General features: G+C 40.0%; 1 protein-coding gene across 3 annotated transcripts; it reads left to right on the plus strand.

Annotated features, from left to right (window-relative positions):
* Positions 1–11120: 11120 nt before the first annotated feature.
* FLRT2 (fibronectin leucine rich transmembrane protein 2) lies at positions 11121–117802 on the plus strand. Of its 3 annotated transcripts, none has more exons than XM_032624158.1 (2): positions 11121–11513; positions 109808–117802. In XM_032624158.1, the coding sequence occupies exon 2, from the start codon at positions 110185–110187 to the stop codon at positions 112165–112167; it is 1983 nt and encodes a 660-aa protein (XP_032480049.1). In that variant the 5' UTR covers positions 11121–11513; positions 109808–110184; the 3' UTR covers positions 112168–117802. The 3 variants fall into 3 exon arrangements, with proteins under 3 accessions (XP_032480049.1, XP_032480050.1, XP_032480047.1); XM_032624159.1 differs by lacking the exon at positions 11121–11513 and adding an exon at positions 14108–14192; XM_032624156.1 differs by lacking the exon at positions 11121–11513 and adding an exon at positions 14840–14940.
* Positions 117803–144179: the final 26377 nt, after the last annotated feature.

The following is a 144179-nucleotide window of genomic DNA, read 5'->3' on the forward strand; positions in this document are numbered from 1 at the left end:
TTCATTTTTCATAAACATTATATTAATTGTGACCTATTGTTGGAATGTCTTCTATCTTGAGCTGTGGTTATGGATTATCTTAGATCAAGCAAAGAACTCTTTTCTTGTGAAAAATGTCATCCTACTGTGAGACTCATATAAAGTTTTCCACGTTATCTATAAAGAGGGATGATAGCTTGCTTATTATATAAACTCCAACATTTACCTTATTAGACCAATGTCTAACCACTATAGCCTGGCTTTTCCTGGGGTGTAAAAGAATGGAGGGGGTCAAAACCAAGAAAAGAAGCCAAGAAGTGAATGTTTTTATGCAATTTACTGTATCTGGACCTTCCAAAACAACTTGGAAACTGGAACTTAACATACTCCTCTTCAACTAAGTTGTAAATTTAATAGTATTAAAGCATGCATTGACATGTTTCTGTACCAATTCACACACAGAGCTATTTAAATGGCCTTGTTTGCATTAATTCTGTTGGGATCTGTAGCTGAAAAGAACTACATTCCAATTGATAGATGTGCTTTAAAACATTTCCATGAAGGAAATTATTAATAAAATATTAATGTATAAATAATAAAATCTTGTAAAAACAAACAAGAGGATTTTAGAGACTTTGGAAGCTAAGTGTAACCAAAATATAACAAGGAACTTTGAACAGATGAGTCCTAGTACATACCCAGTGTTCTCTGATTCATAGTCCCAAAGGTGGCCTGACTTTCCGTATTGTTTCATAGTAGCTCATTCATTTGAGAAAAGACTTTGCCAATAGACTCTATAAATCTGTAAGAAATAACTCTTGCCTTTTAATCACACCCAAAATATCCATAAGAAGGATTGTCAGCATTCTTTTTCTAACTATAACTTTATGGCATGAGTTTCCAAAGGCAAAAATAATGTGGAATATTATGGGATTCATATAAATGATTTGACTTATCCTGAGAAAGGAAACCCTCCTACTGTTCTTAATGGTAATGTGACTAGGACAAGCCATGTTTGTACTGTTTGAATACATATCCCCTTACTCCTGCCTGGTGGGATTCGTAGTCACCCACTAGGCAGGGTTAACTAATGACTGAAACGAAATCCAGTCATTTGAGGAAATCTCAAAGGCTTCCTGGAGTTAGGTTGGAAAGATGTCACTAATGAAGGGCTGTGCTTTATACTTTTGCAATGTTTACAGAACCTATAACACAATGGAGCATGATTAATGAGGCTCTCCAAACTCTAGGCCAAGCATAGGACTTTGTACTTGTCACATCTAAAGATCAGCTCTTTATCCCCTTTATAACATAAGAAACGTAAACCAGAAACTGACCATTTCCTAGAGGATTTACCCTGGCTTTCATCCTCAAGCAAACTAAGGGGGTAAAGAGGAAACATTCTCATTTTTAATAAGAATGACACCTTTGCTTAAGGAAATGCTTTTCTCTTAGATACTCTTACATTTATCATTTTATTCTATGCTTACAAAAGGATGTAAGGCAAGTTTGCCAGAAATTATTATCACCTATGAGATGAGACATCTGGGGCCTATGAAAACTGAGTGGCTTCCTAAATACTCAGCTAGTTGGGAACATATTTGATACCAGAACTCAGCCTGATTCTATTCCAAATAGACTGCAACCTGCTCTTATACTTAAACACCTCCTATAATGCATTGGCAAAGAACTTAGCCAATTAAGAAATTTTCTCAATACCTTCAAAACCTAGTCTTTTCCTAAAGCCTGAGAATACATAGTGTGAAAAATGAAAAATAAATGTGATTTATATCTATGATTAAATCTTTTAAATATTTTTCATTGCATCAATTCAAGAAGTTGACCTCAAAACCTTCAGACTTGTGTTTTTCTGTCCCTTTAGAACTCACACCTCATTAACTGTGATCATCCTCATCTCTCTTCCATCTGGGATACTGTTGTGAATAGGTGATGGATGACCTACAGGTCCTGCAAATCTAGTCACAGCTCTAACCTCCTTCACTCTATCAACAGTTACCCAAGGCCTGAAAAACAAGGTCTTCCTGGCTGTAAAAAGGCCATTAGAGAGCACACAAACTCGATTTCACCACATCTAGTGGGCAAACTACTGTTTGAGAAAAATGAATGCAGGATACCATTCAGGGCCCATTTTCAACTGAAAGCCACAAAGTCAGTTGTCCTGAAGCTCCTCATGTGAAGATTATAAATCTGTCCTTTAGATCCTTTCATATTGTTGAGGATAGATTATTCTTCCTGAACCTGTTCATCAGCAGTACCCAGAAAAACATGATGACAGTTTATCGCAGTGTAACAGACATGCCGTGCCCTTAATCAATTTTCTTCTTTTTTTCTTTGTGTGCTACAGCTAATTTTTTTTTCAGGTAATCCTCCTAGTAAAATGACATGTTTATTTATTCCAGACATTTCAGTGGAAACCATGGAGAAACACCTTCAGTAGTTTTGCTTATTTATTTTCTGGTTGCTCACAGGTCTGGAGCTGTTATCATTTGAGAAAAGAAAGACACTTGATCTGAGCTACTTGATGGACAAGATGCTGTCTTTATGGTTTTTTTTTTCCTTTGGCAACTGATACTGTGTCTGACTTTCTTCTTAACCCATCTGTCTTATGCTTTCTTGTTTTGCCAGAAAAAAGAAAAAAATGACATCCTCACAAAATGTTATTTATATTGCCATAACTGGACAGAGAGAAAGAAGGTTCCTGATTGATGAATATCTGAAGGAAATAAACTGTTAAAGGAATATGTTATGATAATTGATAATTCTACTATGAAAGATAGATTTTTATTAATAAAGCATCCTGTTTCCTTGAGCCATAGTAAACAAAAGTACTACGGGTTGTAAAACCAGAAGAACCTTTTGACAGAGGAGTCAGGTAAGCAGAGAACTTAACACAAAAGTAGAAAATTTGTTTTCCCTTAGTGATTCATAGACTTTTCTTTTTTAGTTTATTTATTTATTTTTGGCTGCCTTGGGTCTTCGTTGCTGTGTACAGGCTTTCTCTATTTGTGGCGAGCAGGGACTACTCTTTGTTGCAGTGTGCAGCCTTCTCATTGTCATGGTTTCTCTTGCTGTGGAGCACGGGCTCTAGGCGCGCAGGCTTCAGTAGTTGCAGCACACAGGCTCAGTAGTTGTGGCTTGCGGCCTTTAAAGCACAGGCTCAGTAGTTGTGGCACATGGGCTTAGTTGCTCCATGGAATGTGGGATCTTCCTGAACCAGGGATGGAACCCATGTGCCCTGCATTGGCAGGCGGATTCTTAACCACTGTGCCGCCAGGGAAGTCCTACAGACATTCTAAATGTTACTTTTTTTTTCAGAGAAGGGAGTGGAAAGGATATATCACTCTGTATTTTGTTTATTTTACTTCTGAATTTTATGGATCACATTGGGTGGATTTACTCAGATTGCAAATGACTTGCTGTTTTGAAGAAGTAGGCAGAAAGAACTGTTGAAACCTGTATACTTGTTTACTATTTCTAATACTCTCATGTTCTTTATCACTAGAGATAATTCAAGTCCTATTTATTGGTGATGTACAAGGATCTAACAAGAATATTTACAAGATTAAATATTCATTGATGTTGACATCAACCCTCTTAGCTTTTAAAAAATAATTTTATTGAGACATTTGCATACCACATAATTCACTCTTTTCAAGTGTATGATTCAATGATTATTTTTAGTAAACTTACCAAGTTATGTATCCTTTCACCATGAATCAGTTTTAGAACACTTTCATCACTGCATTATGATCTCTCATGTACATTTATTGTTAATCCCCATTTCTTCTTCTTTTTTAAAAAAATCTTAATTTAATTTAATTTATTTATTGGCCGCGCTGTGTGACATGTGGGGTCTTAGTTCCCCAACCAGGGGTTGAAACAATGCCCCCTGCAGTGGAAGTACAGAGTCTTAACCACTGGACCACCAGGGAAGCCCCCCATTTCTTCTTCCCTCCTGCAGTTCTGCATCATTCTGGCAGCCGCTAATCTGCTGTCTTCATAAACGTTTCCTTTTCTTTATATTTCTATAAATTATATCATAGAATAGGAGGTATCTTGAGTCTGACTTATTTCACTGAGCAAAATGTTTTTGAGGTTCATCCAGGCCTTAGCAGGTATCCCTAGTTTGTTCCTTTTTATTGTCAAATTGTGTTCCATTGCATGAATATGCCACAATTTTCCTATCCATTCACCAGTTGATGGACATTTAGGTTGTTTCCAATTTAGAGTTATTACAAATAATGCTGCTAAGGTCATTCATGTGAAAGTGTTTTGTAAATATATGTTTATATTTCTCTTGGGTAGATATAACTAAGAGTAGAATTTCTAGGTCATATGGTAAATTTATGTTTAGCTTTTTAAGAAAACTTCACACCAAACTGTTCTCCAAAGTGGTTGTTCTATTTTACATTCCCATTAGCAATGCATGAAGCTTCCAAATTTTCTACTTTCTCACCAATGAGGGTTATTGTGGGGCTTTGAGGGGGGTTTTTGCTTTTTATTGCCATTATAGTGGGAGTGAAGAGGTATCTCATTGTGGTTTTGATTTGCATTTCCCTAATGATCTTGAGGCTTCTTTAGCTTTTATAAGCTTACTTCTGCAATTTTTAAGCCTGTCTGCGTCAGACAGACATGTGAGGAATACACTGTGTCTTTAAAGGAATCTTTACTTTTTTAAAAAAATGCTTTTAATTCATAGGCACTTAGGAAAAAATTTAAGTAAATTTTGGTTTTATCCAAAGGGACAAAAAAAAAATTCCCTGTTGATGAGATAATAAAATGTACAGTGGGGCTGTGGGCTAAACTCTGTACAGTCTTCTCAAGACCTGGCATGCAGTCAGTACTAGCTGCTTCACTGGTTCTGTGACCTGGGACGTGTGTGTAAAGGCGGCAGCTCTCAGATAAAATAATTAATTTAGAAATGCTGTGAGGGATAAAGGCTCAAGAAATGAAGGTATTCTTTATGTTGACTGCTTGACTTTCTACCAACACTGATCTATAATCCATATTCTTGTATCTGCTGCACTTAGTAATCTAATACTATACCATTTTTAAAGCATTAACGTGAAAAGGAGAGGAAACCCCACTATATAAACATGGAAATATAGCAGAATCCTTAAAAATAAAAATTAATACATAATCCAAGAACAGAACAATTTACTTCTTTCTGTGGTTTGACATGGTGTTTGGGATTCACTAGACATCTCTTCAAACTGCCAAGGAATGGGAAGACCTTTCAAACTGAAGGTCTTAATGACTTCTTTAGAGAAACGAGCGAGCCCCATTGCCATTATTAATCTACAAAACAGACTGGTGAGCCACAATGGCTCTTCAGTTTTTAGGAAGCAGAATTTAACTTCTGCCCCTGTACTATTGGTAAAGAGTGAAAACAAAATAATAATTTCATGACATATGATTTTTTTTAGCTTTATCTGTGAGGTAAAATTGTTAATTTTACCTTTCAAAAATGTTTCAAGTGGAAAAGGGGAAACATGAAATCCAAGTTGTTCCAACTGAGTAAGCAAATGAGATGACTAAATCCAGAAAACTCAATCACTGAAATAACCCAACCATAAGATGAATAAACAAAACAAAACAAAAAACAAACAAAAAAAACTAAACAAATAAAAGAATCACTTGAAAAACTTTAGTTCACATCTATTAGCTAAGTGGAGGAACTTTGGAAGAAAATTGGCCAACAGAATTTTATAGGAATTTTTTAATGATAAGTGAGAAGATAAGCTAAGAACTCCCTAGGCTGAGAACATTTCTTTTTTGAGTAGTTCAAAGCTTAGTAGCAAACAGTGGTGGCAGAAAATATTGTTCAGAGACACTGCAGGAACTTAGCAGCTCTGTACGTTAAAGCTCTGAGACAAGGTTACCAGAAAAGCAAAATCTACAACACAAGTAAAACCCATGGCTTAATGTTATACAGAGCAAAATATATCTCACATTAAATTAAATTATGTCCTAGAAAACAATATAATTATATAAATAATGAGAATTTATTCTTACTGTGGAGCTTTGAAATAACTCACCTCATCTATTTTTTATATATGTACTCTGGAAGATAGTTTTGGTTATACTTATTTGATAGAAGAGAAACTGAGGTTTCATGCAGTTAAGTGATTTCCCTAATAACGTGGCAGCAGCTTAAAGTATAATACCATCTTTCAAATCCAAGTTCACGGCTCTTGAAACTACACACAATTTAACTGACAGTATATTTGTTCTCATAAAGAGAGTCAGTCTAGAAAACTGTCTCTGACGTTTTAAAGAATGCAATTTTATTTTTCTAATATATTAATAGACAGTGGGAAGTATACATATATGTGTGTATATATATGTATTATATATATATATAGTGTATTGAGAAGTTATATACATATATATATAAATGTAAATATATACAAATATATATTCCAATTCAGAATCTTATAAACTCATTCAATTGACTTTGTTTCCTCAGATTAAAATAGCACCTCTGTCTTCATCAGTACTACAGTCAGATATGGAAGGCTCAGTAACATTTTCTACAATGGTTTTGACCAGGTTTGAATAAATCCCTGGGTAGATCTTTCATCTCTTCTGAAAAAGGCTTAGATCTTTACATCACTCCTATACCCTTATTAAAAAGGCGTTTCCCTCACTTATTCTTTCCCAGTGCTGTTGGAGAGTGTTTGCTTCAGGTTTTTTACCAGATTCCTTTTGGAACAGAGAGCGATTGCTTAACAAATGGCAGGTTTATGTAAGGGGAAATCTCCATGGTTTAACATGCTTTTGTTTCCTGTCAGTATGTACCTTCTGTTTTTGTTCACGAATAATCATCTTGTAACTTTCATGGAAAGTCAAAGAAACCAAGGCTTGGAGAAATGGATATTCAAGAAATTACTTCCACACTGAGTTCCCAATTCTGGTCCCAAAGAGCTTCCCATGAGACGGGGGACTCTAGCTGGTACCTGGGGTTGCCGCATGCACAAGGCTGGATATAAAATAAAGCTGCAAAGTCCCCTCTAAAATCAACACCTTGTCAAAAGAGCCTCCTCATAACTTGGATGAGGTCTTCCCTCTAGAGGGAATCTGTTTCAGGGCACTGAAGTATTTTGCATACACCTAAATTGTTATATTTACCTAATGAGTGTATAGTTATTTGTCTATGTGTCTCCACTAGACTGAGAGTTTTGACAGGATTGGAACTGAGTCTATTCAGCATATGCCTGCTACTTGTTTTGTGTTTTCTACAAATGTCTGTTGGATGAATGGATGAACCACATACTGTAGAATGGTGTTTCAAAATCAGAAGGTGTTCATTTCAGTGTCACCGAACCACATGAACCAAGCTGCACTCACGAAAAGGGTGTCACACATTAGGAGTAGTTTATACTCACGAGAAAAATGAGAAGCCACTTCTCCTCAGTATGTTAATCGTGGATTTCCTTATGATGGTTCTCATTGTAGGAGAAAGAATGCACTTCTCTCTACCTGCTGGAGGAGCTAACTCACGAAGTCAACACATGTATTTTGAGTATTACCAGGAGAACAGAAAAGTAAGACCAACTCAATTCTTCGAGACACTTAGATCTAGTCCAAGACAAATATGAAGATAGCTACTATGGCTTTGAGGGAGAATGAAATTAACACCATACTATCAGAAAACCATGAAAAAAAGAGCGGAGTAAGAAGTCATGAATGTCATCTTTCCATATGGAAGTTGGAATTCTGAACCGACCACATATAGCATTGGTTTGGATTGGAAAGGAAAGGGACATTAGGAAAGAACAGGATTTGGAGAATGACTAGGTTTGGGGACTGTAAAGCATGGAGTAATTAAAGATGGGTTAAAAATACATACCCAAGAGGAGACCGTTGAAGACTTTTCTAAGGACATATAATACAGGAGGAATTTCCTGGGAGATTATTCCTGGATGAATTCGATATTTTAGGTGTTTATAAGCTACCCTAAATACTTATTTTGCTCTTTTAAAAATTCTAAATTCATGAGTGTGGGGAGGAACTAGTAACTCATTTCCAAACAATAGAGTATGGAAATGGGCAAATACTTCTACTGTGGAGAAACCTCGCACACAATACCTTGAGGAGTGATGACTTTTTCATAAGTGATGTCATGCTGATATCTTGTACCACCTGATATGATGTGATGAGAATGACATTCCACATCCATGGTATTCTTTCCCAAACCCATAATTAAGAGTTTAATCTGGGGTCTAGTCATGAGAAAACATCAAACAAATCCAAACTGAGTGACAAAATACCTGACCATTACTGATTCAAAACTCTCAGGGTCATGAAAAACAGTGAAAGACTCAGAAACTGTCACAAAGTACAGGAGATACGATGGCTAAAGGCAATGTGGTACCCTAGATGAGATCCTGAAACAGAAAAAGGACATTAGTGGAAAAACTGACGAAATAGGAATGAAGTCTGGAGTTTAGTTAGTAGCAATATAACAGTGTTGGTTTCTTCCTTTTGATAAGTATGCCAAGGTAATGTAAGATGATAATGTTAGGGGAAACTATGTTTAGACTGATGTCATTTTCCTATGTTTTGAAGGCTGGGGCTGTGTGATGTAATAATAATACTGTTAGCAATAACAACAACTAAAATTTCTAAAGCACTTTCACACACACTGACTCATGATCTGACGGTATATAAGGCTGGTAGAATGAATGTTTTTATGTCCATTTCATATATGAAATGGACAGTGGCTTGAAGCTGACTTACTCGGGATCAAAATTTTTAGTTCCTTGGGCTTAAACCATGATCTTGTGAATCCAAATCCTATGTTATTTTTACTTTCACCAAGTCAGTGTTCATGTGCAAATGGGGAAGGGTACAAGAAACGTGGGGGGGGGGGGTGCTAAAGGATTTGAGATGACAGTCAAAGTTCAACTGAAAACTCCACTGAAGATTGAAGTCCTAAGCATAACTAAGCTGACTTTCTGGTTTTTGAAGCTCACAGATTTGCTTTTTGTTTCTCTCCTTCTCTACCCTTATGCATTAGTGATAGTTTCCCTATAAAAATAAAGTAACCTAATTATCACAGTTTTGTGAGTCTGCAAAGTTATTATACTCTGGAGCCCCTGAACCACACTCTTTTGCTTCCTCTGGCCCTGCCATCATGCATTTCTAGAGCTGACTAATGGGTCATATGCCTAAGAAATTTGTAACAGTGATTCTGTTCATACATTTGGTGTGATATTTTCCATACTTCATTTTCCTTGTCCTGATTAAATAACTGCACCAATCGTCTTTAATAGGGAGTATATTCACATGACATTCTCTTCTTATACTTCAGAAACAGCAATAATCTAACATACAAATTCTGTACATCTGCAGCCACCCCCTCTCCCTTTCTCAGTCTTATTCATTTTCCCGAAGCATAAATCAGAAAGCAAAACCTGAACAGGGTTCCGTTTGCCTTTAAACAAAAATGTATTCTTAAAGATGAAATAGTAATACCGTTATCTCACATCAAGGTTTCAAAGGAAGAACCTCGTGTAGATACTTATGTACACTTACACACACGAAGTTGGATGTTTAAAAAGCAGGTAGATGAATATTTGTCCTAAAATGTGGTCACCCGTGTTGATTCTGCGGCTTGAGGAGCTATCTCTATGCTTTGCTGCCACCTTGGCAAACTAGAAGGATTTACAACGGAATTCTGCACCCGGCTGGCTGGAAACAGCGTCTCCATTGACTCGGCGGGCTGGCCTGGCTCAGAGAGGCATTTGAAATGGCTATTATGTAGCAGAGAGAAATTAGAACGTCTGTCCGGTGGATTTTCTCTATTTAAACATTTTCCCTGTTTAAAATAACTCAGTTTCTGCAAGATTCTTACTCTGAATGATTTTTAAAGTCTCGGTCTTTCATTCTTTAGTTCGAAACGCAGATGGAGAAAGAAGGAATCTATTGAAGACTTCTGAGTTTGCGCTCTGGGCGACGTTCTGGCTCTTTGGGATATGACGGTGACAGCAGAGGCGTTCTGCTGTCAGTTTTCTCTTGTCTAAGCTTCCATTCTGCATCCATGAGATGACTCGCCTCCAACTCCAGTTAACTTCTTGGGTGTCCAGAGCAAGTAGTCGAAGATATTTACAAAATGCAAAGCATCTGGGTGGCCAAGGCGGAGGCTCATATTCATATTCTCTCATTCTCTCTCTCTCTCTCTCTCTCTCTCTCTCTCTCTCTCTTGCTCGCTCGCTCTCGCTCTCGCTCTCGCTCTCGCTCTCTCTGGCTCTCTCTCGCTCTTTCTGTCTCTCACAGGAACTGGGGAAATAATGTTTATTAAAATCCAGACTCTTAAATTTAACCTGCTGCTTTCAAGTTTGGGACTCAGATATATTTTCTGCATCGTCATTCTTGTTTGTGTTTCCCGTTTTATCCATTCTGAGAATTTCTCTCTCTCCCCCTCCCCCCAGCCCTCACCTATTTCTCCATTTACATCTCAAAAATCCCTCACCTCCCTCCCACCCACCCCCCATCTTCCGGTCTCTTAATCTTATTTGAATATAAGGTTATTATATTTGGCTTTTGCAGACACTGGGTGGTGGGTGGCTGGGAGGCAACTTTCCTTGCGGTTTCATTTAAATTTGGCGTGAGTGGGTGGGTGCCTTCAACAATTCGTCTCGCACACGCAAAACAGTTAAAAGCTAGAGGTGGAAGGAGCAGAGAGTCCCACAACTTCAAAAGCATCGTCTAGGAAAGGAAGTAATCCGTGGGTCCGGAGGGTGGTGGGGGGGAAAGGAATAAAACCCAACTTCGCTGGCAACTGTAATAAATCTGGTAACTGAGGGCAAAAAATAAATTCCGAGGGCTGGGTCTGGTCCGGATGAAACGCTAGGGCTCCTTCCCATGCCGAAGTCTGGCGCTGGAAACCTGCCACTGGCGTCTTGCTACACGAGTGCCCCCAGACAGCAACACACCCACTAGAATCGCACGTGAACAAAGCTCTTTCCCCGGGAACCGCCGCCTGCGGTTTCCTGGTCGATTACAGCTTCTCCGGGGAGTGTAGGGCGCACACAGGGTTAAGTTAGTTCCCTCCCTGGTAGGAGGGAGAGGCGGGGGAGGGGGAAAACAGCTTACAGTCTCAGGCTGGGTACCTTGTAGTTAGTTGTACGTTCGAAACCTGTGGCCGTCACTTGCGAGTTTGGCATCTTCCACTGTCACCGAAGAGGAACGGGGGCTCGGAGATAATACCAGTGGCCGCAGTCTGCGAGCCAGGCGCTGCGCGACTCCCGCCCTGGGTGCGTCTCTGACCCTCGGTCCCGTGCATCAGGGAGCTGCAAGGCGGCAGCTCCGCGGCCGCCACCGTGTCCACGCAGCCCGGGGAGCAGGTTGGCAGTTCTCAACGATGGGCAGGAGGGACCTTGGCGGCGACCCCTAAAAAAATACCATGCCCCGGGAGCCCCGCTGCTGCAGAGCCAGCTTCTTGCCTTTCCACCTCCCAGACCCTGTCGGATTCGGATGAGCCCACAGAGAGAAGCCGCGGCCTCCAGGTAAAGGGACTGAGGCGCCAGGTGGAGTTTCCAGTAACTGACCTGGCTGCCGCTAAGCGAGAACCACGAGGTTTCTTAAGGGGGATTATAAATCAGCTGGCGGTGGTCATTGGGGTGGGATGTTTTAGGCTTTATCTTTCATCCATAGAAAGAACAGACTGCTTAACTCGCCCCTGATTTTAGGGAAGGGAAGTCTAATTGCAGGTCGAATCTACCTCCTCTAAGGAGTTTCCTAACTGAGCTCTGGGTCAAAACGCAAATTAGCTAGCCAGCTGGAGCGTCGATCCAAAATTGGGATTTCTAGATTCACTAAGCTTGCCTGAATTCAACCTCTCATTGCCCCAGAATGAATGCTAACTTCCAAGAGTAACAATCCCCTAGTCACCCACCCCTGCGCCCACTCCATCTGCTGTTAATGTCACCAGCGTTATTATCAAGCGGTTGCGTCTAAAACCACCAGCCCGCCCCCTGCCTGCAATCGGGGATCCATTAGTGGCTAAGAAGATGCGGAGGGTGCTGGTTCGTTTTCCTTCGAGTTGGGGAAGGGGTTACTTTTCCCCAAAGTCTTTCTCCAGCCCTGCTGGTCTTCAGTGGCCTGGCACTAAGCTCCGGCCTGCGTGTCTTGCAGGCGCACCAGTGGTGACGGTGAAGGCGGGAGGAGCCCACCAGGCTGAACTGGGATTGCGTTCCCGGCTCCGCGTGCGTGGGACGCGGTGAGGGGGTGGATAACGCCTCCCAACACTGGGTTTAGGGGCGAGGCGACAGCAAGGAGCGCGGGAGTGGAGCCTCGCCAGCTGCCACGGAGTCCCAGGGAGGGGTGGGAGCCGCCTGGAAAGATCCCTCCGCCACGCAGACCAGTCCCGGGCTCGTCCTCGCGCTTTCAGCGCTGTATCGGTCGCTTCTCATTTGTAATCAGGCCCAAGATCAAGATTGCTAGTTGAGGTGCGGGCACTAACCAGGGAAAGGAAGTATCCGGAAAGAGGGTGACTGGGGCGGGCTGGACCCACACTTGATGCCCGGTTAACTCCTGGAGCCCTTGGGGCTCCGGAAGGCGGCAGCTGCTGGTGGAGGCAGAGGCCACAGTTGCTGTCGACCGTGGCGCTTTACTCCTGGAACCTCCCAGCAAGATGGCACTCACTGTCAGTCCTGGTTCAATTAACTCCCTCAGCCTCTCCCCCCACCCGATATTTATTAGTCACATACTGAGTTTGGGGAGAAGAGCGGCTTTGCATCTGTAAGTCAAAGCATTTTCCTAGCCACCTTCTCAAGATGCAACAGGAGGAGCGACCTGCGGGCACGACCCGGGGGCGTGTGTGCGCGCGTGTGCCAGCGTGCGTCTCGGGCGTGCGTCTGGGTGGATCCGTGAGTGGTTTGTGTTTGAGAGGCAAATCAGGCGTTTCTCCAAGTCCGCTTAACATGATTTAGGCGCTCAAAAAACATGAAGGCGGTAGACACAACGGGGATGCGAAGGAAATAAAAACAATTAGGAAAGTGGTGCCAAGTGACTCAGACTTTGAACTGAGGACGGAGAACTCATCCCGAGCTGGTTGTGGCCACCGCCCCTGCCTAACACTTCTGCCGCGATAACCGAGAGGATCTCTAAGGAGTTGGTCCTAAGCCAGTTTCCAGCTCGCTGGTTGCTTCTCGCCTGGCCCCACCGACGGCGCGTCTCAGCGCAGTCCAGCGCTTGGCGCGAACTCGCTCTCCCTCTTCTGTTCAGATTTAGCCTCTCTCCAGACTTGTTCAAACATGACAGCAACTTACTGGAGGCAGGAGGAGCGGCAATGAAATGAGAGGAGAAAACCAGAAGCTTTTTTTTTTTTTTCCTTTTTCAAGAAAGAGACGTGCACCTGGTTCTCCTTGCATTACTCTTTAACGTTTGCAAAAGATTGCGAAATGGAAACGTAGCCTGTATGCAAATCAAGAGGTTTTTTTTTTCCCCCCCCCGCTGTCAAACCTGTTTTCTAAATCTCTGAGGCTGAATTTGGTTGTTCATTGTAATCTATGGGGCAAGTGAACAACGCTCTTTCCAGCGGCCAGGGTGAAGGAGGAAAATGGGTGGCTTAAAATAATTATATGAAACTTCGAATTATTTTCCCTATTGAGTTATTTAAGAAGATCCGGGATCAGTGATGGGGCGGGGGGCAAATCACCAAGGTTGCCTGCATTTTAAGTTACGCCATCTTGGTTGAGAGACTTGTTATATATTTTTACCCTCTAATGTCACGTTTCGATCGTTTCTCAGTGTCTAAGTAATAGATCCTCTGGCTTAGAAGTACAACCCCGGGCGGGCAGGGGGAAATCAACTTTTGGCGCTCAGATGGTGGCACTATCCTTCAGAGCTGGAGGTGGGAGGGTGCAGGGTAGAGAGAGAGAGGGGAAGGCGTGCGCGGTCTGGGTGGCATCCGCGTTGTTAGCCTCGGCGCTCGCGCTGCAACTCTCTTCAGGCAGGACAGGGTTAAAAGCCGAGGCTGACTTTGCCTCCTGGAAAGCTTTGAGTTGCAGCCGCGCCTCCCAAGCATTCTTTAAACCAGAAATGTGGGAGGGGCTCCGAGAGGGAGGGAATAGGGGAGGGAGGGAGAGAAAGAGGACTCGAGGAGGGGAGCGCGCCAGAGCGCGAGGGACCGAGGCAGAGGAGGAGTGCGGGAGCGGCGGAGGCGATCCCGCGCCTTCATTACTGTAAACACCTCCCGGGAGTGTCAGATGGGGTGGGGGTGGGGGTGGGGGCCGCGGCGCCTACATTAGCCGGGCCGGGTTGGGTCGAGGAGGCAGTAAGGTCGGAGCAGCCTCCGCACCCACGCCGGGCCGGCGCAGCCCTCGGAGCGAGCCCCGCGGCCGCCCCCGCGCACCCCGCGCGGCGCCCCACGCCGGGCTCCGCGCGGTCGGCGCACAGGCGTCTGAGGCGAGCGCACCCGCCCGGCTCTCCGGCTGCCCCCCGGGGTCCTCCGTGTCCGAGGAGCCCCGGCGCTGCTGGGCAGCTTTCCGCCGCCCTCCCGGCTCCCCCGCCTTCTTTCGGGACTCGTGGGCTCTGCTGAGGCAGAGAGGGGGGAGGCAGAGGAGAAGAGGAGGCGGGGGCCGCGGCGGCCGGAGCCGAGAGAAAGTGGCATGCTCGAGCCCTGGAGGCGGAGGTGTTGGAGGACGGGGGAAGACGATGCCGCGGCTCCGTAGGGGAGGAAGGCGAGAGCGAGCGAGGCGAGCGGGGCGCCCGGGCGCCGGCCGGCTGCGGGGAGGCGCGCGCCGCTCTGAGGCTCCGGCCTCCGCATCCCGGCGCCCCGACGCTGCGGGCGACAGGGCCGGGCTCCGGCAGCCGCCTCCGTCGCCGCCGCCACCACCCGGAGGAAAGAGCAAAAGTTTGGATCTGGGGGAGGACGCGACGCTGAGCGGGATTACTACCAGGGCTGGAAGGAGACCTCTAGAACCTTCGCAGGTAACGCACACCCCCAACCCTCTCCTTCCCTGCCTGCCTGCTGGGCTCCTGCTTCCTCCTAGCGCCTTTCCAGACGCTCGCCAGATCTGGCTGAAAGTAAGAGGGAGGCGAAGTTGAAGATCCCGGGAATGGGCAACTAGCACGGGGAGATCTACTGGAACGTTAGAGCGGGATCGAGGCGCTTCTCTGCGCAGAGTGGGCAGCTGTGCAGGGAGGCGAATCTCGCCCGGGAATGGATGGGAGCCCTCGGCCCCAGCTGGTGCCTCATCTTGTAGCTCGGAGGAAATTTAGAATGTTTATTCAGTGGCTTTTAGTATTCTTCATTCCAGAGAAATGATGCGTAGATTTCACTCACTCCACCTTCACCCTCCCACTCTCTCATCCTTATTTAGTATCTTTTTAAAAATGATACGAACCCACTCTCATTCGCCTACCCAGTTTAGCTGGTGCAGGAAAGCAAATGGGGGGGAGTGGGAAAATTTCAAGCAAAGGGGAAAATTTATCCTTCCCCTTTTTAACATCCTAAGAGCCCTCCCTCCCTCCTTCCATTCACCTCTGGCTTCATAAAATAGGAACTTTCGAAGTCACATTTTGGTTGAAGGGTGAGATGAAACACGTTAACCATTGACGGTGTGAATTTGCAGTGATCGTCAGCCAAGTGTGTTTAGGGGGTTAGTGGTGTTGCGGAGAGGCCGGTTTTCCTCGGTGGCCTGATGCACCGGGGCTTGGGGGGAGTGAGTGGTCGCGTTTGTGCACTAAGGCGGGGGCAGCGGAGAGAAAACAGTCACGTTTCCTGGGCAGCAGCCTTTCTTACGCTAATAAAATAGCTCCTGCGTTTCACTCCGAGAGCAAAAAGGTGTCAGCCTCAACTCCCCGACGTCCCCTTTCCCCCAGTCGAGTTTGAGTTTCGAAGCAGCTCAAGGTTTGCTGCTCTGTCTTCTTTATTATGATCATTATTTATTCACCTGGAAACTCATCGTGCCTTCTCTCATAAATGGAAATCAGTCTCCAAGAGCTTTTGATTAATTTTAGTGCAGGAAAATCTCTTGTAAAGCTTACAGTAAGCTAATCAAATGTAAAGCACAAATCCGTGTAAATGCTCGCACAGGAGTGCAAGGTGCTGATTAGATTTCTTTACATGCTGCATTTGCTGTGCAAAGCATCTTCTAAATGGGAGCTATTGCTCCCCACTCAGCTGGGAGACTCTTTAATCACCCAGGGTCAGGGAGCTTTGGGGCATGTCCACTGGCTCACAGGCTTATTGCTAAATTTATTATGTCTAACTTCTCCCAGGCAAAAGGTAATATGAAGGCTACCTTCCATATCGGGACTGATATTGTCTGTGGACTTAGCGGTATGACCTTATTACATCTCCAACGAAAGGATCCCCCAAATATTTTGAGGTAAATAGAATGCAGGTTGGCATTTGTCCAGGCATGTATTTGGTTGTTGCAGTATGAATCAGTATGAATGTAAAATTTTAGGTCAGTATCTGAAGTGTTAGAACTGGACTTTTTTTTTTTTTTAATCACTGAGCAACATGCACCAGATACATAAGATCGGCAGGCCACCATGTTAGATGAAAATCAATCTTTGGGTAATCAATCTTTCATGCATAGCATGAAAAGTTGCTTATTTTCCCACAGTGTCACTAGTCCGCGAAATACAACTTTTCTTCCTCGCCTCGCCAGAAACCTCAAAACCATTTACGGATTTTTAATAATCACAGGTGACAGTGCAACACCATACTGTCATGTTGAGCTGCAAATATCTGTGACTGGAAGAGGCTGGGAGATGAAATTTCAAACATTAGTCCATGCCTCTGGCAGTAGGTACAAGAAATTGTAAAAGGACTTGAGCTAGCTGTACTGTAGCAGACCTATTACAAACCTAGCATGGAAGGAATGCTGGTTTTTAAAAAAAATGCCCGTGTCTTAACACTTCAGTAGTTTCATTGCAGTTTTAGAAATTCCAGGGGATGCTTTTAACAGAAGAAGTAGATTCCCAAATGACACCATGCTGGGCTGCCTTGGGTTTCCCAAAGCAGGCATGATTTTTCCTGTATGCTAGGTTTCAGATGATGTGCTCTTATCCGAGTCTGAGTTTGACTTTGACCGCCTGGATCTAATTTGAACCTCCTCTGATACCCGTTACATTTATATTCTGGCCTGCTGGAGAGTTTGATTTAGGATTTAGACATATCTCCCAAAAGCAATCCTATATCTTCCCAGTTTGAAGCTATGGTTTCAAGAAAGGCTCAGGTATGTACAAGTGCAGAAGCCTTATTCTGTAGAGAACCAGTGTGAGCATCTGATCTGACCCTTCAGCTTCGTACTCTACAAGGAAGAACTGCCACTTCTGCGGTCCCTAGTGTCTGAAGGTAAAAAACAGCAAGGGTGCCGGGTGGCTCTAGGTTTTGCTCGACTTAGAAGATTCGAAAAAAGTCAAGGTGATGTAATTTTATTTCTATTCCGGTTAGACCTTTCTGGATAACCATCTTTTGGTATCTTTAATTTCAATTCAAGTTCATTTTTCACTAGATGACTTTACTAACTTTGTGGTTTCTGCCACAGTGATTCAAACTCAGGCCATTAGTGACCTCTGTCTGTGAGAAGTGAGCACTCATTGTTTTTCTTTCTTCTTATCAGAGTCGACAGATTATGTGTGTGTGCGGGGAGAACCCAACAGCTCTGTAGTTCTGAGTATTTAGATTTTCGAACTTGATATTTCTAATACAGGGTTCAGAATGGGTAATGATATTTAACGACGGTAATAAAAATGTTACAGGCTAATAGGCTACTAAATGGTTATTCCATACAGCATTGACAAAGTGATCAACATAAATAAAACACCAGTGCTGTCCACTGCCAATAAAAGGATAGTACAGTCAGGTAGACTAATGTTTCGAGACTCACAATACTGCTGGATGTAAGTGAAATTTTATTGCCCTGAAGTGCTTATGTAACAAGGGAAACTTGAGACAAGCCCGGAACATACATGTGGGCTCTAGACTTCACAGTAGCAGTGCATGTATGTCTTTTTAAGTTCAGCTGTGCTTCTGCTGTGAACTTATGGTCCAGATCAAGGGCGAGGCGAGGTGGGGTGTGAGAATGGTGTCTATAAACAGATGGTCTTTTAAGGAGACTTTTTAAAATCTGATTCCTAATCCAGTTTTGTCTTCTGAGCGTTTTCAAATCAAAATTTCCATTTGAGTTGATTATCCTAAATGGTAATTGAAGACAAAGTTTACTGACTTTCTTAAGTGGGCAGATACCATTATCTGGCATTTTCCAGATGGTTTTTGATCTCATGGTATTTGGGAATATAGAATTTTTAAGAGGCTTTCTCTTCCCTTGGGCAGGTTTTATGCCAGAGACATTTAAAAAGACCAATTATTATTATTATTACTAAACTTAAGCAACTATTATAACACCCCAACTTTCTTACTTTTCCCTACCCTCCACAAATTGCTTTGCTTTTTTTAAGTTATATTTTTCTTCTAAAACTACATGTTGGGGCTAGGAGTAAGGCTATCAGTACCTTTTTACTCCTTTCAGCAATGTGACCTCCAATTAAATATCTGTTTATAGTAAAACATACACAGGTAAACATCAAGGACCATTTTAGGACAGAGATTCTTTTCAAGGTTTGAAATATGTTTCTTTTTAAAGGACTCTGACACAAATATTGTAATAAAAATATCCTGTGTTCCAATGAATACAGAGACTTATTTCAGTCACATGGAACAGTAAAACACTGTATTGGCAAAATAATCAGCAGTATTTTCAGTACATGGTCAAAATCTGTTAGAACCTTCATGGGTTTTTTTTTTCTCCCTTGGTGAATTTTGCATCTACTGGTCTTCTTGGTTTTCTTTGATTCTTTCTAATGTGGCTCTTTGAAGTGATTCAAAATTAAACAGTAGCTACTTTTCTCGGGAAATTCATCATGTTATGTTCAGGATTCCAGAGGAGTTAATGATGCAGAAAAAGTCCTGTAAAACATCTTTCTAAAAGAAGTCCTTCTCTTGCAGGCTTCCCACTTACTGGCCTCCTGTACCATTTGCAGTGAATTGGAACTCTGTTATTTATTTATTTTTCAAATACCACCTCTAACTTAATTTAATGTGGGATGTGTTTCTGCAGAAGCGAACAGCACCATGTGCTGTCCGAACAAAGCAGTATCATTTACGGATCTGTCATAGGGAAGGTCAAAGAAAATATCCTTGTATAATTTGGGAAGTCAAAAGGCCACATTCATGATTCTTAAATACCGATCAGTTGTTCTGCGGATGCTCAATAAGGGCACACATTTTTCTGGCAGTTTAGTGGTTGAAGACCTCAGCCGTTTTTTGAGGCATTCACAAAATAAATCTCAGATGCTCTTACCCGTTCAGCGCTCATTAGAACTGGGCAGTTTTTCTCACTTTCTTCCCAGCTTGCTTTTAAGGGAATGTGCGAGAAACTTGGCAAAAAGTCCTCTGTTCCCCTCAGTTCACAGGTCATGTGCTGTATTTCAGTTCTCTTTATTAGAGCTTTCAACACACAGATAAAAGAATCTTCCAGCTGAACCTTTCAAGAACCTGAGGGCTTTTGGATTTAAACCCATCGAAAAATATCAGGTCTCCAAGTTCATCGATACTATTAGGCCTCAGAACACTGAAACTTCCTTTCACGGGGAGTGAAAGAACAGTGACTCCTAAAATTAGTTCACAAATATATGGTCCATTGAAGTCAACAGAGGTCACAGGTCTGAATGGAAAACATTAGACTTATATCAGTCCCGAAATAGGCCCACGTGCTGGTGTCACTCTTAGCCCCAGCTGCCCGTGGGTGTCACTTTCATGAAAATCCAGTGTCAGAATAACCTCTATGATAGTTTTCTCTCCCACTTTGCTCCAGAGCTTCGACTCGAATATTTTGAAGAAGGGAATCATGCAGGAACTTGTAATGTTCCTCATAGATATTAGACAAAGAGGTGCTGAAGGTTAAGGGAGTAGATTGGATAAACATTTGACATAGTGGTTCCAGAAAATTCTGTTTAGGACCTGAGGGATGACATTGACTTTCAAACATATTCCTCTTGATCATTCACCCGCCTCCTCTGTTATGTTTTCCAGTTCTCACATAACAGTATTTCATTTATTCCTCACAACTGCCTCTTCTGTGAGTTGGTCTGAGAAAGCCCCACTCTCCTGGCTTCTTATTGGGTAATAGGAGCCAGAAGGAAGTTGAAGGCTACCTAAGGCTGCACAGAGCCCTCCTTTAAACCATTTGACTTTGTACAAAATCATGAACATTACATTTAATTACATAGATGCTGAATTCTCTGATACAGTTTAGAAGTTTCCTTCTTTATGAACTCACCTAAAATGATCAGAGTTGGATTTCTTAAATTTCTTAAATTTCTTAAATTAAAACTGTAAAAAATCTTGCGATTGTGTAAATATTTTGATTTTAAAATAACACTTCACTGTCTCTCCCCCATTATCCTAGAGGCATGTTTGCCTGTTAGGATGGGAGTAATTTTATGAGGTCGGCTTTGTGATTTGGGACTTTTACTGTGATGGGGAATGAGAAATAGGGAGGCTGTTTTGGAGGAAAGAGAAGATGTATTTATAGGAAGAAAACCTGCATTCTCATGTCAGCACACTCCTTTCTACACTGATGACCTTGGACAAATTACTTCATCTTCTGGAGACTTAATTTCCTCTCTGCAGAGTTCAACAGGGTTGTTATGGGGTCAGATAAGATTAATGTGTGTGAAAATACCTTGATAACAATTCAGTGTTATATTCCCATAAAGAGGCATTATTCAGATTGATAACATTTATCACTGCAGGACTGTCAGGTGCTAGGATAGTTCTAGGTTTTATGTAAATAGAAGGGTAACCAAGACAGAGTGCCCTGCTCTCCAGGAGCTTTTGTTTTTGTGAGTGTTCTGGATACCACCCAACCAGTAAAGTGTCTGGTGGTCCTCTACATCACTCCCTCCTTTCACTTAATGGTGCATGATCTTCTTCCGTGGTGAGTTGGGCACAAGGGCTAAACTTTCCTTCCTTGACAGCTTGGCTTGACATTGGAAAATGAATTTATCACAGATGGATTCCACTGGGGATCTTTTGGGAAGGAACCGTCAACATTCCCTGAAGTAAGGTTGTTTCTTTTTGGATGATGGCTTTATACTTTAGCCATCCAAATGAACCTTTTGCAAAAACACAGTCATTACTAGAGTATATGATGATTTTTCAGACTTTTGTTTTGCAAAATAAGGCAGGCCAGTGCAAAAGACTGTCAGTAGTTTGGAGGCCTCCAATAAATGGCCTCATTTATTAAGAAACAACACAGTCTCCAAAGCTTGGCCTTATTTTGACTTGTGGGTGTCACAAAGCCCTTGTGGGACAGTTCTTCACAACTTGTTTCTTCCTATTTTGCTCAGTTGTATTTTTATAATTATCAAATCGGAGACACTTTTAATTTTAAATGTTCCAAGAGTTGAGCATGTTTATTTTACTTCCCTGATTTGTCTACATGTAGGCCTTTGTAAAGGTTAAGGTTTAATTGTTTTAAAGTTACTTAATTGAAGCCTGCAGAAAACACACATATGCGAAGTGTGTATTTATAAAACGTATGATTAGGTCATGATTCTTGATCAGAAGAGAATGTTCCTATCAGTGATTTGAATGTATGACAGTCTGGATCTGTGTTCTGGATCTGGACAGTGTTCTTTTTAGTTCTGGATTTTCTGTTTGCCAGAGCTCTGACGCTTGCTTTATTCTTTTTTAAGTTGATTAGCATTTTAGTAGTACCTTGTAAAGGACCTGGCCACGGAACTATATTTTTACATGACAAATCATTTTCATAGTTTGAAAAAATTAGTCTGAATACCTTTTGTTCTGGCAGTGCCAAATGATATAATATTTGAAGAAAGAATGTTTGCTGCTACTCTGAAGAGTTCTGCTAACAACATGAGAAGAACCTGTGGGTACATATGGGAGAGGTAGTATATGGTTGTGTGTGTCTTTGAAATGCACAGACAAATCTAAGTCTTAGATACTATGGGATGGGAGTACTACTTTGCCCTTATGCTAGGTGGTGCTAATTTAGCCCAGATGTCCATAATATAATAGAACAGTGAGATAACCCAACTTATTTTTGGTTGGAGATTTTCACTTCCAAATAGGTCCTAGGGAAACCCTAAATAGATAAACACACACATTGTAACAAGGGACTATACTTTTGTGTGAATGGCGTGGTACTTATGAGGAGATATTATTCTTGTAGAGGCAGAAGGTATACATCCGACGATGAAGAAAGCTTTTTCATACACTCAGGAGATTATTTTTGCTACTCATCATGCACCAGGCATGGAGAGGCAAACATTGGTAATGCAGGATCCCTCCACAGAGGCAACCCAGGCTGGTGAGGAGAGAGGAAGACATAAAACCTATCTGCATGGCAGTTTCATCCATGATTGAAGACAGTGCCAGGAGCACAGAGTATTAATGAAAAGAGCTTTACATTTGGAGAGAGAGTCTCGGGTTCTAATGCTGCCTTTGTCCCTTGTTAATTGTGTAAACTTGGGCACACCTTAAACATATCTTTTAGGGCTTCCCTGGTGGCGCAGTGGTTGAGAATCTGCCTGCCAATGCAGGGGACACAGGTTCGAGCCCTGGTCTGGGAAGATACCACGTGCCACAGAGCAACTGGGCCTGTGAGCCGCAACTGCTGAACCTGCGCGTCTGGAGCCTGTGCTCCGCAACAAGAGAGGCCGCGATAGTGAGAGGCCCGCGCACCGTGATGAAGAGTGGCCCCCGCTTGCCGCAACTAGAGAAAGCCCTCGCACAGAAACGAAGACCCAACACAGCCAAAAATAAATAAATAATTTAAAAAAATATATATATCTTTTAGTCTTTGTCTCCTCAAGTGGAAAAATGGAAGGAAATTCTTTTTTTTTTATTTTTTTTATTTTTTATTTTTTTTTGATGATGAGAAACAATGCCGTATTTTATTTTATCTTTTTTTGCGGTGCGGGCCTCTCACTGTTGTGGCCTCTCCCGTTGCGGAGCACAGGCTCCGGACGCGCAGGCTCAGCGGCCATGGCTCACGGGCCCAGCCGCTTTGCGGCATGTGGGATCTTCCCGGACTGGGGCACGAACCCGTGTCCCCTGCATCGGCAGGTGGACGCTCAACCACTGCGCCATCAGGGAAGCCCGGAAGGAAATTCTTTCTAGTCACAGAGCTGTTCTTCTGAGGATTGAGATAATTATGTAAAATATCTGCCTGTCTGGCACACAGTAGAAACTTAATAAATGCTGACCGCAGATCCTTCTCCCTCTGAAATGATAATGATTCCATTATGTTACTCGCCCCCTCTACACATACCTCTGCATTGCCCTGGAATCCCGAAGAAGGCTTTTGACCCTTTGAACCTGTTCATTAACAGGATACAGCTTCTGCAAAAGACAGTTTCGTTATTTATGCACGTAACAGAGCATGAGGGGACAGCAAAGGAAAGTGCTCTCCACATAGTGGCAGAATGGGCTCATGGCTAGTGGGATACAGTGTGGGCTGATAGTGTGAGAGGGCACAGAGGGAAGGGACAGGGGGCAGAAAAGAGACCTCAGTTTGGGGAATCAGAAGGTGGTGTCAGCTGAGTCCTACCTGACTTGCAATGTTTTTGGTCATTGAAAGCATAGCCTTTGGCACCCCGCCCCCCCATTCACCTCCATGCCCCCTTCCAGGGTGACAGTACCTGCAGCTTGCAACAAGCCCCATGTCTAGACTGTGACCCTGGACACAGTGAGCCGAGGTTATGATGCCTCTGCCAGTCTACGGAGATTTTTTTTATCAGAATTCATTTTAAACACTTGCTTCACACAATCCATCTCACACATGACTCTTGGCAGAGTCAAGAAGATATTTTATTGTAGAAGATTAACATGTAAATCATTGCTCTGTTTATATAATGCTTATTCTGTGCTTACAGAATGATTATACCTTGCTTGTGTAATGGTAGATGCTCGAATCAGAATGATGCTCTTGGGTTATCATTTCCGTGTGGAAGAATTTCTTTCAGAAAGCCATTTTCAATTAATTTAAGTAAAAGAGCTTCTTACTGCTTCTGTGTGAGACACTCCTGAACAGCACTCAAAGGCACTGGTCAAATACACAATGCTGGGGTTATTTTCCATTTCATTATGATTACATGTATATATAGTATAATTTTTGCGTTCTACTGAGCAGTTGAGACTTGGTTCTTTTTTCTTAGTACTATGAATCTATAAATTGTTGTGGGAAGGTTATATTTAAGAAGATGTTAGGAACCCCCAGTTTCCAAGTTTGGAAACACAGAGGTTTTCCTGTTAAAATCACGTCATATATATGCAACACATATACATACAATCAATCACATTGGAGAAGAGAAGCAGGCACTAGAGTGTATTCTGCAAGCTCTTCACTTCTTAGTAAGTAGCCTTAGAACCAACATTCCACCCAACATAAAACAATAAGACCTTGTTTTGCTTCTTTAGAACATGTAAGAGAGATTAAAATTCTTTGGGAAATGGTTTAAAATATATATATATATTTTTTACCCAAATAGGTAAGGAACCAGTCAAATAGTGCTGACAGCAATGGAATTTAAAACTCAATTCTCATAATCTCTGAGTCCCAAAGGAATGCAAGGCAGACATCCATTCAAGTCACAAGCTTGTAACTGGGGATTTGACAAAGGTTGATTTTTTACCATGTGCCAGGCACCATGCTAAGTTTTGTTCTGAGCATTTGGGATACTCTTTCAAAGAAGACCTCATCCCTCCTCCCCAGGAAATCTAATGGATTGACCTAGAGTTGCCCTTTTCCAAACTAGACTCATTCATCTGAATGAACTGGTTAAAAAACTGGAGGAGCTGGTTAAAAATCCACGTTTCTGGGCCTGAGGCCTGGAGACCCTGATATTTTAAGTCTGTGATGAAGCCTGGGAATGTGGATGTTCAAAAGTTCCTGGGATTGGAGATCACTCACTGATAATTTTTAGAATTTTTTCCAACCCAGAGACTCAGTGGTTTTATAGTTGTCTGCTTTAGAGTAACTTGTGAATTTCTGAAAGTATTTTTCCCATATATTTTGCCACATAGGAAATATCGCTCCATTAACCCAACTCTTCTAGGGGAACCTTCTGAGGGACCAGATGTCAGGGCTGGTTTCACTCTTGGTAGCCACAGTCTCCTGTGTGGTTTCTCTACCATCTGTCTGTACCATTCTTGGTGTCCCCAGAGTTAATCCCCTAAGAAAGCAAATCACATTGCATTACTAGTCCTATGACTTGGATTTCCTGTCCCCCTGGATAAAGCCCATCCAAACTTGTTATCATGACACATGAGATCCATGACAATCTGGGTCCCAAGCATCACTGAGACCTCATTCTCCAGCACCCATCCCCAGCACCCATGCTCCAAAGATGGTAAGGCCTCTTGATAGTTAGCCTTCCCCATGCCATTTACCCTTTACATAGAATATTACTTGCTCACTCTCCATTTGGCAAACTCTTTTCCTTTAAGACACACAGGAATGGCACATTCCCTCCCAGTCAAAATTAGTCATTACTTTCTCTGGGCTTCTAGAGCATTTTGTTTGTCACTTTATTAGTTCCCCGTTGGTGTTGTACTGTAGCGTGTCTGTTCATGTGTCTGTCTCTCCCAGTAGACCCCAAAACCTTGGCTCATTCATCCCATCTCCCTGGTACTAACAATAGTGCTTAATGCCCCAGGTTCTGCACAAATGTAATTGACTGAATAAGTATATAATTGTACTGGACAATTCTGGAAAACAAGAAGATTCATAATCTAGTGATAGGGGCTGCTTCCTCAGAAGTGTTTTCCATGCCTGTAGATTGGTGGCTCAGTGGGGAAAAAATACAACCACCACCATTCTTCCTTACTGTAAGAAGGTTTGTCAGGCAAAAGCCTTTTGGTTAACCCAAACCTGATCAGCATCAAGCTTTCCAAACCTCACAAGAGGCAATTTCAAATGCCACACTCGAAGATCTGTTTAAAGAAGGAATAATTTTGCTTGATGAAGTATCTCTCTTGGCACCGAGTAAAACCATCAGTTAAGTAGATGTTCACGCAGATGTGGTTTCCATAAAATGAGAAATTTAACTTATAGTGTTAACTTTGTGTCTCTTTCCGGACAGAATTAAAGAGAGCAAAGCAAAGAACTTGTGATTGTTGTGCATTTGCTCTCTTTTTCATGTTGTTGCTCTTCCTTTTTGTTTTGTTTATTAGATCTTAGGCACATTATTTCCTGATGGCAATATCTGAGGAATGAGGGCCCTCCAAAGAGGAGAAAGGAAGTCTAGAGATCATAGATCCTTAGTCACTCCGTCTCCACAAAGCAGGATCCACCCTAGTCCTCATGATTTGCAAATTGAATGCAGCAAAGCCCATGCAAAGGTTGCAACACACTCTAAACTTGCATGGTTTAATGTGATCACAGTAGCGACAGAAGTTGGACTTCAAGTCCTTCTTGTTGGCCAAGAGACAATTCTAACACCTTGCTGCTTTTATGGTAGACTATCGATTGATAGACAGAGAGGACTTGTTTGCAGGTTGGGGTGGTGTATGCACACATAAACACACTCTGGTCCCTCCTCCCCCTTTTTAAGCAAAATTTTCAGTGGCTAAAAGAGTAGAAGATAGTGGAGCACATTTTGATATATCCACACCTTAACCCTTGGTCCCCTCTGGGCTGTCTATATACTGGCAACACTTTCCATGCCAATAGGCGACCCATGGATGACCTGAGATGACTTTCGATAAAGCACTCCGCTTGAGTTCTAGGGGCTAATCACAACGCCCCCCAAGGATCTTACAGGGTTAATTTATGGGGCTGTTTAGAAACAACACGCTTTCCTGATTCTTGAATCGTGCTGGGTATCAGTAAGGTCACATTCTCATCTAGGGGGATTAATAATAATAATAATAGTAGTAGTAATAATAATTAACAGCGGTAATTGTATTGATTATGCAGTTCATGTATATTATCATGTTTAAATATTCACCAAAACCTTGTATAAGAGGTTCTGTTTAGAAATACTGCTAATAACCCCGGTTTACACACAGGGAAACTGAAGTAGAGCAAATTGCGTCAGATTGCTTATCTTATGTTGTAACTGCATTAATTAGTTTTATAAGATAGGCGAGCACTAGGTGATTTCCAAAATCCACTCTAACTTTATTTTTCCATGCCTTAAAATCAAATTCCGGGATGACTGCTCACCCTCCACTAGGCAGCATGTGGTCCAGATTTCCATATTTGACTTTTTAATAGGTAACTATCTAAGAAGTAATTATTTGCTATTTGCCATTTTTGAGTGAAAGCACTTCTTGGGTCTGTCCGTGCATTTCTATAAAATGGGAAGAGAGAAGAGTCATTAATTAGAAAATAAAGTGTGACAACTTCTAGCATGTTTTCAGTACTAATGAAAGTCTGTGGTAAGTACCTGGTGATTAAGGAGTCGGTTATCGGAGAGCAGACTCTCCGTTTCTTGTCTTTACCCTTTTACCAGCACTACTAATAAATAGGTAGATGGACTGATTTGAGATGCTCCTCTTTTTCCCTGTGGAGGTGATAATGGATAATGGAATGGCCAAAGGGCAGATAATAACATAGAGTGAGAGGTTTCTGAGAGAACCTGGAAATGACTGAGAATTGACTGTGCTATAAATAGATCAGATCCTCTCCTTTTCTAAATCTATGTGATTGCTCAGGTGGTAGACCCTGTTGGGTGAAAAAATGACCCAGAGATGGTCTGGAAAATGCTGTTGCAAGTTGATAATTTGAACATAAGCCCAGTGCTTACAAGTCGTCACCCAGTTGAATTTGATTTTTGACCATCCCTCTTTTTTCACCCTTTCTGCTGATACCCTCATCTCTGCATGTATTCTCGTTGCATCTTATGAATTTGCAATTATTTGTCCTTCCTAGTTCTGTATAAATATTCTTAATTCTGTCTAAATTAAGTGATCCATTGCTTAATTCTTTCATTTCCCTGTAGGCAACTAGACCATGGCTGCTGCTGTTTCTGTGTTCTTTTGTCACCACATATGCCCATCATCTGTCATGAGACTTCTGTGGATGGGGTGGCATAAGATGATTTCTGAGTTGGGTCAGTTTAGATGGGCTCGTGGATGGGATGGTGTATGAAAGCACACTCTGCCCACGTGTCGTAGCAGTTTGATAAGCGGCTCCCCAGCTCCAGGGCCACATGCAAACACCAGCTCTGTTGGCCCTCTGGTGAATTCTGTGTTATTTCTGTGTATGGCAGAAATTTTACCTAATGCTTTGTGTCCACTACCTGTGAGCTCACTTAAGGTGAAGGCCTTGCCCAACAAATGTTTGAGGAGCTAAATTGAACCGAAGCATTTGCTCTCTGCAGTTTGCAGCTGAGAAGTGATCAGGCCACGTGGAAGAAACTGAAACAGACCAGTGTCGGTCTTGCTGGAAATGGCTGCCTGGTCTCTTTGGACCATGCACAGACCTATAAAGGATCAGCCTGCGACCCAGGGTCACTCTTCCCTCTCCACTAGGAGTGGTGAACTCACTTCGATTTTGTTGGAATTCAATGTCGGTATGTCATTTTAAACAAAGTCTCACTCTGTTTAATTCATATGTCTTTATTAAACAAGATCCGCTGTCTAGAACCACTGCTTTGAGTCATCTTTGATTACTGCCTTTCACTCACTTTCAACTGTTCTGTCACTAGTTTTATGCATCTTTCAAAAATTCTGTCCTTCTTGCCCTTTCACTTTGGCTGCATTGCAGTTAGACCCAGGTATGTCTTTCCTCCCCTGACTTGCACACCACAGCTGTTCTTCCTCATTTTCAGGTGGATGCTACTGCTTTCCATTATTCACAGACTCAAGGCTAAACATTTTTTTTTTTTTTTTTTTTTTTTAAGTACGCGGGCCTCTCACTGTTGTGGCCTCTCCCGTTGCGGAGCACAGGCTCCGGATGCGCAGGTTCAGTGGCCATGGCTCACGGGCCCAGCCGCTCCGTGGCATGTGAGATCTTCCCAGACCGGGTCACGAACCCGTGTCCCCTGCATCGGCAGGTGGACTCTCAACCATTGCACCACCAGGGAAGCCCAAGGCTAAACTTTTAAGCTTGACACTCAAGGCCATTCTTTCCGTGCCTTTCCTTTATCTTCCCAAAGAAAGTTAATCTTCTCTTCTGAACTAAATGTAGGGTGAGCCCTCACTTTTATCTTTATAATAGTCTCATTGTGGTGTAAAATTTTACCTGGCGCTTTGTGTCCACTGTCTGTGAGCTCCTTTAGGGAGAAGGCCATGCCCAGTAAATGTTTGAGGATACTCTATCTGGTATCCATCCATACCAGATACTCAGGTATCTGACTCCAACCTACCTCTGAAACTTATAGCACAAGTCTCTATCTCCATCAACATATACTGAGCAAATTAATATTAACACAAGTTTGCAGAAATAACTCATGCATTTGAATTTCAAAGTTATCTAATAGAAGCTTCCCTTGTTCCCTCTGTGGAACACTTTGTCAAAGCAGTGCACTCTTGCTTTGAAAACAGGAAGGTAGAACATTCCAACAGCACCATGAACCCTCTGTTTATATTTGTAAAATCTGTAGTCTTTCCAGACCTCTAAGCAAGAGCAAATAGAAATAATCAGAGGCATTAGACTTGATTATGTTGAGCTGGATTCTTATTACTGAGGCTGGATAGCCAAAATTAGCGGTGTGATGGTTTATACTGAAAGAGATGCTTGCAGTATTGCAGAACCACAGACTGCAGCTTACTGGAATCTTTGAAGACATCTGGATGTTTTGAAAAATGCAACAATCACATGTTTTTTATTATCTCCATAATTGTATTCTTTCAAAAAGGGAGCTGCATAACGACAGAGGGTGGTTGTAGTGGGAAGGCCATGGAGTTTGCATTCACATGGATGGCTTTGAATCTGGTTCTGCCGCAACCACCTAGGGTAACTTGAGTGTGTTTCTTCGTCTTGGGTCTACTTCCTCCATTTTTAAAAGGAGGAAAAATAATATGCATCTCACAGGATCACTGTGACAAATAGATTAGGTGATGCCTGACACACATCAAGTACTAGTAAGCCTTAGCTCTCCTTCCTTTTGCACTCCAACTTGGAATAATATGAGTGCTGTGGTTTATAAATGGCTATTTTTTTCCTGCAGAGATAAGGCAGTTCTGTAATACTATGTCACTGTTTCCCTAAAGGATCTTTCTGTGGGGGCAACACTGCCTCTTGCCCAATTTCTCCATAACAGTATTTATGTCTGGGGTCCAGAAGAGGAAATGATATCTTAAGAAATAGTTATCACTCTGTCTCAATTAGGACACTCACTGCTCTAGAACTCTTAAAAACACTTTGCTTCTGCAAAAAAAAGAAATCTCTCCAGCAGTCTTATCACCTCAAAAACATTGGGTATCATGGATTATTAGAAAGGAATTACTCAAAGAAAGAGCTCTTAAAAACGACTGCCTGCCGAGGAGTCTGGCTTATCAACAGGCAAAAAAAGAATTTTTCTACTAAATTTTAGCTTATCACTATAAACATGAAAATGGCAACACTCATAATATATTCTGTGGGGACGATGCAGTATGTTTCCACTAGGTGAAATTCTCAAGTAAGAGCTTCTAAGAATGAACATTAACTCTTCAAGAACCCTAGGGAATGTCTGTCAGGAAACAGGTAAACAGCAAAATGAAAGCTATTACTAAGAGGGAAGCAAAACAGGCAAATCTAGTAAATAATTTTACTGTGGACCACATTGTGGAAAATATGATGGGTTGTGAGGCACATTTCATTTAACATGAATGACCAATGTGATTATAATTGGCTAATGAATATGTTTTCTTTTTCAGCGTAATATTAGTGTCATCCAGAGTTATGAAGGTGTTTTTCATATCAAAACCCCACAGCCATGAGAAATTATATTCGTAGACTTATTTTCTGGTAAAAAGTCAGTGTTGTTTCAGCTTCACTTAGATTTCAGTTTAAAGGCTTGTCTGCCGTCTGAAAACACATGTTAGCAGATAAAGAAGGATCTGTACAACATGACTTCTTTTTACCCTTAAAAACCAATTATAGCGCTTATCCTTAATTGTATTTTTCTTTGTGTGGAAATCTTGATCTTCTTGTATAAAATACTTTGGAAGTTTGGAAGGGATCTCATGGGAGAATTGTAGTATTTCCTTCATTAGCGATTTTTCAGATAACATAAATAATTATCCTGATGGTTTAGCTTAAATTTGGTCTCCGATGACAGGCGTGCAAACAAGCTGGCTTGTCACTGCCCACTCTCGTTTCGTGATTCTTTATTTCTAGATCAATTAATGGGATTTCTATGCAAATATATAGCAAATAGATTCCTGAAGAAATGAGTATCCAGATGATTATTTGTCCTTAAGTGAAAGAGAGACTTGTAAATAATGGAATGTCAAGAGAAATCTCTAATTTCATTTAATGGTAGCTTGGCTGTGATTGTGACTCCACCTTTTTACCAGAACTCCTAACAAGAAGATGAAAGAATTGCAACTTCAAGTCCCGTATTTCTTTTGCTCTTCAAGATTTAGAGCATGTTGCTGATGGAGGAGTGCTAGTTGATATCTGTGAAATGTCCTGAACAGGACCATTAGGCCATAATTGAAGTGATATAAGGAATGGGATTGTTTGGAAAAATTAGGAAATGGAGGTAGACTGGAAGCTTAAGAGGAGCACAGACATGCCGCTGGTAGAGATAACCTCCTAGAATCTCCTTTTCTGCCTACAGTAGCTCTTAGCTTTCTCCAATGGAGAGTAATTGAGAATTCATTAAAAAGTTCAGTGTTTGTTGTTTTCTTTCATATCACTCTATGATTTAACTCTCTAGAGCCCAAGTGATAGCAATAGGTGCTCCCGTGTCACCTCTGCTTGTCCTGTTTAATGGGAGGGGTTGGGAGGGGTAGTACTTTGTGGTCATCAGCACATCCAAACATGACTCTAGGTAGAGGGAATGTCAAGGACAGCATGGTTGTTCAGTGTTAGAATTAGGTGGTCCTGAGTTTGAATACCAGCTCTATTACTACCTAACTGTGACACTTTGGGCAAATTACAAATTTTATCTCAACCTCTTGTATAAAATGAAGACATTAATATTTTATAGAGTTCTTATAAAGATTAAGTGAAATAAACTATGCAAAATATTATGCCTAGTAGGATCTTAGCATATTGTTAGTTTTTGGTGTGTTTGGCTAACTACCACTGTATCTTAAGTTCTTGAATGAATGGATGGATGAGTGCATGCATGGATGGATTTATATGTATATTCTGCCTTGAAATCCCTAAAAGATTCATTTTATTTAGGATTGCAGTGGACCCTAATGGGATAACTAAAGATTTAATTTAATTATTGCTGGAGAGAAAGCATAGCATGAAATGGAAACATGAAGATGGGAACTGTTTTTCGTAATCCTTTCCATTTTTGTAATTCCTATTTCTTTTATTTCTTAAAGCTTTCAGTTTAGTTATATCATTTTACTTTCCTATCTCCTGTAGTAGGTGGGGTGTGTACAGTTATCACTATCTCAAAGATTCCCAGAGAGGAAGATGAAATGGGGAAGGTCATGTCCATTTCTGTTTTGTATAGCTATGTATCAAATAGTCATCTTATCAACAATTGGTGTCATGAGCTGGACTGGACAAGCAGTGTGGGATCCTCAAAAGATCAATAGGCTAGTGGGCAGATGTTCTGAATTCTAGTTTTTGTGCTGTCTCTAAAAACAATCTTTGATTTCTGTCAAATTTCTCAACTGTCTTGAGCCTCAGTTTCTTCATTTGTTTAAGACTGGACAGTTCCAGTAATTCTTTTTTTTTTTTTTTTTTTTGCGGTACGCGGGCCTCTCACTGTTGTGGTGTCTCCCGTTGTGGAGCACAGGCTCCAGACACGCAGGCTCAGCGGTCATGGTTCATGGGCCAGCTGCTCCGCGGCATGTGGGATCCTCCCGGACCAGGGCACGAACCCGTGTCCCCTGCATCGGCAGGTGGACTCTCAACCACTATGCCACCAGGGAAGCCCTCCAGTAATTCTTTAATTCTCAGAATCTAGGGAGTCAGCGTTAGTGGTTAGAAGCTAGGCTCTGGATCTTGTCTGCTTGGGCTTGTAGCTGCCTTCACTACTTCACAGCTCTGGCACCCTGGCAAGGTACTTAATCTCTACAAGCCTCACCTTTCTCATCTGTGCAGCGGGGACAGCAAAACTAAAACCTCCTTTAAAAAGTTGAGGATAAACAACAAGCTCCTACTGTATAGCACAGGGAACAATATTCAATATCCCGTGATAAACCATAATGGAAAAGAATATGAAAAAGAATGTATGTATAACTGAATCACTTAGCTGCACAGCAGAAATTAACAGAACATTGTAAATCAACTATATTTCAATAAAATAAATTTAAAAAAAAGAAAAAAAACAAAACCCCCAAACCAAATATAAACCAAAGAAAAATCATGTTAATAAAAAAATGAAAATAAGTATATAAGTAATCAAAATAAATGTGAGTAGATTTAATTCACACGTTAGTTAGAGATTCTCAGATTTGATAAAGGAAATAAATGGGTATTATGCTATTTATAAGAGACATCTCACCCCTATTAAAAAACTATACCTGAAGTTCTAAAATAAAAGAATGGAAGATTATACCACACAAAGAGAAATTAAACAAAGAAAACAAATAAACAACAACAAAAACTCCACCATCAACAACAACAGTAAAGCAGAAAGATGCCAAAGAAAAAGAAATTGATATAGCAGTGGCAACATCCAATAACTAGAAAACAAACTAAACACTTAAGAATTATAGAAAGGAAAATATAAACCATGTATAATGCCAAGTACTGGTAATGATCATCACTATTATTATTTCCATATGTTTTTCCAAATTTGGAATTCTATTAAATACGTTTTTATTTTTTAAAAAACAAGTTGCCGTGAGGATTAGATGCATGCCGAGCATTTAGCATAGTATCTGGTGCAGTTATGTGCTCAATAATTATTAACAAGTCTTCCAACATGGCTTATTCAAAAAAGGTAAGACAAGCATCACTGATGTTTTGGAAAAGAAACAGACGTTAATGTGTCCCTGTATTACTGACCCAACAGCCCAAGTCATGCCTTTCGAAGCTACCAAGGGCAGACGATCACAGAAGAACATCCCACAGGCCTCTTCTGTGAGAGATGTGGTCCCTCTCGTTCCCTCTAGGAGCTCAGCCAGTGTTTCATGAAGATACTGTTGATGATTCTGCCCACAGCATGGAATTTCCTGGTGTAGACAGGTAAGACACGGAGACCTTTCGGTTTATGGAGCAATTTAGAAGGCTGATCGTGAAACCTTTGATGTGAAGAAATGATTCCAGAAATCCTTCCAAGAGACCTGCACTGCTGTAACTAATGAATCTTGTTGCTCATGTATCTGATGCTTCTGCCACTGCATTATTTCTCTGAAAATTTTACCAGCCTAACCTCTAGGTCTAGATTTAGAAGACTGTGGAGGAATGGCATTTCTGGATGCAGTGCTCAGGCTAGGACTCTCACATTAAATTTTAACTAGAGGATTTTTTGTAAATTAAATACTTTCAGACACAATAGATAGTGAATAAGGCAGGGGACACTGAGAGAGCAGCCACCTTCCACCTGTTAGCTCTTTTCTTTTGATTCAAGTAAGATTTTACAGGTATCTGCATTGGTCTTTGTTATGAAATGCACACCTGTTCTCCTTTGCAGCATTGAGACAGAGCAAAAGGATGCAGTGGATATTGCAGTGATAAAGGTTTATTGGCCACAAAACATAAAATCAGGATGAGATGTGTTGATACAATCTACTTAAGGATGCAGACAGGGTATTTCGTAGTGGCCGACTTTTAAACACTTGCCCCAATTATCCACTTGCTTTCTCTTCCTCTCCCTCAGTGGGCTCTGCCACTGGGACCATCTAAGGGTCCTTTCACCTTGTTGAACCCCTTGGGATGATGGCTGTCTGAATTACACTTTTATCCTCAGATTCCAGGGGTATAGTAGGGTTTCAACGAATATTTGTGGTGGAAAGGAGTGAGAGAAGGGAGGAGGGTGGAAGGAAAGATTGAGGGAGAAGGTAAAAAGAAAGATGATTTCAGGACTTCCTTGGTGGCCCAGTGGTTAAGAATCCACCTTCCAATACAGGGGATGCAGGTTTGATCCCTGGTCAGGGAACTAAGGTCCCACATGCCGTGGGGCAGCTAAGCCCGCACACCACAACTACTGAGCCCCTGCACTCTAGAGCCTGCGTGCCACAACTAGAGAGAAGCCCATGTGCCGCAACGAAGAGCCCGTTCGTTGTAACAAAAGATCCCGCAGGCCTCAACGAAGATCCTGCATGCTGCAACCAAGACCCGATGCATCCTAATTAATTAATTAAAAAAAGAAAGATGATCTCATGTTACCTTTGTAGATGAGTATAAGTTTTTTTTTTTTTTTTAAAGAAGATGTTGGGGGTAGGAGTTTATTAATTAATTAATTTATTTTTGTTGTGTTGGGTCTTCGTTTCTGTGCAAGGGCTTTCTTTAGTTGTGGCAAGCGGGGGCCACTCTTCATCGTGGTGCGTGGGCCTCTAACTATCGTGGCCTCTCTTGTTGTGGAGCACAGGCTCCAGACGCGCAGGCTCAGTAGTTGTGGCTCACAGGCCTAGTTGCTCCGCGGCATGTGGGATCCTCCCAGACCAGGGCTGGAACCCGTGTCCCCTGCATTAGCAGAGAGATTCTCAACCACTGTGCTACCAGGGAAGCCCTGAGTATAAGTTTTGGTAGTGGTTCTGCATTGTAATTTTGGAAAAGTATAGAGCCTTTTTGTCCTACTGAAGACACGGCATAACAGAGGACCTTTGGAGTACATTAAAACACAGCTCTGCCTATGTGCTTGACACAGCTATCCAAAAAACAGCATAGATTCAGTTTTATATTCATAAGCTTATAAGGTAGGGCAGATATTTTCAAATGTGATTTTGAGGGTTTCAGTTGAAAGGAAAATCTCATCAGTAACAGAAAGCCAAGCCTCCTTTCTTGTTTTCATTCTCACGTAGAAGAAAGGGGGAAATATTTTATATTTTTCTTTTTCAAAGAGCTGAACTTATTAGAGGGCTTCATTACCCTCTACAAGACACCACATATATTTAGGTAAAAAAACATTCATGTTTGAGCCAGCGATCAACAAGTACTTATTGAAGTCCCAAATACAAGGAAGTTCTAAGTGCTAGTTTAGTGTTCTTCCTACAGGATTTAATAAACTGTCATCTTGCAAAAAAGACATTGTAGAAGATAAACATTTGTCAGTGAGCGATCACAGGGTGCAGACGCCTTTCCTGCAGAGTGGAAGTATTATGTGCTTCATTTCCTGATATATTAGTGTACCTAAGAAATACAGTTCAGGATGTATTACATTTTCATTTTTTTTCAAAGCTTGCAAGTGGCATACAGATGACTCTGAGGTTTTATCAGACCACGTCTGTGTGGTTTGAATAACTATTTTGAATCCTCCAACCCTTTTCCTTAACTGAATCCTGACGTTCTAGTTAGAGCTGACAATGAATTCAACTCACCTAATAGGGCCGAGACTCTTTCCCTCTTAAAACTGTGATATTTCTACTTGATCCATTATTTGTAAAATTTAATTCATTAACTTTGACCAAACAATTAGGATTGTGAATATGAGTGTGGTGTTTAACTTATCTGAGGAATGGTTATGTTTGCCATTCTTTTCTGAATTTAAAAATAGAGAGGTGCTGCTATGAATTTCAATCGACTCGGCCCAGTCGAGAGAACAATTCTACATCACTACTGGATGCCTGCTAAGGTCTGATTCTGAGGTCCTTTTTCCCTGAAGGTGGTTTGCTGTCCTGCAGTCAGAGGTGGTGCTTGGTACCACATCAGCTTCCCATGCCCTCACCCACTGGGTATAGATCACACCTGCAGAACACACTGATGTGGATTAAAGACCTATAACATCATCTAATAATGCCTTTCTAATGGAGACAGGCATCATTCTGGTAATGCAATTGTGGTCCTTAGAGACCACTTGGTATGCTAGTTTACTCTGTGTAAAAGCTATCTTTATTGAAAGGGAAGGAGGGAAAATCTAAGAGTGACGAGGTACTGAAGTCTTTTCACATCAGATTTCACAGTAGATTCAGATCTTGAGCTAAGGGGCCAAAGGAGGTTAGCAGCCCTAATAATCTTGATGTACCTTCAGAAATGAACTAGTTAGTATGTCAGAATATGCCTAAATTCCTGTGAGATGCTACGGTCAGCAACATAGCTATTTCTTTCCTATCTAAAATCTTAAAATGAATCTGGTAAGGAGAGAAGAAAATGGGAAGAACTCCAACTATTAAAAATTAGAAAAGTGATGACTAAAAACACTTTTAATAATTAGCAGGAGAAAGGGACTTCCCTGGTGGCGCAGTGGTTAAGAATCCACCTGCCAATGCAAGGGACATGGTTCAAGCCCTGGTCCGGGAAGATACCACATGCCGCAGAGCAACTAAGCCCGTGCACCACAACTACTGAGCCTGCGCTCTAGAGCCCGAGATCCACAACTACTGAGCCCATGTGCTGCAACTGCTGAAGCCCGTGCACCTAGAGCCCGTGCTCTGCAACAAAGAGAAGGCAGCGCAATGAGAAGCTTGCGCACCGCAATGGAGAGTACCCCCCACTGGCCGCAACTAGAGAAAAGCCTGCATGCAGCAACGAAGACCCAACACGGCCAAAAATAAATTAATAAAAAAAAAAAATTAGTTAATTAAAAAATAATTAGCAGAAGAAAAAAGCATAAAGATGTATGCATGTTTCTATTTTCTAGCAGTGAGATGTTAATACAATATAGATAGAAGGCATATAATTAAGAAATTCACTATTAAGTGGATAAATTCAGTCTTGTGAATATAGAAGATTTGTACTTTCGTAAGACTGTCTGGAATATACAGTGATTCTCTTAAAATTAAAGCAGTAATAAGCAGTGCTGTCTGGACATTTATAATTTTTTTAAAGTTTCATATCCTAGAGACAACTATATGGATTTCATCTGCAGTATTCGCCATTCTAAAAGAAGACCCATTGGGTGGTTGAAAATTAGGTGTACGTGTGTGTGCAGGGCACACTAATTTTATTGGTAAGAGCTTAATTTCAGATATTTAACTTACCTTTTGACAAGCTGTAGCCTACATCCCAAATACCCTGCTTTCTTTCCCTAAATTCACCTACAGGTAGTGCTCCATTAATTTTAAAAAAGTTAGTGACAAAATTCTATTGCTAAAAATATTGTAGCTTTAAAAATGGAATCATAGGGGCTTCCCTGGTGGCGCAGTGGTTGAGAGTCCGCCTGCCGATGCAGGGGACACGGGTTCGTGCCCCGGTCTGGGAAGATCCCACATGCCGCGGAGCAACTGGGCCCGTGAACCATTGGCCGCTGAGCTTGCGCGATCCGGAGCCTGTGCTCCGCAACGGGAGAGGCCACAACAGTGAGAGGCCCCGCGTACCGCAAAAAAAAAAAAAAAAAAAAAAAATGGAATCGTAGCCTTAGCTTGGTCTGAGGACCACACATGTCCCTTGGAGAAAATCCATTTTCGACCTGCTAAGTTGCGTATGTTCTATACTGTAGGGGCGCGCCAAGGCTTAGAGGCAGTTGTAGGAAATGATTAAGCTAGCGCTGGAGGCAGTCTCTGTAGGGTTCAGATCCCTCCTCGTCATTGTACTTGGTTGCCTTAGGTAAGTTACTTGTCTCTCCGGGCCTTAGTTTTCTCAACTAGAGCATGGAGATAATGTCTACCACATAAAGGTGTTGGGAGAATTAAATTAATTAATACTGTGTGCTCGGAACAGTGCTTGGCATGTAGTACATGCATATGAAAGTAATAACTATGACTACTACTTATAAATAATGCCTTACTAGCACAATTTCTCTACCTTTTATAATTGATCTAGTAAAAGACTTTGTGAACTCTTCCTGTTTTCTAAGTGATAAACCCCTTCAAAAAACACAGACCCTGTTACTTGATGGGAGGCTTAAATTCATAACTAATTTAGAGTGTTCTTTTTAAAAGCATTTTTATGAGGTAGCTCTGTTACTAGTTTGCTGATTCTTTGAGAGCAAGGTTCATATCATATTTATCTTGAAATACCTCCACAGCTCCTAACTGAGTATTTAATGAAGTGATGAATAAATTTGCTTAAATGATTTCTTCCTTAAGTTTACCGCATTATGACTATAAGGTATTATTAGTAGGGTACCTGGATTTTAAAAAAAGAGATGGGCTAGTTAACATCCCTACACAAACCCAAAAAGCATAAAAATAAAAGCAAAATATAAAAGACACTTCTAGAAGTAACTTGTATATAGCACAAGCTCATATTAGAAGGAAAATGGTGATTATAGAAATAGTGAACCTAGAATCCTTCTTAGGAAATAAAGCACATGATGGAATTTTGTAGACAGTATCTCTTACTGTGTTCTAAGTACAGACCATAAGAATATTGAAGCCTCCGTGTAGTCTCTTTTGCTCTTGGAACGTGTATGTCCTCTGCGTGTGTGTGTATGTTTTCAGTTGGGTTATGATTTTGTCATTTTGTAAGCAGAACAAGAGGCAAGTGGCTCTCCTTTGCCCCCAGAGTTATATTCAGGTCTTTTAGGGAATTAGTGTGTTGACCCTGAAACATATATCCTTGCTTCAAAAATTAATTGAAAAAGTAAGTAAATGAGAACAAACAGAGAAAACAAGCTGGGTGGGTGGAGGGAGGGGATTGGAGTCATGGGAATGGGCAGGTACTTAGCTGATTTAAAATGAGAAGTAAAGCAACGGCCGACGTTCCTGGATAAATGTCGAGATGCATTATTAAATGAAACAGTAGTAAAATATAGACTGTCAGAAGCATTTGTCTTCCAGAGACAAGGGGGGAATTGAAATGCACTTTTGAAGGAGAAGCCTTTTTCAGTGCTTCTTCAGTCATTGTCTGCTTGAAGCTTTATTTACAGTGTTTCTTGCTACCTAATGCTTTCAGTTTAAAATCACATCACAAAAGAGAGGGGGAGATGCAGTTGCTCAGATGAACAGCAGCTGTAGCATCAGTCTCAAGGTGTTTATTCACCGGGGAGTTCCCGCTACATGATTCCCTTCCAGATCAACATTTTGTTTTTCAAATCCTTTTGCATCATGCATATTGGATAGTGTTCCTTTAGAGTGATTGCGAGATGCTCTTATTGCCAGAGGAGTTAATAACCTTTAGGGAATAAGGTAATCTGAAGTAAAGGAACTAGTTATTCCCATCACTTTCTCCGGATCTGGTAATGTGGGTGGCTAGTGGCTTCCTAACAGTTTAGTGTCCTCATCAAAGAAAACTGTGTTTAAAATATATTTATGAGGCCAGATAAATACACATAAAAGCACATGTATACACATAGATGTGTACACGTGAATATGCATCTGCATATAGAGACATATATAACTGTCGTAGTTACTCCTAATGAAGAATCTGTTTTTCAGCTCAGCCGACACATACTTTTTGAACACGTGCTCATCCTAGCAGTATGGAGATGCAGGGACTCAGCCCCTGTCTCAAGCTGTTCATGGTCTGGTGGTAGATGGACAAGAGGGCAAGGTGGGATGGGGGGATGTACACAGAGGTCTGGAGGCAGAGTAGAAGTGGGACTCATTTCTCCTCTGGGAGTCTGGGAAGGCTCCACAAGGAAGTAACCTTTTAGCTGATCCTTGCTGAAGGAACAAGAATTGGCTAAGCAGATAAACAGTGTGAGGTCTACCAGGCAAAGGAAGTAATCACTTTTGGGGCTAAACTTGCAGCAAAATGAATATGAGTTCTTTTGTTTCTAAATAGTTCAGCTGTCCTTTGAAAGGCACTACCTAGAGGAAAGGGAGCCCTGGAGCTAAACCATAGTTGCATATGGTAAAGATTATATGCACTATGTAATATATGTGTATACATACATATATGTGTAATGTATGTACATATGAGTACATGTAATACAGATGTTGTTTAGAAAGTCTTTTTATGCTTTTTTTTCTTTTTACCTCTTAGCAGCTCAACGAATTAGCAGAATAGGATCACTGTTTTTCAGGTAAGGAAAGGGAGGCTTACAGAAGTGCTGTCACTTGCACAGGATCACGTGGCCCGGTTTCCCTCCAGGAATGTTCTTGGGACTCACCACTCTTCCCCAGGTCTGTGCTGTCCATTGCTATCTAGAGGTTAGATGCAGGTTACAGGTTAGACTCCACACCCTGGGCTTCCCCTGGCATCAGCGGCTTTTAGTGGCTTTCCTGTCTCCTTCACTCTTTCATGTCGGATGGACAGGGTTTTTTTTTGTTTTGGTTTTTTTTTGTGGTATGCCGGCCTCTCACTGCTGGGAGCACAGGCTCCAGATGCGCAGGCTCAGCGGCCATGGCTCACGGGCCCAGCCGATCCATGGCATGTGGGATCTTCCCGGACCGGGGCACGAACCCGGCACTGCGCCACCAGGGAAGCCCTGGACAGGGCTTTTTATCTGTCTCAAGAAGCCCATAGGATTTGAGCAAAAATGTTGACTTTCTTGCATCTCTGCCAGAGTCGCTCCCTTCTCCCCCCAGAAATTTCAACAAATCTCTTCATGCTGCTTCCTCATTTCTGTTCTTCAAAGTGTTTCTGCCAGACAGACAGACCTTGTCTGTCCCAGCTCCAACTCTTCAGGGTTGGGTAGGTTTATTTATTTCTTTCTAAAGTTTTACTTGTCTACTGTATGTGGATCTGTACCCACCTGGGTGAAACAATTCTGTTTTTCCTCATTTTTATAGGTGAGACAGTGTGAACATAAAATTACTTGAAACTAAGTCCAGAATCAGGAAGTACGAAGGAGAAAAACATCTTAACCTATCAGATTTAGAAATAATATCACACACACCAGAAACTGACTCCTAATAAAGACAGTCTTCACACATAAAATCCATGGTATGTGACAAGTAATTTGTAACAGCTAAAAAAAAGTGGTTCAAGGGAAGAAAATTGAAAGGTGCTAGGTGCAGTGTGACGAGTATGCCTGCTCTTGGGTTCTGAGATAGATGCTTGTGAGAAATTTTAAAAAGTAAATGAAGAATGTTCTTTTCTCTCCTTTTTTTTTTTTATACAGTTAGATCTTTTCGACTACAAAAAAAAAATGCAGAAGAGCAATTACTCTGCTACTTTAATTACTCTCCTAATTGTAACGATAACCTTGTCACATTATCGTAATTCCCAAAACAGAAAATGCAAGCTCCAAATTGCACCGATATTTGGTCATTTTACCTTGTTAATAGCTCACTGTCAGTGCGTGGAACACTAGATTTTTTTCCCTCGTTACCTTTCTGTTGCACACTGGATATTTCTTTGCCTCCAAAGCTGATATTACATTCTGTTTAACATGCTTCTGCTCCAACGCCCTAATTTCAGTGCAGCTTTTTAACATCTCCTCACTGTTTCAGAAGCCGTCTACTGAGCAGTGTGTAATTCTCCCCCGGCTGTTGGGTGGTAATGGGAGCTGTATGTGTCTGGAGAGGGAAGCACACAGCCTGGGGTGAGAAAGTAACTATTTATCAAGGTATCTCACAATCTCAGTTTATGTTGCTGTAAAACGTTACTGTGCATATGTTCTGCAAGATTATATCCACTAGAAATTTGTCAGCCATTGTCGACATACTGTAAGGAGTAAGGACCCTTTTTCTTCTAGTCAACGGAATTTTATTCTGCATTTCTTTGCCCTCATTTTCAAAGAGACTGACTTACGGAGGATACTTGCTTAATGGTACCATCTGTTAGATTATGAATTGGGCAGAATGAGTGCTGGAAATACACTAGAACACTCACAGAACCCCGACAGGTAGAAAACAAGGCATCCTAACACATGGCTTTTGCCTGCATGGAAATTCTCCTCCCATTATTACAGCAGGTGATATTGTTGACACCAGTAAAATTGCAGAAAGGCTGCCTAGTATACAGTGATAAAGTAGGAGTGAGATCACATAGAATCACACCGGAAACCTGTCCAAATAGAATCGTAAATTTCCCTTATTTTAAAATGTATAATAACAGAGCCTTGAAAATCATTAGCTCTTTAAGGCAGCCCCAAGCCTTGGGTAAAATTACAAAATTGTTTCGGTTGTGGCTCTTGTTGTCTTTGTATTTTGTTTCTGTTGTTTGTCTTTAGTGCCCCTACCAGTTCCAGAGCTGCCCAACCTCCCTTCTGTGGGACACTTCTGTCACCATGTTTCTTTTCTGTCTTCAAGCTCTCTTACCAATACAACTGGTCTCAAGATAAGTTGGAACTCATTGCTACTACAGTGAATATGACTGACACCAATGCTCAATGTTTGTTTTCTGAAAGTATTTGCATTTTAAAACTATAAGTAAGGCCTTGGACTAAATGCAGATAGTTTCTGAAATGGAATGCTTAGAGCAGCTACTGAACAAATGGGGGAGAGCGTTCGTGGGAGGAAAGTCTTCATTTCCTTCTGAAAGTTACTGCACACCTGGTCAGCTTCTCAAACCTGCTTCAGGTTTCCAAAGTAATCGGAATGTAATGTAGACAATGTAAAGTTTTAATATTATTCCTGGATTCTCCATAGAGGATGTATGGCAGTTGGCATCAAGAAGACCAAGTCTGAGTGCAGTCTCTACCCTTTATTTGGCTGTGAGGCAGGTTATTTGACTTTCTGGAAATACAGTCTCCTCCTCTGTAAACTGAGGTAGTAATACCAACTCATGGCCTTGTTCTGAGAATCAAATGAGATGGTATAAATATCAGAGAGGGGGAGAGAGTCGATAGGTGTATAATGTCAGGTACTTGAGGTTAGTTCCCAAGTCTCAACCCTACTCCACCTTTTTTTTTTTTCTTTAATCAAGATGCAAGATCTCTAATTTGCCTCATAATTGTCTTAAAGATTGTGATGCTTATGGGCATCAATTATTTTCCTGTTCTTTAGGACATTCTTTAGGCAACGACAGTTCAATAACAAGAAAGAATCACATGATTGCATCATGTTCTTCAAAATGAAATCTATTGAAGGTTGAACAGTATAAACAACAAGGAACATAATCAGTCAGAGTGACCCAGGGGAAATGGCCCAATGAAATTAAACGAAGGAAATTTTATACTGTGAGGAAAAAAATCAATGGATTGTAACAGAACCTGGTAAGAAGAGACAAAGCTCTTGAGTCCCAGAGACCCAGAGGTGATTGAGAAGCTGTGTGAATTGGAACCTGGGCTTCTTGTTTTTGTTTTTTGAAGGCTGTTTCCACTGTGTTAAATATAAAGATAAATAATAAAGGAATGTATTTTTAACTTTGTTTTTACTTAAGTAAAGTTAGATAGCTAGAAGCATCAATAGGACATCCAGTTCTTAAAAGAAACACATACCATTTTTTGAGAATTATGGTCTTCTGGACACTGTTGCCTTACTCAGTGTAACCATTACAGAAATCTTATGAAATAAGAATTTCATAATTACAATTACACCCAAGTAATATCACAACAGTTACCTCTGTCACCAGGGACACACAGCCAGAAAATGATGAGATTGGAATGGGACCAGCTCTGTGTGACTCGAAAGTCTATGCTATTTAACAAATGCCAGATTCATTGAGTGCTTCCCAAGGGTACTTCTGTTGTGACTGACATCGTTCAGATTTTCTGCTACCTCCAAACCCCAGTACTTTATATGATCTTGGGAAAGAAAAACAAAAACAGAGAGAGTTGGACTTCTCTCTCAAAAAACAGGAAATATTACATATATTTCCTCCTAGGTAGAGGATGTGTCTGATATTTGTGTATAACTTCATAGATGACGGTTCACTCTAAATCTCAATGAAGGCATAGAGTGAAAAAGAAGACAATGTTGACACAGGTAGAAGTCCGAGCATGAAAAAACCCTTAAAAATAAGTACTCCTACATTTGATGCTTGAGTGGACAGCTGGACGTCAGGGCATTGATCTCTTTCCTTCAGCTGATCATAAGATGATGTTATCAAGGGAAGTATAGGGCAGGCAGGGGGGTTCACACTTCAGTGCACTGTTTTCAGTATTAACATGGTGGAAAACCAAAGTGACACTTGGCAACCTGTTCTTCTCTGCCTGTATATGGAGAACGTTATAGCCAAATAACTTTTTTTTTCATGTCTCATGGATTGATTTGGCTGATGACTATGTATTGTTTGAGTTGGATGGATAGGTTTAGAAGGTTTGGTGATTTTTTTTTTTTTAACCCTTTGGTGAGGACCAATTTGGGAGTGTTAAAAGGGACACTGGTTTCCCTCATTTTAGTATAAATTGATTATCTTAGAGGGATGCAGGATAATCAAAAATTCGACAAACAAAAACTAACAACTGAGTTAGCAACATATTTAGGTAATTAAGAGCCTAAATCATTACATGTCCATTGTTCCAACGGAGACCGTGCAAAATGTACTCATGGAAGATGTATGTGAAGACATTTTGACTTTGGCAAAAAGGGCTAGGTTTCTGAGTGTTCCGTTAGACTCATAGATAGCATGAAAGAAAAGTATTTGTAAGGAAGGTCCTGTAATATGAACCATTTTCTGTGTCTTTTGTAAGCATGGTTAACACTATTGCAGAAAAATAGTACAGTACCTATCGTGATTGAAACAAGTGGTATGTAATTTAATGTCATAGTTCTTAAACTGTGCAGCTCTGCAAATCAGCACCTTCATCTATATGATGAGAAGCATAATAGTGCTGATCTCAAAGGTTTTTGTGGTGATCAGTTGTGAGATCTTATCTGAAAGTGATTTGCAAGTTGAAGACTATTATTCATGTGTAAGTCCTAGTGGTGATTATTATTCTGATTCTATGGGGTAGTTCATACATTAAGGCACATTTCATGTGGATTACCCTCTCCTGTCTTAAGTTTGTACAGTAATACCCGTTTAAATTTATCTCCTTTTGTTTCACGAAATTGTTCTCATATTTCCTGTATAGCCATGAATTAGTTCTCAGCTGCATCCCTGGTCTTACCAGAAAGCAAAGGATTTAATTTTATGATTCAGTCAAGTCTTTGGGATTTTAAAATATTGCTTCCTCAATATAAAAGAGAATTCAAACTCCTGAATTGTTGGGTTCCAATGAAGGTATATGATATTGAAAGAGAAAATTTGAATGTACACTGGTTGTTTCATAGTAGGAAGGAGGTAGGATATTTATCATATGATCTCTGGTTTTATCTTGTTTCTTTCTCACCATTTCTATGACAGAAGGAAAAGAGTTGTAGAGTTATGAACTATACCGGTCTTAGGAACAGAATTTAGAAGATATTTTATAGAATATTCAAGATGCAAAGCCACAGAAATCCTAAAGTCTTATTTTAAACTAGACTCATTTCTGTCATTTCCATTTCTTTCAGGGATCTTAAGAAAAAGGAAATTAAATACCCTACTTTAAAAACAGTTTTGTTTTTGTTTTCATGAGGACGAGGATAGCAAAATTCTTCCTGACCAAGATGGCATGCAGTCTGCAGTATCATATATTGTTTTTGCATAAGAGAAGTGATATTAATATTACCAGGATGTATGGAGTCATAAAAATAGCTTTTGTCATAATGTCACTTGTGTGCTATTACTTTTCTCATAAGAAATCTGTCACATCCATTTTCAGTTAAAATGTGGATATGAGACAAGGGGATTCTGCAATCGGTTTAATGGGCTGGGTGTAAAAATAATGACTTTGATGGAGCTATTCGGAGTGTTATTACAGCATCTGGAACCCCGGTAGTTTCTTAATCTGATTAATAGGAATATCACCATTGCTCCAGTACATGCATGGCTAGTGACCAAATTTATTTACTTTTTAAATTTTCAAATGATTTCAGAATACAGAGAATATATAAGATGTATATGCTTGAGGGTCCTTGTGCTCAGGTTATTGGTTTTAAAATACAGGTTGTTAGCTTTAAAAAAGGGTTGCGGGCTTCCCTGGTGGCGCAGTGGTTGAGAGTCCTCCTGCCGATGCAGGAGACGTGGGTTCGTGCCCTGGTCCGGGAGAATCCCACATGCCGCGTAGCGGCTGGGCCCGTGAGCCATGGCCGCTGAGCCTGCGCGTCCGGAGCCTGTGCTCCGCAACGGGAGAGGCCACAACAGTGAGAGGCCCGCGTACCAAAAAAAAAAAAAAAAAAAAAAGTTTGCTATTTTGGGTTGTCATGCTTAAAAGACACTTGGAAATAGCATAAAAAGACTCCTAGATTAAAAGAGCTGTTACAAGTCATGAGGGAAAATGTACTTGACACATAACACTGATGTACTCCTACCTATTGAATCCATGGGGCCTTGGAAAGGTTTAGAACCTGTAATGGCGTTTATTACAAAATGCCTACCGACAGGCTGTTATCTTTAAGGGAGAAAAGCCATTGCTTTGTTAGTCCTCCAGACAGAGACTTCACTGCTTTCAATAGAGGATGAATAAGCAAAACGCATCAACTTTTGTAAGACTCTCCCATACCCCCCAGTCATTAGAATAAGAAAGATGGGTCTCTGCTTTCTGCCAGATCTAGGCCATGCTGACAGATAAACCAGTATAGGAAAATGACAAGTTTAGGGAAATTTGCAAATGCTACCGTGCCAGCGGTAGTTTTCTCATGAATTATCTTGATGACTCACACAATGCAGATTAGAAGACAAAGTTGGATGTACCTGGCCAGAGATCCACTTTCCTGTTGCCACTTGCCCAGTTCACTCTGGTTGAGGACCCTGAAGAGTGTACACGAGTCAACAAACAATAGTCTCTACATGTATTAAAGGGAAAAACATCAAAGTACTGTGGGCTTGAGTACGCAGATGAGCCACTCACTCATGGGTCAGGGAGGAAGGTATTCACTGAATGAATACCACACATTATTACTACATTCAAGACTGAAGTTGGGGCAGTTCTTCAAGAATGAGAGGGCTTTGTGAAGGAATCCAGAGGATCATTTTGATTTTTCAGCCCAGAAGATAACACTTGGTAAATTCTCAAGTCTAATCCTAAAAGAGCCATCCTCACCACTCCCATGATTGTGTGTGTGTGTGTGTGTGTGTGTGTGTGTGTGTGTGTGTGTGTGTAAGATGAGGATTTCTGCTGCTATTTTGGTGAAAGCATTTGGAAAAATGCAATATTCAGTATTGTTCAGTAGCTGATCCAAATATGTGTGGTATACTCTTCAGGGTTTATATTCCTGGCCTAGTTGCAGGGAGAAAAAATGTCATCTGGTGGCTGAAAAACAGTTGCAGTATTGCATCCTATCAGATCTTTGGCATGACTGAAAAGGAACAGACCTCTTCAGTGTATCAGCTTCCCAGAGTGAAGCAAGCGTAAATATTTTTCAGTTTGGTCGTTTGTGAATCAGTCATGATGAAAAAACAGTCCGTTTCTGCCAGATGAAGGGTAGAACTTTCAACAATATTAATATTTGTGTTGGGACTAGAAAGTAATGAAAATAGTTTCCACAGGTGACCAAAATTTCTCATGATTCAGCCAGTGTCGTTGAAAGTTGGAGGAAGGACACATCTATTGGAACCTATTTAAAATGAAAAATGTGTTGATGCCTGGCTCAGTGGTAATCTTTTTCAAAGGAGCTAGAGGAGGTGTGTGCAAACACATCCATCAGTTGGGAGCAGGATATTGGATTTGAGCTTTGCAGAATTGCTTGCAACCAGCCCCGGGTCAGCTGCCATGTTTGACACGTCCCCTCAGAACCCCATGGGCACCTGGGCAGTGTCTTGAACATCATGGTATTTCCATCATACCATGGTGCCTGCACATAATAGAAACTCCAAAGGTCGTTTGGACCTCCTTCTACACACTTCCTCTGTTAGACCAGAATGGAACTTTCTAGGAAGACATACACTGTGTATGTGTCATATGCATGTTTGCCCTATTGCCATACTATATGGATTAAGAGTATGGATTCCAAAGCCAGACTCACCACCTGGGCTCATACCTTGGCTTTGTCACTTATTTGCCTAGGAGCTCGGGCAAGGTCTTTATCACTCTGCCTCAGTATATTTCTCTGTATAATGCAGACAATCCCAGTACCTACTCATAGGGTTGTTGTGAGAATTGAATGACTTAATATCTGTAAAGCACTTAGAATGGGGTCTAGCATAGGGCAAAGGACTTATGAGTACATTTTGTTTTCCTATAGAGATCAGGGGAACATCCAGCTCGGTTAAGTTCTGCGACAGCATGGCTTACCCTCCTCCCAGCAGGTGGGTTGCGGAAGACTTGCACAGTTCCTCTGCAGAGCAAGGAGTCTTACTACTTATTTGGAGATTAGCCATCTCTATCTTCCTCATGGTGGGTTCTTTGAGAATTTGCCCCTTATCCTGTTTCATCAGGGGACAAGTAAAGACAAGGAAGTGAGAAGGCAGCAAACACTGTCTCTATTTGTAGAACCTCGCTGACCTGGGGAAGGAGGGCGCTGGGGGAGGAGCGTGGGTCTTTGAGGCAGAAAACATGTTTTTTGTTCCAAGTCTGCCCTAGGCTGGTCACTCAGTTTCCTGCTGAAAAGTAAAAAGAGTTTCTTTGCCCTGCTTGGACAATGGAAAGGGTTATTGTAAGGAGGATGAATGCTGAAATTAAAAGATGATTGGAAAAACTTAACAACCGTATGTGAGGGAGGCATTAGGACCGAGACAGTGGTCATTGCTAGGTGTATTTCCAACTGAATTTAATTTTCATTCTTTATATAAATATAGATGGGGATTTCCCTGAAAAATGGACTCATGTTCAGGAAGCTTGGAGCAACTCTGAATCAAATGTCACAGAAGATGGTGATTGAGCTTCACATTTAGTTTACATGTCGTTTCTTGTGTCTTTTCTGTTTCCATGAACTTCCTCAGGGATCCCGTGTTGTGGTCCTGCCCTCCCCTCCAGTTAATGAGGACACTCACTGTGGAGCCCTACCTTGGATGCTCACTCCTATTCTTAGGCTCTCCTCTTAGTTACTTGACCTTTTGAAATCCATTTTCATTGTCTGTAAAATGGAGAAGCCTAGAGGTTAATGGACATGGTATGTATGTCTAGCCCAGTGCCTCGTGTATATTAACCATTTCTCTCTGCTTCTCTTTCCTTCCATCCCCTCTCATCCCCTCTTACCCTAATGTCTTAAGGATTTTCAGGTCAGCCTTTATCTTAGTAATCCCAGCTCTGATACTAATTAATGAGTAAACCCTATCATGATAAGTAGTAACATTGTGACAGTAATTTCTTAGCAACCACAACTCTTCATGGAAGAAAAGGAATATATTCATGGTGGACCTTTTGGACGTTGTGACAAACTACTGAGGGCTCTGTGGGACCAAAGGAAGGCACTTAAGCCAGTAGAGGTGGTTATCATTTTGTTCTTAGGCACTGTTCTTGGTTTCCTCTAGAAAGAAAAGAGGAGCTGTGTCTGCCCAAAGCAGCTCTGTCATTACCCCACGTCCTTGACAGCTGACCAGCTGTTGTTAAGGAGACCTGTGTCAATGCAGGTTTCTAGCCTAGGATGGGGAGAAGGGCAAAACTGAGCCCCTCTGGTTCCCTGAGCTGACCAGGAAATGGCAACAGGGGCAAGGAGGAGGGTGGAACCCAGTCCTCTGTGCTGGGACTGTGGACCAGAGCAGCTCAAGAGCAGCAGGAGGAAGACATCATTTCCTACAGTGAACACCACCCAGGATGCACTTAACTTGGCCCTTAGAGATAAACCTTAGAGACAAGGAACCAGTAGGAACCAGGACAATTGTGAGTATGCTACAGGGTTCTCATAAAACTCTGCAGGCCGTCACACTAAGGAGTGTGTTTTAAGAATTTCAGATGAGGTTTATTTTGTCACTGGGCCCTTTGGTTACCAGTTTGTTATGGTTTTATCAGAGCTGCTAAAAAATACATTTATCTTGCTGCACACCAGTGAGACAATGGCAGGATACCAATCCTAGAATAATGTTATTAAAGCTTTTTCTTTTTTTCAGTGCCTTTGGAAGGATTTTGCATTAGCGATAAAATCATCACAAGTGCTGCCATTACCGGGAGGTTTTCTTATAAAAGTTTTGACCAGTTCAATTTTGGGATCATGCTAATTAAATGTGACAGAGAGTCAGTCTTAGTGGTATTGATAGGATGTCGGTATGTCCATTTCATCTACCACCATATTCTTTAAACAGGCTTTCTCCAGATGTATATATCATTTTCAACCTTAGTAAAAAATCAGGAACAGAAAATGACAAGCTTTCACACCACATAAGACTGTGTATCGCCACCATCACCATTCTCTAGCTTCCAGTATTGACAGCCATCACCCAGGAGAGTAGAGTTGTCATTTTTGTCCCAAATTATACCTTGGCTCCTTCAAAGATGTCCTCTTGTTCTGATGCCAAGTTTGTGTTGAATATTGAAGATGAAAGCCCTTGGTTTTCGTAGGTTTCAAATTCCAACTCCAGGTTAGAATCTACGTGAGGATATTGTAAATAACTGAGTAGATACATACAAAATTGAACATGTAATAACTGAACTCTTTTCATTTTAGGCATTAGGATTCATAGTTGTACTTTTTTACCTGAACCTGACCACAGTATTGGAAGCAGCTAAATGAATTCACATTTAGAGTTTTTTTTGTTTTTAAAAAAAAACATTGCATAGATGTCCTCTAATTTATACAGTTACTGAAAGAGCAAAGGGTGAAGTGCATGGTTTTAAGGAATTCTTTATGCTTGTGTTTTCCCTTAAATTTTCATTATTTCCTTGAAAACAGCTCTGGTGTCTTAATATGTTACATTATACTTATTTTCATTGTAGTCTGCCGTGAATGAGGAGTCTAGATTTCAAAGCATTTGTTGCTTCAAGTGTTTGTAAGACTTCTATCCTAAGAAAGTATCTGTTTATGCTTCTCAGCGATACTGGCTTTGGGGGGGTGGTAAGGTGCTTACAGTGTATCTTGGGCCCTGGTGACATCCTAAGGGCCCTGGTGACATCCTAAGGATTTGGAACCCAGGGCTTTTCTTCATCTGATTTGCTCAAGGCTGAAGTTGTTTAAAATGGATATACTTTTATTTTTATCGCAGGATGCTATCTGCTACGGTTTTTCTCAGAAGCGTGCATGATTTTAAGAATCAACATGATGTTAGCTCAGGGTCGGCTATAATGTGTTTCTATTTGGATCTGCTATAACATTTTTATATTCTAGAATTTCTTTTAAAATGGAAATTATCACCCTCTTATATATTAGTTTCAGAAACTTTAACAAACTATAAAGAACTTTGTGGGGTAAGGAGGATATTGAAATATTAGATGGCCAAATAGTACCTATTATGACATTTTAATTCAGTGGTCCATAGTTGGCAGTTTAAAAAGTATAACCCGGGCTTCCCTGGTGGCGCAGTGGTTGAGAGTCCGCCTGCCAATGCAGGGGACACAGGTTCATGCCTCGGTCCGGGAAGATCCCACATGCTGCGGAGCAGCTGGGCCCGTGAGCCATGGCCGCTGAGCCTACGCGTCCGGAGCCTGTGCTCCGCAACGGGAGAGGCCACAACAGTGAGAGGCCTGCGTACCGCCAAAAAATAAATAAATAAATAAATAAATAAATAGTATAACCCAATGGATGGGGTGGTGGATGTGGCCATAAGAAAGGAGAAATGGTTTATCTAATCCCTGGGCTCTTCCCTCCCACTGACATGTGTAAAAGCTGTATCAAAGATTGATTCCAAAATTGAGAATCAAAGGTAATCATTATTCATCTGGTGTTGAATATTTCCTTGACTTTCTTCCCATGGTGGTGTGGGAGGAATTGTAACAAGGTGGGCTGGGGGAGGCCACTGGAGCAGAGCCATAGAGGGACTCTCCTCCTCTGACTCAGGGCACTTGATGTTTGAAGAACATGGAGAGCACCTTCTTTCCTTATCAAGTGTCTCTTGATTTGGCTGCTAAAGCTTTTAGAGGCTCTTGTCCCAAGGCAGCCACGTAAACCATGTGTCAAGAGACGATTGTTTTGCAGTCAGTGAAATTGTGTCAAGGTGTGTGTGTTTGGAGTGCGGGGGGGGATTGCTAGTGCCAGTTTAGTAGGACTTTATATAATCTACAATCAGTCTTATTTATGCAACCCCAAATCCTTTTGAGTGGAGCCTTGAGAATGATCACTGTTATTATCTGACAGCTGTATAGTGGTGAGACAAACAATAAAATGTTGAGAACCACCGGCCTAAATAGCAATGGTCCAACTTTTGTGCCTGGCATTCAGTGCTGCAAACAGCATGGCTAATGTACTGTGTATCTCTAAGTCATCACTTAGCCCTGTGTTTTCTCATTTTTGTGACTTTCTTGTATCATAAATCTAGGATTTCCTCTTCTCTGCTTATCTAAATCCTACTCTTCTTTCAAGTCCAGTCTCAAGTGGCTTATCTTCCATGAAGAATTCCCAGACTGCTTTAACTCATGGCAGTTCCCTTTTTCTCTGAGCTCATGGATGGTGTTATCAGTTATACCACTTGTCTGACTGCTCATCAGTGATTCATCTACTGCCCTTTGTACTTTTATGTTGTCCTTTTATTGTTATTCAACCGTCATTTTCATTAACTTCTCCAGCAGGTGTGTGTTATTTCCTCAACCAAGACATGGGGGCAGGGCAATGTGTCTTACAATGTTTTGTATTATCAACATCAGTTAATCAGGTCCCAGGGTCATGGCAGGAGTTGCTATTAAGCATATATTGGTACATGGATTATAAGACAGTTATGTGCAGACAGGAAGTAGGTACTGATATTCTTTTATTGCTCATTCATCCTGTATGTAGCTAGGCACAGAGTCTGTGCCTAAGTACTGGCAAATACATGGCGATGGGCTGACCCCCTGGGCCCACAGAAATGTGCATTCTTGCTTCTCATTATTCCCATTTAGTGAGCATGTACCATGCACTGTGGTAGGTAGTTCACCCACACTAATTTAGTTAATCATCAAAGGAGCTTTTTGAGTTTGCTGCTGTTACTTACATTTTCCAGATGGCTGAGGGGCACAGAGAGTTTGAGTAACCTGCCCAAGATCTCAGGGCCAGACAAGATGGAACTCGGGTTTGAACACAAGTCTGAGTAACTCTCAAGATAGAACTCCCACTCCACTCTCCTGAATTCCTGCTGCATACAGACCCATGCTTCAGTTCTAGCTTTCCAGTTCTTGGCCATTCTAATTACTGACTAGCCACAGTTCCTGTGTTAACATCTTTCTTTGGCTGGGTCATCCTCTTGGTCATTTGTATCTCATAGTTAGCAACCCAGGATTGTCGAACACAGCCTCCCTGGGAGGGAAGTTTTTATCTATTGTAAATGCAAGGCTGTGTGTGTGGAGCTATTGTAAATGCAAGGCTGTGTGTGTGGAGCTATTGTAAATGGCCATTATGCCCCAGAGAAGAAATTCTGCTGATGGTAAGAGAAGGAAACACTCCCTCCTCCATCATTCCTGTCCATTTATAGGCAACACACACGCGCATGTGCGCACACGCACGCGTGCGCACACACACACACACACACACACACAGCATGTCCTTGGAAGCAAAAAGTCATTGAGCTTTATTTTCCATGAAGAAAAGTTCGATTTTTCTTTACTCACTTTTAATGCTGTGTTAGCATTTACTGATACAATGAAGACCCAGCTCACATCTGTTGAGATAATTCCTGATTCAAATGTGGATGTCGTTATGTTATACTGTGATTGGACGGTTACATGGTGACAAAGGAGTTCGCACATTAGCTAAGGGTAGAAGAATGTCTCAGCTCCTTCTGTTGGGTGTGCCAACTCTCTCAGCTGTTCAAGAAACAGGATGTAAGGAGGAATTGTTCAGAAATGACAACATGGGGTGAATTCTGGCATCAGGTGTCAGAGATTCTATACTTGGTTGTGCTTCTGGGTTACTAATTTAGAATGAGTGGTTCTCCCGCAGTGTCCTCATGTGGGTAATGAAGAAGTGGTCCGTGACAATATTTTCTTAACCAGTATTTGGGTTGACGTTATCTCCTTTTGACGTTCTCAAGTTCACACTACCTTAAGATTCAGGACATCTGAGTCACCTCTAAAGGCCTAATGGAGTGATTTGAGCCGTCAAAGAAGTCTGGCATATTGTGTCTTCCACATTTATTTTTATTAGTCTGGGTTAAAACAGTCATTCTCAAATATGTGTGCATCAAGATTCACCTGGGAACTTGTAAGCACAGTGATATTTGGCCCATAGAAGAACTAACCTCTAGGGGAAGGTCCCAGGAGTCTGCATTTTCAAAGAGCTTCCCAGGAAAATATGAAGCACAATAGTGGTTAAGGACCTCTAGTTGCACCATTAACCAGCTCAAAAATAGTTCATTCAGAATTTGCTCATGACTGCTTGATTGTTCTATTAGAGGGTTAATAGATATAATAAATAAAAATATAGGATGCCTGGTTAAATTTGATTTTCTGGTAAACACTGAAGATTTGTTTGCATGCATAGGTCCCATGCCTTATTTGTAGTATGTTTTTTTTCACCTGGCAACCTTTCATGCTATAGAAAGCCAGGACAGTCTTGGTTCTTTTACAAATGTTAATACCAAGGGGTCAAAAATGATCTCTAGACAAAGAGAGGTTTGCGGAAGCTGTGGTATTGCCTGTTAACTTGTGTCTTGAACCTTTGGAAGATCCTTGTTAGAAAGAAATTTGAAGATGCCTTTTTTAAATCTTTCACTCGTTTTCTTCCCTTTATGCTGCATTTTGCCAGAGCTGCATTCACTTTTATTCCTGAAATAAAGGGTTTCTATTTTTTTAGAGTGCAAAGGAATCTAGCCACACTGCTCCTATTAAGCCATCACTTCAGGTGGAAAACTGTTCCAGTGTTTCTCATGTGGATACAACTACCATCTCCTAAATTTCAGAACTTTATTTTGATGAGATTTGTGAGGAATCTAAGACCTCCCTGTTGACCAATGTGTTGGCTTCCCAAATAGTTTTTTCTTCCAAATGGAATACTTTTCCACTGTTTGTGAATTGCATCTCTTTAGTCTACTTTGGAAAAAATTTACCCAAGACATGCCGGGTAAGATAGGAAACAAAGGCCTTGGCCATTTTTAAAGAGCAGACCAGGTCATGGCCAACACCACCAGGATTCATTTTCACTGAAATTGATCTCTGGGTACCACCCAAGCTTAGTGATACTTAGTCTTAGTGACTCAATATCTCTGGGTACCACTCATACTTAGTCATACTGACTCAGCAGAAAAGACTTACGGTCATTAGGTCAGCAAATATTTTCACTTTGGCTTTTGTTTAATAAGTTTTCAGATACACTTAATGGGCGCACTTGTGAATATAGCCATACTGGCACAGAGCCTGTAATAGGTGGTTGTGATTGCCAAGGAAATAGTTCGGCAGCCTGGACCCAACCATCATCATCTGAAGGTTGTTTATTCCCAGGCTTTGCTCCTGGGCTTTTACCATCTCACTGAGATCTTGAAACCTGGACCCAGATGATCCTGTACAGTCCTTATGCCTAAAACAGGCTGAAGGTAAATTTTGAATCTCTACCTCTGATACCTCTGGGTACCTCAGAGCAGAGTGTGTGTGGGTAGAACAAGGGACTCTGACTTACAACCCTGTTTCCCATTTTCTGGAGCTGAAGACAATTTGTTCTTATTGAAATATTTCTTCAAACTCAACAAATATCTACTGATACCTCTGGTTCCCCCTCAAAACATTATTTTAGAATGGATCAAGTGGTTCTGCAGCTCAAGAAAAGGTAACTCACCTTTTTCATAAGTATGTATAAGTTAAGTTGGAAACGGGGAAATGAAAGTTCTCTGCTCTGGGATGGGCACATCCGGCCCCACAACGAGAATCCCCTACCAAGCATAACTAAATGGAGTAAGGAGACATGAACGGTTTGGACCCTTGAGTCTCCAAACAAAGTTGTTTACAGCAAGTAGTGAAAACCCTGCCCCAGACTGTGCTTCTTCCCATGGGGCAGATGGGCTAATGAATGAGCAACCTGCAGCAGCAATTTCAAGCCTCTTTAAGAGATGCAGAGAGCAAGAGGGTGCAGGAGGGAAGACAGAATGGGGAGCCCCCTTTGTTCCAGGAGAGCCACCTTCCAGCCATAGTTCCGCTGCTTCACGTCTGAGTGTGAAATTGTTCATCTGTAAAGAAGTGATAATACTACCTCTTTGGCTGGGCTATCCAGAAGACTAAAGGGAGGAATATATGTTAAGTGCTTAGCACAATGTCTGGGAGGAACAGGGCTTTTAAGGAGCTTGGTAAACCTTCATTCTCTCTTGCCTGTAAAATTCTATTTGTGAGGACATATTCTATAATTGGGAAGGATGCTTATTGCACTAAGCCTTTAAGAGATCATTCACGACCTTGTATGTTTATATTCTGTGCTTCCTCCGATTAATAATCTGCCATTGAGTTCACCAGTGACCAATCTTGAGATAAAATGATCTTTCTTTACTTGCAATCTGTGCTATATTTGAAACTCTGTCAGAGGCAGTCTCAGAAACTCATGACCAAACCCTCAGTTATTTGGATTTCTTTCAGGTTTGCTGCTATTTTAATTATATGTGATTTCTTATTTTCCTTTTGGGACAAGAGCTCTGTATTTTCATCACCATAGTTATCTTTTGATGCCTCAAAGTATTTGGCTGTTTTCCTCTATTTGGGCATAGAGACAGGGATGCTATAATTTGTCTAAAAGTATTTGCTGTCTCCAAACAGTAGAGAGAGTGCCTTACATTTATAAAGTGCCAAAACATTATCATTGTCTTGTGTTTGGTGCTTGCAAACTCAGAATTTTACGTGTTATTAAAAGCTTTCAACACCTTCTTTTCCTACTTTGAAAAATAATCAGCATATTGCCTCTAGCATTCTTTCAAGGAAAGCCAAAGACTGTTTTCCAACTTCTGAAAATCTAATTCCTAAAGCAATAGCAGTACAAACTGCTTATACCTTTTGCGAGGAAGCTAACAAGTCATTTGTCGATTTTGTTTTCAAATGCATTTCAGATGTGCAGTTCTTCGTATTAAAACTAATTGCTTGCTTGATGGTAGAAATATTCTTTTGCGTCAGAGAAAAGGCATTATAGACACCCCTCGAAAGCGCTCCAGGTACCCTTCCAAGAGCATTGACACACTGTGCTCAGAGAGGAGCAGAAATTCTGACGGCCAATTCAAATCCTTGACATGAAGTTCACACAATGCCCACATGTTTTGTATTTCTGTTTAGAAAAAGTGAAAAACCAATTCTGTCCATGTGTGTTCCTGATCTTACATACAGTTATTCCTCTAACTATAGCTCAGAACATTTGTCAGCGAACTGTGAAGCCCTTATTAAAAATAAAATAGAAATTCAAATCTCAAAATAAATAAGGAGCGATTTGTAATGCATTGCCTGTTTTTCATTTTGGGTTGGTGAATCTGAGGCCTGTGGAATGCTATTGTGGGTGACCCCATTTAAATAATTATTCAGAGGCTATCGAATCTTATAATTCTGATGTCTCCTTTTGCTGTTGGTGTAGAAAACTACAAAGCCGAATCGATTTTTTTAAATGTATTTTTGTATTTTGTCAATATGTATAAAAATGGAGGAGAGGAAGTGAAATGATTCATTTTAAATGACGTATGAATCCATTTTCTCCCGCAATGCTGTTACAGAACTCCTGTCCACACTAACAGGAGGTGAGCGCATGCATGAAGAGGTGAATTCTAGTCACAGCCCACTGCTGCTGCCTTTAAAAAAAGATGTACGGATTTTTTATTAATTCCCTGCAGCCGTGCTCTCCTTCAAGATTCTGCTTTCTAGCCAGTATACTATTTTCAGTTTATTGGCCTCTGAGGACCATGCCCTGCCTTCTGTATGCCTGCTCTACTTCCCCTACTGTCAACAGGACTTGAGTGAGATGGTCAAGGACAGCAAATGACAATCACTGCCCTTAGAGAGTTTGCCACACTGGGTTGAGAAGGAAAGGGCCAGATATTTCTAACATTGCGTATGGTGTTACCTGATTGGTTGTCATCTATGCACAAAAGTACACCCAGTTTGCTGTTGAAAAAATATGTATATTGGGACCTGTTTGTTTTTTCCCCAGTTCTACACGTAACCGTTCAGAAAGCTACTAAACATTCCATTGCAGCAGCGTTTTTGACTTGCGCCAGAACAAAAATCACAGGCATGCTATGTTAGCTAGACAGTGTAAAAGCATATTGCATACATTATTATCAGATGAGAACATCTTCATAAGTCCATAATCATTCTGAATAATAATGGCAGCAGTAACAATGATAACCGATGGATGATAAGCCAGGAATAGACGGCTAAGTGGCTGTCTCTAAGAAGTCACCTTCTAAATCAGAGGCAGAGCAGAAGGGAAGGATGCACTGGCTTGACTTCCAGGCAGGGCCTCCAACCCCTATCATGGACAAAAAAAAATAGACGCTGCAGCAAGTTGGGGGAAAATGGGGGCTGAGGAATGTTACAAACCATTTTAAGGAACTTCTTGGTTATTTCACATACTTAGTTTATATAGCTCAATTCAGAAGCATTCTTGTAAAAGAGTATTGCTTCAAATTATAGACATGCTGAGGGCCACAGACGGCTTTATGGGCGGGTGAAATACTGCCACCTTGTCATGGTGGGGATAAACTGAGTCTGCTTGACATCTGGATGGCCACCCCTGCCCCTCAAATCCAGACAGGCACTCAGAAATCTGGGATCATCCTGCAAACCTGGGATCTGAGCCACAGACGCACACCCCTCCCAGTTGGAACCTCATAGCTTCTGATCTGCCCTGGCAGTCCTGATAGAAATCAGCTTTTGGAAACACTTTGAATTCTTTTCTTTGAGCTGACCGACCTCTGTAGTGAATCTCCACTCGTCCTCCACCCTTCCCTAGGGATATGGTCCCCCTTCCAGCTGGCCCTCATGGACCTCGTGCTTCTCTTCCCCCTGGAGCTGCCTTTGAAGTCAGAGGGGGCTGTGCAGTGGCCAATGGGAGTGAGGAAGTGGGTGGAGGGGGGGAGTGGGGGCCGGCTGAAATCCATGTTGTTCCACGGGATTACAGGTTTCTCCTTTGCTTCCTTTTAAAAATATATATTTACTTTTTATTTTGAAATGTGTGTCTTCTCTTGGCTAAAGAAAAGACAGAATTATTCTGGTTTTAAAGAACACCGCTAGAGCCAGCCTGTTTATGCAAAGTTGACTGTAACAAGCAGCTGCCGCCAAAGCCACTAGTGCCAGGACTTGGAAGCTGGACATCCACCCATCCCATTTAGACTTAGGCTATTTTGGGAGTGGAGGAAGGCTGGGAGGTGTCAGAAAACTTATAAATGAATCCTGATGCTCTCTCTTCTTTAGTGTCTCGTTCTCCAGCTACCTGGAGAAAATTACCTCTCAGAACCTCAATTTCCCTTATTTGTAAAATGGAAATAAAGCTCTTAGCTCCTGGGGGTGTTCTGAAGATTAAAGGATGTAGTATTCTCAAGCACTTTATAGAGTTGCTGGTTCATCCGAACTGCTTAAGAACCTTTGTCATTATTAGGATCATACTTATGGTACAACAGATTTCTATTGAATGTGTACAGGGCTCTAGGGGAGCAGAAATTGACAGAGTCCTCTTTGAAAGCAACACCCCTGGAGTCATGACAAATCTTTTCGTGGCTACATGCACCAGTAGTGATAGTCCTGATTCGTAGAGGCTATTGGGATTTCTTAAAATCAGTAGTTATCAAAAGGGGAGGCCTGAGTCGTTTGTAGACTTGTTCTTGAGCATCTACCAGTCTGGTTTGAGCTGTTGCAGTTTTGTCACTCAGATTTGCATCTTGTCTTTCTTTCTGTTTTTAGTTGTTTGGATTTCTCCCAAAGTATTTGTGGCTAAAATTCCCTTTGGACTCTGAGCTGCCTTTTTTACATAAGCTTTGGATTGGAATCAATAGAATGTCAAGATGCCGGGCACATTCAGCCTCATAGCAGGTGGGTGTCTGCTGGACAGTGTGCCTGATTTGCCGATAGTTGCAAATTTAGGCCAGAATTAATGATCCAGGGAAGATGCTGTTGATGTTGCAGGATTTTTGCAGAGTTTTCACAAGTAGTTTTGTTTTCTCCTTCTAGTGGGATTGTGTTTGCTCAAGAAATACGTGTTCATGTACGTATGTGTGTGTTTATTATGACATAGAGCCTATTTATTCTTGGTAACTAGCATTCACACACACCTCAAAATCTGGCTTATAAACCTAAATAGAGTTTAGTTTAAGTTAACAGTTTTTCTCTGTCTGATTAATCTTCAAGGAGAAGAAAACATTTAAATGCTGAGTGAATCGCTGAAGATTTTGTTTACACTTACTAGGATACTTTTCTGTTGTATTTTGGGCTAATGTCAGAAAACAAGGGGTCAGCAGAAGGGAGGTGAGTTGGGGTGGCGGGTGAAGGAATGGGGTTACAGCCAGACACTACTGCCTTTGAATCTTGCTTCTACTGTTTAGAGGATGTTTAACATTGAGAAAACCTCCTGCCTTTTGATTTTCTTTTTCCTCTGGACTTTCCTTGTATATCAGGGAGTAAAAAACGATTAAATGTGGAAATGCAAGTAAAGTACCTGGTGTCATCTTGGGCGCCCCTGAATGGTGACTTGCTAGCTCATCAGTAGAAATGCAAGATCTCAGCAATGGTTTCTGGTTTCTGCCACGTTTCTACTGTAACTGGTCTTTTTGTTTTTTCATACTCTGTATCTTGCAGCAGGCTTTCTCTTGTTTCTGCTTTTAATTTCAAATATAAACCCAACTCTGGAACCGAGACCTTCTCATGGTTGACCACAAATGGCCTTAAATTCAGGAGACCTCCCACAGCAGGGATGATATTAAACATTCTGATCTAGATTTGGGCAGGGGATGAATAAAATGCAAATAAGGTTTATGCAAATCAGCTTCCCATTTGTTTGGAGATGGTCCGGAGGCAGCGGCAGTCATGGGGTGTTCCAGGATTCTAGAACAGAGCAAGCAGTGCTCTGAATGGCAAGCTGGTGGCTTCTCATGGCTCGTTACAGGATGCCACTGACCCCTGGAGAAGACCGGCCTCTATATTTTGTGGTCAAAGAAAGGAAAACAATAGTTTGACAGTACCATTGAGTCCTAGTTCAAACAGTTTAGAAAATTCTACCACGTCTCCACTTCTTGGAACAAAATGGCAATCATTCCCTTCCTTTGGTTCAAAGCCCCAGTCGGTCCTCATGGGCATTCACAGTCACGCGTCCAGTAACGTTAACGTTGAAGATTGACCCCAGGATGAAGACTTCCGTTTTCTTCTGGAGTGAAAGGTTAAAAATTCTCCCTATGCAGTGGTGACATTACATATATTTTATGATGTTTGTTTTGTAGTATCCATTATTTTTAAATTTGTAGAACTAGATTTTAAATAATAACATTCTTTATTTTTATTCAGAAAAAAGATGTGTATCTTTTTGCAGGGCCAGTTTGAGGGTGGTGTCCAAAAGGTCCTTTGCCATGTTTCTCTTGAGTGAAAAAAGTCTAATATTTGGGGTCATTCTGCAGTGCTATCTCTCCATATTGTCTTGTCCACCATTAGGATGTGTGACAAATATGACAAATATCTATCATTTCATTTCACCTTGGGTCATAGCCTTTGAAGGGATGAAGTCTTAGCTATGGATGGCAACTATACCTGTGAACACAGATGCAAGTTTGGCTTCAACTTTGGTGTTTCCCTACAGTGAGGGGCGGGCTTTTCTTTTCATGGAGCGCATCATTTACACTAGCTGTTTTCTTCCTTAGGGGTAGTGGCAAGTGGGGAGCATTACTAATACAGTCTGTTAGTGGGAAAAGCACCAGCACTGGAGAAGGAGCTAGTCTTAAATATTTGTGTGATCATTATTTTTATGCATCTGAGTCTTCCTGTCTTTAAATTGTACAAAAGTCTTTCTGCCATGTTCTTATGAAGCTTAAGGAAGAAGCTATTTATAGGAAGCAATGGAACTCTAACAATGGAAGATATTTACTTAATAACAGCTACCATCCCATTTTCTGTATGATTTGCCTGGTTTAAGGTGTACTTAGGTCCTGCTCTTAGGTCTACAGGCTGGTGGTAAGGCAAAACAAACGGGAGTTTTGATATTCTATTCAACAGCAAGATGAGCATTATTTTGATACATATGCCTTACGACTATGTGATGTGTGTGTGTTTGTGTGTGTGTGTGTGTGTGTGTGTGTGTAATGGGTAATCATAGTTTGTTTTGACTTAGGAAGCTCAATGAAAGTGGCAGACATCTTGAGTTGGGGACCTAAGGAGGAGATAGAAAGTATTTGCTCAAAGACTCGTAGAGGTCTTCCTCAACCCCACTCACGGATTTTCATTGTCCTTCGTGTTTGTTTGAGGCAGTAGAGCAAAGCGGTTAAGAAATCAAGAATGAGTTCAGTCTGGGTTGAAATGCTGGCACATATTAGTGTTGATCTTAGTTAGTTACGTAACCTCTGTGGGCTCCGTTTCTTCATCGGTACAATGGGAGAAACTAGAGAACCAGTTTCATAATGCTACTGCACGGATTAGATGAAGATGACTTAAGTAAGGTGTCTAGCACGTAGTTAGGCACTGAGTAGATAAATCATAGCTCTTGTTATTGTTATTATCATTACTATGATATGTATAATGGGGGATAGTGGATAGTCTTATCTTAAGCAGTCACTGTGGAGATTACATGCACTAATTATGCATAAATTTGTCCTGCAAAGAGAGTGCTCAATAAAGTCTAGCTGTTTTTATTACTAACTTGGGATGAGAGCATCTAATTTTGAGAGATGTTAAATAGTAGCTATGAAAAAGGGCATCCTTTTGTAGGGTTCTATGTATGTTAGATCAATTTTATTGTTTTACTATATATTTCCATAATATTCTGCATATTTTTTTGAGAATAACAGTTGCACATTGTTTCACTGAACAACTTTGGAGGTTAAAGCTAAGCTTCCTCCCTACTCCCCTCTCCTGGCCCTTATCTAAAGTAGAAAACCATCTGAAAAAATAGTACCTAGAGAAAATTCCCATGTGAGGAATAAAATTGTCCTTGTGAAGGGTTAGGGGTCTAGGAACTGTGTGCAGAAAATCATTGAAAGATAATCTCTGTAAGATTCTGAAAGTTACTGGGACGGATCAGCTCTGAAGGTTAGAATGTCCCAATCCTTCCCGTAGTAAATACTGCAGGGACATTTATTTATTTTAAATTAATTTTGATTCATTTAATTTTTTATGCTATGTCATACTACCTAAAGAAGCAGAGGTAATGAGAAAGGATAGATAAGGTTCATCCATTTTGTTAGATCAAAACTTAAGGAAACACTTTTAACCCGTTTGAAATCCTTGCTGCTGGTAAACTGGAGTGGGTAAAGTTCCCCAACAGTAACAATCAAGGAATTAATCCAGGGAGCAACTGAGGGGCACTCTGTCCCATGAACAGAATTCAAATGTGGGTTAAAGTAAAGAATTTTGGGAGCAGAGCACTCCCATTTTGGCAATAGTGGCTTGGAGCCCTAGGTACACACAGAATCAGGCAGTAGATGTCATGGGGAGAGCCTCCAAGCACATCCCAGGGTTCCTATAGGATAAAGTCAAGATCAGAGCTCGTGGTTCGCTTAAAGCATGTTTCCTCAAGGCGTTGTGCAAGGAAGAAAATATACCTTACTTTATATAATATGTGTGCTGCATGTTGATTGTACTGATCTGTACCTCCTGAAAATCAGTGAGAAGGAAGAGAAAAATGGGCCTTTCTTAAGCTAATCAGAATCTGACAATGGGTATATGGATGTTTTAGGAATAGGAGCTGATTGGCACTAGCTTTTCGTTATTGATGGGCTCCTGTGGCTCCCTGGACTGGATTTATCCCTGCAATAGGGTTTATTTATTTTTTCCCTCAGGGAATATGGGCTCCCCTTTATCTTACCTATAAGCTTTCAGTCTTAGGAAGGCTCCACAATTAAATTGCTCTGTTGTCCTAACCTCTCTATTTAAGCGCTGGTGAACTAGGGCTTCTTAGCTACTTGCCTCACAAAATGCAAGAGCTGATTAATACGTGCACAGGACTAGGAAATGCCTTTTAGGCGTGGCATGAACATGTACCAGGCCTTATAGTATTGACTTAGGCGTTGCACTCATTTCCGTCTTTAAATAATTAGCAGGAGAAATTACATGAAAAAATATATGCTGAAAGGTATAAATGAAAAAAAAAATAGTGGGGGCCAATTAAAGCCATGAAAGGCATTCTTTTAATGCTCTTAATTCTGTATTTCTGTCAAGCAGTAGAAATTCCATGCCTAGGTTGGGTGACTGGATACAGTCAGACTTGGAGGTTCTTCCTTAGACATTTCTGCAGCTTTTTCTCCCCTTCCTATCTTTTGGGACATGACAATATGCCCTCCAGAGCCACAGAGGACAGACTTTCTTCCCTGGGGTCCCATGCAGTCCTGCCTGGGTTCAGTAGAGAATCACTTACTCTGTGGGAGCTGGCCTCCACCGCAGATGCCTGCTGACACAGGGTTCTAAGTGGCGCTGAAAGCTGCTTTATGAACTCTGCAGAATCGGTGTGCGTGCCTGCAGCTGCACGTCTGTGAGAATACTGGTGGGTTCAGGCATTGCTGTCCCTACCTTAGTCAGGCTTTCTGTGTGGGAGCTATATGAGGCTTTTGTACTCCTGCTGACTTTTCATTGCAAATGGGACCGCATCCAAAAATCAGGGAAGAGGGTGAGCTTGAAGGGGGAGCATGGTAGGGGCAATGAATAAATATATGAGAGGGCTGAGGAAAGGCAAGAGGCAGACGAGGGCCTCTGTGGCATCATGAAAGGATATGTAACTTAGAACTGGGAAATGTGGTTGGTGTTCTACCATGGCTGCTGACCTTGAACCCTGGTTTCCATATTTGTAAAATTGTGGTCCAAAGAGCTCTCTACAAGTTGGAGGTGAGATTGAGGGAGATAATGCTTGTCAAGTTATCTGTCATCAGGACTCAATAAGTGTCTCTAGCCCCTAAGCCTTTCCAAGACACCACTCCTCAGGTTTGACTGAGGTGAGCATCTGTCCTCTGGGTTCAAAGAGCAAGATGTTACTCAAATGTTTTATTTCTCTTACTGTTCTTCGTCCCACTTGGTTCATTGCAGATGATCATTTTTCAGGGCAGTCTTTGTATTATCAGTCTGCTAGTTCTGCTTTTCCCACTCAAAGGGGGCTCAATCGTGTTCAGTTATAATAATTCCAAAATTATCCCCACTTTAAAACTGTGAACCTTTTAATTTCTGATTACACATGTAAGGTGAGCTTATTTGTAGATAATTTGGAAAATCCAAAGTTAAAGAGTAAAATAACCAGCAATTATAATCGCAGTACACAGAAAGAATCATTGCATGTGTGGGTATGTGTTTTACATAGGCATGAGAGTATATATGATGGGTATTTTACTGAGTATCATATTAATATGTTATTTAGAGTTCTGGATTCTGCAACATAAGGTTTGTTGAGATCAAGGGTGGGTGAATTTTATTTTCTTCATTTTAGAATGAGAATATAAATGCATATACATTTTCCTTTCTTCTTGTTGTTCAGGAGTACCAATGCTTCAGCTTTGCTGATAGTCAGTGATAATGATTGCAAATATTTTTATGTTATTTATCTTCTTGGCATTGGTTCTACATGCCACACACACATACGTAGTTAATACACGTATACCCACACATACATGTTATATAACATATAACACATATATTATATATGTTATTTTGATTTATATATATTTTATATAACATATATATAAATATAACACACACACACACACACACACACATATATATATAACATATACCACATATATATGATTTTTTAAATTCTTTTCGCAGAAGAGGAAAATGAGGCACAGGGAGGTTAAGTAACTTGCCCACACGTCACACAGCCTGTAACAATGGAGCCTAGCTTCAGTCCCAGGGGCTGTGGAGCATGCGCTTTTACCTATTCTGCTTACTGCATTGATAATGCTGGTGTAAGAAATAATGATCAATCAAGGAGCATGAAATTTCAGTTATGCAAGATGAATAAGTTCCAGCGATCTGTTATACAACATTGTGCCTATATTAACGATTCTGTATTATACACTTAAGAATTGAGGGTTTGTTGAGGGTAATCTTGCTAATTGTTCTTACCACAATAAAATGAAATTTTTAAAAAATAAATGAAATAATGCCCCAAATTGGAATTTTATAATCCTGGTAAAATTCACCAGGATTATGTGCCAATCCTTCCACAGTTTGTGAATTGAAAGTATGGTATTTCATTATATATATATATCTCAAAGTAAAAAGGGGTCTTCGTTTAAATTTTTTTTTTAAACAGTTGAAACCAGAACACTAGTCCGGCAAATTCTCATGGGCATAGTAGACATGGAATCAGTTTAGTAATGATCCCATCACTTGTACAGTGGGGCCGTGATATTTCTCAAAGTCAGAAGAAAAATGTTCTAATCCAAAAGATCAACACAGGAAGGTAAGCTGATTCTCATGGAGTTTAGTTTAATCAAAGAAATTCCCAGGTAGTATGTGAATGTTAAAAATAGTAGAGGTGTTTTGTTTTTGTTTTTGTTTTTGAGTTGGCTTCCCTTTATAGATCAGTATTCTCCAGTTTGACTATAAGGAAATCTACACTATTTTATATAAAGAATATCTTACTTGATATTTGGCCCTTAGTTACGTGTTAGAAAAGGTGTATTTCCAGTTTTACCATCAAATGAGGAAGCTCAGTTTTACTTTGCTTTCAAAATGATATTCGAAAAAAAAAACACAGTTACTTTCTTTCAGCATTTCAGGACATGGGCACAAGTAGATTTTAGCCTTGAAACTGCTTTGTCATCTAGTTTGTAGCTGGCTAAGGAATGAAAAAAAAAAGAAAAACAGACTTATCCTGGTCACTGTAATTGTCACTGACAGCAGACACCAGTTTGCCCACAGTTCCAAAGAATTCCCAAGGAAGAGCTACTTCTGCTCTTCTGTCCGAGATTTTCCAGATTTGTTTTGTTTGCTCATTTGATATATAATCTTGTGGTTTAAACCACCTAAAGCAGAAAAACATATTCGATTCTTAGGTCATTTTAACTAGAACTTGCTCAGGTTCTAACTATTTTAACAAATTAAAGGACTTGACTGTGGAATTTTTTTTTTTTTGAAGTGAAAACTCTGCTATTACTCAAGCTCTAACCACAGTTTCAGCAGACAAATGCAAACTGTCTCTTTAGATGTGGTCACAGATGACAGCTCAAAAGAATGAAATCAGAACCCTTAAAATTGAAATAAAAAATCACTCCTGGAATAAAAACACGTATTTCAAAGATGATATTAAAATGATAATAATTTTAAGCATCCCGTTTTAGCAAAAACTTTTCCTGATTAAACACTAACCACAAAACTGTAAGACTGCATTGTCTTTATTTATTTTACATATTTATTTGGAGTATAATTGCTTTACAATGGTGTGTTAGTTTCTGCGTTATAACAAAGTGAATCAGTTATACATACACATATGTTCCCATATCTCTTCCCTCTTGCGTCTCCCTCCCTACCACCCTCCCCATCCCACCCCTCTAGGTGGTCACAAAGCACTGAGCTGATCTCCCTGTGCTATGTAGCTGCTTCCCACTAGCTATCTATTTTACATTTAGTAGTGTATATATGTCCGTGCCACTCTCTCGCTTTGTCACAGCTTACCCTTCCCCCTCCCCATATCCTCAAGTCCATTCTCTAGTAGTCTGTGTCTTTATTCCTGTCTTAAACCTACGTTCTTCATGACATTTTTTTTCTTAAATTCCATATATATGTGTTAGCATACGGTATTTGTCTTTCTCTTTCTGACTTTCTTCACTCTGTATGACAGACTCTAGGTCCATCCACCTCATTACAAAGAGCTCAATTTTGTTTCTATTTATGGCTGAGTAATATTCCATTGTGTATATGTGCCACATCTTCTTTATCCATTCATCCAATGGTGGACACTTAGGTTGTTTCCATCTCCTGGCTATTGTAAACAGAGCTGCAATGAACATTTTGGTACGTAACTCTTCTTGAATTATGGTTTTCTCAGGGTATATGCCCAGTAGTGGGATTGCTGGGTCATATGGTAGTTCTATTTTTAGTTTTTTAAGGAACCTCCATACAGTTCTCCATAGTGGCTGTACCAATTCACATTACCACCAGCAGTGCAGGAGTGTTCCCTTTTCTCCACACCCTCTCCAGCATTTATTGTTTCTAGATTTTTTGACGATGGCCGTTCTGACTGGTGTGAGATGATATCTCATTGTAGTTTTGATTTGCATTGCTCTAATGATCAATGATGTTGAGCATTCTTTCATGTGTTTGTTGGCACTCTGTATATCTTCTTTGGAGAAATGTCTATTTAGGTCTTCTGCCCATTTTTGGATTGGGTTGTTTGTTTTTTTGTTATTGAGCTGCATGAGCTGCTTGTAAATTTTAGAGATTAATCCTTTGTCAGCTGCTTCATTGGCAAATATTTTCTCCCATTCTGAGTGTTGTCTTTTGGTCTTGTTTATGGTTTCCTTTGCTGTGCAAAAGCTTTAAAGTTTCATTAGGTCCCATTTGTTTATTTTTGTTTTTATTTCCATTTCTCTAGGAGGTGGGTCAAAAAGGATCTTGCTGTGATTTATGTCACAGAGTGTTCTGCCTATGTTTTCCTCTAAGAGTTTGATAGTTTCTGGCCTTATATTTAGGTCTCTAATCCATTTTGAGCTTATTTTTGTGTATGGTGTTAGGGAGTGATCTAATCGCATACTTTTACATGTACCTGTCCAGTTTTCCCAGTATCACTTATTGAAGAGCCTGTCCTTTCTCCACTGTACATCCCTGCCTCCTTTATCAAAGATAAGGTGACCATATGTGCGTGGGTTTATCTCTGGGCTTTCTATCCTGTTCCATGGATCTATCTTTCTGTTTTTGTGCCAGTACCATACTGTCTTGATTACTGTAGCTTTGTAGTATAGTCTGAAGTCAGGGAGCCTGTTTCCTCCAGCTCTGTTTTTTGTTCTCAAGATTGCTTTTGCTATTTGGGGTCTTTTGTGTTTCCATACAAATTGTGAAATTTTTTGTTCTAGTTCTGTGAAAAATGCCAGTGGCAGTTTGATAGGGATTGCATTGAATCTGTAGATTGCTTTGGGTAGTAGAGTCATTTTCACAATGTTGATTCTTCCAATCCAAGAACATGGTATATCTCTCCATCTATTTGTATCATCTTTAATATCTTTCATCAGTGTCTTATAATTCTCTGCATACAGGTCTTTTGTCTCCTTAGGTTGGTTTTTTCCTAGATATTTTATTCTTTTTGTTGCAATGGTAAATGTGAGTGTTTTCTTGATTTCGCTTTCAGATATTTCATCATTAGTGTATAGAAATGCCAGAGATTTCTGTGCATTAATTTTGTATCCTGCTACTTTACCAAATTCATTGTTTAGCTCTAGTAGTTTTCTGGTAGCATCTTTAGGATTCTCTATGTATAGTATCATGTCATCTGCAAACAGTGACAGCTTTACTTCTTCTTTTATGATTTGGATTCCTTTTATTTCCTTTTCTTCTCTGATTGCTGTGGCTAAAGCTTCCAAAACTATGTTGAATAAGAGTGGTTACAGTGGGCAACTTTGTCTTGTTCCTGATCTTTGTGGAAATGTTTTCAGTTTTTCACCACTGAGGACAATGTTGGCTGTGGGTTTGTCATATATGGCCTTTATTATGTTGAGGAAAGTTCCCTCTAGGCCTACTTTCTGCAGAGTTTTTATCATAAATCGGTATTGAATTTTGTCGAAAGCTTTCTCTGCATCTATTGAGATGATCATATGGTTTTTCTCCTTCATTTTGTTAATATGGTGTATCACACTGATTGATTTGCGTATATTGAAGAATCCTTGCATTCCTGGAATAAACCCCACTTGACCATGGTGTAAGATCCTTTTAATGTGCTGTTGGATTCTGTTTGCTAGTATTTTGTTGAGGATATTTGCATCTATGTTCATCAGTGATATTGGCCTGTAGTTTTCTTTCTTTGTGACATCCTTGTCTGGTTTTGGTATCAAGGTGATGGTGGCCTTGTAGAATGAGTTTGGGAGTGTTCCTCCCTCTGCTATATTTTGGAAGTGTTTGAGAAGGATAGGTGTTAGCTCTTCTCTAAATGTTTGATAGAATTCGCCTGTGAAGCCATCTGGTCCTGGACTTTTGTCTGTTGGAAGATTTTTAATCACAGTTTCAATTTCAGTGCTTGTGATTGGTCTGTTCATATTTTCTATTTCTTCCTGATTCAGTCTTGGCACATTGTGCATTTCTAAGAATTTGTCCGTTTCTTCCAGGTTGTCAATTTTATTGGCATAGAGTTGCTTGTAGTAATCTCTCATGATCTTTTGTATTTCTGCAGTGTCAGTTGTTACTTCTCCTTTTTCATTTCTGATTCTATTGATTTGAGTCTTCTCCCTTTTTTTCTTGATGAGTCTGGCTAATGGTTTATCAATTTTGTTTATCTTCTCAAAGAACCAGCTTTTAGTTTTATTGATCTTTGCAATCATTTCCTTCATTTCTTTTTCATTTATTTCTGAGCTGATTTTTAAGATTTCTTACCTTCTACTAGCTTTGGGTTTTTTTTGTTCTTCTTTCTCTAGTTGCTTTATATGCAAGTTTAGGTTGTTTATTCGAGATGTTTCCTGTTTATTAAGGTAGGATTGTATTGCTATAAACTTCCCTCTTAGAAATCCTTTTGCTGCATCCCATAGGTTTTGGGTCGTCGTGTCTCCATTGTCATTTGTTTCTAGGTATATTTTTATTTCCTCTTTGATTTCTTCAGTGATCACTTCGTTATTAAGTAGTGTATTGTTTAGCCTCCAGGTGTTTGTATTTTTTACAGATCTTTTCCTGTAATTGATATCTAGTCTCATAGCATTATGGTCAGAAAAGATACTTGATACAATTTCAATTTTCTTAAATTAACCAAGGCTAGATTTGGGACCCAAGATATGATCTATCCTGGAGAATGTTCCATGAGCACTTGAGAAAATTGTGTATTCTGTTGTTTTTGGATGGAATGTCCTATAAATATCAATTAAGTCCATCTTGTTTAATGTATCATTTAAAATTTGTGTTTCCTTAATTATTTTCAGTTTGGATGATCTGTCTATTGTTGAAAGTGGGGTGTTAAAGTCCCCTACTGTGAATGTGTTACTGCCGATTTCCCCTTTTATGGCTGTGAGTATTTGCCTTATGTATTGAGGTGCTCCTATGTTGGGTGCATAAATATTTATAATTGTTATATCATCTTCTTCGATCGATCCCTTGATCACTATGTAGTGTCCTTCTTTGTCTCTTCTAATAGTCTTTATTTTGAAGTCTATTTTTTCTGATATGAGAATTGCTACTCTAGCTTTCTTTTGGTTTCCATTTGCATGGAATATCTTTTTACATCCCCTCACTTTCAGTCTGTATGTGTCTCTAGGTCTGAAGTGCATCTCTTGTAGACAGCATATGTATGGGTCTTGTTTTCGTATCCATTCAGCCAGTCTGTGTCTTTTGGTGGGAGCATTTAGTCCATTTACATTTAAGGTAATTATCGATATGTATGTTCCTATTCCCATTTTCTTAATTATTTTGGGTTTGTTATTGTAGGTGTTTTCCTTCTCTTATGTTTCTTGCCTAGAGAAGTTCCTTTAGCATTTGTTGTAAAGCTGGTTTGGTGGTGCTGAACTCTCTCAGCTTTTGCTTTTCTGTAAAGGTTTTAATTTCTCCATCAAATCTGAATGAGATCCTTGCTGGGTAGAGTAATCTTGGTTGCAGGTTTTTCTCCTTCATCACTTTAAATATGTCCTGCCAGTCCCTTCTGGCTTGCAGAGTTTCTGCTGAAAGATCAGCTGTTAACCTTATGGGGATTCCCTTGTGTGTTATTTGTTGTTTTTCCCTTGCTGCTTTTAATGTGTTTTCTTTGTATTTAATTTTTGACAGTTTGATTAATATGTGTCTTGGCATATTTCTCCATGGATTTATCCTGTATGGGACTCTCTGGGCTCCTGGACTTGATTAACTATTTTCTTTCCCATATTAGGGAAGTTTTCAACTATAATCTCTTCAAATATTTTCTCAGTCCCTTTCTTTTTATCTTCTTCTGGAACCCCTATAATTTGAATGTTGGTGCATTTAATGTTGTCCCAGAGGTCTCTGAGACTGTCTTCAGTTCTTTTCATTCTTCTTTCTTTATTCTGCTCTGCAGTAGTTATTTCCACTATTTTATCTTCCAGGTCACTTATCTGTTCTTCTGCCTCAGTTATTCTGCTATTGATCCCATCCGGAGTATTTTTAATTTCATTTATTGTCTTTTTCGTCGTTGCTTGTTTCATCTTTAGTTTTTCTAGGTCCTTGTTAAATGTTTCTTGTATTTTCTCTATTCTATTTCCAAGATTTTGGATCATCTTTACTATCATTATTCTGAATTATTTTTCAGGTAGACTGCCTATTTCTTCTTCATTTGTTAGGTCTGGTGGGTTTTTATCTTGCTCCTTCATCTGCTGTGTGTTTTTATGTCTTCTCATTTTGCTTATCTTACTATGTTTGGGGTCTCTTTTTGCAGGCTGCATGTTTGTAGTTTCCGTTGTTTTTGGTGTCTGTCCCCAGTGGCTAAGGTTGGTTCAGTGGGTTGTGTAGACTTCCTAGTGGAGGGGAGTAGTGCCTGTGTTCTGGTGGATGAGGCTGGATCTTGTCTTTCTGGTGGGCAGGTCCACATCTGTTGGTGTGTTTTGGGGTGTCTGTGGCCTTATTACGATTTTAGGCAGCCTCTCTGCTAATGGGTGGTGTTGTGTTCCTGTCTTGCTAGTTGTTTAGCATAGGGTGTCCAGCACTGTAGCTTGATGGTTGTTGAGTGAAGCTGGGTGCTAGTGTTGAGATGGAGATCTCTGGGAGATTTTCACCGTTTGATATTATGTGGAGCTGGGAGGTCTCTTGTGGACCAGTGTCTTGAAGTTGGCTCTCCCACCTCAGAGGCACAGCACTGACTCCTGGCTGCAGCACCAAAAGCCTTTCATCCACATGGCTCAGAATAAAAGGGAGAAAAAGAAAGAGAGAAAAAAAGAAAGAAAGAAAGAAAGAAAAAAGATAAAATAAAATAAAGTAAGAGAAAATAAAGTTATTAAAATAAAAAAATAATTATTAAGAAAATATATTTTTAAAAAGAAAGAAACAAAAAACGGATGGATAGAGCCCTAGGACAAATGGTGGAAGCAAAGCTATACAGACAAAATCTCACAGAGAAACATACACATACACACTCACATAAAGGGGAAAAAATCATAAATCTTGCTCTCAAAGTCCACCTCCTCAATTTGGGATGATTCGTTGTCTATTCATGTATTCCACAGATGCAGGGTACATCAAGGTGATTGTGGAGCTTTAATCCGCTGTTCCTGAGGCTGCTGGGAGAGATTTCCATTTCTCTTCTTTGTTCTCTCAGCTCCCGGGGCTCAGCTTTGGATTTGGCCCCGCCTCTGCGTGTAGGTCGCCGGAGGGCGTCTGTTCTTCACTCAGACAGGACGGGGTTAAAGGAGCAGCTGATTCGGGGCTCTGACTCACTCAGGCTAGGGGGAGTGAGGGGTATGGATGCGGGGCGAGCCTGCGGCAACAGAGGCTGGCGGGACGTTGCACCAGCCTGAGGTGTGCCGTGCGTTCTCCCCAGGGAGTTGTCCCTGGATCCCGGGACCCTGGCAGTGGCGGGCTGCACAGGCTCCCCGGAAGGGAGGTGTGGATAGTGACCTGTGCTTGCACACAGGCTTCTTGGTGGCGGCAGCAGCAGCCTTAGCATCTCCTGCCCGTCTCTGGGGTCCGTGATGATAGCCGCGGCTTGTGCCCGTCTCTGGAGCTCCTTTAAGCAGTGCTCTTAATCCCGTCTCCTCGCGCACCAGGAAACGAAGAGGGAAGAAAAAGTCTCTTGCCTCTTCGGCAGCTCCAGACCTTTTCCCGGACTCCCTCCCGGCTAGCTGTGGTGCATTAACCCCCTGCAGGCTGTATTCACGCTGCCAATCTCCCTGCGCTCTGACCGAAGCCCGAGCCTCAGCTCCCAGCCCCGCCCGCCCCGGGCGGGTGAGCAGTCAAGCCTCTCGGGCTGGTGAGTGCTGGTCGGCACCGATCCTCTGTGCGGGAATCTCCCCGCTTTGCCCTCCGCACCCCTGTTGCTATGCTCTCCTCCGCAGCTCCGAAGCTTCCCCCCTCCGCCACCCGCAGCCTCTGCCCACAGAGGTGCTTCCTAGTGTGTGGAAACCTTTCCTCCTTCACAGCTCCCTCCCACTGGTGCAGGTACAGTCCCTATCCTTTCGTCTCTGTTTATTCTTTTTTCTTTTGCCCTACCCAGGTACGTGGGAACTTTCTTGCCTTTTGGGAGGTCTGAGGTCTTCTGCCAGAGTTCAGTAGGTGTTCTGTAGGAGTTGTTCCACGTGTAGATGTATTTCTGGTGTATCTGTGGGGAGGAAGGTGATCTCCGCATCTTACTCTTCTGCCATCTTCCTTGCCCATCCAAGGCTGTATTGTCTTAATCATCCTTTTAGGGAAATCTGTGGAACTCTCACAGGGTAAATGATGAGGAATGTTCTGGAGGATTGCTTTTATTTTAGCTTTCCTTTTTATTGGTGGGGATGACCCTTAGATTAAATTAGATTGATTAGATTAAAATTAATTAAATTAATTAGATTAAAATATTCTAGGCTGAACAAAATGTGACTGTTTGATTCTGAATTTTATTTTTAATACTATCATAAGCTTAAAATGTATCTTTATTCTGATGCCCTCTTATATATTTTCCTTTCTTCATGTGCTGTTCAATGAAATGCATGGGCTTTATTATGAATAAAAATAATAAAAGTAAAAATAATAGTAATAAAAGTACTTCCAGTTTTATAAGCATTCCAGTAACAGGATGAAGTACTTTGCTTGAATTATTTCTTGCAGTACCTCACCCATCCTTCAAGGTAGGGACTGCTGTATTATTAATAGTATTATACAGTTAAGGAGGCTTGCATTTCCAGAAGTTCAATAACTTCAATGTCGTATCACTAATTCAGGGTTTCTCCACTACAACACTATCAACAGTTTGAACTGAATAGCTCTTTGTTGTGGGAGTTGCATTCTGCCTTATAGAACATTGGGCAACATCCATGGTGTCATCCACGGTCTCTTCCCACTAAATGCCAGTAGCACCCCCAGCCATGACTAATAAAAAGTCTCCAGTATTGCCAAATGTCCACTGGGGAGAGGTGTAAAGTTGCCCCACTGAGAACCGTTGTACTATATGTAGCAGAGCTTGGGGATGTCTTAGACTAATTCCCTTCCTCTTTACTCTTGTTACTGTAATTCTGCTCCCTGTTCATATAGCACATAGCTACAGCTGTCAACTTTTCTTGTCTCTTTCTCTTCCCCTCTCTCTTTCTTTCTCCTGAACATAGAGATTTAGCCCTTAGTAAGTGATCATTAATGTCTGCCTGTTCATCTTGATGATGGGCTAAGTGCATTGACAAACACCTTTCTATTCTCTTTGTGGATGTAGTCAGTTAAAAATGGTGTGGGGTCTGCACCTTTTGAAAGCAATATCATACGCACAGCAGCGTGCGTGAAGAACCACACAGCAGCTGTTTAATTGCTCATCCCTCTTCACTTGCTTGCTGAATGTGTGTTTGAGATACACAGTCGTCATGTGTTCACTGAGTCAGACTTCTATCACTGTTTCCTCTGAATGGCTGAGTGGCCTTGAGCAAGTCACTGAATCATTTGTGTTTCCTCTTTTTTCTTTTTGAAAAAATGAGAACCATCCTTCTATCACAAGTCCTCTTACCTTTCACTTTGGAGAGTGGCATGTTAACTGCAAAACACTTTGAAAGGAATTCTAAGACATCCAGTTCATTGAAAAGTATAGTATTTGAAAAATAGAAGTATCTTTCACGGCGATAACTTTCAAGATGAAATAGTCCATTGGTCAGCCATTAATGCATAAAATACTATCAGAAGAAAGCCACATATACCTTTTGCAAGCCATCGCTGGTTTTAGTTTTCTCAGGCCTTCTAGTAGCTGAGGATTTGGTTTAATACAAAACCATTTTGGAAAAAAGGTAGTAAAAGCACATATGGGTGGTGTCGTGATGTTGTCATCTGTTCATTTCACAGAAACTGAGGATACATCTTGCCCTCTTCCAGTGTCGCTGCATTTGAAGTGCATTGTGCTGTGGGAATTTATTCTCTAGGTTAGAAAGTCTGCAGTGGAAAAGTTCTTGGACTCTGAGCATCTAAAGATGCACAGGCAGGGGACAGACCACAGCTCTGCCCCTTACTTGGGGAATGTATGGGGCAGGTTCCAATTGCTCCTAAAAGGTAACCTAGGTGAATGCTTAGGTGATTAGAAATCCTATCACCTCAGGCCTCAAAAATAGCCATCAAATTATTTTTGCCAGTTAGCACATAAAATAGTTAGCTGAGAATAAAACAAATCTGTATAAATCTAGGATAGCAGGCAACTAAATGCAATTCTTTTTAATTGCTTTTGATTTATTGAGTGACAGGTGTACAAGGGTACCTAATTTATAAATGAGGTGGAGTTTTGTTTGCTGAATATATAGCATTTTTATTGCTTAATAAATATTTCGTGAGCTAAGCCCTGACTCTTATGGATGTGGAAAATAAAGGGGCATTATACTTACATAGAATGCTATATAAATTTAATATGCATTTATCTTAGTGTTTTAAACACATGTAACAGTCAAGAAATGAATGACTCACTCCAGTAAATTGAAATAACGAAGTAAATTACAAATTGATTTTTAAAGTGTCAAATTAAATATTTCTCTATGTAGTAGTTGATTTCACCCTGTCTGAGATGGGTCATTAAAAACAGATGTGACACGAAGAAAACAAAAATCTTTTATATGACTATTTTTTAACAGCAACAACAAAAAGTGATAGGATAAGGTGACTTTATTTCTTAGTGTTAATCAATATATTCTGTGATGATGGAAGACAAAATAGAAAAGGAAGGAGAGAACTCTAGAGAAGGACAGAGGTAGTGCCTCTTTTTTTTCTGCTCTTTACATCCCTATAGTCACATCCCTGGTTTCTCACCCAATCAGATAGAAATTGGGCTTCAAATTGTGGGACACACAGTAAATGGAGACCTTCTCCTTCCCTTCCTTCTTTATCAGGTAAGAAGAACTGGTACATCCTTTCCCCTTGGTGATAAAAGTGCATCAACTCTGAAAATAAATGGAATCTGGTATGTACAAAGAAGTATTGGCATTACTTGCTCAATCAAAAATTGTAACCACGTTAATTCTGCACCTGTTTGTCCAGGATGCTGTGCAGAGTGCTATGGAAGATCCAGACGTGCAGAACATGCTGCATCAGCTGTCCCGGGAGCACAAGGCTTTCTTTGTAGTCATTCCATACTCTTTTCAAATTACATAAATGTTTTACCTAATATTTTCAAATCAGTGGGCGGAAAATACACAAAATACATCTTCGTCTACTCTACACTAAATCTCAATACACATCTGGATATGGGTAACATTTTCTTTTCATCTTATGCTACAGAATTGCCACTGGGTTATATACCGTGTCCCTTTAAGAACATTCAGAAGAAATGTTTCTTCAGAAGAAAGGAGAAAAAGAGTACTTGACCAGATGTCTATATACTATCTGTAGATTAACTTTTCATTTCTTCGAGTGCGGCTTTCAAATGCTTAATCAATGAGTTATTAGAGCTTTCCTAAAATTTCTAGATTTTTCTGTGATGTCTGTGTGCCCTTATTCTGTGCTGCTTTTGACATTACCTGAAGCTCGTGGCTGTTTCTTCCTTGTAATATTCAAGCTCTTTTTCTGTACCTCGTCTCCTGGCTGCAGAGCCAGTAGGTTAATTTAAAGCTTGTCATACCTTTCATATAATTTCTTTTTAAGTACAATTGTGAAATCCTGCTGATTTGATAAGATTAAAAATGTGTTCAGTCAAAATCAGTAGGTTCCAGTAGGATTTTCGATATGTCCTATACTTCCTGGGGATTGAAACCAAGGGATATTGTTGGGTCTTTATACTCTACCTGGGAACCAATTAATAATGTTTTATAGACTGTGAACTCTTTATGTCATTGCTGACGCTTAACTGTTTCTTTTGGTTGTTTAGCATTGTTTACAGGGCTCTTAGTTACCTGTGTTTCTTGTTTTTGTTTTCTTGAATTGAAATTATTTTATGCCTGGTTCTGAGCATTAAAAAGTCTCAACACCTGATTTTTAAAAATAAGATTTAAAAAATTCTATTTGCCTTATATACTGTGAATTCTGTCATTTGCCTGCTTATTTAGAACATTCCAGTCACAAGTATCTGTTAATAATTTGTTTTCAAACTCGTCTAAATATAATATTTAATATTAAGTATATACTACTTAAATATGATTATTTAAATAACATTAAGCAAACTAGTAATAAAACTTTTATCAGTAAGTGAATGACCACAATTTTTTTTTACCTAAAATAATTTATCTAAGCTAACATTTAGATTTTCAACCATAATGAGGTTTTCAGTCCACTCCAACTGTGGTCTTCTGAATATTTTAATGAACTAACACTAGATTTAAGGTCTTCAATACAGCTTCTCTAGAAAATTCAAATTGCAGTTGGTAGACCTGGGTAATTCAGCAGCCACATGAAGAAGACCAGGCTCTGTGTCATGTGACCAATGTGTGCCTCTTTCTGTGGTTGAGAACATGAAGCGTGGGCTGGTGGCAGGAGACACAGCAGGCTGGATGCCCTGCCCCAAACACCAGCCCCTCTGTTTCCCATCAGCATGGCTTCCTTCCTTTGGATCCCCAGGGCTTTTCTTCAGATAAGAAAGCATTTTACAATAAAAGTTTATCTTGATTGGAAGTGGTCTCCTAATACTAATAAGCCCTACAAATGGGATGATATTGATTTCAAACTTAGAATAAACCCAGAGGAGGTATCTTTGGAAAGGAGAAGACAGAGGAAACAAACCATCTGACTGGAGGAGACAGCCAAGAAATAGTAGGAGAAAAAATTCCACAAACACACCCTATGTATGTCAAGAGGAGAGTACACGTCTGTACAAGGAAGTGACACTTTTTGCAGGAGATTGGAAATGCAGGTCGTGGTGGAGTGACTATACATGGCTGCAAGGGTTTTGTTCAGGTTCTATGTGTATGTCAAGTTTGTCCTCAGCTGAGGGAGAGGAGAATGGGGGCCACGATCACTACTTGGGGGGCGGTGGGGGGGGGGTTGGGGATCTGTTGAGTATGGGATGGAATGTGTGTGGATGTGTGTCTTTGGAGTATGGCCATGTGTGCATCAGCAGAGCTGCCCTGAATCTCTTCCTCCAGGTATCCACGTGCCCAGCTCCTTCCCTCCTGCAAGTCTCAGTTCAAATGCCTTATTTAAAATTGCACTGCTGGTGGGAGGGAGGGGCGGGGCGCGTGGGGAAGCGCCGGGAAAGGGGCCGGTGGACCTCCGGGGGACTCCTGTCTTAGTGGAGGTAAAGTCTTCCAGTCCGAGGAGCAGGCGCCCAATCACGCGCAGGCCCAGCACGTGGACGCCATAGCTGCACACTTAGGCTTCGCTCCTTCACCCGAGGAGCCCCTGGCCCTGGAGGAGGTCGGGCGGGAACACTCGCCGACCCCGGGTGTCATCTCTGCCCAGAATGAGGGGGCACGGGGCCCCCAGGAGAGGGCGCCCGGCTCGGCCTGTCAAGGGCTGGGCAGACTTCTTAGAGAAGAAACCTTCGAGCTGAGGCCTGAGTAGTAGTTCTTATGCCGCGGGGAGTGACGTGGGGTGGGAGAACCTAAGTCTCGGACTTTAGGAGCTTTGGACGCCACCACACTGAACTCAGAGGAGGTTGCGTCCGCCTTATTGTTGTAGTGACCCTATTGTTAATGGGCTGGGAGACTTTAAAGACGTTTAAAGTGTATCCAGGGTGCTGACAAGGCAATGAAGACACTTGGGTTTGAGAGGGCAGCGGCCCCGCGTGCGTAGCAGCCACCTTGACCGGGTGTGTAGGGGGCGGGGTTAGGGGGATGACCCTGTGGCCACCATCCTGGCAGGAAGGGCGAGGTCCTGGGGGGGCTGAGATATCTTGCCTGGCTGGAGAGGAATATCCTGGTAGGAAGCGAACCCCCAGAGTCTGAGATGAGGAGAGATAGGGCAGAGTCAAGGACAACATTGTAGTGCCAAGATTAGGTGCCTGGGCTGTTGCTTGAGGGGTTCTATCAATGAGACTTAGCCTGAGACTACATTGGGTCTTTGTTTTCATATAACAGTTTTCCTTTTAATAAAGACCAGTAGAAGTTAAATAAATAAATAAATAAAATAAAATAAAATAAAATTGCACTCACTCAGCCCTTCACCACACACCCAAATAAATCCCTCTTACCTTATTACGTGCTCAATAAACATTTGGGAATGTTCTCCCTGAGCTCTGAAAGAACTTGGACCTTAAGAGTTGTCCCCAGAACTTCCCTGAGGGTCCAGGGGTTAAGACTCCATGCTTCCACTGCAGGGGGGCACGGGTTCAATCCCTGGTCAGTCAGGAAACCAAGATCCCACATGCCACGGGGCATGGCCAAATAAATAAATATAAAAAAATAATTTGCTTCTGGTATAGGTATTGTACTGAATTTGTACCGATTAAAAAAAAGAACAGAAGAAAACAGAGTTGTCCCCATCGAAGTCATTTTCAGTCGATAAACATACAGGAGGCTTTTATCTTTTGGCGCATTGGAGTCTAAGTCCTCCCATTCAGTTTTCATATAATCCTGACAAGAACTAAAGTTTTTTCCATAGTTCCACACACAGCCCCAGCCATTACCTAACAAGAGATACCTGTGATATGTCAGAATGACCCTGGGATGTGGTACTCACATCATCCTAGGTTCGGGAGCTGATGTTTATAATCTGTGTGAATTTGAGCAAATTATTTCACTTTAATTAAATTTAGATTTTTAAAAATCTCAATAATGAGTTACAAATAATGGTCTGCATGGGTTTTGTGAGGATTAGTGATAAGATGTAAAGAAATGCCGGAGAAAGTGCTTGGCCTGGAGAACGTGTCCATAGGTGGTAGATACATTTTGAATGTATATTCATGCTTGTTTATTTCTGTACCTGTATATGCACAGAGCTAGGAGAACTCATGGATTCCTCTCAAAGATAAGGAAGAAAGAATCTTTTGAAGTCTATATGAAAAGAGCTTAGGAATTAATGTCCTGCTGTTATCCAAGATATAAGTGCCTACCATGTTCAAATAGCATCAATAGGATTAATATTCCGAATTTTCTTTGAAGTCCTAATACAGAAAGGCCTGGAAGCGAAACCCATAGCTATTTCTATTGGCGGTAAGTTCTCGATACCAAGTAACAGGCCCAGTGGGACAGCTAGGCCATATCTGTATTGTCCTGTCTTCATATGTGTATTCTCTTGGTGCCTTAGAACGGTTCAGTTGACTGGCAAGAGGTGAGCATGTTCCTTGCTTGGTCTGTCGCTTGGAGTTAACTTCTGTAAGTCTCCTGGGGAGGATTTGGAGGGCTTGGAGATTTCTGCTGTCGGGTGTCGGGACTGGGCTTTTTTTTCATTCATCTTTGAACAGGCTTGTGGCTGCCTCTCAGGAAATTACAGTTCATTTTTTGACTGTTCAGGAAGGGCCGTTTTAAATACTGGCGTCCAACAAACAAACAGTCTTTCCCTGCACAGGTCAGCGAGGCCGCATCTCACCCAGGGGCCAGGAAACAGACTCCTCTGAACTTTCCCCATGGTTTGTTTTCACACGTTATCTTCTCTTCCAGATCTGAAGACTGACATAGAACCTGTCTTCACGGATTTAGGTGAGGTCAGTTAAATAACCACCAGCAGCCCTCATCTTCACAAGAATCCTCAAATGAATCAGATATTTCTGCAAATATTAAAGCAGTTGGACACAGTTTTCATGTAATTTTTTTTTCTTTTTTGAGACACTCCAGCACATTTGTTTGCTATGTCATATTTATGCCTTGTAGAACCATGGACCAAACTAGAGATTAGATAGGAACACAAGGCAGAGTATTTTTGAAGTAACTTTTTTTTTTTAAGTGAAAAAGGACTTTAATGTGAGAATTTATTTTATGGATTTCTCCAATGCGCAAGTAGATAAAAGAACTTCAGATTTAGAAATTCTAAAGTAACTGAGCCCATCATCTTTTGGAAGATTTTTCTGTTTGTTTTTCTTTGAAACATTTTCACTGTTTAAGCTCTTTCTGCTTCTCATTCTTACCTGCAAGAATTCAGATGTTTCATAGGTGAGCAGTTACCATGCAGCTACACAGATCAGAACATGTTAGCTGAGCCTTGTTATGTGATGTGTTGACTTTCAATTGATTTTAAGTACACTTTAAATGGTAATGAGAATGCCAGGCTAGGAGATAGCATATGGCTTTAATGATTTGATTCTCAGAAAGCAAGCAAACATTTTAAAATTATGATAGAGTTTTACTAGTGTGAAACTCAAGGTGAAATCAGTGTTTGAATGACAGAAACTATTTCTTCCTTCTTTATTATTATTACCTATGCTTTATTATATTGTATTGTGTGGATAGGAAAAAAAGTAAAGAGGAAAACCAGAATTTGCTATCGAAGTTTGGATCAATTTAAATATGACATAAGGCTTTGCTCAAAAGGTATGACGCCTGGTGTTTTTGAACTCAAATCATCCTTTTCAGCAAAATTTAATATGAAAAGTCAATTAAAATATAATAAGGAAAAAAGGTAGTTCAAGGAGCTGGAAAATGAGAGAAAATGTGTCAGGACATGAAAGAAAGATGAAGAGAAATATTAACTATTTAGGCATGAACTACATCCGGGCTTCCCTGGTGGCGCAGTGGTTGAGAGTCCGCCTGCCGATGCAAGAAACAGGGGTTCGTGCCCCAGTCCGGGAAGATCCCACATGCCGCGGAGCGGCTGGGCCCATGACCCGTGGCCGCTGAGCCTGCGCGTCCGGAGCCTGTGCCCCGCAGCGGAAGAGGCCACAACAGTGAGAAGCCCACGTACTGTACGTTTATATACATACAGTACTCAGTACATAGCCTCCTATTAACCAAGAGAAAAATGTGAGTAAATGAGGTGAGTCACATGGAGATATTTGATCTCCTTCTGGGGAAAGACTTGGAGGCGCTGTTGTAAGTTTGTTTTCTTTATTTGTTCTATCAGATTTTGCTGGCTGCCATTCCCAGCTAAATGACAAATGCCTATGGGGTTATTTTTTCTTCAATTACACTGTTTTCGTAGTTAAAACTGAATGCTGGAGATACCAAAATGCAGTCAACTTTAGGATATTTAGGGGTTTACACAACTTGTGAGAAGTACGATCTGTTCACAAAGAAACCATGCTTCTTTATAATTCAGTCACTTCTGCAGAAATGTAAAGGCATTGGTGAATTACACAGTAAGATGTGTGGTTTAAAATTATATACTGATAGGATGTCACCGCCGAGTGGGACTACAGAGATAAAATGCTCTGGAGGCATTTTGTTTTTATACCAGCAAGATGGATTTATTTACAGTCAAAAACATAATTGTCTACAGTTGGAAAATAAACCTGTGATCTCCTGAGCTTTAGACTCTCTTTAATGGCTCCTCTACAGTTGTCACTATTTCAGTTTAATTGTTTCATTCAAAACTGTTAATTTAGTTACTTCATATAGACACAGTCTAAGTCGAATGATGAAAATAACGATTACCATTTACTGAGCACTTATTCCATTCAGGCCATTTACTAAGTAAAAGCTTTGCATAAATGTCCTCATTTAATTTTTACAACCATGTTGTAAGGAAATTTTGGATTAGAGAAGTTAAACGATTTACTGAACATTTGCCTACAGCTCATTAACGGCAGAGAAAGTGTTCGGACGCACATGCACACTGGGGACAAGGAGACACGAGGAAAGTTCAGTTTAGCTTATTTATGAGGTTAGCAGTAAATATCTGAAGAGGGAGTTTTAAAGTAAGACTTGACCTTACCAGTGACTCATTTGGGTGGTAAGTTAGGAGGAAGTAGGAGGCAGTGGTGACCTCTTCACTGTGAGTAACAAAGAGGATGTTGATGCCATTAGTCAGAATGAAGAAGTCAGAAGAAGATCCTGAGAGAGTTGGTTTGAAGTTGCAGATAGATGTAATGCTGTTAACATCCATGGGTATGGAAATGTAGGACTGAATTTCTGATCAGGTGTTGGAACTGGGTTGACGGTTTGGGATCCAGCTTTATACGATTAAAGCAGTAACATTTCATCGTGCATCGAATAGAAGGTAAATGAGGACAGAACTGTAAGGACTGTCCACATTTAGGGGTTGGGAAGAAACAAATGGGGTCAGAAAAGTAAGAGGAAGACTGACGGGATATCAGAGAAACTGATGAAGGGGAGAGCTTAGGGAAAGGAAGAGTTGTCAGGAGTGTCATTCCTTGCAGAGAAGTCAGGGTGAAGGAAGATCAAAAGAGACTATTCGATTTTATATTATGAAATCCTAATATGGACTTTTTAGAGAGCAGTTTCAAAAATATTTCAGGATAGTTTAAGCCAAATTATAAAGATCCAGAGGGTAAGAAATAGAGATAATATAATTTACAAGAATGCAAGGAGAAAGATGGAGCGGGAGTTTGGTGGACTCCCAGTGCTGGGAATGAGTTTTTGGAATAGTGGAGACCTGATCATATTTGTCATCAGAGAAGACCTAGTTTGAGGTCAAGTCTCTGACTTATACATCATTCTGTACAATGCCACATCCACGTAGGTGCTTAGTAGATGTTTGTTGAATGACTGATTTAGCCTTTTACCAAACCAGAAAGATAGATATTACCTTAATTTTATAAATTTAAAAAAGCATGTTCTCAAATAAGCAAATAGAGACAATGTCCTGTGGTAGGCGGGAGGGTTGGGAGGAGGTTGGATGAAGGACACAGGTTAACATCAGAAAGAAGAATGTCCAGCTGATGGTCAGGCAGGTCTAAGGCTCAGGAAGGCAGTGAGGATGCAGGGACAGAGGCAGAAGTGCTGGAGGGAGAATAGGATGAGGTTGGAGGGAAGCAAAATACGCAAGAGACCCACTGACAGAATGTGGCACAGGGCAGGCAGCGAACTGGCAGCCCAGACCGATGAGGGCTGGGTTGAACTTGCATGAACTCATAGACCATTGCTGAGCCATTTTGTCAGCCTTGCTTACAAGCCCTATTGAACTTTCAATGACATGGTGTGATCATAATAAAGAGGTCCTGGAGCACAGCCAGGCTTCCAGGACTAAAGTTATGCCCCACATCACCAATTCCCCAGAGAGAGTGCAGGTCTCTGGATAATAGAAAGCAGCAGGCTGCTCTAGAAGCTGGGGAATGGCAGGCTGCAGTGGATTAATGGCCCAGGGAGAAAAGCCCTAAAGCTCTTCTCACCCCAAAGGAAAGAGGCACAACTCTGGAATCAGAACACTTGAACTTAAACTCCAGCCTTGCTTCCCACTACCTAGATAAGCTTGAGAAAATCTTTGAAACTGTCTGAGCCTCAGTTCTGTCATTTACAAACTGGGATCAATGACAGACTTGTCTTACAGAGATGTTGTGAAGATCAACTGAGATACATGGGAGAGTAGTTTGTAAATTTTAAATTCTACTCAAATATTAGTTTTTTGACCATTATCATTATTGTTGGTAAAGCCACAGCAATGTGAATGGCTACGAAACAGTGCTAGCAGGATTGCCATGTGTCTGGCATACAGTTCTCAGAAATGGGAGACGTGTCCTTGAGTCCATCATGGAGTGTTCTGAATACCAGGCTGTACAGATGGGAGTTCAGGTAGAAGGGAGTCCGTTATCTGTGACAAACAGTACTTCTTGATCCGTATGGAGGAAGGCCCTTTCTGCAATAGACACTTTTTTGTAAAACCATACCGGAAATTTGTCATGAAATACTTATTTATAGTAAAGGATAGTGCAGTGTATTTTGTAGGTATAAATGTTTTTTGTGTATATATACATACACTCACTCATCCTGTAAATGCATATAAACATTTACAGGTATGTTACATGAAAATACATACATAACTACCTTACTTTCTTTGCTCTCTCCTACATAGCTGTCTTTTAAAATAGTGATACATCTGGTCCAGTTTCTCAAGGTTAACCATCTTGCTAAAACAACCTTGCAATAGTCTCTAGGTTCAGATTTGGAGTTAGCATTGCAGAATCATTCCTGGTCCGCTCCTGGCTCTCCTTCCTTCCCACCTTCTCCACTGGAAGGGAGATGGCGTTTCCGATTTCATTACCACACCCTGTGGCTCAGGGAGCAAATTGGAGACATAAGGATTGATTATTTTCTGTGCTCTCTTTGTCTTCGTCAGGGTTTGCTCAAAAGCCAAGTTAGAGTTTTCAGAGGGAGAGTAGCTTAATGGAGCTCTACATTCAGTACAGAAAACTGTGATTTGGCAAAAGCTCCAATTATTACAGAGTGAAATAGAAAGGGTGGGCGTGATTGTGCTTTAGGAACCTTACCTTCACATCATGTTATTTGCCCTGTAGCTGAACATATCTGGCAGATTATTTATTAGGAAACAAGTTGCTAGAATGTCATACGTGGTTGGCATATCCTTTGATGCATGTAAATTCTGTGTGTGCCCTTCATTACTGTTTAAAATAAAACTAATGACCATTTAAAAGATATATTGCAGAGGAAAATTGGTCCTAACCCCAGATTGATGATTATCTCTGTGCTCAGGTTTATTTGGAGGGGGTTGGGGGTTGTGAGGTGCTTCTCTTGTTTACAACTCAATGGGCAGTTAGAAAGGGAGCTAATCTCAAATGCCACTCTTTTTTTTTTCAAGTCTTTCAGATATTCCCAATCAAATATTCCCTTTCTTTTCTGCCTGGATATAATTTTGTTGATAACCTCTAGTTATGGCATTTATGGCCTTCTGCCTTCAATTATTCATTTATCCATCTTCTTTGTCTTCCTGTGTGCTAAGTAACACGCAGGCAAGGACTTGAACTGATTCCTTCTGAATTCCCTGAAGACACTTAGTATGGAGCCCTTCACCCAGTACGTGCAGCTTGGTGACCACTCCTGTTGCTCCAGTGAGGTAGACTCCAGAGAAGAGCAGACGGAGGCCCCTTTGCTTGTATCAATAAGGAAGAGGAAAGTTGAGGTTTTGGGCATTGATTATTAAGGGGGAAAAAGAAGACTTGCGTCAGTTCTTTCTACAATAATGACAGTGTCTGAATAACTGATAAGCTCAAAACCAGCATATTAAAAAATGCCCCTGTCTTATTGTTCCTTGATGAGTGATGTTCTCTGCTGAGGACAAGATAAGGACAGATAAATAACTTCTGATAGAAGATGAAGGGGTTCCCTCTTTATTTTTTCTTCTCTTTTCTTTTTTGTCAAATCTTGGCAGGTAATTGGGACCTGAACAAAGAATGGAGAAGGGATCAGAGATTAAAACTGTACAGATTTCTGGGTAACAAAAGGTGACTTTTCACTGTATCTTGATGGGACCATTTTAATAACATTAAAACATACTGCTCTGGTTGAAATACACATCTATTGCTTTCTTTAATACATTTCTGTGAGCCCAAGAACTTCAAAGCCTATCCTACCTAAATTAATCCTACTCTGTCTTCTTAGTTTTTAAAAACATTTTTGTGCAGTTTTTTTGTTGATTTTGGGTAGGTGGGATGGGCTGGAAGAAAAGAGCTTAGATGTAATGGAGTCCATCCTCTTCCATAAAGATGCATGGCAGGATGCACAAGGAAGTTAAGTGACATGCCTGTATTAGTGGAATGTTCAGGAGTAAAGTCATGATTTCCTAGCTCTTACCCAGACCATCTTTCACTTATATCTTATTTCATGTATATTTCACATGTTTATCTGCTGCCCTGTAATCTTCTCTGATGTGTGTATTTTCTTTATGCAACGATAGTGTACATTTTTCAAGGACTCAGATCATATCTTTGACTTCTTTTGACCTCTCACAACCAAGCCCAAGTCTTTGACCATTATTATTCACAGTAGGTCACCCTTTAAGGATTAATGATTACTGTGGGCAGCATTTGTTTGCACAAATTACTGTGGATGAAGAAGTTGAGTGAGAGATGGAAAGCTCCACCAAAAAGAAAAAAAAAAAAAATCAGAAGCAAGGTAAATAAGCCTAAGGACTGTTTTTAAAACTGAGAAGAATTTTTTCTTACTGTTTTTGAAATTGGACTAATGGTAGAGAGAATAAAAGGATGCAGATAAACTAAATTGCTCTAAATAGCTGCAGTTCAGAGCAGTCCTAGAGAAGTACCTTCAAAGAGGGCTTAGAAAATGGGAAGAAATTAGTCATTCCTGCTGTGTCTGTGCAGAGGCGTGGGATGGGGGTGGTTAGGAAGGGAAATGGGAAGACCACAGTGGCCCTCGCAGCCTCCCTCTGGCTGTCAGTGCCGGGTAGCGAAGATGTGACTCTGACACGGAAGGTTCAGAATCATCACAGGTCACAAAGACACACTAAGAATTCATAGCCCTTTTGGGACCTAACTACAGTGCATCTGATAAATAATTCAGGTAGTCAGAAGTGCCTGTGTATGGAAGACTTTAACTGTTCTTTTTCATCTTTTCCTTTAATATTATCCCTGGCCTCCTTTCCATCGGATGAAAATCTCAATCTCTCTGTCTCTCTGTCTCTGTCTCTCTCTGTCTCTCTGACTCTCTCTCTCTGCCTGCTCCCCTTTCTCTTTCTCTCTGTCACATCTCTGTCACTATATGGCTGTGTCTGTCTCTGTCATTATATGGCTGTGTCTGTCTCTAGCTCTCTTTTGTCAAGAAGGATCATTTAGGAAGCCCCTTGTTTTCTCTCAGCTATGTTATTCTTTCAGTAACTTGCAAATATAGTTGGAAATAGGGAGCATCATTTATTTTGGTAACGGTAACTCTCTCCATTGGATGGAGCTCAGCAATTTTGCTTACGTTTTTGCCTCAATAATAAGTCACAGATTTTCCAGGTTTTAGGGCTAATAGAACCATGTTATACATTTGAAAACATATATAGTGTACAAGTTATCTATTATCAGACGTAATTGGGAGAGTAATTTCAGGTAAATTAAGAAGTCATAAAAATATTTAATAAGTGATACACACACACAGAAAACCATCTAAACGGACACTAACTTGGCAATCTTTTGATGTAGGATCCAAGTTATTGCCTGCATGTGGATCCACTGATTGAATTAATATCGTTTCCCTTCCCCACATGCATCGACTCTGATTTCTAGTTTGCTTTCTTATATTGGAATAAAAACATTTAGGCACTTGGAGAGTAATTTGAGGGTAGAATCGTTCAAGATTTTTTAAGATTCTGCTCTCTCCTTACCCACAAGTCCCCTGATTTGCCAGAAACATTAACTGACTTATCCTTCATAAATGTTTCTAAGCCATTCAAGTAGATTTTCATACAATGAGTAACTCCTTTTTTGTTCCCCTATTTTATTGCATTGTAAAATATTTATTCTTATATAATTACAATGCAAAAGTATAGTTAGCATAATTGCTAATTATTAGAGAAATGCAAATCAAAATTACAATGAGGTATTATTACCTCACTCCAGTCAGAATGGCCATCGTCAAAATGTCTACAAATAACAAATGCTGGAGAGGGTGTGGAGAAAAAGGAACCCTCCTACACTGTTGATGGGAATGTAAATTGGTGCAACCACTATGGAGAACGGTGTGGAGGGTTCTTAAAAAAACTAAAAATCGAGCTACCATATGATTCAGCGACCCCACTCCTGGACATATATCTGAAAGAGACGAAGACTCTAATTCGAAAAGGTACATGCACCCCAATGTTCATGGCAGCACTATTTACAATAGCCAAGATGTGGAGGCAACCTAAATGTCCACCAACAGATGGATGGATAAAGAAGATGTATTATAAATATACAATGGAATATTACTCGGCCATAAAAATAATAGAATAATGCCATTTGCAGCAACACGGATGGACCTAGAGATTATCATACTAAGTGAAGTAAGTCAGACAGAGAAAGACAAATATCATATGATATTGCTTATATGTGGAATCTGAAAAAAAAGAATACAAACAAACTTATTAACAAAACAGAAATAGACCCACAGACTTATCGTTACTAAAGGGGAAGTGGGGGAGGGATAAATTAGGAGGTTGGGATTAACATATACACACTACTATACATAAAATAGATAACCCACAAGGGAACTATACTCATTTTTTAATAACCTATAAGGGAAATGAATGTGAAAAAATGTATATATATAAAGAATTTTTTTTCAGCATTTTTTTGTTAAGTATAGTTGGCATAATATGGTTTGGTAAGAGCTTGACGGTCAAGAGCACATGTGTGGAGGCGCCAGAAGATTACCTGAGCAGCCACTAATGCCCAGTATGTGCTGGGTGGTGGTCAGTGCATTTCATGAGGACATGAGACCATCGAACTTTCTGGTATATTGATTAAGTGGAATATTGGGCAGAAACTTTCCGCCACATATATCCCAGCTATCACATATTTCAGCTGTGTAATCTTGGGAAAATGACTTAAACACTTATGCCTCAGTTTCTATGTCACTTAAAATAGTAATATAATAATAATACTTATCTCACAGGCTTGCCAGAAAAATTTAATGAGCTGGCAAATCTCAAGCACTTGGCACTGTGCATTTCAGTTGCAGGTGGCACTCAGTACATGTTAGCTATTACTATTCTTATTTCTTCGTTTGGTAGTCTATGACTGTGTCTCTCAAACTTTTCATCCTTATTGCCCCCTTAAGGAGATTGCTTAGATTTTTTTTTCCTAAAGATCTCGTTCCCTCATAACATTTTAATACCATAGATATGCAGTATATCTGCTTATGTACTGTGGCCACGTGGAGGGTCATAAACTATCATAATATCTAAGGTTTTCTTCTCCTTTCCCTAAGAAAAATTTTCTTACCCTCTGGGGACAACATTGCCCTGGTTGAGAGCGCATGGTCTACTGTATTTCAGATGACTGTGTTCTCCTCCAACCCAAGGCATCAGCGTACTATGTTAGAGTGGGGTTGACTATAATATGGGATTGAACAAGTTTTGACCTGGGAGTGATGCTCCCTTATCCTGTGGATATTTCCCTCCTTAGATAGGTACTTTGTTAATGGATTGTCATTGAAGATATGGAGTATTATTTGTTGGCCTGAAAAATGGGACGTGAGTGGATTCTTGGAACTGCTGAGGGTATGACCAAGGCACCTGGGAGAAGAACGTTTTCAGTTCCAAGAAGGAGAAATCCTGATGGGGAGGCCTGGAAGTTGAAATTAGGTTTAAAGTGGACTTCTAGAAGAAAACCCTTCCTTTGGTTTACAAACAAGTCTGCTTTCAGTTTTGCTCTGAGAGTTGGATGTAAGTGAGCTGTTCTTAATCACGTGGTCTTACAATTACTTGTGACATGTCTTTCTTTACCTCTGTATTATGAGTTATTGAACTGAGCGTATCTCTGGGTTAGCTTGCTCGGGCTGCCATAACAAAGTACCACATACTGGGTGGCTTAAACCACAGAAATTTATTTTTTCATAGTTCTGGAGGTTACAAGTCCAAAATCAAGATGTCAGCAGGGTCAGCAGGGTTCTGAGACCTCCCTTCCTGGCTTATAAGTGGTGGTTTTCTCCTTGTGTCATCGGATGGTCTTCCTTCTGTGTGTGTCTGTGTCCTATAATCTCCTCTTCTTACAAGGATACCAGTCATATTGGATTAGGGCCCACCCTAATGACCTCATTTTACCTTAATACCTCTTTAAAGACCCTGTGTCCAAATATGGTCACATTCTGAGGTCCTAGGAATTAGGACTTCAACATGTGAGTTTTAAGGAACACAATTGAGTTCATAACAATCCATTACCTGTTGGGTAGTGGGCATTCAATAATAAGTGAATGAATGAATGAATTAATGGGTTTTTATTTATATTCTTGCTGTTTGTAGAATTAGCAATTCTAGCAATTCTTGCGAGTTATTAATAAATTTCTCAAAATTTTTATATTTCTTTCACCCTAAAGATATGCTTAGGAGATAAAATTCCAAGGTGATGTTCATATTTATTCAGCAACTATGCACCACTCTTCTCTTCATGAAGGAAGATCCTCTCATCATGTTAAGAGCTTCTGCCATCAGCAGGTGTAACCCAAACATTAGCAGACCCCTGAGCAGCGGTTAGAGAGAGGCCAGCCACAGAGCTAATCTTTCAAAAGCTATCCATCTTATTAACAGATTGTTTATAAAATGCGTACAATCCTCCTACTATGACTGATCTGCATTTCAGAATGTCCTGGAAGGCCAGGCAGGTTTGACTTTAGAAGTCTGACTCCACCAATGCTTCATGGAAAGTAGCAACACAAAGAGAGCTGACCCCAAGCCTCTTCTATTCCCCACAGGGGTTCCATCCTGAACCAGAAGGGGCTTGGCCCACGCACACCAGCTCTGCACTCTCCTTCCCCAGATAAACAGGGGACACCTAGAGATGTCAGAACTTCGGGAGGCAAGACGCAGCAGAGAAACCCACCCAGGCCCTGGGAGAAGGTTTGGGACAGGAAATTATGGACCTTGGCTACAAAGAACATAGCTTAGAAGAGGCTGTACAGTCTTCAGACAGTCATACTGTTTGGCCCTGTCCACCCCTTGCCCTGATGGGAGGGTGCGGGTCTTGGTCTGAGGGTGATGCTGCGGTCAGTTTCAACTCCTTCAGGACCTTGCACTAGTTTTGAGATTATCTCCATACTCTGACTTCCTTGAAGAGTGAGCAAGAGAGTCAGGGGGACAGAACCTTCTGAGAAAGCACAAGGGTCAGGGGTTAGCCACGTTCAAAGGAAGCTGATGGAGGTGGCTTTTTCACCTGGGAATTCACCTCCTTAAGTCCTGACGCCAATACCCACAGTTTCTGCACCCGTGAGTCCCCGCAAAGACCAACTCACTCCCTGTGAGGAGATTCAGCTCTAGAAACGTAGGAGCAGATTTCAGGTAAAAGCAGAAACTGCACGGGCTACCCTGGAGAGGTGCCCACCTCACCTGCAGGGAGCCAGGGCATTGATGCCACCCCTGTACTCAGGTGAGACAGCCCAGCCTCTCATGAATGATGCAGCCCTGCCAAACCCTGGACAGCACTGGCCACTTTTGTGTCACTAGGGTCACGAAAAGCCACTTTTTCAAAATTATCTATGGTGGTTTGCCAGGCTATGCTCATAGCTTCAGGAAAAAAAGCCAGTGTTCTTCTTCACTACATAGAATAATTTACAGGTAGGGACCAATCTACTTGCTTGGGAACAGCAGGTGGTCTGTGCCCTTCCCAGTGGAGGGGACATTATGCTAAGCAGGGTGACAGTCTTCAGTGTTCACTATAGAAGCAGGGAGAGCTTTCTCATTAATTACGTGGCTGTCTTTATGCAGTATCGGTACCTTACTTTGTCCTCAAGATTCTTTAGGGAAAGCCATATTTCTTTTATTTATTTCTTATTTATACAACATCTATTTTCAAAGAGGGTTTAAGACAGATGAGAAAACGGGAGCAGGGACAGTATTTGGAAGGCTCTCTGAAACAGGACATTTGAAGAGACAATTCAGACAGAAGTTTGAAGTTGCTTGTCCTCTTCTTGATAAAATTTCCTGTTTTTACTTCATCCTTACTTCTCCTCTCCCCAGACCTCCTTCCACTCTATGCTGTACAGATTCAGTGTATCCCTTTTCATCGTTACCATCCCTCTCTATACCCTCCCTACTCTAGCCCATTTAATTGCCGGCTTCCAGTTGTCCTTAGAATAAAATGCAAGTGGTTTACCAAAGCCGCAAGGCCTTGTGTATCCAGGCCCATCGGAACCCTTGGTCCTTCCACCCACCCCATTCCTCACAAAACATCCCCAGCCACATTGATCTTTCAGTTCCCGGAAAGACCAGACTCTTCTTCCCTACTAACTTTGTGCCTGCTCTTGCTAAGGCCTCGACTGTTGTGTTAGCCTCTCTCCTCCCATGCACTGCCCTCCTTTGTCCCAGCTCCCCCATGGGTATCAGCTGCTCATCCTTTGGGAATCCCACTCTCCAAGATGTCATCCATGTCTGCCATATTTAAACTCACACTCACAGCCTCCCGATATGCTCTATCATACTTCTCTATGCCCTTCATGACGTTGCTCATAATTTTATTATTTCCAGTCTCAAGTTTGTAGTTGTTATTTGATATTTCTTTTCTGTCTTGCTTTCAAAACAGATAACCTTCCCGACTGCAGGGACTTTATCTGTCTTGTTCATCTTTGTATCCCAAGGGCCTCACACTGTGTCTGGCACAGAGTAGCCACTCAACACTTGTTTGACAAATGAATGAAGGAATGAGAAATACTAGCTTTAGGATAAAGTCTGATACACTTCACTTGATTTAGAATGTCTGCCAAGGATATTTGGATTTCTAGAGAGGGTAACATTCTAGTCCAAAGAAATTGGTTTACAATTATGAAATTGTAAGTGTCAGGGAAGTGGTGTAAAAAGGTTTTTGTGGAAACACAAGTCCTTTGGGAAACCATGTCACATTAAGCAGATGCCCACCCACGAGTCTTTTTCCTTGATCTGTTTCTTGAGTGTTTTGTCTAAGAGAGCAGGCCTGCCATTTAGATGTGATACTTTAGAAGTTAAACCTTGTTAGACCCACCGCGGTACTCCCAAGGACCAGGGGGCCCTGCATTTCAGTCGAGTGTGAAAATGTAGCTAAGGAAGGAATGAGTAATCCAATCTGATTTCAAACATATGATGCTCCCCTCATTAATCTCAGTCTTTAAAATCTGCTTTATCATCCCAAACTTCACATTACTCTCTAATACTTGAGTTTTTAGTTTTATTTACAAGTGAAGATAGGAATTCTTTTCTGAACAACCATAAAGTAGCTGAGACAAAGATGAAAAAACAGTCAAAATTTTTCATGTGATGGGTGTGTGTGTGTGTGTGTGTGTGTGTGTGTGTGTGTGTGTGTATTACTGGGATCATCTTACAGCTGTGTTGCCTCCCTCTGGCTGCCAGCTATGTACAAATGGGTCTGGGTGACATGGACTACGTCAGACTGTAGCTTGCTTTATTTTTAAAAAAAAAATAAAAGCAAAGAAAAAGAAAAAATGTTATTGTGTTCTCCTAATTTTTAAAAAATATTTTGGTGGAAGCTCTTTTTTTTTTTTAACAAAGATTTAAGTGGTTGAAATTGATTGGCAGCATATATTCAATACTTAAGAGAATACAAGCTTTTTGCATGCGGGGTAAAGTAGGGAACCTGCAGTGTTCATAAATGAAAGCAGGGCTCTGACTGCGTATAAACCTATAAAAGGATCTTCTCATATGTTTAAATTCCTCAGTATTGGGGGAACATATTTCAAAATTCATTCAAATGAGAAAGGCCACCAGTATAGATTTTTTAAAGGTAGCTTTTAAAATCTGTTGTGGGTGTGTGTTTTTATTATTTTCCTTTGAATTGTTCCTTATCTGAACTGTGTAGCTACACTGGATATGGTACTGATGGCTCTCATCTGAGGTTTTATTTTATGTCTTAGAAATCACTTGATTTAATTTTAACCCATATCTAGACATGTTCCAGGGTCAGGGCAGGGGAGAATTTCCTTGAGAGAAGGAGAGGGTCAAGGATAAGGAATAATATTTTTTCTTCTGCTTCTTGTCCCTTCTCATCCTCCAGATCCAGAAATAGTCCCCTGAACATAGCCTGACGCTTCTGCGTGACAGGTGTTCTGAAGATGAGAAGGTGCACTATAAAGCCTATTTATTCAGTGAGGAAATTTTGTACCACTTACATTCAGAGCCATCACTGTCATACTGAAATAGGCTTAAGCAATGAATTTTTTTGTTTTTTTAGACTCAAAACCAGATAACCCACGTGGAAATACACACTATGTAATTTCATTTCACGCACCTAATCAATATCACTGCCTGAAATCTGTATTCTCCTTGCGAAGGAGACACGAGATTTTCTGTTTCATTATGTCTATTACATATAGGGTGCAGTATTTTGGTGGGAAAAATAGGCCATGTTTATATTTTTGGATGCAGTTTGGTCTTTTTCATAAGCATTTTTATAGCTCTCAAAGATACTGGCTTATATTATGATTCTAACTATATGGCGTGGTAAAGTGATGTGCTGTTAAAATGCAGTTGAACTGTCGCACTGAATGTATGTAAATATTTATAAGCTGTTGGTATATATAAGCAGAACACATATTTGCTGTAGACCATAAAGGCTTACCTGAATTCAGGTCATCACCATTTTAAAACTGAGGTGTTAGGTATCTAGCATGATCAGATGCGTCTTTCATCCAACAGAGTTTGTAGTAATAGATCAGACTGATCTTATGTGCGTAGTACTCTTGCTGAAGAAGACCACAGAATTTGATGTTATTTTGTAAAAGAAGTACATTGCTGTCGTAATTACAGTTATTTTCCACTTGAGCGTTCTGTGTCTTTTCCTAAAGTCATCTAGTTCCTTTGTGTTTGGGAACTATTTATCCATCAATCTCTCCAGCTAGGTGAGTGTAGTATAAAACCCTTGAAGCCTGTTCTGAAATATTATCTTAGTGATTCCTTATGGGACCTCAGATTGAAGATGCTGAAGAGCTTTCACAGTCTGCCTCTTCAAACAAACTAATCATCTGAAGGTCGTTCTTTGATTCATCCATTTATTCTACAAACACTTCTTGAATGCCTGCCATGTGCTGCTTCCGGCCCTGGGGAGGGACCAGCTTGTGAATGTGTGGAGTTTACAGAGAGACAGAACACAGGATAGGAGCAAGGCCCTGCAGATCATGCCTGAGTTCAAGTCCATCCGTGTCACTTCTCTGCTCATCCACTTTGGAGAAGCTACTTAACTTGGAGCCTCCATTCCCTCTGTGAGATAATAACAGTATAAAATGCATAGCTTTATTATGAGTCCATGTATGTAAGATTCTTTTAAAGTATAGGGCTTCCCTGGTGGCGCAGTGGTTGAGAGTCCACCTGCCGATGCAGGGGACATGGGTTCGTGCCCCAGTCCGGGAAGATCCCACATGCTGCGGAGCGGCTGGTCCCGTGAGCCATGGCCGCTGGGCCTGTGCGTCCGGAGCCTGTGCTCCGCGACGGGCGGGGCCACAACAGTGAGAGGCCCGCGTACCAAAAAAAAAAAAAAAAAAAAAAAAAAAAAGATAAAGTATCTAAAACTGTTAATGCTATGTTGGAAGTGCTCCTGAAACACTGAAGTAAGTCAGGTGGGCGTTTGGGTGTACAGATAAGCAGCTGAGAGGACAGTCTAGGATGGAGATTGAAGTTTCTGATTGTATATATGATCACTTTTTAAAACTTTTTTTGGAGTTTAGTTGATTTACAATGTTGTGCTAGTTTCAGGTGCAAGGTGATTCAGTTATACATACACGTATATTCATTCTATTTTGGATTCTTTTCTCATATAGGTTATCACGGAATATTGAGTGGAGTTCCCTGTGGTATACAGTAGTTGGTTATCTTCTTGTATATAGTAGTGTGTGTATGTTAATCCCGTCCTCCTGATTCATCCCTCCTCCCCCGCCACTCTGTTCCCCCTTTGGTAATCATAAGTTGGTTTTTGATGTCTGTAAGTCTGTTTCTGTTTTGTAAATAAGTTCATTTGTATTATGTTTTTAAATTAGATTCCACATATTTTTAAATATCATATTTGTTTTTCTCTGTTTGACTTACTTCACTTAGTATGATAATCTCTAGGTCCATCCACGTTGCTGTAAATGGTATTGTTTCGTTCTTTTTATGGCTGAGTAATATTCCATCGTATATATGTACCACATCTTCTTTATCCGTTCCTCTATTGATGGACATTTAGGTTGCTTCCATGTCCTAACTATTGTAAATAATGCTGCAAAGAACATTGGGGTGCATCTATCTTTTAGAATTATGGTTTTCTCGGGGTATATGTCCAGGAGTAGAATTGCTGGGTCATATGGTATTTCTGTTTTTAGTTTTTCAAGGAACATCCATACTGTTATCCACAGTGGCTGTACCAATTTACCTTCCCACCAACAGTGTAGGAGGGTTCCCTTCCCTCCACACCCTCTCAAGCATCATTTGCATATATGATCATTTAAGCTTAAGGCTTGGATGCCATTTCTTACAAAGGGAAGAAAAGAAGAGTGTCTGGACCCAAGCTTATTGGACTAACACTGAATGGCTACACTGAAGAAGGAGAACCTACAAAATAGGAAATAACAAGAGAAATAGGAAGAAAACCAGCAGCTGTCATAGCAACCAAGGAATGAGGATGTTTCAGTAAGGGCATGGACAAGTCTAAATGTTGCTGTGAGATTAAGTGGGAGGAATACAGTCAAAAGAAAGCCCTTTGGATTTGCCAACCTGGGGCAGATTGTTAACATCTCCTAATGTAAACATTAGAAGAGAAGCTTGTGGGAGAGTAGGGGCAGGAACCAGCATGGAATGTGTTGGTGTGAGATGGATGGGAGGTGAGGAAACAGAGATATTGATGATGGACTGTTCTTTCCAGGAATTTAGCTAAAAGGAGAGAAATGTGGGAATAGCTGGAGGGGAACTTGAGGGTCAAGGGGATTTTTTTAGTGGAAAATAGTGGGGAATGTTTAAACATGGATCCAGTTTGAGAGGGAGAGATTGTGCACACAGAGAAGGAAGAGATAGTTATCTTCCAGAGAGGCCTGTAGGGCGAGGGCTCCAAGGAACGGATGATGTGATCAACCTTTAAGGAAAAGAAAGTAGGTGCACATAAAGGTAAACTCGTATGTTTGGCAACAGAAAGAGGTGGGATATCCTGTCTGATGCCTTCTGCTATCTTCAGATTAAAGTCAGGTTGTCTACTGAGGGTGAGAGGAATAAGGTTTGGAGGGCTAAGGAGAGTGAAGTTTAACGCCATCTTTGAGGAGAATGGGAGAGAGTGCTTTCCAGAGAAGTGCAGTAAAATTGCTAGATGGGGTGAGGTCTCACTTTAGGTTGGGGATTTCTTATTTAAGGTAGAACTAGTCTGTGCTGTTAGGTGACTTTCTCTAGTGGGAATCTGAAACTCAGGTGGGCACAGGGGAGTTGGGCTTGTGATTGGGTGGGAAGTGTTTGCTTCATTGCTGTAATGAAAGAATAGAGGGCAAAGAGAACCTGGGGTGTTACAGAAGAATTTTTGAAATGAGAGACTGTATACCCTAAACTGATAAGGAGAGAAATGTGGTGTAGTGGGAAGAGCACTGATTGTTTTTTAGCCAGGAAAATTGAGTTGCAGTTCTATTTCTGGGATATGCTACTGTTTGAACTGGTGGAAGTCACAGATTTCTCCAAGCTAGTTTCCTCATTTGTAAATTAGGAGTAATAATGACTTACTTCTCATAGCTGTGTAGGCATTTCACAAGACTAGTAGTGACTAGCTCTCAATAGGTATTTGAATATTTAGCTGAATCTGAACTCCAGTTGGAAATGTACAAGAGCCTAGTGGTGAATAATGTGAGTGTAGTTATTTGCTTATTCCTTCTCTTGAATTATCAAGAACTGTTTAAACATCTTTTGTTCTAGCCCTGCACAGCCTGCCTTTTGAAAAAGAAAGAGAGGGAAAGGGTGAGGAAAAGAGGACAAATTCTCATTTGGGACACACATATTCAGAATGAGCATTGCATGTTTGAGCTATAGAGTGGAAGAGGGAAAAGAAAACCTATTAGACTTCCTGGTGTCAAATGCTATTATAGGATTGCCTGAACAAAGTCTCTTGTAGAGAAAAAGCAGATGTAGAAAGATTTTCCCTAAAATTACTGTTTGGTAGCTTACTGATCCCATTTTCTACAGATTTTTTTTCACTTGGAATTCAAGGAACTCACAACACTTAACAACATTTCAGTTAATTAGTATACAGGAGGTGGCTGTATGTAGGACAGTTGGCAGTTAGTTTTATCCCTTAAATGGCTTTTCTGCCAGTGACCCCACATAAAGACCTTCCCAAGCTGTAGAACGTGGTGGCAGCAAACTTGGGACTCTTGGCTATGAAGGAGGCAAGGAGACTGTTGTCTGTCTTGCTACCAGCTTATCAGTAGCTGTCTAGTCCTTTAGACGCCTCCAGTTCTTGGCATCTTGCTGCTGCCCATCAATTGGGGAGCCCTTGATTTCCCATTCCTGCTGAGTCCTGGAGTCACGTGGGCAGAGCAGATAATGGGCCCCCTGGTGTAATTACCTTTTACTTATGCACCAGTCCTGCTTGGAAGTGTTATCCACTTTAAATGCCAGGCTGCTGCTAGTTTTGAAAATTTGAGCAGTGACGAGGGGCTTTAGTTTTTTCAGGGAAGTGGATGTTGGGTTTTTTTTGTTTTGTTTTGTTTTTTTCGGTACGTGGGCCTCTCACTGTTGTGGCCTCTCCCGTTGTGGAGCACAGGCTCCGGACGCGCAGGCTCAGCGGCCATGGCTCACGGGCCCAGCCGCTCCACGGCATGTGGGATCTTCCCGGACCGGGGCACGAACCCGCGTCCCCTGCATCGGCAGGCGGACTCTCAACCACTGCACCACCAGGGAAGCCCGGATGTTGGTTTTAATACCACTGTAACTAGCACCGTTCATAAAATTATACCTGAAGCTTGCATTTTCATACGGAAGATTTATGATACGATCCTCTGTCCATACCGTCTATGTGGCTTCAGGCAAATTATTTCATCTCTGTGGACTTCATTTGAGGTTGATATAAATAACTCCTATGGGCTGTTGTGGGATTAGATGAAATGAAACATATTAAAAGTCTTTGGAATTATAAAGAGCTTTATACAAAAAGTTACTTGATATGACATGAAACTTTACTCACTACCAAGGGCCATGTCATAGGTATCTTTCTAGTTACCAGCTCCATGCCTGGCAGGGCGTGGGCATTCCCTGAGTATTTGCTGAGCTGTACTTGGTGCTGGTAGACCTCATGAGTCTTATTTTACATTCTGGGCAACACATATCAAGAAAGGCATTGCCAGTGAAGGAATCAGCATTGCTAAGATTCTGGAGCAAATGAAAGAAAAGGGACATTTACACAGGAAAGGAAGAGATCTCAGAGACCCAATAAATGTCTCCACATATTTTCAGGTTGATGGATGGAAAGGTGTGTGTGTGTATCTCCAGAGGAAAGAACTATGATAAAAATAGAGAATGAAAGTCAGAGAAAAATAAAGTTTGATGAATTAAACAGAATGACCTGTCTACTAAATTAGGGACAAAAGCTTCCTAGAATAGGGGGCTTTTTGTTATTTTTTTTTTTAATGCTAGTAATAAGAATGACACAATGAATGTATGTTCTCCATGTGTTAGATGATATTCTAAGTGATTTATAGTCCTACAACAACTCTGAGAGATTAATACTATCATTTTCCCCATTTTGCATATGAGTTAACTGGGACATAAGGAGATGAAGTAATGTGCCCAAATTAGCACAGCTAGTAAGTGGGAAAGCTGTCCAGGTCAACTGTCCCCAGACCCAGCTTTTTCTCATTATACAATCTCTACCTCTCTTAAATCACAGTTTATTGAGTGCCTAGTTGGTGCTTTTTGTTACTTTACATGCATTAGATCTAGTCTTCCCAACGTGAACATGGCTTATTATCCCCTCTTGAGCTGAAAAAAGGTGATGTACAGAGAGGTTAAGTGTCCATTGTCATGCCATTTGAGTGGCTGCACTGATGTCAAGTTAAATTCTGACTCCAAACCCTTTGCTCTTTCCATGCCCCCACGCCACCTCTACCTCTCACTTGTTGATTTGATCCAGAAGCAAGAAGGACCAGTTGTCTCGATGCCCTGAAAGCAGTTCCTGATTAGTGAGTGGCTGGGTAGTAAGACCCTAAAGTGGCTGATCATCAAACCCATCTGGGGAAAGTTAACAAAATGTACCTACCCAGCCTTCTTTGAAGACCAGTCAAACCAGAATCTGCAGGGGTGGGACCCAGGAACTTTAATGTTTCATCACCTTCCCTAAGTGTTTTTGATGACCCTTGGGGATGGGGAATCACTGGATCAGATGATGCGAAAAATCTCTCCCAAAGTTGAGTCTAAGAAATCAGCTATTTTCTATGCCCGATCCATGAGGTGCTCAGTATCTGAGCAAATGAATGAATGTATGAATAACTGCTGAACTACCTCCCTTTGAAATGGGTTGAAGAGTGTATAGATATGAGCTGTAGGGAATTCCATCCTTTATTGACCATATAGTTTTTTCTTTTTTTAATCCTGTTGGCGCTGTCTCAATAAAATTCTTCTCTAACAGTGTCTGTTCACCAGTGGGCTTTATTAAATACCGTGAAGACTCAGTCTTGCAGTCCTAGATTATACAGATTTACATGAACCCAGGGGATGGTCAGTGGGAGCTCCCTAGTGGATTGAGAGAAGCGTATGGCAGTAATGAAGGTGTCCTCAAAGCTTATGCAGTTGAGTTTTTAGCATTGTAACTTGTTCTAAACTTAGCCCTATTATTCAAACCAACTGCATTGGAAACCATGTGAGAACAACCCTTCAAGTGTGTTAGAGAATTTTATGCTTGTCAGGAGAATAGTTTTTCTTTTTTTTTTCTTTTTTGGTCCAATTTTAATGTTTTCCATTCTAGACTGACTGGAGCCAGAAAATTGTCGACTGTTTAAATAAAGTGTTTCCTTTCTTTCCTTCCCTCCTTCCCTCCTTTTCTCCCTCTTCCTTTCTTTCTCTCCCTTTGTTTTGGCAAAGAAAAATATCTGTCTAATGAGAAAAACTTCAAGGAGCTTGACTGAGCTTCAGTGAATGAGATGGAAAAATGGTTTCAAGTTAGGGGGTAGCTATTGTTATATTTTCCTCCGCATTCCTCTGCTAATTCCCACATCTTGGTCAGCTAACTACAGAACTCTCCGATTGTTGTAGGAACAGTATTTATAACCTATCTTGAGGAATGTGGAAATGTGCACAAGATCTATAAATTGCTTTAGTGTTTCCAGATTATAACAAAGACATTTGCAGTGTAGTTGGGCCTATGGATTCTGCACCTGTGTGTGTCGATTTTAAGCACAAACTTAACTCCAGAAGCTCTAAGTCTGATGTATCCAGGGAAACTTTTCTGGGGAAAAAAAAGCTCATCAACAGTAGCTTTTTCACTTGCATCGCTCCAGGCAGTGTGCTGTCTTGGCACAATCCAGCCAATGCCGAAACCATTAAGGTTTTTATTAGGTTTGTCCTGGTGTCATTATACTATGGAATCGGCAGTGCTTACAGATAATGCCTGTTTTCTGTACTATGATTTTTATAGTCTGAGTTTATTAAGAGCCCCTGGAATTAATTTTAAAAACTTTTTTAGGCAACATGAGGAGAGAAACACTTTGCAGAAAGCTCTTCCATGATTTATGTCTTTTGAGTCTCAGTTCCTATGAAAAGAGTTAAAAAGTAGCCTGGCATAACTGCTGCTGTTACTGTCATCTTTAACAGACAGGCAGGGTCAGGGTCTTGCTGTTTCCAAAGAGCCTTTGTTGCATGTTGTTTTACACTCAGGCTTTTGAAACTCTTTTCTGCTTTAAATGAAAATTTCTGTTTTTACCTAGCACCTTCCATTAAACCATTCTTCACATTCTCTCATTTCCTGGAGGGGAGACATACTCAGTGCACTATTCAAATAGGAAAGAAAGAAGAAAAACCCCACACCTTTTGCTCTCAATATTTGAAATCCATCTTGTAATGCAAAATCTTTTTGTTATCAACCTTTAGAGACTTATAAATGAAATGGCTAATGATTGTGAAACATGGGTTTGTTTATTAACTTCTAGAAACAGGACTATCTCTGTGGGAAGCAAAGAGTTGGGTGAAAGTGCTGTGCAGTCAAAGTTTTGTTCCTTCTCTGAGCTGGGCTGGGTTTCACCTCTTGGTCCACATTACAACCGTCCATGTGCAGAACTTCTGGAATCTCTTCCCTGGCTTGCACCTTACTATCCTTCAGATCCTCACGTAGACAGTCCTTCCTCTGCTGTGTTTTTCCTGATACCCCATGCACTAGATTAGAACTTTTTACATGGTACCATAATTTCCTGATGCCCTGAGATTGGAGATCTTTACACAGTACCATAATTCCCTGCTTATTCATTTCTCTCCCCTCATTATACTTTTAAGACTCACAAAGGCAAAAACCATATCAGCTCTGCATGATGGTATCATCATTCCAGTGCCCAATAAATATTGGCTGAATAAATGAATGAAAAACATATTGCATTTTCATGCTTTTCTGGTGGCCATGGCACAAAACATTTATGGGCTCTGTTTATTAGAAACTTATCTTCACCTTCCTCTATAAAATCAAGATAAAAATACTAACCCTTTAAGGTACTTGTAAGATGGGGTGGTCAGTCGTTCTTAACTGGGGGCATTTTGCCTCACCAGGGGACATGCCTATGGCAATGTCTGGAGACATCTTTGTATGTACACAGCAGCTCCCCAAGAAAATAATTATCTGGCTCAAAATCTGAATACTGCTGATGTTGAGAAATCCTGGAGGAGGTGTCAGTACAGAGAACTTGGTTAGTCAAAGGTGATTTTATTTTACTCTACATTTTGGAGTTCACCTTTTTGGATATCATTAATAATAACAAGTACACAGAGAATAAAAGTTTTATTTATTATGTTTTTGCCATGTGTCAGGCACCATATAACTTTTCACAAATATTATCCTATTTAATCCTCTCAACAGTGCTGTTGAGTTAGGAACTATTTTATCCCCATTTTTCAGATAGGGAGACTAAGACTTAAAAGGTTAACTGGGCTTCCCTGGTGGTGCAGTGGTTGAGAGTCCACCTGCCAATGCAGGGGACACGGGTTCGTGCCCTGGTCTGGGAGGATCCCACATGCTGCAGAGTGGCTGGGCCCGTGAGCCATGGTCGCTGAGCCTGCGCGTCCGGATCCTGTGCTCCGCAACGGGAGAGGCCACAACAGTGAGAGGCCCACGTACCGCAAAAAAAAAAAAAAAAAAAAAAAAAAGGTTAACTAATTTATCTAGCTCATAAGTGCCAGAGGTGGGATGAGAACTCAGAGGCTATGCTTTTGATCATTATACTATACTGCTTTCTCTATAAATACAGTCTCCATTTTAAGGTCTAAAAGGAGTTCTCCCCTTAGTGGGAGAAATATGGAGAATGTGGAGATTTTAGCCTTACTTAAGTTTAAAAAAAATCATTATTGCCTAGGTGGTTGCAGTTTTACACTTGCACTAATTTGAACAAAGATACAGTCTACTGGCTGATATAATATGTAGGCAGTTGTTGATCCAGGAATTAGGACAAGTCTATTATGCACGTTATTTTATGGAATTCCCAAGAAGCACAAAGAAAACCTTGAGTTTGTTTTCTTTCAACACTGAACTTGCCATAGCTGGTCAACACAGCTCGATCTAGATGGGACTTTTCTCCTATTGAGGTGGATAAACAGTGACGGTTTGCCCCATGTAATCCCATTAGGAGCTTTCTTCAGGACCACATCCTCTTCTTATGTAATTATACAAGAACCACTCATGAGTAAAGTCCACCTGCCAAGAGAGCAAGGCCTGGGGCAAAGGGTTGGCTGATAGGCCTTTTTCTCTCCTTACAGAGGACACAGTTGAAGCAAGTGGAAGAGTTGCAATTTGGATGCACAGTGATGGTCTCCAGTGATCCCTGTGTACTTTGTTAGCTCGCAATCATTATTGCCTTGAGTCTCTTCACTGATGAAGTTTCTAAACAAATTCTACTGTCTTCAAGCACTGGTTTGTTGTTTCTAAGGCCTTAAAACTTGGCTTGTAAATGCCAAGTTGAGAAGCATCTATTCTTTTTACATAGGAATTTAAAGACCCTGGGACAGCTGTGTTTTCTCCCTTGGAAAATTCTGTTCATTGTGTGCTACTATCACACTTTGAAGATTCCCATGGAATACTCAAAAATGTGTTAGATTCTATTCTGTTGGTCTCACTTTCCTACATTTTTTGAAGAGTAAATGCTAATAGCACCAAACAGATTTTTGTTCTTAAATAAAGCATGCTTTATGAAAGTAGGCCCCCTCTGATTACAAATAGCTCTTTAAGCTCCTCCTAGATATTAGTGCTTGTCATTCAGACATACATTTTTCAAGGGTCTGTTGAAGCCAAGTGATATATTTAGTCATTGCATTACTCTACCTGTAAGATGTCATTTACATATAAGATGCAATTTGAGACCATCTCCTGGGGACAAAAGTGATTAGTATGCCTTATGCTTTTACTCTTCTCAAATGAATCATTTGACATGCTCTTGCATTTATTTTACACTTAATAAATTAAAACATTTGAAAACTTAAATAAGACGGCACTGTGTTTAGGGCAGTGTTTCTCTAGTTTTAACGTGTACGCCCCAGGCTCTTGCTAATGTGTAGTCTGTTTCCAGCAACTTCACAGGTTCGTGCTGTTGCACTAGAGATCACATTTGAGTAGCAGACTATTAGGGAACATTGAGATGGTTTGAGAATTTGAAACCTGAGCTAGGGATGGCATCAAGCTGATGGCATTAAATTCGCTTTTCCTGCTCTACGCTTAGTTGTATTATAAATTATCCTTTAAGCGTATAGGGAGATTTTTGGCAGAGAGGATGACTCCTGTTCCATGTGATAAAACATATATTTGTAATTTTTAACAAATTAAATAATGCTTAATTTTTAATAAAGTATCACATCCATCTGTTTTGCCTGGAAAGATACTCCCTATACCCCCTCCTTTTTTTTTTTTAAGTTTTCTGAACAATAGAAAAATGAATATTACCGTTTCTGGTCATCAAAGGCATTTTTTAGATGGCTCACAATATTTCAAATTGTAGAACAAATTTCCAAGAGTCTGGACACTTAAATAGTAGTTACAATGGTTTTTTTTTTTTTTTTCTTTTTTAATTACCTTTCTAAAGATAGCTAAGGGAACAATTTCAAATAGTTCCTCTGTGCTTTACATATAAGTTGTTTCAATTGTTGTGTATTGGTAAGAATTAAGAGACTTCCGGCTTGCCATGTCCTGTCACGTTAGCTTCTTTTGTAGGGAAATCAAATCTGGCACCTTTCAATTAACTTCTTTACTTCTCTAATCTAAAAATAGACGGAACAGTTGTGGAGCAAGAAGGTCTGATTACTATCTGTATACTGCCTTTACTTCCCCAACTGTGTCTTCTAACATTTCAAAGTTTACTGAAAGTCCTTTCCTAAAAGCAGGAAAACACATACAGATGGGAGGAAGGTTGAGTTGCTGGAAAATAATTTTATTCGCAGTCATGAGCTTGTCAACTCTCAAAGGAATCGCAATGGTGTATCTCATCTGAACCTGAAGGTCTCAAAAGAGGGGATAAGTGGAAATGTGTCATGAGTAACTCAAGTGGGGGCTATTTGGGAGGCAGAGAGAGATGAGAGGAGGTGGGGAAGAAAAGAGCAGTCTTCTCTCTGACTTGACATCACCTCTGTTTCTGTGCATCACCTTTAAACTGCTTCATCACAGTGTCAGATCAGAAGGATGCATCTTTCTAAATAACTTTATCAGTCCCCATTTTGCATTTGTTTATAACTGGAAAGGGTTTCACAATTTTTTTTCCCTTAAATTGTATTCGTTGCTCAGTCACTCATTTCATCTTGAAATATGACTGCGACCAGTTGCATTTGTAGATGGTCATCATTGTTTCAATGGATTCAGCCCTGGGCCTCTTGTGCCTGCCTGTTTGGATATGTAAATAGATCTCTGAGAGAAGACACTGACTGTGCTGTGAAATTCACAATATGATCATTGATAGTGAGAGGTAACAGTATGGCCTCCATTTGATGATAAAGATAATTGAATCGTTTTCATTTCTTGAATACCTTTTCAACTGAATTATTATTATTTAGCATGTCACTTAATGCCAACTCCCTGAGCATTTAGTCCCAATCACAGTGATATTTTTGCTTTTGGGTTTTTTTTTAACATCTTTGTTGGAGTATAATTGCTTTACAATGTTGTATTAGTTTCTGCTGTATAAGAAAGTGAATCAGCTATATGTATACATATATCCCCATATCCCCTCTCTCTTGAGTCTCCCTTCCACCCTCCCTATCCCACCCCTCTAGGTGGTCACAAAGCACTGAGCTGATCTCCCTGTGCTATGCGGCTGCTTCCCACTAGCTATCTATTTTACATTTGGTAGTGTATATATGTGCATGCCTCTCTCCCTTCCTCCCAGCTTACCCTTCCCCATCTCTGTGTCCTCAAGTCCATTCTCTAGGTCTGCGTCTTTATTCCTGTCCTGCATCTAGGTTCTTCAGAACCATTTTTTTTTTAGATTCCATATATATGTGTTAGCATACGGTATTTGTTTTTCTCTTTCTGACCTACTTCACTCTGTATGACAGACTCTAGGTCTATCCACCTCACTACATATAACTCAGTTTTGTTTCTTTTTATGGCTTAGTAATATTCCATTGTATATATGTGCCACATCTTCTTTATTCATTCATATGAATAAAGATTATTCTTTACAATAAAGAATATTCATTGTCCATTCATCTGACAATGGACACTTAGGTTGCTTCCATGTCCTGGCTATTGTAAATAGTGCTGCAATGAACATTGAATCACAGCATTCTTGAAAAGCCACAGTCAGATCAGCACTTAATCCACTCACTACCCTTAACTGACTCTTTTCTCTCTACTTTCCTACAACAGATTGCAGACTGAACTTAACCAAGTTCATAGGCTGATCCACACTGACCTGACCGACCACAGAAGAAGGGATTCTGCCTACCCAACTGGGCCCCTTTTGACCACTGATAACTTGGCTTCACTTGTTGCCTGGGTGAAAAGTTCTCCCTATTGAAATTTTTTTGCACATGGAGGACAATAGCAAAGAGGGCAACATAGGCTGATAAGACCAGAGACCACAGGAAGATTCTTTGACCTTGGCCTTCGGGACTTTTCCTCTAGCTGGAGTTCTGGACTTTAACAGAACTGCATTCAATCATTTTGGTTTTGCTATCTGTTTTTTGTTTTTTTTTTCTTTTTCTTTTCACTACCACATCGTATTTTATTTCTGTACTTCAGAAATGGGCCTACAGACTACACAGGGGCCCAGCCAGAGGGCTTTTTTCCTGAAATCTTGGCTTCTCATTTCCCTGGGGCTCTACTCACAAGTGTCAAAACTCCTGGCGTGCCCTAGCGTGTGTCGCTGCGACAGGAACTTTGTCTACTGTAACGAGCGAAGCTTGACCTCAGTGCCTCTTGGGATCCCGGAGGGCGTCACTGTACTCTACCTCCACAACAACCAAATTAATAATGCTGGGTTTCCTGCAGAGCTGCATAACGTACAGTCTGTGCACACCGTGTACCTGTATGGGAACCAACTGGATGAATTCCCCATGAACCTTCCCAAGAACGTCCGAGTTCTCCATCTGCAGGAAAACAATATTCAGACCATTTCACGGGCCGCCCTGGCCCAGCTCTTGAAGCTTGAAGAGCTCCACCTGGATGACAACTCAATATCCACGGTGGGGGTGGAAGATGGGGCCTTCCGGGAGGCCATTAGCCTCAAATTGTTGTTTCTATCCAAGAATCACCTGAGCAGCGTGCCTGTGGGGCTTCCTGTGGACCTGCAAGAGCTGAGAGTGGATGAGAATCGAATTGCCGTCATATCAGACATGGCCTTTCAGAACCTCACCAGCTTGGAGCGTCTGATCGTGGATGGAAACCTCCTGACCAACAAGGGCATTGCCGAGGGCACCTTCAGCCACCTCGCCAAGCTCAAGGAATTTTCCATTGTCCGGAATTCGCTCTCCCATCCCCCTTCTGACCTCCCAGGTACGCACCTGATGAGGCTCTATCTGCAGGATAACCAGATCAACCACATCCCTTTGACAGCCTTCTCGAACCTCCGGAAGCTGGAACGGCTGGATATATCCAACAACCAGCTGCGCGTGTTGACTCAAGGGGTCTTCGATAACCTCTCCAACCTGAAGCAGCTCACTGCTCGGAATAATCCTTGGTTCTGTGACTGCAGTATTAAATGGGTCACGGAATGGCTCAAACACATACCCTCATCTCTCAATGTGCGAGGTTTCATGTGCCAAGGTCCTGAACAAGTCCGGGGGATGGCAGTCCGGGAGTTGAATATGAATCTGTTGTCCTGTCCCACCACAACCCCCGGCCTGCCTCTCTTCACTCCAGCCCTAAGTTCAGCTTCGCCCACAACTCAGCCTCCCACACTCTCTGTCCCGACCCCTAGCAGAAGCTATGCGCCTCTAACTCCCATGGCATCGAAACTCCCCACGATTCCTGACTGGGATGGCAGAGAAAGAGTGACCCCGCCTCTTTCTGAACGGATCCAGCTCTCTATCCATTTTGTGAATGACACTTCCATTCAAGTCAGCTGGCTCTCTCTCTTTACTGTGATGGCGTACAAACTCACATGGGTGAAAATGGGCCACAGTTTGGTGGGGGGCATCGTTCAGGAACGCATTGTCAGTGGTGAGAAGCAGCATCTGAGCCTGGTCAATTTAGAGCCCAGATCCACTTATCGGATTTGTTTAGTGCCACTGGATGCATTTAACTACCGAGCTGTAGAAGACACCATTTGTTCTGAGGCCACTACCCATGCCTCCTATGTGAACAATGGCAGCAACACGGCTTCCAGCCATGAGCAGACGACTTCCCACAGCATGGGCTCCCCTTTTCTGCTGGCGGGGCTGATCGGGGGTGCGGTGATATTTGTGCTTGTGGTCCTGCTCGGTGTCTTTTGCTGGCATATGCACAAAAAGGGGCGCTACACCTCCCAGAAGTGGAAATACAACCGAGGCCGGCGGAAAGATGACTATTGCGAGGCAGGCACCAAAAAAGACAATTCCATCCTGGAGATGACAGAAACCAGCTTTCAGATCGTCTCCTTAAATAACGATCAGCTCCTTAAAGGAGATTTCAGACTGCAGCCCATTTACACCCCAAATGGGGGCATTAATTACACAGACTGCCATATCCCCAACAACATGCGATACTGCAACAGCAGTGTGCCAGACTTGGAGCACTGCCATACGTGACAGCTAGAGGTCCAGCATTACAAACGCGGACAGTAAGACTCTCGAGAACACACTCATGTGTGCACATAAAGACACGCGAATTACATTTGATAAATGTTACACAGATGCATTTGTGCATTTGAATACTCTGTAATTTATACGGTGTACTATATAATGGGATTTAAAAAAAGTGCTATCTTTTCTATTCCAAGTTAATTACAAACAGTTTTGTAACTCTTTGCTTTTTAAATCTTAAAAAAAAAAAAATAGTTGCTGAAGTACTGTACAGGGTTGTACAATGAGAACCCAATACTAAGGTAAAAGAATGAGTGATTCTTCCTCCTGATGCAATTCACCACTTTGCTGTTGAAGCTTCAGAACAAATTCCTCTCCTAGAATTGGTGGTCAGATGAAAGGGCAGGTTAAAATGGACTCATCAGTGTAGGATAAATAATAGGCATAAAACCAAAAATGACCCCAGATATCTTCACGCTATTTGTATATTTCCTGGTCTGGAAGAAAAGTGAAAACTTCTAGAGTATAAGAAAGGAGGTAGTCACCCTGATTTGACCCAAAGGAGGAAATGCAGAAAACATATCTTGAGGAAGTCAGTTCCTGTGAGATAAGTTAACCCATCCTGGCAGAATCAAGAAAATGGGATAAGATTTGAAAAGACAGTCAAACCCAGGGGTTGGCTTTCTGACTGGGAACTTGAAAATCACTCTTCAGGCTTCCCTGGCCCTATGTGAAACAGTGAGAGACCTGAGTCTGTTTTCAGTCATCTTCGGGGGCAGGTAGGATGTCCCAGCAAGAAAACTCCCTTTAAAAGTGTTACTGTTCAAATCATATGTCAGGTTGAATCACATTCATCAGAGATATATTCTAGAATACTTTTTTTAGAAGAGGCTAATAAAATAATGGGAAGAATTATATTGAATGGAATTATTTTTGATAATGAGAACTATTTGGGTAGATTCACTGCAGCTATGTCAACATGATATTTAGACAAACAAGGGATCAATGTTTGGAATATACTAAACTTGTTATGTAAAAATTATTGATACCATTTAGACAAAAGCAAGTGATCAGTGGTTCTGTTATACTATATCAACTAACTTTGTTAGTATCATGTTGAAATAGCTTGAATTAATACCTTTATTCCCTCGGAAATTCTTGTCTTCCAATCACCTCACGTATATTTTCGTAATTAGCTGTAGAGACAACATTTGTCATTCCCCCTCTCTTCAAAATTCAAAAGAACATCATGGATGCCAGTCTTGGTTGCACAAAATATCCATATACACTTTAAAATGTATACTAATTCTCCTTGCTAATAATTCTGTAAGGACGCATCAAAGCTGGCGAAATAACGTATTTGTTTAAAAAGCAATACCAAGTTTCCACCTTGAACTGACTTTGACCTTCCATTTTTTAAATTTCATTTATTCCTTTCAGTCATGGATGTTCCTCTTCTTTGGGATTTGTGGAGGGGTAATCAATCTTATATTAACAGCATAACAGATGAAAAAAAAATGATCAAGTTTGAGAGGGAAGACTTGTTCTCCTAATCTTGGCAAAGCAGGGCATAGGACAGAGGGCATGGAGAAGAAAAGGATGTCCAGACTTAATTCTAGATATTTTTTGAAGCAACGTCCATCTTCAGAAAGCATGTATAATGTACTCCTTTCCATCCCTTAGTTGTAGAAGGGCTATCGATCACACACATACATTATCTAAAAATACACCCTTGGAAAATTATTTTCAAAATCAAATTTAGGCATTTCAGTCTGTGTTGCATGTTTCCTTGATCACCAGCCATTATTTTAGGAACATATGAAGTTAATGTCACAATCATTTTGCTTTCTCTTTCTCTGTCCCTCTTACTTTTAACAAAATAGAACTGTGATGTGTCTACTTTGTAAGAGTTTAGGTATAAAATGCTATGCAAGTTTTTCTTTATAGTAAGAGCTTTATTTTCTTTAATAATATATCCCCAACTCATATGTTTTAATCTCCCTTGTCCCTCAGAATAAGCAGAAAATATAACTGAAGTTATGTTATAGACACAAGAATTGAAACTGTGCAGTCAGTTGAGCTGAAATTAACTACTAATTAATTTGAATTAATTCTAAAGTGACTTCAGTTTTCATTTTAGTTTATTAGCTAGCTCGTTTTGTCTGTTGCTTTTTTAAAGCTTGATCCACACAGTGAAGGGTTAAGACAATCTGTGAAAGTGATCAGTGTAGCAGTAAGCCATCTGAAATGCAGGACCATGACATGGGGTTTTGTGTATTTAACTGGATAATTCCCTTCCACTGTCCCTTTCTCCTTGGCTGTGTAGATAAAACTATGTGTTCAAATGATGGTACTTTGATTTTTGAGGGTTTTTTTTCCTTTTATCCACAAAATAATCATTCTCATTTATTTGTATTGTGTGTATAACCTCCAGCTGGATACTTCGCTGCTGAAACAAATGTTTTTTCTTTGAGCCAAGAAAACCAAGGTTAGAGAGGTTTCTATAATGTCTTATGGGATTCACAGAATTATTTGGGGCTTAAGTCCTATGACAGAGACCTGGTCATGTGAAATGATTAGGATGATCTGAAATGGTTCCTTTGCTAGAAGACATTTCTGAAGCGATAGAATCTAGTTATAGACTTAATTCTGAGCTTGTGCACATGACAGAGACTGTTAAAATTGAGATCACTCTCCTATTTGTAATAGTGTACCTGGGGGTCTCACCTACACCAGGATAGAAAGCACATCATGGAATTTGTAACAACCATCAGTGGTGGATGATGCTTTGAATGGTGTTTTTGTTATGGGAATGTTTTACTGATACATCAACTCTGTATTTTGGACCTCTCTTGAGCTCATACATTATTTTGCATTTTGAGATTAGTCAAGAGTCACGGTTCAAGGTGCAGGACAAGACCATGAGCAAAGCCATACATACCGGCTTTTAAAGAGCTTGATGCTGTCTGACAAAATCAAATGATTTCAGATACTATGTGTCCACTTTCAGAGCTAGGTAACTGTCACTGTGCAGAAGAAATTCCAAAAGGAAAAGGCATAGCCATGAGAACACAGGTATTACTGACCATTATTCATACCCAGTGTTGTCATGAATACCTACTTGTTTTGGGAGATGTATTTGAATAGGGAGAAGCCCTTAGCTTCCCTCAAACTGTCAAATGCATTAACAACTTTTCGCATGGGACAATCAAAAGCAGAGACACAAAGGGTGTCCTCCTGCCTATTTTTCTGATGTGAGAAGTGGAAAACATTCTACCCTGTGAGAAATCATGCAATTTCTAGTTATCTGGATGTTTGTTGAAAATATGTTACATGTTTTCCCAGAGATTAAAAAAAATATATAATGTGACCAGTCTGGTAAAAAGGATGAATGAAATAGCTGATGTTATAGCTCCATTTCCTACTAGATCATAATAGTCCTAGTCATTCCACAGGAGTTAGAACTTCCTTCCTCACTGAGGAGAACAAGCTCTCCATGTTGTGGACAGAGCATCCATTCCAGACACAAGACAATATAGTTGCTGTCCACAGGGAGGACAGCAGATAGCTTGGTCAGCTAACCTCACTTGCAGAATCCATTACAACTTGCAACAATGAAGTGATCAATTTCCATTACTTCTTAGCTTCTAGCACTTTTCTCTACCCTATAACAAGGAGACATTGTTTCACTTTAGAATATGAGAGTAATAGTTTTGCTCATGACTTACCTTTCCAACTTCATGGGAAAGCAGAACAGAAAATGGAGCCCCAAAGAGAAAGAGATAAATACATAAAACAAACCAAAAAACTCCTCTTCATTATTAGTTTTGTCCAACCTTGCCTGATGCTTTTTTTTTTTAAGTCAAAATACTAATGTAGGAAGCAGTAGTTTACACCTCTCTCTAATTTCTTCAGTGGGGTCGAAAGACAATTGCTGACAATGGGGGATGCTTGTCCCTGATTGTGGGGAGAAAGTTTTGTACATGTTGTTATAACATGTACCGTTACAATGTTATTCTGGGGATACTGTTACAACAAAAAAAAAATCACATTCCTTTTGCTATAGTTTAAGTTTTTTTTTTTTTTCTTTTTCTAGCAGCACACCCACCAGAAGAGCACAAAGCAAGGCCATCACAACAGACATTTTTTAACTAGTGTAAAACACACACTTGTGTACACACACACATCACACACAGGGGTATTCGTAAAGACATCCATGGGATGTAAGATTTATAACCTTTCTGAGGCAAGGTGAAGGCGTCGCCACTGTGTGTCCCTCGTGGGAACGGTATATATTCGCTAAAAGTTAATCCTGATGGTTTGTTATTGTTTGAGCCGTATGTTGATTTGCTTCTGGTTTCTGTGTAGTGTGTTCTCGCTGACAAGGGACTGCAAGGGGCTGGAAGATTCTGCATCACACATCCCCTGAGACCTACTGTGTCGCACACTTTGTTAACTACAAACTTCACTCTACACTATACAGTACCTTGTTGATATACTCAGTAAAGGCTTATTTTAAAAAGAAACCACATTGTGTTTATCTGAGTAAGTTCATTGGGATACTGCCCATCCTTGCTTGGTTCATGTCAAAGACAAATGAGGGACACTTCCTGATGGAGGACCATGGATGGAATGAAGGAGGTAGTAGGGTTTTTCATTTTCTCTTACCTTGAAGATAACTTCTGTGTTTTAAGACCATTTGACTCTTTTTGTGTGAGGGGTTTATATGAAATCTTCACGTTCTTTTCTATTTCCTGACTAAATTGTGTGTTCCTATGAATATCTTTTGAATATACACACATACATGGAGCATATTATTTTGTGTTTGTGAAATCTGTGTTGTTTAGAATATAGATAAATGCCAATGTAGTTATCTCATCAGAATAGTCTTTTGCCCTATTTCATAATATACACTGTCCATTTTAAATGTCACTTTTCCTTAAGAATCCTCGTGGTACTTTCTACTTCAGAATTGTTTATAGAGCTCATCCACCCATACTTTCAATAAGCACTCATGAAAATGTATGTATTCATATGCTCAAGTTCAATTCGGGATTATCTCCTGATTTTCCAGAAGCCCTTTCTCTAACCCCTCTTGGCCATTTTACTAACAGTGTATTTGACAGAGACTGAATCAGGAAATAAAATGATGACACTCAGTTACTACTATTAATGACTTGCAGAACCTCTGTTGGAGAATTAACTATGAAAGACGGTTGTAACAGATGATTCATATTACATTTGGGAGATTTTATGCAAAATAATGTCTATGTGTTCTTGGTTACTTTTGCCAAGAGTTACAGACTTTACTCTGGAGACCAGACCCTTAGTCAAGGAATACCTTTCATTCAAAAGAGTTTATGAAACAACTTTTACTATGTCCCAGGCACTGGTCTGAGTTCAGAGGTTTCATAGAAGAATGAAATACAGTCTTAGCCAAACCAAGCGTATTTCCTACTCCACCGTGTTCCTAAAACATTTGTTCATCCAATATATTTACTTTTCATCTACTGTTTACAGAGTACTTTATTAGGTTCTACTGGGGATTCAGAGAAAAATATGACTCTGCTGCTAGGAAACCCACAGATCGTGTAATAAACTTGTTTTCTAACATATTCCAGTGTCTCAGAGCCCATGTAATAACTTTACATTCTCTCATTAAACTCAACGAAATATCTGAGATAACAAAAGAGACATATATACCTGTTGGTAAATTTGATAATGCATCAAATTTGTATATTAGATATCTAGAGAGAAAGAGGTTAGAGGATCTTGGTGTTTAATAGATGAAACAAAGAGAGTGCTTTGATAAGATCAGAATTCAATTGAATTAAATTTTCAACTTTACATCCGGTAATTGAAAATTTTGGAATTGTATTTGGTAATTACAAAGGCAACCTCTTAAATTCCCATTGAGCACAGAATGGAAATCAATCCAAAATAATAATCATAATAATGGTACCTGGCTCCATGGACTCTTCTTGTTTTCTTGACTCTTAATCAATTGACTAGCCTTAAGACTGACTAGCCTTCAGGACAAATTCTTAGTGTTTAAGATTTTTAGTGATGGAGATACCACAACTTCACCCAGTGGATTCATCCATTGATTGTTTGTGACCAATCAAGGGAATATTCTTACAAACCTCAAAATATCTATGTCTTTGAACTCCCTTGGTCATCCATTCCTATAATTTTAATTTTTATATTCTGATTTTGTGATCATTTGATACCTGTACATTGATTTGATTTGAAAGCTTCAGATGGAATCAAGCAAGCTCTGTGTATATCCATGGGGTGAGCTGAGAGAACTATTAAAAAAACTTGAGTCAGGTTATTTTTAGTAATGAATTTGTTTCATACTTCAGAGGTTGCTCTAAATATTTTGTAAATCCTGCTGAAGATGCTCACAGATAAGAATCTATTAGGGTGTTAGCAAACTGGCTTCTGGATTTATACCTTTATTTCATAGCACAAATATAGAATGTGTGCCTTAGGGGATATTATACAAGCTTTATGTCATTAGTTATACAGAAAGTTAAGGATAAAGAATTTTTACTGTTAAACTCCAAACTGGATGTCACTGTAGGACACACACCAACTGATGATCCCGTCTGTCCAGGTTCTTGGTATGAAGTCTAAAGTAGATGAACATTTCAATGTACCTTTAGGGGGATTCTTATCATTTGACATAATAAACCTTCATAATGGGTCCATCTTTTTCTAATCAAATATAAAAATGTGATGGATCAGAGGGTCTGTTAAACTCCCTGGTTTGGGTAATTAAGTTTTGTTTTAATTCAGCAAATATTCGCTAAGGCCTGGTAAGTTTTGGCACTGAGTGAGACAGTTTTCCAGGAGACTTAACTTTGTATCATCAAAAATCTTTCCTGGAAGCTGCTGGTATTCAACTCACAGCCTAGGCCATTCCCCACACTCTTTGACTTCTTGGAGCTCTCACGCACCTATATTTAAATAATCAGCTAACAGTAATAGTTCTGGCACTTACACACGCTCTCAAATGTGTTTTCTTCTCACAGCTTCCTAACCCTGACATGGTTAAGACCCTTCCTTCAGTCTGTTCCCACTTCAGCCTCGTGTACACATTGCAGGACAAAGGATAATCTATAAAAAATGCTTGTTGTGACACTATCTCAATTTCAAAATATTCCATTATCATTACTTTAAGAGAAAAGTCAAACTCCTTGTGTGACATACGCGTCCTACTACCCGTTGCTGCCTGGTATTCCTTACCAGTATTTCCTCCTCATTCATTATGTGCTCTAGGTTAGATATATATCTTAAATTAAAAAACGAATGAAAATCTTTCAGTCTATCTCTAAGAGATCTCAAGTTCCTTGTCTGGTTGACTATTTAAGATACAATTCAAATGTACACCCACCCCCAACACTTGGAAAGCTTCTTGAATCATACCTGTTAATGATCTGACCTCTCTGTGCAGTTAATCTAACTTTAAAATACTTTTATTTGTGGCACCCATGCATTGTAAATTTTTATGGGTCTGTTTCATGACTATACTCCAGGAGAGACAGAACACATATTCTGTCAATTGTATCTCATGCAGTGTTGAGTATGGTGTCCAGCCCCTGGCAGCTGCCCTGTATGTGCTTTTGGAGAAAGTGTGATTGGAGCACAGGGGGCCCCATGGTGACATCAGGCTCCCTGTGGGATTAGCTCTCCACACACAGCATCGCCTCAAATAATGGCTACCCTGTCAGTCTCCTGTGGCTGGATAATTTTGTTTCAAACCTCAGAAAGAGCTATAGAATTGTGAATCATGCACAATAAGCTTTGCTCGAAGCAAATCATATATTTTCTTTAACATCTCTTGGTTACCCATTGCTATATTTTACAGAAATTTTGTTTTTATGATTATATGATAGCCACACATTTATCTGATTTGGGAGCTTGAGATGGACTCAGGATATGTTTACACCCATAGGGAAGGCTAAGAGAACTGTTAAAATGAGTTGAAGAATATCCTTTTTTCTATTTACACACAACCTCAAAACTGAGCCAGCTTGCAAAAGGCATATAAAGAACTATCTTAAAAAATCGTCTTGCAACAAAATGTCACCATCATGAAAAGTATGCAAAGTATTGGGAGACACAAAGTCAAATTGAGGAAAACATTTTGACCGTTTGCTAGTCAAAATTAATTCTTCACGTGTAAAAAGCAGAGGTAGATTTGTTTTTGTTGTTTCCATCAGCAGTATCAAAAGGGACAGTCATTATTCACTGTGTCATACCCTATATCAAAAATATGGCATATATCACTTAAACGTTCACATTGTATTATCTTGATTATTACCATGAGAATAAATAGTCTCTCCTAGAAATGATATTCCCATAAAGAAGGATGCAGTAGACAGTAGTGGTTATTGAAACCTGAATGAGGCTGACTTATTTTGGAAACCTGCCTTTGCCATTGACCTGCCAATTGGCCTTGTTAATAACTTACACTTTAGGGTCATCGGTTTCTTTTACCTTAAATGGAGACGGTGAAGACTAACACATATGATTGCTGTCAGAACTGAAAGCAGGTATAGAAGTTAACACATTATCTGAGGCTGAATAAATGACATCAAGCACCATGTATTTTTCAGGCAAACCCAATTCACAAGCACGGGGTGACATATTGCCAACTTTATATGATGAAACCAAGCTTCTTGAGCATTAAGATCAGAATTATATGCAGGAATCATTTATGTAAATGTAGTTAGCATCCAAAATTCCACATCACTGTGTACAACCGTTTTCAACACAAATTTGACAGGGAGCTTCTCATTTTCGCTATTCTTTTTTTCTGGAACAGTTGGGGAAAGTGAGATCCCACAGGGTAACACAAAACAATACCAGGTCCTTTGTCTCATGGTGAGCAGGATCCATTGAACAGCACAGTTGAATGGAGAGAGAATAGACTTCTTTGTAGTGGAGTTATTTCTTCTCTGATCTGCAGAGGACATGTAGGCATGGTTTTTGCTGAAAATTAAATCAGGAAATGTTTCAAATGGGTGAGTATCAGAATGAGTGTTCAGAAGACACTGGGCAATTGAAACATTAAAAAGATCAAGGTATTAACTTTCTGTTTCAAAGATCTGTAATGTTAAATGACGTAGTTTTATTTCATTCTACTATACCACAAGCCGTGGCATCTACATCCACACTTGATTGATAGTGGGGAAGGTAGCAACCAAATGGAAGAGTTCTTTAATGGCTCTGCAATGCAGATGTGATAGTCTACCAGCTGTCACATAGTTCCTTTTTGCAATCAATACCATTCTTGATTTCATAATCTAGCTGTAATTAAGAAACATGCATCCTCTTCAGCTGGGTTGTGGTTTTTTTTTTTCCTTCTGTACACTTTCTGTTCATGGTAGTTAAAATAGTCTCAAAGCAGCTCACTCACTGGGGTCTATATTAGCATTATTTTCCTTTTAATCCTGTGTTTCCTTGATCAATAAATACAGAAGATCAGATATCCGGATGCTAAGGGAAGAAAATACTTTATATTCCAGTCCTTAACTGCAGAGTTTAATTGGTTTCAGGGCAATTATTTGGTAGGTGTAATTCAGTCCTACCAATCCCATGGTCTATAGACAATTTCTATTCTGTTTGGGCTGGTATCTGTTTTTTGTTTGTTTGGTTGGTTGGTTTGTGTGTGTGGTACGCGGGCCTCTCACTGTTGTGGCCTCTCCCGTTGCGGAGCACAGGCTCCAGACGCGCAGGCTAAGCGTCCATGGCTCACGGGCCCAGCCGCTCCGCAGCATGTGGGATCTTCCCGGACCGGGGCACAAACCCGAGTCTCCTGCATCTGCAGGCGGACTCTCAACCACTGCGCCACCAGGGAAGCCCCCAGTATCTGTTTTGATAGATTGGCCCACAGCTCTTTCTATTGTTAAATATTTTACATAGCGGCCCTGGTTAGTTGGAATACAGGATGCTCCTCTAGTATATCTGAAGTAAGGGAAAACCAGTTGCTTTGTAATGGAGGCCAATCACATCTAATAGGGACCAGCAGTTTCTGTACAGCCTATTGGGTGAGGAGCTAAATTACTGAAGGGTGGTGAATCCCTTTCAGTCTGAGTTCAAAACTATCTAGAGCTAGATTCATCCTTGTGGCAACCCATACTAATGTTGGGCCCTGGACATGTTTATGCTTCAATTTCCTCATCTGTACAAAGGGTGATTACAAAACTTACCTCAGCAACAATAATACAGCACCATGCTTGACACATACCAAGTGCTCAATAAATGTTACTTACTTTCTGAAAATATATGGAATTAATGTTCAAAAGTTGGGCTACATAGCTCAGGTCTCTCTTGCATCTTGGGTAAGACCATTAATCTCTCTGACTTGTTTCTTATATTTGAAAGCATCAGAGTTTGGTGGATTTCTTAAGATCTTTAAACTCTAAATTCAGTTTCATCCTTGTTAATTTTCCGTGAATTTTAGCTCTATTTCATTGAGCTGCTTTATGTCCTATGTTCTTATAAATTTTAGAAAGATGTGTATGGACTAGAAAACAGGGAGCATTCACTCAGTTTCATTAACTTTATCACAAAGACTGACATGTCCCTCATTAGCTATAATGATAGTAAACTCAATATGTTTGAGAAGCAACATGCACAATCATTAAAAGTAGGAGTTGTGGGATCATAGGCACTCCTACTTTGTATCTGTGTGATATTATTTAATGTCCCTGAGTCTCAGTTTCTTCATATGTGAAATGGGTACTAAAACTTCTGAGGAGCCAATGAGATAATTTTTTTCCAGTGTTCACTGCAGTGACAGGGATTCATTCATAACCATTATTGCTGAAAAATGCAAATGAATGGAAAAGGAAGAAAGTGGAACAAAACTCATTCTTATTAATTCAATTACCCTTCCTTCAAAACAGAGGAATTCAAGCACTATTACTAAGTAGACACACTTATAAAATACTTAATTTCAATACAAAGTATCAAAGATAGATTTCCCTACAGTAACAATTGTATAAAGCAAGATTGTTTCTTAAAATATTGAGTGCATCTTATATCTTTGCAGGCCTTTTATGTAATAGCTATTAAACTTTAAATATTCAACAGAAAGTTAATTATGAGAAGAACACCCAGGAAAACAATGATTGATAAATGTGGTTTATTTTAGATGAAATAGAACAGATTCTAGTACTGATTCTGCCACTTCTTATCTTTAAACCTTGAAAAACTATACACTTATGGTCTAAAAAAATTACAGGACAAGGCATTTAGAATAATTAGGAATTACTTTTTTTTAGGACCTTCAATATATTTATAAAACCACTGCTTAACAGGTAATAATGGGATCTTAATTTCAAAATGTTTAGCCTTGACGAAGTTGCCTACGAATCCCAGCCAGTAAACAATACCTTTATTTGATTACACCATACACCTGAATTGAATAATGATACATTGTTTTATTAAAGATGTTACATAATGCCGACTTTCCAATTTATAACACACTAATGATTGATATTTTAAATGAAAGACTTTTTAATTTTTATTGGAGTATAATTGATTTACAATGTTGTGTTAATTTCAGGTGTACAGCAAAGTGAATCAGTTATATATATATATAAATATCCACTCTTTTTTAAGATTCTTTTCCCATAAAGACAAATATCATATGATATCACTTATATGTGGAATTTAAATGAATGACTTTTAATTGTATAGTTGGAAAGTCATCCTCGGGGCTCAGATTGAGGTACCTCTATGTGTTTACCTTTTTTTACAAGCTGTTATTTATGATTCTCATTCATTAGCTCTTTGTTATGAAATTTTAAAAGTCCATTAATTCTAGAAAGGGAATTTAATAAAATGAAACCAAAGTAGTAAAATAATTATTTTTTGATGTTAGTTAAGTACTACTTTACCTTTATAAAGGACCAAAATAGCATTTAAAAATGGATTTATCAAAGTAAATATTATAAAATTATATAATAGTATTTTTTTCAAACATTAGAATTCTACCTAGCAGTTCAGAAAAATCCCTAATACTGTTAAATATAAATAAATCAAAGATGAAGTCACCTCAAGGAAAAACACATTTTTATTAATCTTAACTAATTTTCCATAGTGAATGAAATTCAAAACTTCAGAGACAAGTTTTTGAAATCACTTATTTTAATAAAGATAGATTTTACTAATGAAAGAATTACTACGTGAGTCTGTTTTAAAAAGCTAATGTAACCTGAAAAGTAAAAAAAAAAAAAAAACAACAGCATAAGGAAGACAAGAAGACATAAAATGTTTATGTAACATTACTAATATTTTAACAGGCAAAAACATACACACACAAATCAAAAACATAAACATATATATTTTACAGAGGAGCGATCAAAGTACAGGCAAGGAAACTGTGGTGTGAATACTTTTTTTTTGTTGTTTTTAGGGAAAAAGAAGCAACATGTTTTATGGACATAGGAATAAACACATTTAAACATATAAATCATTTGTGGCATGGGTTCAAATTAAAATAATCAGGGTTAGTTTAGAAAACATGAGAAAATGTACATCTCGACCAGGAAGTTATTAAAAGCATTAACCAGTAGTTTAAAATGTTAACCCTCCAAATACTAGAAAGTTGAACTGCTGTTATTAAAAGTTGTTCAGAATCACCATGGCATATGAGTATGAGATGGTGGAAATAACACTGGCTTTGGAGTTCAAATGTTGGTTTATTCACTTACCAGCTGTGTTCCCTAGCCAAATAACTAATTTCTTTAACATTTGGTTTCTTATCTTTAAAAACATCTACCATAGTGTTGGTATGAGAATTCATTTAAAGTTACCAGCAGAGTGCCTAGTTCATAGTAGTCGCTAAGCTACATTAACTGCATCCAACATCTTCCTGTCATTTCTGGCCTCTTTCCTTTCCTTTGCTAGCACTTCTTGTAGAACTAAGTGCTTTCCTGTACTCCTGTAATGAGTACTCACAGTCTGCCCTCCCATGAGATCCTCAGATAAAGATGCTGTCTCATGTGTCCAGGAGTCATGTAGCTTTGAGCAAGGAGCCACCAATCCTGCCATACTTTGGGTAGGCTCATCTATTGCTTGAATTAAATTAAGATTTAAAGCATAGTTATTTCCTGTGGGTGTCTCCAGGAGAGCCGGTGAGGCACATTTGCAAATTTTTCATGATGTAATCTCCCAAAATGTATAACAGAAAGGTTAACTATATGCACCCCTATAGTTATCTCATTTAAAAGAATTTTAAACTCCCTGTTGTTCTTACTCTTTGTTCTGTAATGCTTCACTCTGCTTGGAGTTGCGACCAGTGTCTTCATTCCCTTGATTCCAGGTATCATTACCAAAATGAGTACATGTTACCAAGATTTTCAAGAAGTGACGCGTCTACTAGCCATTATGAAAGGGTGTTGGAAATATGTGTCTTATCCCAACATAACGACTAATGGTAGAGAATGGGACGAGACAATTGAATCGGAGAGAGGAGAAATGGAAGGGTTTGGAGCAGAGGCCTCTAAGAAGGACAGCCACCAAGTGGGATCCCAAATTTGGGAGCAACATTAAGGAGAGCAAGATATGCCTTTGTGGCTAGCACTCCAGGAAGTGCTCTAGTGCTATTGGTAGAAAGCTTGAGTCTGAAGAGAGGGTATTCACCTCTGTCTTCTTCTCCAGATCACCCTTACCTGATGACTGGTAGCCACAGGGGTATGAAGGTCTGGGTATCTTACTGCAACTTGGATCAGCTCTGTAAGGTAAGGTGCTGCTTACAAATGGGCTGCAGCCTCAGTTTAAGCTTCATTTCAGATTTTCTAATGGCTTCACTTCTGCCTCCTGTCCTTCCTTCTTTTTCATGTTTCACTGTAGATTACAAGAGTCCTTGCAAATAAGCCTCTTGCATGCTTCTCTGGAAAACCTACCTGCCATAGCCTACTTCACATTTCTGCTCAAAGTTTAAATTTCACCACAGATAGGGCTATCATTTTAGGAAGGTGTGAGACTGAGCTTAAAGGTGTTCCTTACTTGTTGAACAACGTGGAATGAAATTAACTTCATGTTATAACCTCTGACTGTTTAATTCTATGCATATAAATGATGTATATGAACATATACAAGGCCCAAATTTTGCTCCATATTTACAGCAAACCCATCTTGATTAATCAGTATTTGACTTTTTCCCTTATGTGATGACTATCAAATTTCTCAGTAAATAGCCCTAATATACCCTAAAAGTGAAAATTTAAAAACACAGAGTACAATAACCAAAAATAGTTAACATTCAATTCTTTGAAGCCAAGTGAAACCAAGTTTATCAATTCTATATGAAAATAAAAATGTCTAAGAAAAAGACAACCAAAATGATCGTTGTGTTACGACAAGTGTCTCCTGTGGCTAGATAAAAACGGAAATGAAACCAAAAGAATTCCCAAAGTAGGGAGCCACTACTCTGTAAGAAATTTCTCTTATGATGCAATTATTTTAAGCATCCCTGCAGGATCCCCCAGATTTTTTCAATCATTGGCTGGAACCTGGGAAATGGCACTTCTCATTCTCTGTTGTGCTGTTTCCTTCTTCGAGTCCTAAAACCCCTTGACAAATTCAGTTAACCAGATGGCAAGTTATTTATGAGCATGCCTTCTCGTTAAGTTGACAAAGCCTTGACAGGAGTAAGAGCAAAGTGAATTCTCTTTCTGAAGTGGTTTATACTTTTAAAATAAGCTGCTCTTCTTGAAAGCAGTTTACCTACATGGGCAAAAAGAAAACGAGTATTAAAGCCCATCAGATATTCAAGGTACCACATTTACTTTCTGTAACACAGGTAAGTAGAAGAAGGGTCCCCACCAGTAATTCAGAGACTTGTGATTCATTTTCAGCTACTCACTTTTTAATGTGCCCAAAGAAAGGTAGCAGTGAATGGTTTGTCTCAACCCTATTGGAGAGCTTCTGAGTTTTCTTATCATTGATTTTAGCTAGAATTAGCGTGTGTATTGAGAATTCATATTTATGGACTCTTGCTATCATCAAGTGCATCACTTATTTTAAAGATGAGATAACTGAAGCCCATTGTAAGGGGCTTGTGGTGGACCATTCTGCAGATAAATCCAAGGTAATCTAAAAATGACCAAACTAAGCATTTTATTTCCAAAATTATATATTTTAACAGGATAGCAAGGCACTCCGTGGATTAATGACCCAACAACCATCCTGCTGACTACATTTAGAATCATGCAATTATGAGTTTTTAATGCAGATCATGACCCAGATTCTCTTGGGAAGTAAAATGTAGTCACCAAAGTATTTATAGCAAGTATTAAATACCTTGAGATTTTGTTTTGTTTAATCCTTGGGAAAACCATGGAGAGCTTTCTCTCCAGAAGCAAATTAGAAGAGGCAGAATTCATTAATAATAATAAAAATAAAGACTAAGTACTCTCATTGAGGTCTTTGCCATTACAGAACCATTGGCTGCCATAAATTGCATATTTTTTAATAAATGTGCCTTGTGACTATTACTACATTTTTATACATGCTCTGGATTCTCATTGGTCTGTCTGTCTCTCCTATTAGAGTCTAACATCTCTGCAAAGAAATGTAAACCCCTTGATTAGAACATAGCAAACTACTTAAACGACCTGGCAAACACTTCATTAGAAGCTGCCTCCTATTCTTTCTCACAAGTAGCTTGAGAGAATGTGTCAACATTTCTAAAGTGTAGATCTCACCTTAGGCTTTTCTGCAGCACAGCTGGTGTGCCTGTGTGGAAATCCTGACCTGGCTTCTTACTAATCACGTGACCTTGGGCAAGTTGTTTAAACTGTAACCAAAATTTCCTGGTAGATTTGGTGTAAGTGCTAAATGAGTTTAAATACACGTAAAGCGGGCTTCCCTGGTGGCCCAGTGGTTGAGGGTCCACCTGCCGATGCAGGGGACGTGGGTTCGTGCCCCAGTCCGGGAAGATCTCACATGTCGCGGAGCGGCTGGGCCTGTGAGCCATGGCCGCTGAGTCTGCGCGTCCGGAGCCTGTGCTCCGCAACGGGAGAGGCCACAATAGTGAGAGGCCTGCGTATCACACACACACAAAAAAAATACACGTAAAGCACATGACATCTAGTGCAGTTCTCCATAATGTGGGTCCCAATTGTACTCCTTCCCACGATGCATTTAGTCTGTGATTTATTTCTGCTAAATCCCACTAAAGTGAAAACCAAAAATAGAAAGGGCTTTTAAAAGACATGAAAACCTCAAAAGAGAAAAGAAGGGAATACAGTGCTTGATGCTGGGTGGCCGGCTGTGAGAATCAACTTTTTTAGACAAACCCCTAAATATGGCTGATTGCTTTGGTATTCATCATTCTTAATTTATTATATACCTTTCTTTCCGGAAGAGTCAACCACGTTTATCGGACTCCTTTACATGTAGCGTTCTATATGTGAATTAGGCTCTGCCAGTTATGTGCAGGTGTACAAAATTTTGAAGGCAGAAGTGAAGTCGAAACTATCTGCCTTTTGATGTTTGGGCTTTGGTACAAGTCAGGCAAGGTAGCCATAATCAGCATTCCAGTGTCTGGTCACTAACTTCACTGAGGAGGCAGCAGCCGGAGAGCCCTGCTTTCTGGATAAAGGCTACAGCAGAATGTCCTTGGATATAACAGTTTAAGAAATGGCCCTGGGTTTCTTCTCCCACCCCCCCATCCCCAGGCTCTTTCACTGATTTTGTACACACCTAATATTTGTATTAAATTCTCTCTTGCTTAAAATAGCTGGAATCATTTCCATTTCTTACATTTTATCCTATTGCCTGAAGTATTTGATTCCAAAACTGGTTGCAGATCTACTTATTCAAGGATATAAATTTGGAATTGCCTAACCTGGTTGAGTATGAAAGAGGAGACAATCCTAGTAGTGCATAATGACACGTTGCTAATACTTGGCTTGTAATTATTACCTGAGGTCACCTGGAATGAAGTACCTATGAACGCCAAGGTTTTGTGATTTCTTCAATAGAATTTTATGATGGGAATATAACTATAATAATTGTAAGGTAGGCTGGCTCTCTCTGACTGGCCCGATTGTACAGAGAGAAAACAAGAAACCCAGAGTTTTAAATACTTTTCTCAAGGCAAGTCAGGAGCCCAGGGAGTGTCCATGACTACCTCCTACAATCTTTTATATCTTGTAGCTGTAGGGCTACTGATGGCAAAAAACAAAAACAAAAAAAAAAAACCTCCTACACAGCGTCTGATCTTGTTTATTGCTAAATTGTAATGTGGGCTGAATCTCAGCCTCACCAGGCCTCCTCTGTGAAAGTTACAGCATTGGTTGAGAAAGACTGAGAGCTCAGAGAATTTGAATGGGAACATTAGGTGGATTTAGATTATTGTAACTATACTGAATGTCCAAATCCACTGAATCTTCCTTGCCAGTAGAGGACTCCTCAACCCTATTTTATTAGGTTGATTCTTCCTTTCTTGGAGAGCTAACTCACCTGCAGTAACTAATGTATAAGGAATGCCATTTCTCCTCACGGTCTGTCCTTACCACCTCACTGCCTCCAGACTTGTTAGAATTGGTTCCCAGTGTGTGAAAAGAGGTCAAATACAAAGTGTGAACCAGGAGGAAAAGCCTAAAACATTAAAAAATGGCAATAGTTTGTTCCTGTTTATCAGCAGAAACCTGAGGAATGTGTATGGCAATATATTTGAAGGGAGCTGCACCAGATAGGAAAAATTATAAACATACTGGGCCAAATTAACCAATATGGCTGCACATACCAGAGTCTGCATCTAATGTGCTGGTCCAAGAAGCCAAGAGGGCTTATAACTGTTTGATGCATTGGTTGACTGAAACCTGGACTTAGAGATGGTTCCCACCAAATGAAGTTAAGATGCAAGAAATTCCTCAGCATATCTGTAGAATCTGAGACTTGGGGAGATAAGAACAGTGGAATGATTTATCATGTGACTCACTTTAACTTCTAATTATATCACCTAAGCAAGTTCAGAGGGTATTTCTTTCACCAAGGCATTTAGCAATACACTGATGTCCTCTCTTGGACAGAGATAAAGGTGTAGATGCTGCCCTTGAAATGGGCTCTGTATTTAGATAGGAGTGATGGACTCCTGGAGTGACAGATGTCAAATGACAATATTTGTTGCCAGGTATAGGGTGGACATGATTATAACAGACATCAAGAAGATAGTAGTAGAAAAATGGTTTAACCCATTTTCTAGGACTTGATAATTGCTCATCATAACTTTATGAATGAAATCGATGGTCAACTAGCTTAACTTGTATTAAGTTGTACATCTGAAGAAATGACCTGGGTGTGACAAATGGAAGCCTAACTCTAATTATCACAGTGGAATGTCACAGCCACTTACCCAATTCCCAGACCTGAGGTGTAAGGGTAGTGATTTCTATGATATCCCCATTTAACTTGCTTCTTTCAGCCATGAAGAAGCTGGCTATGTTTTGGAAAATAGCAGATCAATGTAAGCTTAATCAGGTGGTGACTTCAGTTGCTACTGTTGTGGAAGATGTGGTCTCTCCTAGAACAAAATCAACTGGGCTGTGATATCTTGTAGCTATTAATCTAGAAATTTCTTTATTTTTATCTGAATAAGCAAAGAACATCAAAATGGCTTGCTTTCACCTTAATTAATTTTTCTCATGGCAATGGCGTGAATTACCCCAGGACCCTTGATTATCTGTCTATGCCAGAAGATATCACAGAGGTTTATTATTTAATGACATCAAGTAACTTTTTAGTCACTTGGAGATCTGGGAGTAAATTTTATTCTAGACAGCTCGGTAATTTGTATACATGCCAGAAAGTAGGAGAGACCTGCTTCCCCATGAAAATTCAGGACCTGCCATCTTTTTCAAATTTCTGAGAGTTCAGTGGGACATGTCTTTATATCTCTTCCAAAGAAATAGGCCCAGTTTTTGTGGGCTTCTTGGATGTTTAAAAGCAACATACACTATTTTTGGATGTGCTTCTTCAATACTTTTACCAAGTAATCACTATGGCTGAGTCTTCAGTGTGTTGCAGAACAAGAATAGACTCTCCAGCTCATCCAGGCTGTGGTGCAAGCTGCTCTTTCTACCACTTGGCCATAATGAGTCAGCAAATTCAGTAGTGCCTAAAGTGTTTGAGGCAGATGGCCATGAAGTTTGGAAAATCTGATAGGAGATTAATAATGTAGACCTTTGGGGTTTCAAAACAAAATCATGTCTTCTTCCTGAAATTATTAATCTTCTTTTGAAGGAAATATTGTTCCTTGCTAATAGATCCTGGGAAAGGCTAAACACTTGACCATTGGACCCCCCAAGTGGTCATGCAACCATGATTATCATGCTTTTTGACCAACCCACCAGAAATTTGAGCTTGAGCAACAAACCACCTACAGCAAACGGTAACAGAATATATAAGATTGGCTGAATGCTCAAATTTGTCACTCGAACATTTTTTTTACCCTTGAACAATTTTATACCCTCTCAATGGACTTCATTTTGTTGCATTGCCACTTCAATCATCCTATTTCCCAGAAAAACTATAGAGAAGAGAAATCTTCCAAGTGCACAGATCTTTGAGTGGCACATCTGTTTGCTCACTTTGCTTGGAAACAAAGGTTGCCAGAAGTATGGATGCAATTTGGAGGATTGATAACAAGGAGCTATAGGGTAGAGGTATGTGGAAGGACCTTTCAGAGCTGACAGAGCCTATGTGGATATTAATGTCCCAGGTGATTTCTCTTTAGAAGAGATTCCTAGATGAGGAATCTTTCAAAGATTACATGAATACAATGACTCATTATATGAACGCCAAGGAGCTTTTTGTTTGTTTTGGTTTTTTTGTTTTTGTTTTTTGACCAGCCACCTTCCCTTGCTTGCTCAATGAAGTCAAAAATAAAGAGTTCAAAATAGCAAGGATGTAAGTTAAACACAGATATAACAGCATGGCTTATTTGGTATGGCCAATACTGAGTACCCGAGCTGCCAACCTCAGGGATAAATGTTGATACTCACATTGCACCATTCACAGGGGGACCAGTAATCTGTCTGATGACAGATAATGACATGGGATTCTTTCCATTATGGAAAGGGCAACTATTCATTTTAGGATAGACAATTATTCTGCCTATGGATTTGCCTTTCTTGTTACCATGCCTCTGCATCTGTTGATTTACTTAATGGTACATCATCATGGTGACACATACAACATTGTTTTTGAACAGTGGATTCATTTATAGGACACACATTTTTTTAAATGGGCTCAAGTCAATAGGATTCACTTGTGTATCATGTGCCACAGCTGCCTGAAGCAAATGGCCTTTTAAGACAGTATAATGAATGAATGAAAACTCATTTATAGCACCACTTGGGAAAAGATTCACTTGGAGGTTGAAGGCACTGTCCTTCAATAATAGGATACATGATCAGAATTAGTGACCAATACATGGCACTTCTTTTCTATATTTGAATGTCATGTGGGGAGTTACCTTAAGCTTCCCAGAGGTCATTGAACAATGTCATTGAACAGAGACTCACAGACCAAATTAAGATGCTCAAATCAGATGGTATATTCAATTTAAAACAAATGATGAGAAGTAAAGGGAAAGGGCTGAGTTCAGTTAATGTTCTTCTTAGAATAGATGCCAGTGGGCTGAATGGATCCTAGTGTTTAATCTTCACTTGAACATATTTGTAGCTTCTGCCTCTTGAATGGATTAGCCTTCAGCCTTCCCATCTGATGGCATGGTAATGAGAACCAGAGTTGAGGTTTAAGGGAGGGTCCCTAAGATATGGAAGTTGTCCAGGGCCAACACACTCTATCTAGAATGCCAAGGGGCATGTGCACCTGGATAAAGCTGTAACTTGCAAATTACTGGAGGAGCAGCTATGGATGTTTTTTGCATTTATGGTCCACAGGAAACATGGGTTTGGGATGATTATCACTAATGTTTGGTTGATCCACAACCTTGTAAATTTTGAGTACCTCATATGCTTTATGTACATTTAGTGTGTCAAGAACACTTGGTGTCTCAGGTGCCTCATATATTTAGTATATTATGAATGTTAGGTGACTCTTGTTCTTCCCATCCCTTTATGTCTATGTTCAGTGCACACAAGATGTACTTGTTTTATCTATGTTTAATATGTCTCATAGGTTAAAAACTTACGCATCTTATGAGTTTTTGTGTATCTTACAGCAGAATTGAATATTGTCTAACAATATGACATATGCAAATCATACCAAAGTGTATATCTGGAAACCAAGAGATGGAACTGGGAGAGGAGATAATTATCTATCATCTAAAGATCATTCACAATATTTAGCTTTCCATCCACATGACTTTGAACTGGGATGGTTTAAAGGTCTTAGTACTCAAAGGAGGAGTGCCTCCCCTCCACAATGACACAACAGCGATTCCTTTGAACTCTAAGGTTACTGTTGGATGGTTTGGTGTTTCCATGACACTGAACAAATAGGCAATGAAGAAGTTAACTTCATTGGCTGGCACAATTGATCCTGTATCAAGGAGAAATAGAACTGTTTCTACAAAGAAAAGGAGAGGTACATGTGGAACCCAGGGCATCCTCTAGGAGCACCTCTTACTACTTCTATAGTTTTTTTGTCAAATGTTAAATAGGGGACAATAACAATCCAATACAGGCAGAACCACCAAGAGTAAAGAACCCTCAAGAACGACGATTTGGATCCCCTACTGAGCAAATATCCCTAACTAGTCACAGTGCTGGTCAAAAGTCAATGGAATGGAAAGAGAATAAAAGGCATCGTAAACAACAATTGTGATCTTGTGACCAGTTACAGAATAAGGAATTAATAACCACTCCTCTTTTCTTCCTTGCCCTGCTATGTATGTCCTGCATTTCCTTTTTACCTCTTTCCTTTCCCCCTACAATTTTATATAAATTGTGATGTTTGTACTTTTGCCCTCAAATTACAGATTATCAGGTTAGAATTATGATTGGAGTTGAAGGATGATAACTCAGCTCCAGATGCAATGACTAATAAAATTTGGGGAGAGGAAAACCTATGTTTATTTGCATAAGGGGTAATTGCTATATGATAGGCAGGTGCATGTTGAAATTGCTAATTTTTTTTAAGTTTAAGATATGGTCTTGAGTAGCCAAAGTGTCTAATCATTTGGCACTCAGCATTCATTCCCATATTCTTCTGGGTGCCATCCTGTACTAAAGAAGCTGTCAGCCTAAGGGGGTTTTCATACCCCCTTGTTACTAGTCGTCTAGATGCGAATTTTGTTCCATCATCAGATACACTCATACAGTTTGAAAGACAAAAATGAGACAGAGGCCATCCTTATGTTGCCATTTCAGTGAGAAAGTGCACTGAGACATGAGTGCCAAGGGCAGCTGTGATGGGGATAGTGCCTGGCAATACAAGAGTGTTTTTCTAATTCCCAGAGTGCAATCACTCGATGCTCTCTTGAACTTAATACTTCCATTGGCAGTCCCCTTTCTCTGCTCCTTCAATTCTTTTTTTTTTTTTTTAACATCTTTATTGGGGTATAATTGCTTTACAGTGGTGTGTTAGTTTCTGCTTTATAACAAAGTGAATCAGTTATACATATACATATGTTCCCATATCTCTTCCCTCTCCTTCAATTCTTCATACAGTTTTCTAAGTACCTAATTTCCCTTCTTGTCTAAATACTTAGAGTAGGTTTTATTTCTTGAATTGGACCTCAAACTAGTTACAGACAGGAAGTTCTGTCTGCATCCTTAATTGTCCCCAGTACTACAACAAGGATATCAACAATAAATGGTCATCTATCTCTGCGATTTTATGTTCAATGCCTATCTCCCATTAAAGAATAAGATCCATGAAAATAGGGACAACACTTGTTTTGAGCAGAACTTAGCACAATATTTAGCACTGTCGAAGAGAACCAGAGCTGGACAGTAAAGTGGTAAAAATAGATTTTATTTGGAAACTATTGCATTAAGGGGAAAAGAGACCTCAGCATAGAACAGGGCTCAGTTGCAAATACAGCAAGGACAAGTGGGTACTTATAGCTAAGGAGCAGAGTGAGGGGTTATTGATGGAAAATTAGTACAAGGAAACATCCAGGGCAGGCAGATTCTTACTCAATCGACCTAACAGGATTCTTCTTGTACACAGGCCAGGGCTGTCAGATATCAAGGCTGGGAGATTCTCACTAAACAGACTAGCAGGATTCTTCCTACAACTAGGATAGGTAGGCTTTAGGACAAGACCCAAGGATGAGACCTATTCAAAAATAGGGCTCAGAGGAGACAGTCTAAAGTTTAACCAAGGAGAGATACTGTCATGAATAAGATCTAAATTTAAAAAAAAATGATTAAAATTTTTTGAATGAAGAAATTTTAAGCCATGTGTAAGCAGGTACAGAATTTGTATTTCTCTTTATAACTTACCCATTCCTTTGAACTCATAGCATCTTTGCAGTGTATTTTGCCCACAGACATTGCTCCATAACTGATGTGGACAAAAATGCCATATCTCTGGGGGAGAATTTTTACTGTCCCTGTCAACATACCCATTACCTCAATGTGACTTGATTGCCCTGAAGTCTGGCTGCAGAATCATAAATGCAAAAGTATATGTTTTAGACATGATGTAAGAATCTGGAAATGCACTAATTATTAATTTTCTATTCTACAGTTTCCTCCATAAAGTCCCAATGTATTTATTTTGGGTAACAGTTTACTTGAGCAGAAATCACTTGACCCAAATTTTGATGATTTAATAGCTTATCAGAAGAACTAGCCTGAAGCAGATGATAAAATCTGTCACAGATGCTGTAACTCCTATTTGCAGCCATTGGTCCTTTGGTTTATGTGCTTTAATAATTTGAAAAACAAGAAGATAATCAGGAACCAAGACAGACATGTGTGTCTCGAGACAGAACTTAACTCAAAATTGTACAAAATGTTTTGTCAGATGAACTCCTTAACCACATTTGTTATCAGTGGCACAGAATATATTGGGTTAAGTGTTTGAATAACATGCACGAATCGTGTCAGATTGATCTTGCCAAGCAAAAAGCTCAGCCTCAAAAACAGAACCTTGTTTCTATCAGACTAGTTTTATGCAAAAGATTTTAAGATGAATTCTTTCACAATGAAATTTCTCATATTGTCTATACTTTCCCTCATTATTAAATTTAATGAAATGTATTATTGTTATGTGTCAACTTTGAGTTCTTCATTTAACTTTATTTAAACTGTGTCAACAATTTCAAAGAGACCATGTTTTGGGCAGAGGCAATAATCCACTTATTTTAAAATATATACCTTATACACATGTAGAATATTTTCTCATATTCTGAGGAAGGACGTAGTATTTCTGTTCTAGTTGATCATACAATTTGTTGCTTTATTTTATTATTTCTTTATTATTTTATTTTTTATTAGGAAATTATTATTATTTCACCACACAGGAAAGTAATGAGAGTGATAACGGGAACACTCATGTACTCATCAACTAGCTTTGATCTAAATAGTATTCTAAATTTGCTTCAGATCTTTTATTCATTAAAAAAGTTACAAATATAGTTGAAGCTCTTGTGCCCACCTGTCACACTAGCCTCTTTCCTTTCACAAATATTTACTGTGTTCATGTGTATAAATAAACAGTATATAATTTTGTTTTATGTTTTAAATTTATATATAAATGGTTTTATAATCTATGAATCATTCTGCATTTTGCTTTTTTGTGCCCAACATCATATTTGTGGAAATTCCATGTTGTTTAATTCACTCATTTTCAATACAGAATAGTATTTTACTATATAAATACAATATTTAACAAATACATAAGAATTTAGATTTTACTTTAGCATATTGATGAACGTTTTAGCTGTTTTACATTTTTCAGTATCATAAAACCTCTTTCAGTGAACATTTTTTAATGTCTTGTATCATGTATGAGAATTCCTTAGATATATATATATATATATATATATATATATATAGGATTCGAATTGCTAGATTGAACATTCAATTTTCATTTTTAGCTTTAGTAGATACTACCAAATTGCTTTCCAAAGTGTTTATACAAATTTTAATTGCCACCAGTAATATATAAGTTCTCATTTCCCCATGCTTGATATTTCCTAGTCTAAAACATTTAAATGTTTGTCTATCTTAGGAATGGAAATGGTGTCTCCTTTTGGATTTAATTTGCATTTCCCTAATTCTTGTTGTGTTTGAGCTTCTTTTTATTTATGTATTATCTGTTCATGAATTTTGTTTATTTTTTTTTCTTATTGGTTCCTCTATATGATGAATAATAAACATTAGCTTGCTCTAATCTCAGCAGTAAATTTCAAAGATTTTTCATAATATAAGGCTGTATATTTTGCTCTAAGTACTAATTTAGCTGCCTCTCTGAACTTTTAGTATGTAATTTTAAATTAATAATTAGCTCTTAAATTTTTGTAATTTGATATAGATTTTTAATCCATAAATTATTTAGAATGTCTCAATTTTTTTGTTTTATAGATACCTTTAATGACTTATTCTTGATTTATTTTCATTTAAGTTGGAGAATATGGCCTATAAAATATCAATTCTTTGGTATTTGTTGTGATTCGTTTTATGACTTAATAATTTGTCGATTGCTTGCAACGAGTGTTCTTTTCCTAATGTTGTCTACAGGATTTTATGTAACTACATTATATTTAGCCAATATTACCTCATTTTATCTCTTAACCACTTTTGTTTTGCCTGCTTGGTCTATCAATTATTGGGATAATGTATTAAAAGGATTGTGCGCTGTGTCATAATTTGACTATGTTATTCACTGCACAGATTTTAGAATAGTTATATAGTTGTAATTTCTTTTGTAATTTTGTATGATCCATTTAATTTCTCAGAGGGACATTTTGTATTATTGCCTTAAACTCTATTTTGATTATTATTAACATAATTATACCAGCTTTCTTTTGGCTGATATTTTCTTCTTATTATTTTTAATCTTTCTATGTCCTTATGCTTAAACTGTGTCTCTTATGAAGAAGGTTTATTTTTTTTTTTCTCAACTGATTTGGAAGATATGTGTTCTATTTCTATTTCTTGTAATGGTTTCCTGAAAATCTCAGCATGCATATGTGACTTAAAGTCTAAAATTAATCAATGCTTTCTTGTTTCTCATAAATAATAAAAGAAATTTCAAATTCGTTACTGTCCTTCATCACCTGCCAGCTTACATACACTTTCTCACTAGGGCTGGGAGCTCACATATATTACATCTTAAAAAAAGATATCTGTATTAAATACAGGATTTAAAAAAACAACAAGAACATAATCTAAATTAGATAGTTCTCATTAAAGAAGCTGTTTATAAGGAAAGCAAGGAACAAAGAATACAGAGTATTCTTTAGACATGAGGACAAAAATAATATTTTGTTTCATATATTTGGTGTTGCTGAAGATATCTTCATAAACATATTATTTAAAGTCAATTAGAATTCTGCTTTAATAGCTTTATTAGCTCAGAAGATATTTCCGTGATTTGTACTAATGTACTATTTGGAGAATCTTTAAATAGCACTATTAGCTCTTCTCATATTCAGTAATATTTATATTGCGGAGCAGCTTTTCTCTGATTATTTGGAAAAGAGTTCTACTTTCTGACATGCTTCCTTTCCATTGAAGAATATCCAAGATAGCAAGTTTTCTTTTAGAAACAAAGTTCATTTTCTACCTTGAAGTGGGTTTTAGTTTTTTGTTTGTTGCTGCAGAAAATATTTCCTGAGAACTTTCTTCTTGTAATGCTCTTCATCTGATTAAACAAACGAAGTCATCTTAATTTTTAGGCTATAAATCTAATAAAATATTATAAAACTTTTAGAAGATTGAAAAATAAATTATGGCTTTTATTTTACAACTTAAATATAATCTTCATCTATTACTGAGCCAGTTGTAAGATTTGAACATTTGACTTTTTGTTCATGTTAAATATGTCAAATTACATTATGTTGTACACCTGAAACTAATTTAATATTGTACATCAACTATACTTCAATTAAAAATTTAAAAAGGCAGGGCTTCCCTGGTGGCGCAGTGGTTGGGAGTCCGCCTGCTGATGCAGGGTACACGGGTTCGTGCCCCGGTCTGGGAAGATCCCATATACCGCGGAGCGGCTGGGCCCGTGAGCCATGGTCGCTGAGCCTGCGCGTCCGGAGCCTGTGCTCCGCAACGGGATAGGCCACAACAGTGAGAGGCCCGCGTACCACAAAAAAAAAAAAAAAAAAAAAATTAAAAAGGCAAAAAAATAATATCAAATTAGTTGCTCAAAGTGAATATGTAACTAAACTAATAAGCATAAAAATACATTTAGTGATTTACAAAAACCTAGAAATTAACAATGAATTTGATGTTTTTGTTATTTTGAACAGTTTTTCCTTTACAAGTCTCCCCAACTCTTTTTAACAAAGGAAAGAAATTAAGAATATTCTTTGGACATTAATCAACATAACAACACCCTAAAATCACCTCTGAAGTTGTGGAAATTTTAGCCCTTTGATTTGGCCTGTTTAAGGTATGTCATAGTCCATTCTGTGAATGGAAGTTGCCTTTAACTACATGAGGACAGTTAGGAGAACGCCAAAGTTTTTTGTGGCCTCTCCCGTTGCGGAGCACAGGCTCCAGACGTGCAGGCTCAGCGGCCATGGCTCACGGGCCCAGCCGCTCCACGACATGTGGGATCCTCCCGGACCGGGGCACGAACCCGTGTCCCCTGCATCAGCAGGCAGACTCTCAACCACTGCGCCACCAGCGGAGCCCGAAAGTCAAAGTTTTAACCTAAGTTGGCTGTTATGCAATGGCTGTGATAACAGTCATTATCTACGAGAGAGAAAAGAGCAAACGAGTTCCAGACACTTACAGTGATGCACCTAAACTCAAAACACAATTTAAAAAATAAACATTTTCAGTGGTGATCTACTTGAGGACTTGCATAGATAGGCTGGAGGTATTTCCTGAGTCACATATACAAGTGGAAGGTTTTAATCAAAGTTGGAAAAATAAAAAAAATTGCAACTCTACCCACAGAATAGTTTTGCTAGGCAACAGATGTAACTTGGAAAGCTACCAACTTGGTCATCCAAGTTGACAAATCTTCTGGTGGAATCAGTGGAGTGCCATTTGGCTAGTCATGCCTGGGTGAAGAATATCCAGAGATTCTATGACCCGTCACTGAGGATGATCCATTAAGCCATTTAAACAAAACTTCCTCGCAAGTGATGTCTAGAATCTCAATTTAACTGTATCCTTTGGTGATTTCAGGAAAACCTCTATCAAAGCTAAAAATGCTTCTGCTGGGGGACCTATTAGTAATCCCCACAGTGCTACTCAAACTCACTGCCTTTTCTTAGAAGCACATGAAAGAAACTCAGATCCAAGTATGCTGTGTTCCCCTCACCAAAGCCACCTTGGAGAGAGCCCGCCCTGCGATATGGAGACCTGGGCTTTAATAAGAGTTCAGCCACACAGTAACTTTGATTGAGTCACTTAACCTCTGTGCTCTTCTAAGCACCTTCCCTGGCCTGTTTTGCAGGGACATTTTGAGAATAAGTCCATGTGTATGAACCCTTCTCTGTGTGTTGCTTTTAGAGAGACATGGGGATTGATCTGAGTAGCAGGCTTTCTAAAAAATGAATGAGGGAAACAGAAAATTAATGCCTATTTTTCTTCCAAATTAAAGAACAGAGAAACTGTACCCTTTAATTGTTTTTCGTGATACTGAGAGTATGATTCTAAAATTTTATCTCTCATCTCATATTAATATTAATTTGATATTAACTGATTTAATGTCATTTGTTGTCTGGTTTGGTTTTTCAAAGTCATCTGATGAAAATCAGAATGACTTCACTTAATGTAAGAGACATTAAAATTAAAACTAGTAAAAAAAGTAACTTGACATTCATGTTTGTGCCAAATATTATCCTGATAAGTTTCTGATGGGATGGCTGCAATGAAGAGACCAGCTTTTTGGTTTGTGATCTTTCTATGAATAATAGCATAGATATGAAACAGCTATGAAAATTTCATGGGATTAATTTGTAAATCACTTTTTCTCTGCATATAATTCTAATATATATTTTTTCTGAAAACCTAAAAAGCACATAAAGTACAAAATAAAACTTACCCATGTCTCATCAGCCAAAGCTAATTAATGTCACCCTCTTCCTATATGTGTGTATATTCTTTAAAAAAATTAAGTTGGGATAATCCATTTAAACAGATTTGATTCCTACTTGAACAATTTATATTCATAAAATTCACTTTGTGAACATAATATTCCATCTTATTGATGTACCAACATTTATTTAATCAATGGTCCAGTGAAGGATATTCAGATTAAATTTTTTTAAGTATGATGTATAAGGCAACGTGTACATCTTTTTGCTTGTATATTTTGAATGATTGGGAAAGTTGGACAAATGTATGAATAGCTTTAAACTTTTATTTCATATTATCATATTCTTTCAACAGTTTGTACTAATTTACAGATTTACCTACAGTGTACGGATACCCGGTTATACTCTGGGCTCATCAACACATTGTTAATGTAACAAGGCTGGAGACGTTGCTGTTGTCTTCTTGGTAAAATCATAAAACAGACTCCAACCAGATGTTGAAATAACACCTGGGTATTAACAACAGTTAAATAGAAGAAGTGTCTTTAAACTCAATCCTGAAAGCTCTTCCTCAACATTTGAAAAGCTTTGGGCAACAGAAGAAGAAAGAATGCATTAATTTGAACCTAGGGGTCCATATGCTGTCTGCAAATCAGACCCATTAGCTTTGCTCACCTTATGGTTTGGCTATCACATGGAAACTCTCTTGACTGCCAGGGAGAGATAAAAGTGTACATTAAAAATACATTGCACCTTATCTCACGGAAGCAGGTGAAGAGGCTTTCATTCTTTAAGCAGGCGGACTCTACTTTTTTGTTGCATATGTTTAATAGGGACTCAACACAAATGCTGGCAACATGCAATCTGAGCACACTGTTCCAGGAGCAGTGTCTGCCATCTGCTTGGGCTAAATGGAACTGCTCAGTCCTCGCCTCCTTGCCCTTGAAACTTGACTATTGGAATTTAATTACATGGTTATATGATTAAATCAACGAGATTGAAAGGTTAAAGCTAACTTTCCTAGAGGTGAAGCAGGCCTCAGGCTTCTGAAACAGCTGGCATTGGGGAACAAGTTCCCTCCTGGCATGTCAAGAGGAAGAAAGGTAATGAGCTCTTCTGGGGATGACACTGATTTTGTTTTATTAGACGTGGTGCTGATTGGGAAAGCATAGGTTCAGAAAATGAATTTGAAAGCTTTTTATTTTTTTCTTAAGTCAAAGTGCTCAAACAATATTCCCCCCCGCCCCCCCCGATTTAGCTCTTTGATTCCTTTTGCTGTTTTAGAGTAATTTTGAGAGTCTGGAATATATTGTATGAAAGTTAAGGAATTAGGGAGGCAAAAGGGAATCTGGGACTCATTTTTAATAGATGTGCTGTCTCTATCTTACCTCCAACAGTTCAATGCAGTGCTGGTCTTTGCATCAAAACAGATATTTTCTGATGGACTGTGACCTTGATAGTGACATTCTTTTCAGAGGACCCATCAGAAATCAGCCAATGAAGACAGGTATCAGTTGCAAAGGATCTCCTGGATTTTACAATTTAGTGCGGCACAGAGCATAACAAGTGGTGATAGAGCCCAGATTCAGGAGACTAGGATTTGTACTCGGGAGCAAAACCTGCGTCTACCTTTTACTGGAGCTGGCAAATTATCTAACTTCTCCTTGACTCAGTTTTCTCATCTGAAAAATGGACTAATAATAACACCCACGTCATGGAATTGTTAATCAGGATTTAAATGTCTAGATACTGCCAGGTGCTTAGAATGAGGTAATTGTAAATACGAGTTCTTATTGCTATCAGATCAAATGAAGGGAACTTCTGATTTTCCATTTGATTCTTCACATACTTGCCAAATACTCCTTTCTGAGAGGTCTGTGTGTCACTACTATGGTCCTTTGACAAATTCTATTATCCATGCAGAGTATATTGTGAGAATTTGAATTAGCACATGGATTTGGGGCAGAACCATATGACCTCCTAGCCACAACTATGGAATCTTCAGCATCATTTTGGTGATGAAAAAATATTTTGGCCAGGAGAAGTGTATTAGAGGGGGAGGCTGTGTTACTCAGAATCCTTCCAAATTCTCAATAGCAAAGTTCACCCCTCATCCATCGTTGTACCTCCCTCAGTTCAGTTTCATTGGGTCCTGTCACCTCGATGCATCTGACATTTGTTACTTTTGTGTATAAAACACTTACTCATAAAAGTTAGGGCAACGTGCTTCTTGCACCTGGGAAGCAGTGTCTTTACCAAATCAACAGTTATTTGCAGAGATTTAGGAGGGGGGGCAGTGACCAATCACCTCTAGCTCTTGACTACTGAGATCAAAGGAAAGATAGACTTTAAATGCAGAATGATGCAGTCATTGTAGGCATGGGTGAGAATTTTCCAATAGTGAGCATGGTGACTATTGCAAACCTTAATTCACTCATTTGTTCCATGTGTTAATAGGACTTATATGTTAATAGGTCTATATAATAATAAGGCTTGCCTGCATTTCCACATCTAGAAAGGGATGACACTTGGTTTGAATCTCAAAGCCCTCATTCCTGATGATGCTGTATTGCACCCTGCAGAACAATACGAGTGCCAAAATAACAATTATGCCAACATGTATGGAATTCTTCTAAAGCGCTGTAATGTACTTTGTGTGCGTACTCACATTAAAAAACAAACAAACAAACAAATGTGACATTAGCTCCACATTACAGATGAAGAAACTAAGGGTTGATATCTAATGAGGCCAGACTCAGACCCTGTGAGTCAAAGCCCATTTCTTCTTAATCACATCATAGAATGAGATATAAGTTTAGTCAAGGGTCTGGGAGAAAAACAT

This window comes from Phocoena sinus, chromosome 2, assembly GCF_008692025.1.
Source record: "Phocoena sinus isolate mPhoSin1 chromosome 2, mPhoSin1.pri, whole genome shotgun sequence".
NCBI classification, from domain to species: Eukaryota; Metazoa; Chordata; class Mammalia; order Artiodactyla; family Phocoenidae; genus Phocoena; species Phocoena sinus.

Excerpts from the sequence above, each read along its gene's own strand:
- FLRT2 (XM_032624158.1), top strand. The coding sequence starts at position 110,185 with ATGGGCCTACAGACTACACAGGGGCCCAGCCAGAGGGCTTTTTTCCTG.